Source organism: Manis pentadactyla, chromosome 2 (genome assembly GCF_030020395.1).
Source record: "Manis pentadactyla isolate mManPen7 chromosome 2, mManPen7.hap1, whole genome shotgun sequence".
Lineage (NCBI taxonomy): Eukaryota > Metazoa > Chordata > Mammalia > Pholidota > Manidae > Manis > Manis pentadactyla.
The window spans coordinates 197,805,920-197,909,380 of NC_080020.1; the positions used below are offsets into that span (position 1 = coordinate 197,805,920).

Consider the following 103,461-nt stretch of genomic DNA (forward strand, 5'->3'; position numbering starts at 1 on the left):
CTTAGTCAGCATTTACTGAAGCTCTTTTGAAACTCTGTCCCAGTTTATGCTCACAACGCTCTGGAAAAGTAGGTGGTGACCCACTGTACAGGTAGGAAAATGGATAAAGGTTATACGACTTAACTCTAGCCTGGCAGTTGGTGAGGGCACAACTCCTAGGTTGGAACACAGTCCTAATGTCTACACGCCTAGTCCGGAACTCTTTGCCGGCCTCACAGAATTCAAAGCCTGGAGCCAGAGAAACTCCAAATGCCTAGGTAACAAACACTAAGGCATAAATTGAGTGTACGTACCCATTATGGCACAAACTTTAAAAAAATGCACATTAAGACTGAGGTAATACAGCCTTTCAGTCATTTATGCAAGAAGCATTTATTGAGCACCTATTGTATACTGAGCTCTGTACTCTGGGAGAAACCAAGAAATTGCAAGTCTCTTCTTTGTAGCAGTCACAAGTATTCTGGGGAAAGGGGCACAGGAACACAACACATGGAGAATGAGAGTCAGTATAAGGCAATGCACAGGCAGGTAGGTGCAGAGGCTCTGGATGGCCCAGTTATCTCAGAAGGCTCTTGAGGAAGGCTCCAGGGAGCTATGGGGAAGAGGACTGACAGCAGAGAAGAAGAGTGGGAATAAGGAGCAGGGATGGGAAGGCACAGTGGAAATGGAGGGGCCCAGGGGCTGGCTGAGGTGAAGAGCGTCACAGTGGCACCTGTGCACGTGTTGCCTCTGGCGACCAGAAGAGAACCTTGAGGTGGTCTTCCTGGGTATCAGCTCAGCTCAGCTCGGCTCAATGTGGCTCTGCTCAGTTTAACCTCTTTTTTCCTATTACCTGCCAGTCATAGGTCAGCATTCCCTCTCCTCAACTGCCACAGAGAAACCTAGTGACGTATGATCTCTCTCTTCTATCTAATTCCCCTTTGCCTCCACTTACCCCCATCACGGGCTCTCCTAATGAGGACCAAGGGCCCAGCTCCTTTAGCAAATGTAGAACCTCAGGGATGGTTGGAAGTCTCCAGCAGTGATGGGAAAGCATCTGGGGGACACTCAGCTTAGCTGAGAGTGTGAGTCCTCCTCTCCCCTTGCAAACCAAGCCCAGGGTGGAATGGGCAGGAGAGAAGCGGTTGCTGTAGGCCCAGAGCCCCATCTGATCTGGCCATTGAGGTGGTGCTGGAACCCCAGTGAGGCTCTAAATTTGGATTTAAAGGTTGTAAGAAGGACCCAGCATGTGAATCTCATGGAAGCAGGTTTAGTGGGGCTCTTTTGCATTCCATCCTTCAAGAACCAGGCATCAGGGCTGGCTAGGCGCCAGCTGGGCTTAACTTATTTTCATTCTGTTCTCAGGCAGCACTAATACTGTCCAGCAGCTCTTTAACCTCAAAGACCTGTAGGTCACTGTGGAGCAGATCACATGCACCTCTGGCTGATGCACCCATTGACCTTCTCACATTGTCCTTGAGTGGCTCACGGCCTGTAGAGGCCATCAGGTGAAAGGTCATATGGTCCCACATCACTCCTCAGGGGTCAACCCAGGAGCCAGTCACTGATGAAAACATCTATTGTATTCCAACAGACAGATTTCCTGGAAAAAGGTTACCATCTTTTTATAACTTCTCTCAATGTTTGATACTTTTTGTTCAGCTCTAACCTGGATCAAATCTACTACAACACAAGCAAGTTCTTTTGGTTTGATCCTCAGAGACAGCCCATTGAATGTGAAACTCCAGGCCCCACACCATTATCCTGGTGGTGGCTTGGTGGGAAAAAAAGATGAAAGAAGAGGGGACATTTTCCACAGCCATTTCAAAACCAGCAGGCAGAACTGTGGTCAGTGCAGCACTACGGGTGACAGCTGCCGGTCAGGGAGCACCCGCTTGGCCCCAGGCACTTCACAAACGGTGCATCTTCTCCTCCCATGCAGGCTTCATTATCTGTTCTATGAAGGAGGAAACAGGAGCTCAGAGATGAAGCCAGTTGCCTGACGTCATAGTAGTCAAGGGCAAAACTCATATCTAAGCAGAGGTTTATGATTTCAACGTTATAATATTCATCTTGTTCAAAAAGCATTCATGGAGTATCTACTACATACCAGGCACTATTCTAGGCATTGAGAACATGGACGCACTTAAACACATAGGCAAATATCTCTGCCTCACCCATTTCAGAGACATCCACAGAATCACAGCTGCAATGGAAAAATAAGCAATTATTCACAGATAACTGCGAAAGAACCAAAGACACCGAGTGGCATGCTGTCGGTCACTTAGTGTATCTAAGGCATCAGGTGTCCTGATGCTTGCCTTCTCCCTGCTACTCTTCCCATTTTTGAAAGGGAACCCAGGCAGTCAAAAGGACCTTTTATTTTCTGGACTCCCTGTTTGGGAAGTCCTCCTCACTGCTTTGGAGGGTTTTCCTTGCCCAGAACGACTAAATTCAAGTCCTGGGGACCCTGGCATGTCAGCCCCTGGTGTGCAGAGCTGCCTGGGTGCCTGCCACTTGCAGAGGGTGATGTTCCTTGTCCCAGACTTTCATAATTTGGAAGTATGTAAATGCACGGCATTAATTTTTTAATGCATGGTATTTATGAGCCTTTTACCCTTGGGGCTGTACCATGTTCTGAAATGTGAACATGGCAAGTAGGATGGATACATTTTTAGATCAGTAAGTACAACCAGATGTGTGGATGGGACTGAAGAAACACAGCAAGCTTTTGTGAGAGATGCAGAGCTGTTCAACATAGCCTGTTTCTCTACTCTCTGGGGAAATTTCATGACAGGCAAAAAATCCAGAGGTCCAGGTGGTCTCTGAGTAAGAGTACAGCTCCATGTATTCCCTCCCAGGCTGGGGGCCTGGCCCTGCATCCATTCACCCAGCCCTCAATGACAGTAGGTCATATAGCCAGGTGTTTGACACACTTCTCTCTTAAGTTCACCTCAACAATCAAGCCCATGAAACTGATGAGGAAACCAAGGCCCAGCTTGGCTCAGAACTTGGCCAGAGTCACACAGATGGGCAGCAGGCAGGGGTGGGATTCAGCCCAGGATAACTGGGCCCATTTTCTGTCAGACCGCCGCGTCATCCCTCTAGACCAGTCTCCTTCCCTCGGGGGGCTCGCTGGCCAGGGCAGGAGACCTGCAGGGCTCTGGCACACCTGGAAGCTCCAACTCCAGTAACAGACAGCGAGAACCACCTGCTGTCAGGGCTGGAGCAGGTAGTGATGAGGTTGCGGGGTAGGGGGGGAATACGGCACTCAGCCTTGAGGAATTCAAAGCCAGTGATGAGGCAAGACACAGATCACCACTGGCAAGACACAGATCACTGGTAAGTTGTGAAGGACACGTCAACATACAGCCAGGCTTACTTCAGGGGAAGCAGGTGGAAAGTGCTTTAGGAGTTCTGAACTGTGACCTGGAGTAACCGGGAAAACATTAGGAGTGGAGGGATTTAAGCTGCAGCTTGAAGGATGGGTGGAATTTGGAGAGACAGGTGTGAGAAGTGTAAGAGGCTGAGAGTGTGTAAAAAGAGTAGGGGCACAGAGGGAAATTAAGATGTGAGGTTGGGGAGATGAGAAATAACACTTATTAAGCACTGATTGACATGAATGGTGCTTGGGGGGCTTGTATACGTTATTTAAATCACCTATATTTAGTTTTAATTTACATATAAGAAAATGCACACATTCAAGTGTACAGAATAGTGTTTAGTGACCTGTGTGATAATATCAAGTAGTCTAGTGTCCATGAAATTGGAGTGCCAGAGAAATAGAAGAGAGGAAACAGAAAAAAATCTTTGAAGAAATTATAACCTTTTCCCCTAAATTTGATGAGAACTAGAAATCTACAGAACCAAATATCTTACACCATGACACAATATGATCAAGTTTCTGAAAAACAGTGACAAAGGGAACATCTTTAAAGCAGCCAGGGAGAAAGTACACATTTTATACAAAGGAACTTATCACTGACGTATTACTAGAAAAAAAATGCAATCCAGAAGACAGTGGAATGCATCTTAAAGTGTTGAAAAAAAATGTCAACCCAGAATTTTAAATCTGGCACAAATATAATTCAAAAATGAAAGGTAATACCACTTCAGCATTTTATTAAAAATAATGATAAAGGGAGAAATGTGGGATTCACATTATAAATCAAGTATAAAAATCAAACGAATATTCATATTTGACCTGATTGCTTATAGTTCATAATGCGTGATCAAAATGCCCTTGTACTGTTCACCATGTAAGAACTTGTTTGTCATGCTTCAGAAGATTGGAGACTGACGAGAATTAGGCTTGGGGTGGATTAATGATTGTGAATTGAGCATTGACTCCCCTATACAGAATTTTATTGTTGTTAACAACCATTTGATCAATAAATATGAGAGATGCCCTCTCAAAAAAAAAAAAAGAAAGAAAGGTAAAATGATGACTTTTTCAGAGAGACAAAAGATGAGAGCATTTGTTGCCAGTAAGCCTGAACTTAAAAAATATTAAAGTTTTTCAGGCAGTAGGAAAATGATGCCAGATGGAAACTTGGATCAACACAAAGGACTGGAGAGATCAGGAAATGGTAAATATGTGGGTAAAAATAAAAGACCCTTTTTTCCCCTCATTTAAAATAAAAAAAATAATGATTTAAAGCAAAATAATGTATTGTGGTATTAATAACACAGGCAGCAGTGAAACGTCTGACAGCAGCAAAAAGTACAGGAGGGGAAAATGGAAGCATACTGTCGGGAGGCTTTTATACTATATGTGATGTAGCATCATATTATTTGAAGGTAGATTGTGATAAATTAATTACCACACATGTTTAAGACCCTTCAACTTCTCAAAAAATAAAACAAGGTGATATGGCTAGAAAGTCAACAAATGGAGATAACATGGAATATTAAAAATGCACAATTAATGGTAAAGAAGACAAAAGGAATGAAAAGGGAACAAAGAACAGATGGGACAAATAGAAAATAAATAGCAGGACAGTAGATGTAAACCAGACTCTTAATAATTACATTAAATTTAAATGATCCAAAAATCTTCCCTGAGCATTTGGGTTTCAGAAGCAGAGACACCCCACCACCACCACCCTTTGAGGTGGCTCGTGGAAGAGGGTTTAATGCAAGGATCTCTCTGGAAGGGATGGTGACTCCTGGAACAAGAGCCTTGCCTTAGCGGGCTGTCATGGGAGCTGGGACTGAGATGGGAAGGCCATGCCCAGCTAAAGCCATGCTCCCCACCCTTCCAGGGACCCGGAGCCTCTAGTTACTGCTGCTGTTGGAGGGTCTGCTCCGTTCTCACGTCTCTGCCCCTGGCTCCTTCATGCCCTCGGCCTGCACGTGACCAGGATGGCGATCACCTGCTTCTCTCCCCTTTCTGCCCCACAATCTCCTGCTTTGGCTCCCATTCCAAATGCCAATAGCCCCTCATTTTCCTGTACTTACTTCCTGAAGGAGGAATCTTAGTGGCCGGATCATCTTTTTCACCAGGCCACAGCTCAGTGGCTTTGGGGAGGTAACCTCAGGTCAGAGGTCCACCCTGGTCCAGGTAGTTGCACCTGAGAGGGGAGGAGGAGTGGATTTTCTGGGAGCGGGGTATGGGAAGGTGAAATACGGTTGGCTTTCTCTGACACCCTTCTCCTTAGTAGGAACAGGAGACAAAAACTATTCCTTTGAGGAGTCAGAGAGAGCCTTCTCACAATACTCTCCAGAGAGCAATGTCACCTATAAACCCAGGTTCATTGCATGACAACTGAAATGTCAGAGAATTCAGAGAAAAGCTTTCCCTGTGGCAACACTGAAGGTTTGAAGAGGATGTAAGAGAAGGTAAGTTCTTACTATCATCTTTGCTCTGTAGAGAACTAGGCATAACAGCACAACATTCATAATAAACTCTCTTATTAAAGATCCTCCTTTATGTCTGATTCCAGCACATCAGTTTCATAATTGGCTTTGTTAAATCTTCACTCTCCTGGAAGGAAACTGAGAAAGTTAAGAGTGAAATGCTGGTCAAGATAGGCTGTAATTCCCTGAAGGTGGTGGACAGGACAAGCAGGCAGGTATGCAGATAGAAAAGGCATTGGTCAACCCCCGCCCACCAGGCAGGCACCCTCAGGGATCTGGGATCCTGATTCTCCCACTCATGAGGGAGGCCATGCTCCACATGGGGCCGAGCCCCAGGGCCAGGCCCTGAAGGATCTGGAGTCAGTGGGATGGGGCAGGGCTGCTTTCGGCCCCACAGCAACCCAAGGAATAACAGGGATTTTCAACCCTCGAAATCACCTGTTCGGAAGCTGCAGCAGGCTATAAAAATACAAAACCTACAAAGAGTTGGCCACTTGTCTGGGATTTAAGAGGTTCAAATGGACTTGAGACCTGTCCCACTTGATCCTGTCCCACTTGGCCCCATATATCACCAGGTTGCTCTGTCCCAGCAAAGCCCAAAAAGACTGTGGTCATCATTGTTAAGACACCAGCCAAGTTCCAATGTTCTGTCTAAACACTTTCACCTCTAGAACCACCAAGAACCAGGACTTGGAAACGGGCCTGGTAAAGAATGCATTCTGGTAGAGGTCCAGCCAGCTGCTGTGGGGGCCTGGGTAGACAGGTGCCCTGGAAGCAGAGTGAACAGGACTGGCCTGGGCCTCAGGTGTTTGCACTCAGGCACTGGTTTTCTCTCCCAGGAGGCCAGCCCGGCCCACTGGTAATAGAGCTGACTGGCCCCAGCCAAGTGGCCGCACCTGTGGGCTCCTGCTGAAGCCGCCTACTCTGGCATGCCGCAGGAGTGAAGCCACACAGCAGGCTCTGGGAGCTCCACCCATTCTTGCAGGGTGCTGCCACTTACAGATGGCTCACCTTGGGCACATTAGCCAGCACCCCAGAAAGGGGAATACTACTCTTTGCTTGCTTACTGTACAGGGCTACTTGATCCAAATGAAAGAGCTATGTAAGTAGCCAGGCATGGAAAAATGTAATGATGGCACCTGTTGAAGTGACATTTAACCTGGAGTCTTTATTATTACCCACAAAAGTCTAGTTTCCCCAGGGAGTAAGGACAATGGAAACTCCAGGGGGAAAATGTAAAGCAAGAGATACTGGGTCAACACAAGCAAATCAATGGCATGTCTAATTCCATCCCTTAAAAGCCTTGACTGAGTGGACAGGGTGAATGTGGCACCCCTGGCATCTTCTCTGGGGCTTGTTGGTGCAGTTCCTGTGGCTGGCACAGGCAGGTTACCATCCCCAACTCCTCCCCACCATCCCACAGGTTCCCACTGCCCCCCACCCCCAGCTTCCTTATCCGCACTTTCCAGACTAGGCTCATGCCATCCCCCTGCCTCCGCTGCCCTCAGCACCTGCTGACCTCAAAGCCCACCTCATCCCTGCTTGAGCCACTACCCCTGAGGGTCTCCCAACTCCCATGGGCAGAGGGCTCACTGGATCAGACACCTGGCACCTTTGGACAGGATCACTGTCCGTTCCACTGTGAATGCCCCCAAAAGCATATTCTGAGATACGATTCAGGTGCAAGGCATTTATTTGGGAGATGATTCCTGGAAGCATGGAAAGGGAATGAGGAAGAATGACAGGCAAGGGAGGAGAGTCACTAAGGGATACGTGTCACTGAGCTCTGGGCAGCTGAGAAGCAATCCTGCAGAGGACCCACGGAGGTCCATGTAGAAAGCATCTCGGGGTCACCCCACTGTGGGCGAGGAAGCTGGAGAAGGAAGCTGGGTTGTGTACAGTTATTTCCACTCTGGTCTCTCTTGTGGCTTTAGGGGTGCCCCTGAAAGGTATTAACTCCCACAAACTTAAAGTTGGCCCTGCCCATGGACAGAGCATGCTCCTGGGACCCGAGAAAGCACTCAGGTGAAGTCTCGGGAGCTTGGGGGCAGGAAGTTATCTGTACATACAGGAACTGTCCCTGCGCCTGCCGCTGGCCTCTGGTGGGCCGAGGGAATGTGCGTGGGACACAGACAATGCCACACTGCCCTGGGACCCCAGGCTGGCTCTCACTGCAGGCACTGACATCACTGCTGGTCGCTCAGACATCTGGCTCTGCCCCCAGAGCCATCCCTGAGCAGCTCTCTTTACCCCTAAGCCTCATCCTCCTCTTCAATGGAAATGGGGTACTCATACGTCCCCCACAGGACCATCATGAACCCTGAAGGAGGACAGGATGCGAATACTGGAGAGGGCTGCAGAAATGTAAACGATGATGGAAAATGAGCAAGTTCTTGTCACGGAACTAAACAGCAGGGTGTCTGCCACCCCTCCACACCATACCCCACCCCCAGCTCTGAACTTTGCTGCCCAAACCAGAAGAAGATTCTGAAATGGCATTACTGCGTGGTTTTCCAGATAAAAGACACCACCAACATTTATATTGTTGGATTCAATGGCCCGCATGCTGCAGTGACTAGTGTGCTCCTGACCATCATGGCAGTTTCAGTATTAGTGAGAACTCAGGTGGCTACACCTGCGCATTCCTGCTGACTACAAACCCCCCCGCCCCCCCGGGCCTACATCTCACCTGCCTGATTCCAAACGTCTTCCAGGCCTCCAGAACCTTCTGTTTCGTCTCTTTTGCCGGTTTCCTACCAGCGCCTCCTGCACTTTCCCAACCCACGGCGGTTTCCCCCAGCATTTGCCTGCTGAGCAGCCAAGAGGGATCTCTTCTCTGACTGGACTAGCCACCGAAGGAGTTGCCTTTCCCCTGAAGTGCCTCCTACAACTCATTTGGTAAAAGCAATTGGTCCTGGTAGCTGTTTTGTGCAATAATGCCTGATTATAGTAATGGTTATAGTTAACTGTTTTCAGGGTGGGCTGACCGGCTGGAACTTAGAATATGGACTTAGCCAAAGAGAAGTTAGACTGTTTGTAGGTGGCTGGATGTGTAACAAAAACTCGAGAGCTGGAGAGCAGCCAGTGAGGCCAACATTTTCTACCCCACTGCTCCCTGTTCTAAACTGGGGGATCTGCCACCAATGTGGCACTTGCAGCGGGCGTGGACCACACATGCTTCACCAGCAGTCTGCTCTTCTTTTGTTTGCCTGAGCAATGTTAGTTTTCAGTTTTCCTTGAACATTTTGTTAGGTTTTTTCCTAAGTACTCAATGTTTTTTATCCTACTATAAGTGGTATTTAGTTTTACAGATAGACATCGATTGGTTGATTGTTTGGAAACCTGGCAATCTCTCCCTCTGACTTTGGGGCTGCCGGAGGGGTTGTGCCAACAGAGAGGACAGGTTCTAAGGCTGCCTGGTCACTCTTTTCGCTTCATTCCTTTCTGATTCTGAGTTTCATTCTGGTATCATTTCTCTCTGTCTGAAATAAACTGCCTTTAGCATTTCTTTGTGCATGTCTGCTGGTGTCAGATTTTCTTAGTTTTCTTTTATCTGAACATATCCTTATTTTGCCTTCATTCTCGAAGGATATTTTTGTCAGATAATATAATTTGGGGACAATAGATTTTCTTGTAGCACACTCTATAAATACTGTTCTACTCTCTTCTGGCCTTCAGAGTTTCTGACGAAGGCAGTTATTTACTGAATTGTTGTTCCCTGTATGTAATATGTTGTTCTTGCTACCTCTGCAAGATTTGTCCTTTTTAGTTGACTTCCAGTAGTTTGGCTATAATGTGTTCTAGCACAGCCTACTTGGTGTTCTTTGAATATTTTGAATCTATAGATAGATGTTTTCACCAAATTTGGAAATTTCCAGTCATTTCTTCAAGTATTTTTTTCTGCTCCATTCGCTCTCTCTTCTCTTTTTGGGATTTCAATTACACATAACTTAGACTGATATATCTACAAGATCTCTCAGGTTCTGTTTACTTTTTTCAATCTTAAGAAACAAAAACTCTATATTGGATAATTTCTACTGTACTATCTTCAAGTTCACTTACTTACTTTTTCCTCTGTTGTCTCTATTTTGCTGTTAAATCTATCCAGTAGATTTTCTAAAAAATTTTCTCTCTCTCTATCTATATATGTGTACACACGAATATGAGTGTCTGTTTTTGTTTTTCTTCATCTCCTGAAATGTTGTATCTTTGTGAGGACATTTTCTTTTACTTCATTGAGGATAGGTATAATAACTGCTTTAAAGTTCTTGGTGCTAATTTCACATCCAGTTCATCTCAAGTGTTTTCTCTGTTGATATTCCTGTCTCTTGAGAACATGTTCCAAATTCTTGGTTCTTTGCATGTTGGGTACTAATGGATTGTATCCTGGATATTATAGATGCTAAATTATGGAGACTCTGGATTATGGATTCTGTTATTTTACCCCAATGACTATTGTTTCTATTATTTTTCTTGCTTTAAAAAAATCTTTCTTTCTTTTCTTTTTCTTTTTCTTTTTTAAAGCAGGCAATTGTCTTTGCTGGACTCAAACTGCAATAAACTTTTTCTTGGCCAGCACCTCCAGTTCAGATTTTCATCCTCAGCAGAGCTGCTTTGAGTTTGCGCCGCACAGTGACTCAGGGGTCAAGGGACATGTGGGTGTGTAGATTTGGGGATGCTGCTCTCTTCAGTTCTTTCTCTTCTGTGAGTCCCCCTACAGAAGCTGTGTTACTCTTGTACTGAGTCTTCTGGTTCCCTAGAAAGCCCACAGTTGTCCTGCCAGCACTCCCGGTGCTCCATGTGCCATACCAACTGTGCCTGGTCCTGGTCTAAATGCTGTGGAAATGGAAACTCCTTCCATAGAACTCTTCTCCTCCAAGCATGGACTCTGCATCAGAATCTGACTTCTTCACTCTCAGTGCCTTTAGATAGCTGTGTTTGACTTAATTTAATTATCATTTATATTCTGCTCAGAATTTATGGCTATTATCTGCAGCAGGATTGGTCTGGTAGGGTCTTTCTCAGGCAATACCAGAAGTCTAAACTCTTTGGTTTAAAATTTAGTCTCACCAATTTCTAGATTTGTGACCTCAGGCTAGCTGATTAACTTCTCCAAGCCTCACTACACATCTGTAAACTGGGATAATAAAAGCCCTTACATTGTTATGAGGATTAAAAGGAAAACATGTATATCTGTTGCAGAGAAATAAAAGGGCAGCTATTCTTGGACTCTCCATTCTGCCAATGGTGGCAATTCAGCTTTAGCAAAGTTAATATCTTCCAATCTAATTACATGCTCACTTATTGAGCAGCTACTGTGTGCCCAGAGTGAGAGATAAAGACGATAGGAAGGCCCTGCTCTCAAGTTGCTCACATCCTAGCAGGAACCCATGGGGCAGAGAGCAGCCCAAGCCATAGGAAACACAGATACTAAGCACTGCAGAGGGGAGGAGGCAAGATCTCACAGCTGAACACATACCGTCCTTCAAGAGCTGCACAAAGCTCCTTTTTCTGCTTCAACAGGCAATTTTACCACGATGTTTTCAATAGTAGCTTGTGTAGTATGAATTTAACAATTTTGTAGTCTGGCAGAAAATATGTTTGTGCTGGATGAGCTTCTCAGACACATTTTCCCACACCTCTCCTGTGCCCTTGTCCTGGTGGAAGGCCTCGGCTTGGTCCCTTCCTGCAACACCCTTGACAATAAACATCAATCAGACCTGTGAAACCTGTAAATGAGGGAAACTCTACTACAGCTTCACACCAGTTTCCCAGGGCTTACTAATACCCATTACTTTAGTTTACTACACTAATACTCTCAGAACCCAGAACCACTTTGTGATGGAAAAGAGCTGTGGTAATCTCTTCTCTACCCTCTGGGAGTCATAGCTAACCAGCTGTATGAGCAGGTGGCACCCTGTCTTAGTAAGTTCAGGCTGCTATCACCAGAGATTGGGTAGCTTATATCAGCAGAAAGATATCACTTACCATTCTGGGGGCTGGAAGTCCTAGATCAGGTATCAACATGGTTGGGTAAGAGCCCTTATCCAGGGCGCAGACTGCTTGTGTCCCCAGATGGTGGAAGGTGCAAGGGATCTCTCTGGAGCTGCATTGCTTATAAGGCACGAGTTGCATTCATGAGGATTCCACTGTCATGACTTAAACATCTCCAAAGGCCCCACCTCCCAAGCTCATTACCTTTTCAGGACAGATGATTTAGACTGCAGCACCCCACCACCTCTTGCCATGAATTGAGGGCATTGAGAGCCCTCCTTCTCTGCCCCATACCTCTTCCAGCTAGCTTGAGACCGAGTTACAAATGGGTCAGAAAAGAAAGGCATAGCTGCCTATTCATTAACTCAGTGAGATTTTACTACTTGCTTATTAGATGCTGGCACTGTGATAGGCATATGATTTGCCTGGAAATCACTCTCTAGACTTCTCCCATTTCCTGGAGATGCTTTGGCCAGAAGGAAAAACATTGAAATAAACACACAAAACAAGACAAAAACTTCTTTAGCAGGGTCAGGAGGCAGTGGGGAAGCCATCCATTCAACTTTCTATGTGTGACACTTATGGAGAGGCCGACTGCATGTCTGGCTCTGTGACAGGGCTGGTGAAGCACAGGGGAGCAAACCATGTTCTTGCCCTTTGGGCGGTCACACCAACTGAGGTGTCTGGCATGAAAAATAATGGCTCTATGGCTCAAGCCCCAGTTATGATGGAGGTTCAAAAGGAAGGGAGTACAGAGCTGGTGGGAGGGGCCAGGGAAACAACAGAGTAGGTAACAGGGACTGGGCCTTGGGCAGTGTTTTGCCAGGCAGGTGGGGTGGGTGGACATTGGGAAGGAAAGTGTAAGACACAGAACGGTGGGCACAAAGGCAGGGTGGAGAGGGAACGTGGTGTTCAGGGCCTGTGAGTATTCCCAAGCGTCTGGGGCACAGAGCATGTGGGCAGGACAGTGCTTGGAGGGACCAGAAAGGTGGTCAGTGGTCAGACCACAGGTCCCGTGTGTCAGTCTAAGGGATCCACATGCATCTTGTGGCTCAGGCGAGTCAGCGGAGCAGCGACCTGTGGAAGTGATGCACGGGAGCTGTGGTGAGAGGGGCAGGCTGAGTGAAGGGCCGGCCTGAGTGGCCAGGGCAGGGCAAAGAAGGGAGAGGTGGGAGCAGGGAAAGTGGCCTTAGCTTGCCTTACGTCAAGCTCAGGGCTGTCCGCCAGAGTGGGTTTCATGAAAGAAATGCTTGTTTCTCATGATGAATTTTAGGAGTATCACATTTGCTTTTTGTTGTTTTACATAAAAAGCTTGGGCTAAAATAAAATTTAGAAATCACCATTTGATCTCCTTCTCAGGACCTCAGTGATCCTGTTGTCCTTACTGATGGAAAGTCTTCCAGAAAAGGCTGGCCCCTGCTTGAGTTTCTGCAGATGGTCCCAGGGCCATGCAGCCGCGGCTTGGGCACTGCCCACGGGCTGGCAGACCAAGTGCGCTGCCACACAGAGGGCATCAAAGCTATACCCCAGGTACTGTTAAGAAAGTGGTTTCCCACCTTCCAGACACCATATTTTTTGAAGTTACAAATAGAATCTTTCCCATTGTTCCCCAGAATTACTCCCATTTATGATTAACATTACTGAGGCCAAAACAATGATGTGGGCTCCAGGGATCTGATGTTGAGTGTCGATCCTGGAGGTCCTGCTATAAATAAGCATTCTCCCACCTCCGCTCAGGTTTGGAGAGCCTGGTACCAATGTTCACAGTTGTGTCATGGGCAAGTTGCAGCTAATGTCCACAATTATCAGTGATTAGTTGATTGTATCTGTCTCTTGCCCTCCTGTTTGGAAAAAACGATTCTTTAGGATCTTAGTATCTAAAAAATGGGCAAAAATTACATTGCGATTAATGTTAAAATAAATAATTTTGCCATTATAAAATTTTTCTGGCAACTAGAGGAAAGTAATAGTTATATTTAGAATAAATAATCCAGCAGGGTGAAAACATACTTTGCTGGTCATTGGGAGGCAGTGTACTACTGAATGGAGGAAAGTAGTAACTACTCTATGTATACATAAGCATGTATGCATATACATAAGCATATACACATGTACACACACACACACACACACACATTCAGCTCTGGATGAGAGGATGCCATATGTTAGATTCTCCAAGATCAAATACTGAGGCATAATTCAGGGTGTAAGATATTTTTAGGAATCCACACCTGTGAAGGGAAAAGGGCGAATGTAGGATGGTTCAAAGGGAAAAGCTGAATTGCAATGAGGCCTCAGCCAGCCCAGCAAGGAACTATGGAGCTAATATGGCCCCGCGCAGTTCACTGAAATGGCTGTGCCTTTACATCCCTGCCCCTCTGCTGCTGGTTGCAAACTGCGCTGAGAAGGGCACGACCTTTAGCCTTTTGGCAGCAACATGGCTCTTTGCAGCTGAGGCCAACTCTTAAGGAGCTGCCAGTTGGAGGTGACTTCTGCTCTCATTTCCTATATATATAGGTGGCAGGTCCTTTCTGGGATGGGGATCTAGGCGGTGCATCTCGTCTGCCACAGACAGAGGTGTCCTGATACTCCAGGTCATTTTATTCTGACAACCTCTTCTGGCTAAGACTCACTCCCGAGTTTCCCTCCCACCTCCGTCTGCTGCCTCCCCTATTTCTCTTGGTTCACTTTCTATCCTCTAAAGGCAATTTGAGGGTAGGAGGGTGAAAAAGAAAAGAACTATTGCAGAGCCCTTTCCCGTTACCTCTCCAGCTTCCGGATGTGGCTGTGTACACATATATACAGTCCCAGTGAGCTTCAGTCCCTCAGGCTTGGCTCCAGCTTCCACGGTCAGTGCCTCTCTCCAAACATTAATCCCCTGGAAACGGCCCTCCACCCTGCCTCTATCTATAACTGCTTCTGTGACACCCCAAATCTCTTTTCTTGAGGCAATATTTAACTATACATTTTCTCAAATCCTTTATTTCATGCAGTGAGTCTTGACAAAAATTAGTAACTGAGGAGTAGGGATATGCACTTTTTTATTCCCTGAAGTACCTGGAGTGAACTGGGTGTTTGGTATGTATGCAATAATTGCACTGAATCAAAGGAAATTTCTTTTAGAAGGAATGTTCAAAATGTCAAGTGATTAAATTCCAGCCATATTCAAAAACTTCTGCTGCAGTTTCCTATTTGAAGGAAAATCAGTGATTATAAAGGAATCTGGAGCAGCAACGTGGGAATTTAAATTCATTTGTTGAACAGCAGAACAGCCATTTCTCCCTTCTTATCCAGGACTGAATGGGCTTCCTGAGTCACACTGCAAAGGTGGAAGGAGTTACTGGATCCCAGTTTTAGCCCATGGCTCCTCAACTGTTCATTTCTGGAGTCACCAGTTATTTCATTCAAAACGTCAGCAACTCCTGAAATCTAATTTTAGGCTCTATAATAAGGTGCATCAAAAAAGAAAAAGCGTACTTCCCCTTGGCATATTTAAGATTAAATTCATTCAAAACAAATGGCTTCCTAGAGTGTGGAGGCTCTAGGGGCACTGATATCTTTTCAGGAGGTCTGAGAGGTCAAAACAATTTTATAACAGTACTAAGACATTATTTGATTTTTTTCACTTTCATTTTCTCTCCAGTGTACAGTGGAGTTTTCCGGAGGACATGTGGTATATGATGCATCATTGCTCTTGCAATAATGGAATGCATGCTTTGTGTATTCCTGTGCTTTCTAGAATTTTCTAAGGTGGTAAGTTTAGGGTATAAATATGTGCATTCTCAGAAATTAACTCTGTTTGTTCATAATACTTTCTTTGCTCTATCTTTATACTTGCTATAATTTCTTAACCTCATTATATTGTCTAGTGTATTGTTTTGAAATCCCAAAGTTTTCCTTGCAACCATTTGGAAACTCAACAAGAAATAAGTATACTCCATTGTTGTTTTGCAATAATATTTTAAATTGTTTTCATATCTTTTCAAATTAAAAATTTAAATCTAGAATGGTTTCTTTAGAATTCATTATTTTATTCTAAAATAAAATTAATATATTTCAAAGGGTATTTTTATTTTCTTTAAGGATGGATCATTGGCTTGAAAATAAGAGATAAGAGGACTCACTTTCTCAGTCCACACCTGTAGCATCTGAAGATGCTGAAGAAAATGAAACTGAAATATCAGAGTTCCTTGACTCACGGAAGACAGAACCAACTTCAAATAAACTGGATGAACTGTTAATAAGAAATGAAAATACAATGAAAGTCATCTTCCCCTAGCCTTTATGGATGCTAATAATTCACCCTATATCTTATGCAACAAAGCAATTGAAAATTGTCATTAGAACTGGTCAGAATTTAAAGATAAAGGCATAGTTTAAAAGTAGACATGATGCGCTCTTTAAAAGTTAGAAATTATTTGTTTCAGGCTTTCAAATTAGAAATGGAAAAGATACCAAACCATCTTATCAGTGAGTTATTATATTGCCCTGTCTGGGGAAATGCACCCAACAGCTGAAAGAGTAATAAAGCCCGGTGTAGTGGACACTGCTGAATGCTTGTGGGATGAAAAGCCAGTAAAAGAGACCAGTGCTACTTCCCAAACACACAACAATTTGTCAAATTACAGAGTTCATTGCAAACATGAAGCTAAGTTAATATTTCACCTACATAATTGTGCTTATGCCTTAAAAATGGATCTACAGGTGTGGCTGTATTTGCTGTTTTGCCTGTATCTGACCATATCAGCTCCAATTAATGCCTGAAGGCCTTTCATTATATGAATGCATGGCAATGAACACATTGCTGAAATGGTCAAAGTGCTGAATAACTTTTTCAAATATCCTGGTTTACTCTATACAACTAGAAGAAATTTACATTGAGAGTGCAGAAGCAATGGTGAGCAAAAATGGTGACTTCACATCAGTCAAGGCAGCGGTACCAACCGGTACTAGGAATTACTGTATTCTTTACCATCACACACAAGAAAAACCAAAAAAGCCAGCTTCACCTAAGAATGTTTATGATGAAGCAATAAAAATGATTAGTTTTATGAAATTTCAACTCTTGTGTACACATCTTTTTAGTAATCTCTGGGACAAGTGTTTGGGGGTCATCAATAATTTTATAGAGTGTAATGGAGTCCTGAGGCCACAGAATTTTAGAACTGCTGTCCTAAACTGATGGGAACCTACAATTTTTAGGGAAATGGATGCAAGTGACCTGAGGTGTACTTCAGTTAGAGGACAGAAGTGGTTCTTACTAGTTCCAGAGACAAGAGAACATAGACACAGGTGAAAGGCCACACAATTGCCATGCTTGAACATCTGGTGGGGACTAGAGCAGAGCTTTTGGAAGGGCTGGGCCATGGCTTTTCTTTAAGGAGTAATTGACTGGACACAGAGATTTCCTGGCAAGTATGTAGATACTCTTTTTCCAAGATGTGGGGTTGAGAGATCTCAGACAGTTATTATTATTTTTAACCACTTATTACATTTAACCAAAAAGCTCAAATTAAGTATACTTTGGGGCATTCAATAGCATAATAAAATAATCCTAATATCAAACACTATGAAGTTTTTAAAGCTCAAAGAACTAGAATCTCCCAAGAAGATGGTGACTATTCTTGCCTGAAAATTTTGCTGGTTTGATTATGTAAAAAAACACAGCATTAGCTTTCTTGAACTCAAAGAAAAATCAGATGATTTAAGGCAGAACTGAACTTCACCTCTAAGGGTATGGCTAAAGTAGTTTGTTTTGAAATACCTGGCATTCACCTTGACCTTCCTCCCCACACTGACAGACCTGGGAGAAATACATGCCTCTGCTCTGAAGAGCACATGTGCTGTCACACAGGCCAGGACCTAAGGAAAAGACATGCACTGGAAGTCACAAACCATTAAAATCAAAATACCACTATCTTTGGCTTGATCTGTGTTACAGTGTTCAGAAAAAAATCCTCAAAAATGTAATACAGTTTTCAGACCACTCTGTTAGATACTGCTCCAGTGTAGGTCCCAAGGACAAGACTAAACATTTCTGCCTTAGAGAATGAAAGCACCACTCTGATATCCATGGACATGCAGGAGTGACAGCTATGAGGTCTTTCCCTATGTTCCACTGCCTCTTATCTCTTTTTTAGAGAAAACTTAGGTAGAAGCACTTTCCTCCTCTGAGCCCCACTTCTTAGCAATGGTAGGCACTTCAACATCAAAGTAAAACTGGAATCTTTTAAACCTGGAGCAGTTGCAGAATCGGAAGATATGAATGCAGTTTCTCTATGGTTTAAAGGGGGAATATATTCAGCAGAATGATGCACTAAATTTTAAAAATGTTGCATCTCAATTTCAAAATGAATGAAGTTAGAGACTTTTCACTATAGGGCAGTCATAAGGTTAGAACAAAGCACAATGACTTTCTATTAAAGCTCTGGACATAGGAAAGGTAAAAATAGCAGTCACACAATACTATCTTCTTCTTTCTTTCAAATTGAAGAGGTTCAAGTTTTAGGGCAAAAGATCATGTTTTATGCTTTTTAACTATATGCACAACAGATACTTAAATTACTTTATTTTGAAAATTCTTCCTGTCAACAAATATTTACTGAATGCCTGCAATGAGCCCAGAGGTGGGCTGGCACTAAGGATACAGCTGGGAACATGAAATCTGGGTCTCTGCCCTCAGGAAGCTGGCAGGGACATACCAGAAATGATTCTGGGTGTAAAGCGGGCAGGTGGCAAACACTAGAGATATTGTTGATCATGTTGTCTATTTCCCACAGGATGATGGGTCATGATAATTTGCATTGGCACTACAAGATGGCTACAGCAGGTCTTATGGCAGACTGTAGCCATGTCCTGTGCTGTGTGTCCCAGTCCTACAGTCATTGCCACAGTTCTAAAACAGATTGGCACTGGCACAAGAACAGACCCATAGATCAATGGAACAGAATTGAGAGCCCAGATATAAACCCAAGCATAGATGATCAATTAATATATGATAAAGGAGCCATGGATATAAATGGGGAAATGACAGCCTCTTCAACAACTGGTGTTGGCAAAACTGGACAGCTACATGTAAGAGAATGAAGCTGGATTAGTGTCTACTCCATACACAAAAGTAAACTCATAATGGATCAAAGACCTGTATATAAGTCATGAAACCATAAAACTCATAGAAGAAAACATAGGCAAAACTCTCTTGAATATAAACATGAGCAACTTTTTCATGAACACATCTCCTCGGGCAAGGGAAACAAAAGCAAAAATAAGCAAGTGGGACTATATCAAACTAAAAAGCTTCTGTACAGCAAGGGACACCATTAGTAGAACAAAAAGGCATCATGCAGTATGGGAGAATATATTCATAAATGACATATCCAATAAGGGGTTGACATCCAAAATATATAAAGAGCTCACACACCTCAACACCCAAAAAGCAAATAATCCAATTAAAAAATGGGCAGAAGATCTGAACAGACACTTATCCAAAGAAGAAATTCAGATGGCCAATAGGCACATGAAAAGATACTCCACATTGCTAATCATCAGAGAAATGCAAATTAAAACCACAATGAAATATTACCTCAGACCAGTTAGGATGGCCAACATCCAAAAGATAAGCAACAACATATGCTGACGAGGATGCCGAGAAAGGGTAACCCTCCTACACTGCTGGTGGGAATGTAACTTAGTTCAACCATTGTGGAAAGGAATATGGAGGTTCCTCAAAAATCTAAAAATAGAAATACCAATTGACCCAGGAATTCCACTCCTACGAATTTACCCAAACAAGATCCAGATTCAAAAAGATATATGCACCCCTATGTTTATCACAGCATTATTTACAATAGCCAAGATACGGAAGCAACCTAAGCGTCCATAAATAGATGAATAGATAAAGAAGATGTGGTACATATACACAATGGAATAGCATTCAGTCATAAGAAGAAAACAAATCCTACCATTTGCAACAATATGGATGGACCTGGAGGCTATCATGCTCAGTGAAATAAGCCAGGCAGAAAAAGACAAGTACCAAATGATTTCCCTCATCTGTGGAGTATAACAACGAAGAAAAACTGAAGGAACAAAATAGCAGCAGACTCAGACTCCAAGAAGAGACTAGCAGTTACCAAAGGGGAGGGGCAGGGGAGGGTGGGTGGGGAGGGAGGGAGAAGGGGATTGAGGAGTATTATGATTAGTACACATGATGTGCATTGGGGGTCAAGGAGAAGACAGTGTAGCACAGAGAAGACAAGTAGTGACTCTGTGGCATCTTACTACACTGATGGGCAGTGACTTCAATGGCGTATGGGTGGGGACTTGATAATATGGGTGAATGTAGTAACCACAATGTTTTTTATGTGAAACCTTCATAAGAGTGTACATAAATGATACCTAATAAAAAAACAAGATTGGTGCATTTGGAGAAAAAAATGACACCTTTCTAGGTGTAATGCCACATTTCTACCAGGTTTTAAAAACATGAACTAAACTTATAATAACTATACTTTCATCAATTCCAATGATAAATTATTTTGCTTTATGGAAAACTATCAATCTTACGAGCATTGAAACAAATTTGAATAGAATTACAGTTGGCTTTATCCTATCTGCTCCTCAGTTATTTTTCTGAGCAAGAAGTTTTCTAGATTTTTTTCACCATGAAAATTTAGAGTTAATGTTTCTTTCAACATTTTGACTATGTCCTTCAATAAAACTCCACATTAAACCAAGCGTATATAAAAGAACTACTGGCTGAGTTTACATTTAAGGAGACTTCATCAGAAAAAAAGAAGGACCAGTTTTGATCAGGAGCTCCAGGTCCAGTTCTACATTCCTATTAATGAACTAATAATGATGGATATAACAATAAAGAAAACAATACCAACATTTATTGAGCATGTACTATGTGACAGACACTGGGCTATGTGCTTCTCAATTACAGTCAATGTAACCGTTCCACAATAAGGCAGGTAGATGAGGAAGATGAAGGAACTGGGCCTGACAGGAGTTAAGTGAGTTACCGGTTAGTAGGCAGCTGAGATGACGCACACCCTGGGTAGTCTGACAATAGCTGCACAACTATGAAGAAAAATGTTATGTAAAGGACTTCTTTGTTACCTTAAAGGTTATTTTGGGTAAATTTTCTGTTGTATATTAATTCATGTATATGTTACAAAGTGTCCGTTTTTCCAGATGCCAGAGTTCTGAAAATGAATAATTGGTGCTTTATCTGCCATTTCTTATCTGAGATGATTTCCAAAATATGATTCTGTGAAATAGGTATTTTCATCATGACAAGAAACAAAGACCAAGAAAGACTGTGATCTGACCAAGATGACATGAATAGCAGCTCCCAAGACTTGTAACTCCATCACATCCCAACTCCCTAAAAATCTCACAAAATCTCAATGTTTCTTCAACAGCATTATTTTCCATTAAAAAGAAATGGAAATGCATTTGAATCATCTATAACAAGGGTCTGTAGTTTCACAGGTAGAGCTCCCTCCAACGACATGAGACTATTACTTTGGTGTTCCCAGCCTGCATCTGTCCTGCGCATATTCACGGGTTTCCTCATTTGACACAGGTCTCTGTATTAATTACCTCCTTGCCTCTTTTAAAGCTATCTGGCTTTGTGTCCATACCACAAGAGAACCCAGTCTCCATTCCTACACTTCATCCATTCAAACATGATCTTATAAGCCCCCCAGAGTCTTTTCACCAATCAGTAAGGATTAAGGAAATAGCAGTCCTACACTTGTCCACAAGAGGTTCAGTTTACTGAACTGAGACTATAATCACAATCCATTTGAAAACATACCATACTTTCGGTATTTCTCCATTTCTAAAGCATCTTTCTTTAGTGGCTTTACTGGAGTTCTAAATAGCTTTAAGGTGTTAGTGTAGAGTAATTATGTTTATCTTTTGTACTTCCATGCATATATGCTTTCTTTGTATTGAAACTCTTTAGAAGCTACACAAAGAACTTTGAAAAAAACATGCATGCTTAAAAAACCTAATATATAAAGGAAGAATATGATTTGGACACTAAGTATGAAAACAAAATTGGTTAAACAGATGAAGGGAGAAAAATGTAGAAATGTATCCATTTGATTTTATCACTCACAGGGCCCTGCATTCTGAACATTCAGGCATCAAACACAATCTGTATTTTTGTATGAAATCTACTCTCAAACATTTTAAAGTTCTAGATATGGCATATTTCCAATTTTTTCCTTTAAATGAAAGATCTTATTCTGCATTCTTTTAAATACCTACTTATACACTTAGCAGCTATGACAGTGTATTTCATCTTAAAAGTGCACGCTTTCCAAGAGAAATTGTTCGAGTCACTTGTTTTTGCTACACAGCTGTGGCTTGTTTAAAGATGATCCAAATGCATTGAAAAAGATAGCCAATCTTACTATTAGTAAGGTATTTCAATTTAAACACACACACATACACACGTTTTTGTTACATATAAGTAAATAATGGATAAAGAAGTTGTCAATGATAATGTTAATGTATGATGGGAAAGCTGTATTCAATTCCTATTACATATCTACCTTTCTGGAAAAGGCAGAACATATGTGGCAATAAGAATTGATGGTCCAAATGGGTGAGAAGATCCTAGAGAAAACATAACTGCTATAAATAAATTCAAATACTCTGGCCTAGATTAATTTTTTCCAGAGAACTGAGAGTCTACAAATTAGGTCTCTGAAGGCTATCACAGGTGGTGAGGAAATGGAAGGGATGATGGGAGACCAGAGAGGCGATTCCTATCGTTAAAAAAGATGAGGCAGGTGGTTCCACAAAATGCAGACCAATGCACTTGACAAATCCTGGGCAACATTCTGGGAAGGGTTACTAAAGGTACGGCCTGTGAGAATTTAGAAAAGGAAGTGCTAATCTCCAGGAACCAACATGTGCTCACCAAGAACAGCTCATGTCAGGGAAGCGTTATGTTTTTTTTTCATAGGACAAAATAATTACTGAAAGTTTTTAGTCTAGATTTTACAACATGCAATAAGGTTTTCATGATACTTTGTTAGTGGAGAAATAAACAGAAGTGGATTATTAATTCATTCACTCATTTAAGAAGTATTAAGTATCTATTCTGTGTTAAACACTCTGCTAAACTTTGAGTATAAAATAGCAAACAAAACAGACATGGTCTCTCATCTCAGAGTTTCTCAAGAGGGAGAGTCAAAACCCAAAAACCCAAATAAAATATCTGCAAGTTTTTGTAATAAAGTCTATGAAGAAAATGAAGGCAGGGCAGAGACAGAGAATAATTTGGGAGAAACCTCCTGTAAATGGCATGATCAGGTCTCTCAGAGATAACACTTACGTTAGATACAAAGAATGCAAAGAATCTGCTGCGCTATGTGGATCAGTGGAAGATGGCCATTTCAGGAGAGGGCAACATGTGCAAAGGCCCTGAGATGGGAGATGTTAGAGTGCTGGAGCCATTGATGGCAGGACAGTGAGACAGGAGGGCAGTGAGCAAGGGGGAGAGTAGTGTTGGATAAGGGTGGAGAGACGGGCAGGGGGACCCTGCAGACAGTGAACTGAGAATATGAATTAAGGAGAGACTAATGACCTATTCCCTCAACACTTATCAGTGGTTGAGAATCTATATTTATCAGTTGCTGAAAACCCATTGTCTTCTTGAGATGACAAGGATACAAAATGTTAAAAGAAATAATTTGTCTGGTAAAATTTGGCTCCAAAAAGCCAAGTACAGTGGATAAAAGCTCAGATTCTGGCTTCAGACCCATGTTTAAAAATCCAGCCCTGACATTCACTCTTTCTATGACCTTAGACAAGTTACTGAAGTTACCGCTAAGTTAGGTATCAAAGACAGGTAGAGGATTAGGCACAGGCAGCTCAGGGGAATCTTATGTATTACATAATAATCTGCTGCATCAAGTTAAATATGGTTTGTTTGCTGGACGAGGAGGCTTTTGGCAGCTTTCCCTCTGGGATTAGTTTAGGTACATCACCCAACCTCTGACAGTATTGTTTATAGATCAAATGCAAGCTCTTACATTTACTTCTCTTACGTCATCAGTAAACCACACTGCTTCTCAGATTATGTTTGAAGGATGATAAATTTAGGATAGCCAGATTTTAGAAATTAATTTTGGCCTTCTAATCCTATTTTCGTCATTTGGAAAGAAATTGCTCTGAGACAATATTTTAAAGATACAAATTCATATCATTCAGTGTTGGAACTACTATAACAAAATATTTCTCTATTCCTGTAATGTCAATTAAAATTCAATACTGTCTCAATTACACCCAAGGGCACCTAAAAAGTATTTGTAAAATTGGGTGACAAAGCTTTAAACTATTCCAGTTCAATTTTTAAAATAGTATCTTAAAGGGTTTAAGGAAAGCACTATAAATTTAAAATGACTCATCCTAAAAATAGAAGCAAATAAAAAGTAGGATTAAATGTGTAATTTCATGTATTTTAAGACAGATGAGAAAAGATTAAACCATTCAGTGCAATGACAGGTCATTAAGAAAACCCTTAAATCTTGGGCTTCTAGTTGAAAAGGGAGATTCAGTGAACACCGAGAGAAAGGAGTATCAGGCAGCAATGCTGTATACATTTCCAAACTAATACTGCCTACATAAAACGTCAATGTAGTTTTCACTTAACTAAACTTAAGAAATGAGAAAAACTACATTAATCACAATAGCATTTTGGGGATTAAACAATTCCCTCTTTAATCTTATTGGCCACCTTTTCCCAGTGTTTTTGTTTGTGAGGTCAAAAAATTTTGGTAGGTGGAGATTTTACCTAGATTTCCTATTTTTTTCTATGTACATATTTAGCTAGGAGTGATGAATTTTTCCTTATATGATCAAGTATTTATAGTTATTTTTGCATTAAAAACATGCCTTTACAAAAATACTATCTATATTTAGCTTTATTTCAAAACAGGACAGTTATATTAAATGGGAGATGCTAGCTTGGCTTTATGAGTGGTTGAATTTGGAGAAACTGACATATTTAACTACAAAGGCAAATTGCTTGATTTTCTGTACCCCAAATTGGCTTTTTTCTTAAGCAACTTCTTTCTGATGTATTCAGTTTAATTCCAATGCTATCAATCTGATCTAGGGAAATTTCACAAGGCTTCCTGCCTCCACTCTCCTGATTATGATCCATTTACAGCTGCTGGCATAGTTTCTAATTCTATCTTGCTAAAGAACCTATCTAAATACACTCTTCAGCCTAGCATATTCAATAGCTACAATCATCAAATTCTTCTACCTCAATTCTGCCCCTCACCAGTTGCTACCTACCACTACCCTTTCACACCTGGCTTCTCCATCTTCTCTAAATCAAAATCTTAAGATATTCCTGTGATGAACATCTTACTATGCTGATGGACAGTGACTGAAATGGGGTTTGTGGGGAGGACTCGGGGTAGGGGAAAGCCTAGTAAACATAATGTTCTTCATGTAATTGTAGATTAATGATAACAAAATAATAAATAAATAAAACACACACACACACAGATATTCCTGTGATGAAACAAATCCAAGACACCAAATTCCACTGCCTCCACTTGGGTCCCTTTCCTGTTTTTCTTTATTATGCATGCAACCAGTTTTTGCTTCATTACTTTTTGCCTGGTCTCTTTCCCTATGTTCTCACCATTATACATTTATGTATTTGCCTGTCCCCACTAGTTTCTAAGTTCCTTGAGGTGAGGGTTCTCATCTTCTATGGAGGTTTTATTCCAAAAACCCCTCAGTGACTGGGCCTTTGCAGTGTCACTTACTCTTTCATTGAATGACCTGCTCAAGAGTCTGAAGTGACCTAAGAAACCTAGGTCCACACTGAGTCAGGGGAAGAGCATGACTTGGAGCATGTCCTAGGACACACTCTGGATGTAATTCAAGGTTTACAATTCTCTTCCTCTCTAAATGCTATCGTCTATCTACTTATATCTATATTTCATAAACTCTCATCTTTTGCCTGTTAAAAATGCTTGAAAAAAATAATGGAAAGGAATATGATGAATGTTAATAGCAGTTACCTCTCTACAGTTACAAAATGGGAGTTGTGGGGGGCAAGGCTGGTACAGAAAATGAAAATGTGGGGTTTTTTTCTTTGGTACTGATTCTTTATAATCTTCAGTACTTTCTAAATATTCCATAATGAACACGAACGTGCATTTCTCATGTAAAATTTGTACTGAAAAAGATACACCAGTAAACCTGACATGGAAGGCATGATAACCAAATTTGACATGGGTAAAATTTTAAAGTTGAGTGCAAGGTTTATGATTCCAGTATTTAAAAACTTTTTGAAAGGTAGTCCTCTATTGCAAGTATATTAAAAAAAAGTCTGATACAGTATCTAGAATTGACAAACCAAGGTAAATGTTACCATATTACTTCCCCCAAATACTTAAATGTCACACAAAATCCATTGTCATCCTAATGGTTTTAAATACTATCCATATAGTGACTCCAGTATTTTATCCTCACCTTTTCCTCTACATTCATACATCCAGCTGCCTACTGTCTCCTTTGGGCTAATTAATAGGAATCTCAAAACTCAGCATATCCAAGGCAGGATTTGATTTACACCCAATTTCTCCTCCACTGGTTTCCTGAAATTTCAGCTAATGGCATTATCAATCTTTGCTCAAAACTGGGGAGTCATCTTTGATTTCTTCGTTCTTCTTCACATCTAATCCATCAAGAAATCCTATCAGCTTTAAGGAGACATCCTGAATCCTCTCCCTACAACTACTACCCCAATCAAGGCTTTTACCACCTACATGACAGCAAAGGTCTCCCTTATTCACCCCACTGTAGCCTATTCTCTATCTGCCAGATAAATATAAAGCAGACCATGTCATTCCTTTACTTAAAACCATCCAATGACTTATCATTCTACTTGGGATAAAATCTAAATTCCTTAATATGACCTCACACCCTAAGTGGCAGGCCCTTGGCCAGTCTCTACAACCTTATCACCTACCATTCTCCACCACTCACTGGACTCTAGTTCCTACTGCCTTTCTTACTCAACGCAGAAGCTCATTCCTGCTTCGAGACTTTTAGTTTATTGTTCATTTAATCAAAATGCTCTTTTCTTTGATCTTGGTGAATTTATTCTCATCATTCAAGGTCACTACTGCCTGATGATCCCACAACTTTGTTTTGTACCCCAATGTGTATCTATAGCCTAAAATAGTGACTGGCACAGGGATCTTGAATGGTTGAAAACAATCTAAATATTCAATTAAACTTCCTGGTCATGAAAACATCTGTTCCAACGGATCCATTCTTTGCAATGGCAACCCCTCTATCCACCCCCGCAAAAAAACCCCACCAACAATCTCCCACAGAATTTCCACCCCAAACCTCCTTAGAACATACATTTTAGGAGTTCATGTTCTGTATCAGCTATGTTCTGTATAAGTTGCAAAAATATGAAACAAAACCCAAGCCTCAGAGACATGTAGTTTTTATGCACACACACCAAGCAGTATCATTCCTTTGAAGATTTTCTCTCAAGTCAGCCCTTTGTATGCATTTTTATCTAATTGCAACTAGATAAAGCTGCATGTTTTGGGTATAGAATAAGGGAAGGAACCAGTGTTATTTGTGCTGCATTAACAGATGCTGAGAGATGGACCTGGGCTCTGCATTTTTCCTAGAAGAGTTCTGACCATTTATGGCCTCTTTGCCTCTACCAAAAAACAACTCTTCAGCTTTCTTTGCTACTAAATAAGGGATCTAACACCAATCTGAATAAAACTTACCAAACTAATGTTTAGAGCCAGGGAGCAAAGGAAGTTTGGGATGAAAATGAATAGCAAACAGATCAAAATGTCACACACACACACACACAAAAGTTCATAAAGTTTGAATTTTGTCAAAATGAAATGTAGAATTCAAGTATCAATTTTTGTGGTTCAAACTATTATAAATCTCACATAAACTCATATAGACCATAAGAACACAGAGCAGTTTGCACACTTGGGTTCAATTTTTGTCTAAGAAATACAAATTTAACTATGACTCTTAGTAACTGTATTTAAACCAAGCTGTTGCTTCCTGAAAAAAATTTTTTTACTGTGTTTAGCCAGAAAAGAAAATACTGACGAATGCTCTCTTTGTGGGGTGATTGTATTACAAACAAGAGTATAGTAACAAGACTAAACTTTAGGTGCAGATAATCAAATTTGAAAGGTACTAGTATATTTAAGGCCTCTAAATTACTTTAAATCAGATGGCAATATTATTCTCTAAAGTAATATTAACATCGTAAATGTATAGATTTGTATGTGTGTGTATATATATGAATATGTATGTGTATATATATGTGTATACACACACAAATACACACACACACAGAACGAATGAATGAATGTGAAAATAGATATGAATCAGAGCCTCTCCTTGGATTAATTACTTCACTCTGAAGTGTGTTCAAACTTCTAACGAATTTCCTGGTTTGTATCAAGATTAACTTCAAAAAGACCATAAAAACAAAAATTTCTTGACAGGCTACAATGGGTTTCAGAAAAAGACACAGTGACTATAGACTTAGATGCAATTTCATGCTGGTGATTTTCTTTTTTAAAATGTAAGCCACTAATATTTTAAGAAAAAATTTAAACTAAAAGTTGATATTAATATTACACACAAACTGAAACATAAGTGACTTTTAGCAGTGTATACATGCTTACATAAAACTCAAATATTTACACATTTAAAACAATTTCCATTTAACATATGAAAGTTCTGAAATACATAAAAGCATTAATACTTTCTATAAAACTACAATTAGTACATCAATTTGCTACAAGCATATAAAAAACATCAAGTGCTTTCTTGGAGTTTCAAGTTACTTCGTTAAAACAAGATCTTGTTTGCATATATAATCTTTATCCAGTAATCAATATGGACTATTTTATTTTCCAGGTACATTATAAGCTCAAGAAAACAGACCCAACAACTATGCAATATAATTATGTCATAACAACTTAATTGCACATAATGCTTTAAAGTAGGTTTGGATCAAGTTCTCAAATACTTTGGTATGTTCTTCAGGGACTTCTATTAGAAATAACAAGATTATAAGTCCCTTCAGTCCCCATTTTGCTTCAAAATGGACAAGTCTTTGGTTGAAGTTCTACATTTTGGGCATTTATTATTAATTAAAATGGTCCCCAAACCAATAAATGATGCTGATGTATCAACAGTTCACAAGACTTCATTTAACTTGTTTCTGATGTAATGGGAGGCTATAGGTATTCATTTATTATAACATGTCATTGATAGTTTCAATCTTTTACTTATAAGCAGAGAAATCAATAAGTTTAGTCAATATTTCTCTGTTCATTTTCTGTATAATCTAAACTGTACAGTAATTTGCAGTAACTATAGATACTCTTCCACAGTATATGTGATTATAATTGGAAAGATGTATGCGATTAAATTTAAAGTTAGCTTACTTGAAATAAGTCAATATTAGGTTGTACAGTAATTCTGCATTAACTATAGTAGGTTGTCAGGTAATGCTTATTTAAAAACCCCAAAACATTCCATTTACAAGAGAAATTGTTGCAAATGTATAAAACAGCAGATATACAAGGAGAACACCAAACATACTTTATTAGCACAAAAAAGCAGCCATAACAGGTACAGCAAGCAGAAACATACATCAGCAGTCAAAGGTTAGTGTTGCATACAAATATAGCTTTTCTTTTTTGTAACCTTGGCAAATAGCCACCAGGATGTAAAATAACGATCTGTAGCAGCAGGTAAGGGAACTAAGGAGCACTCACCAGTGGTACAGAGCACACTAACAAAAAGACACAAGAAGAGATTCAACTACATTAGTGCAAAATGTCTAGGACAGAACTGTAAATTCAGTTCAATACTAAGAAGCAAACACTAGAACTTGGTATTACTTCCAAAATAGCTCACTCAAGTAGTATTGCATACTATTATTCTAAGTGACAAAAAGGTGCTAAGTAAAGTTATTTACAGATATAATGGTTGTACAGTACCTTTTAAATCTGCAATTTAGGTTTCAGATGTTCCATTAAAAAATAACTGCACTGAACTTCTACAAATTGTACTCAAGCAATCCCGCTATGAGAGCTTACAACAAAGAGTTAACTACTGCCATCCAAATTGTTAATGACAGGTCTAACAATAATCTCAACATCAGCAGCCACTGCCGTTTTTATTATCTGACTTGTTGGGTAATCTTCTAGTCTCATTTTCTTCATGTTTCACAAACTCATCATGGGCATAGGAAAGATCCAATTTTAATGAATCAACGATCAGACTACACACATTAATTTAAAAAACCACACACAGGACTACATTGCAGCAGCTATTTCCAATGTGTTTTAAGTTAAAGCACTCATTAAAAAATTAATGCCTAAGGCCTTTAAATAAAATTCTACTACCAACTTTACAATTGTAAATTTTAAGAACTACTATTTAGAAAACCTGGTTTACTTAACAGTACCTTTTGCAGAAGAGAAAAGGAGACTGACTATAAACTATATCAACACGTAAGTGACTGCACTATGCCCTTGTGGCCAGAAGATTGCATTTTTTTTCTAAAAGGTAGGCAGTCTTTATTTTTTGGACTTCCAGAGCTTGATTTATAATAACTACAAACACCACTACTTTTGGAAGGTTATAGAAAAATCTTAGGAAAAAAATAATTTCAAACATTAGTCACACTGTTGAAATACTCATCCAGTATTAATAATTTGTTCTTCAGTAAGAAATAGAATTCTTCATAGCAAATGCCCCAGAGTTTGCTCACTCAATTACTACGGCCATTAAAAGCCAAACTGCTAAACTGGCAAAATGTTTTTGTAGTCTTACTAAACACCTGTAGCTCTATCCTCTGTTGTCTCAATAGGCACCATGATTGACTGAGTAACAGCAGATCGCACCTGACAGATACGGACACTAGGCTTACCTACAGTGCTGAAGAACTCAAACACTCACATGTGTGCTTGCTACAGGTACACTGTCTGATGCATGGAAAAGCAGACCTAGTTAATGCCCTTTGGGGATAGGACTTACTTTGCCTTGACTGGTTCTCTTTCTAACCAGCGAACTCTAACTTTCTGTTTATAATGATACTCTTTTAAAAAATCCTGTAACACTGATGGTAATGGGAGCCCGTCAATTCCATCATATGTGGTGCACCTGCAGATTACTGCACGACAGATGTACTGCAGACTGAAAGGGAAAGTCCTATTTAGTGATATAGTAAGCAACGGTTCAAAAAACATGCAAGAACTGGGATCTTTATAGTGTTCCAAAAGTCCTGTTACAGTGGAGGAGTGAAACACACATGGGTCATGAGCATCAAAACTAAAGTTGTGATTCCACTGTTCAATTCGGGCATGCAGGGATCTGTTGTAGCGCCGGAAGCTCACAGAGAAGAGGTAGTCCTCTTGTGCAGAGTCCCTGAGCAAAAATGTGCCTTCAGGTTTCCCATCAAGAAGGGCTTCTGCTTCATAGCGGTCCATCACTCCCCAGTAACAGGGGTTACCGGTAATCTGAAGCAAGTCGGGCACAAGGCAGTGTATGTAATCAATCTGCGTGTGGACTTTCCAGGCTCCCTGCCTGCTAACATGGGCATGGCTGTCTCCAGACACCTGACGTTGCTTCTGCCTCCGTGACTGCAAACACAGGGTGGTTGTGTCCTCTTCTGAGTCACAATTAGCCTGTGGAATTACAGAACTGTCCCCATTTATTTCAGTCATTCCAGGAGCTAGCTTTGGTCCCAGTTTATATAACGGATTAACCTGTGCAGTGGCTTCAAATGTATGTATTTGTGCATTGGGAGGAGGGTCAACCCCTTCTTCAATACTAAGCCGCCTTCTCTCTCTAAGCCTATCTTCTTCATCTTCTGTGGAAACCAAGGATGGATCAAATGTATCAAAAAATGTTGAATGTGGGCTCACAGGGGCTGTATGCTGTTTAATTAAATGCCATTTTTGGGCTAAATCTGAACCAGCAGGAAAAGGGCATTTCTCAAGCATTAATTCTGAAAGGTGTATTTTTCTTTTATTAGAAAAGAGGGGTTTTGACTGCTTGTTGTAAGTTCTCATGGGAAAACAGAAGCCCACAGTATCCTGCAACCTTTGTCTCAGAGAGCGACTTCCTACAGTTCTGCTGGAAACACTGTCCATATCATGTACAGAGCTAACGCCATATCGCCTCTCTCGCCTTTGAAGTCCACATCGCGTTCTCCCAAACTTTTTCTCACTATCCAATGAACTCTGGGTCTTTGTGGAACAGGAATGTTTTTTCTTCCCACCCCATGGAGCATGTCGAGAATAGGAATCTCTTCTCACAACTCTTGTTCCTGGGATGACACATGAATCATTATCCTTTTCTATGCTTATTTCAACAATCTGAGGAATTTCAGTGGCACAGTTTTGGTTTCTCCTTGAAGAATTCTTTGAGGGGCTAAATCCCAGTTGTAAGGCAACACTGTCTCTTAAGGGACTGCTTTGTTGCTGAGGAGCTGAGTCTCCTATACCAATGTTTTTCTCTTTGCCAGACAAACATCTGTTGGAGTTCATGTCCACATTTTCACTATGGCTTCCTCCCTCATGACTGAAGAGATTCTGACACCTGTACTTGAAGTTATTCCACATTTTTCCCACTTTATCCATTGATTATAAGATCTAAAGACAAAATAGGAAAAGGAGAAAAATAAGTCAATCAAAGTGGTGTGTGAAAATAGAATACTACCCACCCACCTTCTCCTTGGAGGTTTCAGTGATAAGGGCCAAGAGTTCTCCTGACAGTACCCTGCTGAAGTGTGGAGGCAAACCCTACCGCAGCCCGGAACGTCACCAGGCCCTCTGCGGCACTGGGCCATGATTCAAGCCAGTCTTCACCTCCCACTTCCTTTCATGTGAAAGGAAACAAACACTCTCAATTAAACTGGTTTCCTTTTTCCAAGCATCAACCTAATTTCATTATGACATTGATTTCTTTGTCACCTTACTTTGAATTACTTAGGTACTGTCTCAAGTATTACAAAGGGAAAATATGTATTGTATTGTTGAAACACTCCAACTTCTCAAAAGTTATGATCTGGACCACATTTGTGTAACACATTAAAATTATTTTAAAAACTTCTAGGTAGTAATCTTCCCAATCTCACTTACCAACTGCAGTTCAACACATGCAGCCATCTAAAGCTTACGGTCACTCATTCGTAAAAATTCAGTATCTTTCCTTCCCCGCACACAATGCATCAAATTTTATTCAAGGCTTTGAAAAGGCAGTTTGCGTAGAAAGAAAAATATGAGAAAAGAAAGAGAATATAATATTTAGGTATTATATATTTAGGTAATATATATTTGGAATGTAATATTAAATAGAAGGTGTCTTAAACTTTCAAATTCTTAGTCCTGGAAGGGCTTGGAAATAAAAGAGTAATGGGAAAAAGCTGTGATACTGCAGTTTAGCAAAAAAATATGCAATTTGTCCTCTTTATTCTTACTCCTTAAAAGTAAATCTAAAGCAGTTTATGGCACTTCACAAATTATTTTAGACCACAATAATGACAGGTGGTCTCACTCAATAACCCAAAAGTCAACAATTAGAAGGTACAGAAAAACCTGAACTTAAATTCAACTGGTTTTGTACCAATGTGACAGCAGAAACATTTTTTTAAAAGGTCTGTTTTTCTATTTTTGCCATTTCATATGTATGGCACTTTTTCTCCCAGAACTTTTTGTTCATGTTTATTATCTCATTACATACTATTCTTCACAGTATTGGAAAACTTATTTTTTTTTACAGTGGGGAGAGTCATTAGAGCTGATCCTTCCATAACTTTGACTAATCCTCTTCATCATAAATACTTGGATTTTCAAGAACTTGACTATGGTAAGACACCAATAAGGATTAAATCTTGAATATTTTTCTTAAAATGCATTATGTATCTTCCCTTAGTTTTTTACAGAAAGGGTTCTTGGACTAACAAAACTCTTGGACTAATGATAATGCCAACATAGAGAATTTATGTCAATGAAATCACAAAACGTACCTTCAGATTCTTTTTTTTTATTAAGATACCATTGATATACACTCTTACAAAGGTTTCACACGAAAAACATTGTGGTTACTACATTCACCCATATTATCAAGTCCCCACCATACCTCATTGAAGTCACTGTCCATCAGTGTAGTAAGATGCCAGAGTCACTACTTGTCTTCTCTGTGCTACACTGTCTTCCCTGTGACCCTACACACACATCATGTGTGCCAATCATAATAAATACCCTTCAATCCCCTTCTCCCTCCTTCCCCACCTGCCCTTCCCCACCCCTCCCCTTTGGTAACTGCTAGTCCCTTCTTGGAGTCTGTGAGTCTGCTGCTGTTTTGTTCCTTCAGTTTTTCTTCGTTGTTATACTCCACAGATGAGTGATCATTTGGTACTTGTCTTTCTCTGCCTGGCTTATTTCACTGAGCATAATAGCCTCTAGCTCCATCCATGTTGTTGCAAATGGTAGGATTTGTTTTCTTCTTATGGCTGAATACTATTCCATTGTACAGATTATTCTTTATTAAAAGCATACTGTTAGGTACACACTTTGCATCTAATAAAATCTATAGATGGAACCACTAAGTATTATTATTAAACTCGACCAGAACATTTTGCCTCCCCCCCTTGCAAAAATCTTTTTTCTAAGCCCTTTTTGAAGCTTACGCTATTTGTACTTAATATGCCTTGTAACTTAATCTTTTTTCATATTAAGATTTCTGTTATTTGCTCATAGTCCTATTACATGGAAGACTAATTCCTGCCGCATTCTTGGTGTGTACCTTTGTAGATGTACCTTCCAATGTGCTAGCCCCTTCTAGTCTAGTTACCTTCTAATTACTCTGTTTTTAAGTTGCTTTTTATTTTTACCTAATCTATACATTTATAGTTTCAAAGGTCAAATACTAGTACAAGGCTTATAACAAAAAAGTAGCACTGCCTGCTACACCCTTTCCATCCTTGATTCCCACTCCCAGGGAATCAAGGAAAATTACTTTAAATTCTTTAGCTATTTCAGATAGTATTTTCCTCATCATTTGTAGATAACATGTTCATATTGCTATTGGTTGATAAGAGTCTAGATTGGAAATAATTTACCCTCAATTTTGAAGGCACTACTCCACTGTTCTAGTGGCTTCTAATGTGGCTGTTTTATCCACCAATTCCCAGTCTTCTGTTATGTGACCTGTTTTTATTTCATGAAAGTTGTAGCTGCTTCTCTTTACTCTTAGTGCAGGCTGTTTTTTACATTCATTGTACTGGGCCCTTTCAAAGTCCTTTCCATTGCTGCCCTCCACACCCCAAAGTCCTTTCATTAGACATTAGACCTCTTAGATTCATCTTTCGATTACCATGTATTTTCTTTTCAATATTGCATTTCCTTCCATTTTCTACTATCTGGTATCTTTCTTTGGCATCACTTTCCAAACAAGTATTGCAGTTACAATTTTTCCTACCACATTCTTAATTCCCAAGACTGTTTTCCTGTTCTCTTAATGTTCTTTTTAATAGCATCCTCTTCTAGCTTCTAGCATATAATATCTAACTTCTCTGAGGATACAACTTTTTAAAATGATTTCTTCCTTTTTTCTCTTTTAACATTTTAAATATTTTTATCTGTTTCTTTATTCTCCTTAAATCCGTAGGTCTCTGGTTTTTATATCAGAGGCTTTCCAGTTCAGTTGTCTGACGAGCTCTGGTTGTCTATCAGTATTAACATGCTGATCAGAAGTTCTGTCTGCATGGGGGTACTTGTCAACTGTTTGGCTTTATGACAAGGTGATGGATGAGGCAATGAACTGGTTTTTCAATAGCAATCTCCAGAAGTCAGTATCTATAAGCTCTACCTCCTGGTTGCTTATCCCAGATTGAAGTGCTCCAATCTCCTGTCTGAGGCATATACACTTGATTGCCATGTTCTGAGAACAGGGCAAGGGGAATGGTGAGGTTTTAACCTCAATATTCAGATTTTTATTTAGTCCCTATTTTTCAAAAGATGTCCTTATTTTCAAAAGATATCCCAACTTCAGCTATGACTGAACCTCTCAGATTAAATTTCTGCAAATACTAACCTCTAGTTTCATCCAGGGTAAAGGAACAACAACAGTCTCCTGGCTGTTCAGGGGGAAGGAGGACACACATGGGAGTCAGGCACATACAGACTGTCAACCATTCCTATTTTTAGCTCCATACTTCACTCTTATCTTCTGAGGCTAATTGGTTGCTCTCATTTCTGAGCCAGCAGTATAAACTGGTTTGTTTCTTTTTTACATCTTTTTTGCAGGCACTTAGATCAGCCTTCTCAGTTCTGTTAATTTCTAGCTGCCTGTTTCTACCAAAAACTTGTGGACCAATCAGGCTCACTTCTGTCTTCTCTCATTTGCTTTCTACTTGTGGGTTTATGCCTTCTACCTTTCATTTCTTTAATTTTAGTGGGGTCCCATGAGGGAGTAAAGATAAATGCCAATGTGCATTCTGACATATTTAACTAGGAAGTCTTCTTTTCACTGTTAAAGTGAGTGAATGGTGCTACACAGAACGTCCCCCACCCAGATTAGTTATTTTTTCCAGATAAAGAAAGAGCAAATTTGCCTGGATCTGGAATCCAACAATAACACTGGCTGTATAATATAATTACCTGGAGTGCTTTTTAAACTTCATGATGCATAGGTCCGCTCCCAAGAGATTTAAATTTAATTGGTCCGGAGTTGAACCTGGACACTACTATTTTTTATAAGCTTTCTAGGTGATTCTAGAGTAGAATAAGAAAACCATTTGCCTATGGTACCTTAATCATGGGCTTCTATGGTAGCTCTGAAAGAGACAAATAAAAGGACACTGATCCACAGTGGTTGGGGGATTCAATAGTGTTAAATAAACTACTACTGCAGTCTCATCACCATTCCTCTTCCTTTTACTTCTGCGCATGTATATAAGAGGCCTACTGAATCTTTGGTCTCTCTCCTATCTGTAATAAAGAGACAATTTATTTTTAACTTCACAGACTAATTCTTTTGTGAGATATAAAAAAAGTAAATTACTGGAAAAATGGAAGGTAAAAAAAAAAGACATGAAATATAAGTGCCAATTTTATTATTATATTGAACAGACATAAAATAACCGTCAAGTTACTATAAAATATCTTAAATGCTTACTTTTAATTCCTATAGCTAACTTGTCACAGACTGGTAAAAAGACTATAGAATGGCACCAGTTCATGGCCCATTCTTTGAGTAGTTCTGGTCTAGAGCTGTGCTGTTCAGTACAGGTGGTAACTGAGCCCCTGAAATGCAGCTAGAGCCACATATTGGAATGATAATTGTTTGGATAAAATTGGTTAAATATATTATGAAAATTAATTTCTTCTGCTTTTTACTTTTTAAATGTGGCTACTAAAAAATTTACAATTACATATATGGTTCAGATTATGCTTCTAGTAGATAGTAGGGGTTAGCAAATTATAGCCCACAGACAAAAACTGGCCTGTGGCCTGATGCTTATGGACCCTAGCTAAGAATCGTTTTTAAAGGGATAAAAAACAAAAACAAAAACCCCACAACCAACTTCTGACATGTAGCCTGCAAAACCTAAAATATTTTTTCTGGCCCCTTACTGAAAAAGTTTACTGACCCTGCTAAAGAGTATGTAAGGTTATAAACCATTCCACTGTAGACACTAGAAGAGCAAATTCAAGAAGTCCAGAAGTCTCTCTTTTTCATGTTTATAAGTTTTGTACTATCTAAAGATATTTCTTTGACAAGCAAATTATACCTGAAAATGTCCGTTTTAGAAAGCAACCACACTTAAAACCACTTATCTCCTTATACAGTTCTTTTTTAAGTTGTATATACAATTGGGACATGCAGAAAACATGTACTTGCCAGGTCACAGAACACAGTTCCAACACTGATCCTTTGGTTCCTTTTCACAGATAGAGCATGAAATTTAGTAATTTCTCTATTCCTAATCTGCAGACTGTTACTAGATTGCATTGTAACAAAATACTCTAGTTCAAAGAAAAACTAAAATGCTTCCACACCCCTTGGGGATAGAAGTGGATTTCTTGACGTGGAGAAGGCTATGTGGGTGGCTGTAATACTGGAAAGAAAAAAAATACTGATAGGATTCACAGAAGAGTCCATGTAAAAATTAGGAAGGCATTTCAACTATTTTAATATTTACAATGTCAGTTTTGAGGTTCTTTTATTGGCTTTGTTGTTAAAAAACAATGAAAATGTATTTAGCTGAAACCTTTAACATCTAAATTACAACTCTATTACTTTGTGCTTTTTATAAAGTCATATAGGGCTAAAAAAGTATTAAATTTCAAATGTATAGATTCTAGAATGAAAGGTCATCAACCACTAAAATCTTTCACATTTCTACATCTACATCCTTAAAACCATCTGAAACAAATTTCTAAAAAGTCTTTCCTTCCCCCAAGGACGGTCATAATTTAAAGCTGGTTTTATAATGCTGTTGTACATTAAGTAGCTTTTGTTGAAAAATGGTATTTAACATGATAAGTTATAAATCATAATTATGGAAAATTAGAGGTCAAATTCTATTACTACAAAAATGTACATATATAAAAAAAGTAAAGACTATAGTCAATGGCCCTCTTCATGCCAAGTAGTATCTATTACAAAACTTCCACAAAACAAAATAACTGAAATAGTTCCCAGGAGTTCATTTCAATGGGACTTAATCCACACTTCATTAGAAATAAATTCAACAAGTTTTAAAAGTACATGACATGCTATTGTGGGTAAAGAGGAAGATTTGGCCCTGCTCAAATTCCTACTCTATTGTTTAGTCTATCTAGACTATTTACTCATGATAATACCTTTCCAGTAAGTTCTTCAGTAACAGTAACAAAAATTGGGACACATGGACATGTCATGGGACACATGACTAAAATATGTCTGCGCCAAATTCAGGTACAAGAAGCAGTTTAGGAGATTCAAGTTTTGATTGATACTTTGGTGGTATTACAGTAACTTTTAGAAAAAGATGATACAATTTTTAATATTAAGACTGACTGAGAAATCCAGGGATGCATGACTGTTATGACATCCCTTAAAGTATCTGAGAAACACTTAGGTCTTTTTAAAAAATTATTTATTTAAAAATTGTTACCTATATATGCTTTGGTTATGTAACTATACTCCTATTATGTTAATGTGTGTGCGCAATTTAATTAGTTTAAAACCTATACATGCTGAAGTTACTCTACAAGAAGATATGTCAAAGAAATAATCAATCTTCCCATGTTTTCTTCCGCCTGCTACTTCTATAGCTTTTTTTTTCCTTCCTAATTACAACCCTTAAATAGAATTCGTGCCTCATATCAAATTTACCGAGTATCATAATTCTTCCAAGTGGTAAAGATACCTCAAGACAAATGCTGGGCATAGAAGCCACAGGGCATAAATATGCAAAGAAGTAAAAAGCTAACCTTTTCAAACAGTAAGGCTTCTCTCTCACTTACCAACTTTACATTTCCCTGTATGGCTCCAGAAGATGACTGGTTAGCCAGAGACGGGTAAGATTCCTCAAGGGAGGAACAACCTAAGACAGGCACAGTCGCAGGGGGGCCATCAGGTGAGAAGTTGGGGATCAACAGAGGTGAGGCTTAGAACCTCACCCCCCCTGTTCTGAGAGAAATCTTCTGCATACGTGGATGTTTTATTGCCCTGGTCTAGCTTGGATTAACACATAGTCTACAGGCACACACCTGATCATCTACATTTGCTCTCTTACAACACTAAACTATGTTTTCTACCTTTATCTTGTATCTACCTACCACTTCAGCATTTTATTAAAAATAATAATAATAAAGAGAGAAATGTGGTATCCACATATAAATCAAGTATAAAAATCAAATGAGTATTCATATTTGAACTGTTTATAGTTCATAATACATGAGCAAAACCGAAAGTTTCTGTGATGACTGCCCTTGTACTGTTCACCATGTAACTTATTCACTATGTAAGAATTTGTTCTCCATGTAAGAACTTGTTTGTTATGCCTCAGAAGATTGGAGACTGACGAAAATTAGGCTTGGGGTGGATTAATGATTGTGCATTGAGCATTGACTCCCCTATACAGAATTTTATTGTTGTTAACAACCATTTGATCAATAAATATGAGAGATGCCCTCACACACACACACAAAAAAAGTACACACTTCCAATTGTAAAATAAATAAGTAACCGGGATGTAATGTATAGCAAAAGGAATATAAAAAAAATATTGTAACAACTTGGTATGGTGATAGCTGGTACCTAGAATTATCATGTATATAAATGTTGAATCACTGTGTTGTACACCTGAAACTAATGTAATACTGTGTGTCAACTACCCTTCAATAAAAAATAATTATCTACAAAAAAAAAAAATTGTTACCTATATACTTTATTGTGACATGGCTTATTAAATTGGATGCCTTCTATCTTTAATACTGCTATTTAATAATTATGTTCAACCATATAAAATTATTGTTTTATGGGTGAGAAATAGGCATTTAATTCAAACTCAGAGTTACACTATTATAATATACATAATCTATTAACACAGTAGATTGTGCATATGTGCACTCAAAAAATATGGACCGCAATGATCTAGTACACCCAGATACTTCTGCTCTAACCACCAACTGAGTTTTACTTTTACTGAAATAGTTAGGTTAACTTCTAAATCTGTTTACGCTTTTTATACTTATTATTGTAGTCATGTGATTTAATTAAATGTTAAGTAGCCTAATGAAATGTTGGGAAGTAGGGAAAACTGAGTTGAATGACTTTGAAATACTCAATAAAAAGTGAGATACACTACTACATGAAGTATAGGCCAGAAATAGTAAAAAAATAATAAGAAGAAGAAAAAATATTGTAAAGATCTACAAGGATTCTAAACTCAGAATACAACAAAAGGGTCTAAATTCTTGTTCTACTTAAAAAACACAAACTGAAAATCTTAGATGATACATTATATCTGATACAAACAATATGGAACTGCAACGAGTGGGCCTGCTGTCAAAGAAAAGGCACCGGTCCCTTGATCAACACTGAAAAATGAACACAAGTCTTATTTGCAGAGTAAACTATTTAAGTTATGTGTCCCTTTTTATGATTTCTTGCTTTCTCAGACTTTGTAGACTACTAATCCTGATTCAATCAGATAAGAGGTCTTCCTCAATAATCATTTAAAAAATGTATTATTGATATACAATCTTATGAAGGTTTCACATGAACAATATAGTGGTTTCAACATTCACCCATCACATCAAGTCCCCACCCCTGCATTGCGGTCACTGTCTATCAGCATAATAAGATGCTTTAGAATCAGCACGTTTCTTCTCTGTGTTGTACTGCTTTCCCTGTGATCTACCTATATTGTGGTTGTGAATTATAGTGCCCCTTAATCCCCTTCTCCCTCCCCACCAACAACCCACCCTTCCCAACCCAACCTGTTTGGTTACCACTAGTCCCTTCTTGGAGTCTGTGGGTCTGCTATTCTGTTCCTTCAGGTTTTTTTTTGTTTTTATATTCCACAAAGGAGTGAAGTCATTTGCTACTTGTCTTTCTCTGCCTAGCTTATTTCACTGAGCATAATACCCTCAGCTCCATCCATGTTGTTGCAAATGATAAGATTTGTTTTCTTCTATGGCTGAATAATATTCCATTGTGTATATGTACCACATCTCCTTTTCCATTCATCTATTGGTGGACACTTAGATTGCTTCCATATCTTGGCTATTGTAAATAGTGCAGCAATAAATATAGGGGTGCATATGTCTTTTTGAATCAGGGATCTTGTTTTCTTTGGGTAAATTTCTAGGAGTGGAATTCCTGGGTCAAATGGTATTTGTATTTTTAGCTTTCTGAGGAACTTCCACATTGCTTTCCACAATGGCTGAACTAACTTACATTCCTGCCAACAGTGTAGAAGGGTTCCACTTTCTCGGCATCCTTGCCATCATTTGTTGTTTCTTGTCTTTTGGATGCTGGCCATCCTAACTGGTGTGAGGTGATAACTCATTGTAGTTTTAATTTGCATTTCCCTGATGATCAGTGATGTGGAGCATCTCTTCATGTGCCTGTTGGCATTGAATATCTTCTTTGTTCAGACAATCCACACATTTTTTATCGGGCTATTTGTTTTTCGGGTGTTTAGGTATGTGAGTTCTTTATATATTTGGATGTTAACCCTTTTTAATAAGTCATTTACAAATATATTCTCCCATATTGTAGGATGCCTTTTGTTCTACTGATGGTGTCCTTTGCTGTACAAAAACTTTTTAGTTTGATGTAGCCCTGTTTGTTCATTTTTGCTTTTGTTTCCCTTGCCCGAGATGTGTTCATGAAAAAGTTGCTCATGTTTGAATTTAAGAGACTTTTGCCTATGTTTTCTTCCAAGAGTTTCATGACTTACATTTAGGTCTTTGATCCATTTAGAGTTTACTTTTACATATGGTGTTAGACAATAACCCAGTTTCATTCTCTTACATGTAGCTCTCCAGTTTTGCCAACACGAATTGTTGAAGAGGCTGTTGTTTCCCCACTGTATATTTATGTTGCCTTTATTGTATATTAATTGGTCATATATGTGTGGGCTTACATCTGGGCTCTCTAATCTGTTCCATTGATCTATAGGTCGGTTTTTGTGCCAGTACCAAATTGTTTTGATTACTGTGGCTTTGCAGTAGAGCTTGAAATAAGGGAATGTTATCTCCACAGCTTTGTTCTTCCTTCTCAGGATTGTTTTGGCTATTTGGGGCCTTTTGTGGTTCCACATGAATTTTAGAACCATTTGTACTAGTTTGTTGAAGAATGCTGTTGGTATTTTGATAGGGATTGCACTGAATTTGTAGATTGCTTTAGGCAGGATGGCCATTTTGATAACATTAATTCTTCCTATCCATGACCATGCCATTTATTTCCATTTATTGGTGTCTTCTTTAATTTCTCTCATGAATGTCTTGTAGTTTTCAGAGTAAAGGTCTTTCACCTTCTTGGTTAGGTTTATTCCTAGGTATTTTATTCTTTTTGATGCAATTATAAATGGAGTTGTTGTCCTGATTTCTCTTTCTGCTAGTTAATTTTTAGTATATAAGAATGCAACAGATTTCTGTGTATTAATTTTGTATCCTGCAACTTTGCTGAATTCAATTGTTAGTTCTAATAGCTTTTTGGTGGAGTCTTTAGGGTTTTCTATGTATAATATCATGTCATCTGCAAAGAATGACAGTTTGACTTCTTCCTTACCAATGTGGATGCCTTTTATTTCTTTGTGTTGTCTGATTGCCATGGTTAGGACCTCCAGGACTATGGTAGAATAAGAGTGGTGAGAGTGGGCATCCTTGTCTTGTTCCTGATCTTAGAGGAAAAGCTTTGTTTTTGAGGTTGGCTGTGTGTTTGTCATATATGGCCTTTATTATGTTGTGGTACTTGCCCTCTATACCCATTTTGTTGAGAGTTTTTATCATGAACGGATGTTGAAGTTTGTCAAATGCTTTTTCAGCATCTATGGAGATGATTATGTGATTTTGTCTTTTTTGTTGATGTGGTGTATGTTGATTGATTTTTTGATATTGTACCATCCTCACATCCCTGGAATAAATCCTATTTGATCATGATGGATGATCTTTTTGATGTATTTTTGAGTTTGGTTTTTATAATATTTTGTTAAAGATTTTTGAATCTATGTTCATCAGTGATTTTGGTCTGTAATTTCCTTTTTTGTGGTGTCTTTGTCTGGTTTTGGTATTAAGAGCGATGCTGGCCTCACAGACTTTCTGGAAAATTTTAAGGAGGATGGGTATTAGCTCTTCTCTAAATGTTTGATAAAATTTAGCTGTGAAGCCATCTGGGACAGGCATTTTGTTCTCAGGTAGTTTTTTGATTATGAATTCGATTTCATTACTGGTAATTGGTCTGTTCAGATTATTTGTTTCTTCCTGGGTCTTGCAAGGTTGTATTTTTCTAGAAAGTTGTCCATTTCTTCTAGGTTATCCAATTTGTTGGCATGTAATTTTTCATAGTATTCTCTAATAATTCTTTGTATTTCTGTGGTATCCATAGTGATTTTTCCTTTTTCATTTCTGATTCTGTTTGTGTGTACACTGTCTTTCTTTCTTGATAAGTCTGGATAGGGGTTTATCTATTGTTTACTGTCTCAAAGAACCAGCTCCTGGTTTAATTGTTTCTATTGTTTTATTCTTCTCAATTTTATTTATTTCTCCTTTGATCTTTATTATGTCCCTCCTTCTACTGACTTTGGCCTCTTCTCTTCTTCTTTTTCTAGTTTCATTAACTGTGAGTTTAGACTGTTCATTTGGGTTTGTTCTTCTTTCTTGAGGTAATCCAGTATTGCTATATACTTTCCTCTTAGAACTGTCTTCACTGTATTCCACAGGTTTTGGACTGTTGAGTTGCTGTCTTCATTTGTCTCCACATGTTGCTTATCTCTATTTTAATTTGGTCAGCGATCCACTGATTATTTAGGAGCATGTTACTAAGTTTCCATGTGTTTGTGGGGTTTTGTTTTCTTTGCCTAATTTATTTCTAGTTTCATACCTTTGTGATCTGAGAAGTTGGTTGGCACAATTTCAATCTTTCTGAATTTGCTGAGGTTCTTTTTATGGCCTAGTATGGTATCTAGTCTGGGAAACATTCCATGTACATTTGAGAAGAATGTGTCCTTCTGCTTTGGGTGGAGTGTTCTGTAGATGTCTGTTAGGTCCATCTGTCCTAAGACATTGTTCAGTGCCTCTGTCTCTGTATTTTCTGCCTGGTTGATCTGTCCCTTGGAGTGAGTAGGGTGTTGAAGTCTCCTAAAATGAATGAACTGCATTCATTTCCCCCTTTAATTCTGTTAGTATTTGTTTCACATATTTAGATGCTCCTATGTTGGGTGCATAGATATTTATATTGGTTGTATCCTCTTGTTGGACTGACCCCTTTATCATTATGTAATGTCCTTCTTTGTCTCCTGTTACTTTCTTCGTTTTAAAATCAGTTTTGTTTGATACAAGTACTTCTACTCCTGCTTTTTTCTCCCTATAATTTCATGAAATATCTTTTTCCATCCTTTCACTTTTAGTCTGCATATGTCTTTCGGTTTGAAGTATCTTGTAGGCAGCATACAGATGAGTTTTTAAAAAAAAATCTATTTTGTAACTCTATGTATTTTGATTGGTGCATTCAGTCCATTTACATTGAGGGTGATTATTGATAGATTTATACTTATTGCCATTGTATGCTTTAAATCTGTGGTTACCAACGTTTCAAGGGCACTTTCTTTACTATCTAACAGTCTGTCTTAACTCGCTTATTATGCTATTACAAACACAATCTAAAGGTTCTTTTTTTTCCCCCTTCTTCCTCCTCCACTCTTTATATATTAGGTGTCATATTCTGTACTCTTTGTGTGTCCTTTGTGTATCTTTGTGTATCTCTTGACTAAGTTTATTTAATTTTGTATTTGCTTAGTAATTAATTGGTCTATTTCCTTTACTGTGTATTTATTTTCTCTGGTGACAGCTATTTAGCCTTAGGAGCACTTCTATCTAGGAAGTCCCTTTAGTATACACTGTAGAGATGGTTTGTTGGTGATGAATTTCCTCAACTTTTGCTTATCTGGAAACTGTTTAATCCCTGCTTAGAATTTAAATAATCTTGGTGGATAGAGTATTCTCGGTTGGAAACCCTTCTGTTTCACTGCATTAAGTCTGTCATGCCACTCTCTTCTGACCTGTAAGGTTTCTGCTGAGAAGTCTGCTGATGGCCTGATGGGGTTTCCTTTATAAGTGATCTTTTTTTTTTCTCTCTGGCTGCTTTCAATACTCTCTTCTTGTCCTTTGTCTTTGCCATTTTAATTATTAGGTCTTGGTATTGTCTTCCTAGGGTTCCGTGTGTTGGGAGACCTCTGCACTTCCATGACCTGAGAGACTTTTTCCTTCCCCAGGTTGGGGAAGTTTTCAGCAATTATTTCCTCAGAGATTTTCTATACCTCTTTCTTCTTCTTCTGGTATCCCTGTAATCAAATATTGTTCCATTTGGACTGGTTGCACAGTTTTCTTATTATTCTTTCATTCCTAGAGATCCTTTTATCAGTGTCTCAGCTTCTTTGTTTTCCTGTTCTCTAATTTATATTTCATTTACCATCTCCTTTACCTCATCTAATCTACTTATAAATCCATCCATTGTATGTCTCATTTCAAATACTGTATTTTTCAAATTTTCTCTTTGTTGAAGTCCTCCCTGGGTACTTAAATATTTTTCTGTAGCTCCATGAGCATGTTTATGACTTTTATTTTGAAATCTTTATCAAGAAGATCGGTGATTTCAGTTTCTCTAAGACCTCTTTCTGGTGTTTCTTCTTGTAATTTTGTTAGGACCAAATTCCTTTGCTGCTTCATTTTTTAGTGTTTCCTATGGAATAATAACTTTGTGTAGGTGGTACTCTCTACTGCCCAACAGCTCAATTCCCTGTGCAGGAGCCCCAGCTGCTGGCAAGCAATGGGTGTGGTACCTGTTTCATTTGTAAAGTGAGCTGTGTGGGCCATCAGCTGATTGTGTGAGCAGGGAAAATACTCTCTGGAGCTGCCATGCATCTGCAACAATGGTGGAGGTCGGAAGTGAGTGGAACTGGTGCCTGCTGGGAGGAAAGAGCTTGCGTAGGAGGGTATCCTGCCTTCCCATCTGTAATGCTTGCCTCCACTGTCAGGTCAAGTGGGCCATGTGTGCATGGGGGAGCCTCTGTGCTATGCCACTGTAGCTGCTATGGGCAGGGCCACCCGCTGGCTGGCCTGGTGCAATGGCAGGGCAGCAGGTGAGAGGTACTGGCACCTGCCGGGAGGAAGGAATGGCAGGCTGCATATTGCAGTGGGGAGCTTCGGGGCTGTGTTGCCAGCTGGAGGCATGAAGTGTTGAAGCTCTTGAGAGTTTCTAATCTGCTGGGCTGAGCATGCTGGGAAGGTTTTGTCCATCTGCTCTTTCTCCTGAGCAGAGAGCTCTGTGTTATCTTTGCCCCTTTAGTGCCCCTCTAGCTGCTGGGAAGTCCTTCAAACTGCCTGTCTTTCTTTTGTCCCAGGGGAGCTGCTTGTGTGTACCTGTTTTTCACAAGTAGCTGGAATCTCAGTCTCTCTTGAGTATTTGGCCCATCTTTGCTTTCCAACCCCACTAATCTCCAGAGCACCATGTAATGTGAGTTCGTGTTCCCAGAGTAGGGCTGGGTGTTCAGCGGTCTTGGGCTTCTACTCCCTCCCTGCTCCATTCCTCTTCCTCCGACCTGTGGGCTGGGGTTGGGGGAGGGCTTGAGTCCTGCTGGATCATGGCTTTGCCACTTAACCCTTTTCTGTGAAGTCTTCTCTTCTTCCCCAGATGTAGGGAGTCTGTTCTGCAGTCTTCAGGTCACTTTTTCAGGATTAGTTGTATTTGCTGTATTTTCATGTTTTACATGATTTTGGGAGGAGGTTTCTGCCTCACTTCTCACACTGCCATCTTTTTTTCCAGTACCCTCTGAATAATCATTTAGTTATGATTTATAGTACTGCTGGGAGGGAACAGCATAAAGCCCTAATGATACAGGGAGACATGACCTAGTTTAAGGAATGGTGAACATGGAAGACTACTCTCTGAAGAGGTGGTATTTCAAAATTGTGTCCTGAAGGATAAGTAAGAATGAATCAGGACACTGTTCTATAGGCAGAGGAAACAGCATTTTCCAAGATCCTGAAGCAGGAATGAGCATGGCATGAATAATGGCTTAAGTTAACTGACAAGCCAGTGAGGGGAAGAGTGCCAAGATTAAGTTGAAGATGTAAATCTTTTAATCCATAAGCAAAAAAGAAAGGATGTTGATACTGAACTGAAGACTACTACAGGGATCTAAGTAAGTGCTTGACTAGGGCAGTGATAGTAGAGATGGATCTGATATGTTTTGAAGTCAAACCTCCAGAATTAGTGACTGGAAATGGAAAACGAGGGAGAGATGTGAACTACTGTCAAGTTTCTGGCTTGGGGAAATGGGTGGACAGATGCCATTTCAGACATAGGAAACACAATAGATAGAGCAGTTTTGGCAAGTGAGGGTTTGGAAAGAGCTAATAAATTCAAGTTAGAAAACACTGACATTGAGACTGTCATTGTGACATCCAAGGGAAGACTTATCAGTTCAGTAATCATATAATGGATTGTTATGCAGCTGGGAAGATAAACTACAGGTACTTACATTATATACATATGAATCTCAAAAACATAATGCTTAGAGACAGCAATGATACAGATGATACATACATTAGGAATCAATTTACCTTTTAAACCCCAGAATATATTGTTTAGGTATACATATATATAATAAAAATATAAAAAGCAAGGAAATGGTTACGTACTGCAAGGAAGGATAGAGAATTAGGGAGAGGAACTCAGGAGGCTTCTAAAACGATGGTAATATTCTATACCTTCATTTGGGTAATGGTTACACAGTTTTTACTTATTAATCAGTCTTAAGACTACACTTACATTTTATACTACACTCTTTCCTGTAGATGATACATTCCATAATAAAAATTTTTTAATTATACAGTTCACATTTGACCATAATGGGAATTTATTAATCAAATATTAAACAACAAAAAACCATTATGAAAATAAAAAGCTCTCATAACTCTTAGGTAAAAGAGGAGTCTGAAACTTACAGACTATTGAGAAAGCATATTGGAATTTGGGGGATTTATTTTCTGGATGGCAATTTGGCAATATTTATCAAAATGCTCTTACTCTTTAACTTAGCAATTACATATTCTAGCGAGATGGTTAACCTAAACTAGGCAAAGTTAAAGAACAACAACAAAACCCAAAAACCAGAATAAACACTAAACTGGCTTCTCTAATGTAGTTCAGGGTCAGCAAACTTTTTCTGAAAAGGGCCATTATCATAAGCAAATATTTTAGGATTTGCAGACCACACATTCTCCGTGGTAACTACTGAACTTGGCCATGAGAGAATGACCACAGCCACAGATAGTATGTAAGTGAATAAACATGACTGTATATCAATAAAACTATTTATGGTCAGTGAAATTCAAATTTCATATTTCCACTTGTCACAAAACATTTTCTTCTCATTAAAAAAAAAACAAAACATTAAAAAATGTAAAATCCATCCTCCACTCATGGGCTGTCCAAAAACAAGTGGCAGTCCAGATTTGGCCAGATTTCCCAACCTCTGATACAGTACACTGTAAGACCTTTGATATTATATTTACTAGAACTAATGTTCATCCTATGTAACAAGTAGGGGAAACAATACCCTAAGAGATAATCTTAAGTGTGCGATGATAAAGACACACGGATGGTGCCTAGAACACAAAAATGAAAAAATTAGACACTATTTCTTGTAAAAATGAAGCACATAGATATAGAAAATTAAAGCACTACATAAACATACCAAAAAAAAAAAAATCCAACCCTTATCTCTCACCACCCAAAGATAACCACTGTCACTATTTTGGAGAACATCTCCATATGTTCTCTTTTATGCAAAAAGCTATACATAATCTTTTGTAATTAAAAAAACCCCTTCATGTCTGTGGCTATACCCCTTTCTCATTTCTTGAAAAGTATATTTTTCTTACATTTTTAGTTAGCCATGTCAGAGATGGGATCAGACTGGTAAAAAGAGACAAACCTCTGGCAGCTGTATTTTTTTAATCGACAAATCCAAGAGTCTCTGGAGTAAGCAATAAAACAGACAAACCTCTGGAAAGCTGAAAGAAAATAGTGATGAGGATGGCTGTGAAGATGTTTTACATTGCTGAGAGCTAATACATGCCAGGCACTGATATAAGTATTTTACTTCTCTCGGCAACCCCATGAGTAAATTATCTCAATTTATAGATGTAGAAACTGATACAACTGAGGGATTAACCTGGACTTCACTTTCTTCCATTATTATTAATCTATTCAGGTTTTCCACCTCTTTTTGGAAGAGGTTTGGAACTGCATATTAACAACTCTTAAGTCCAAGTAGTGTCATTAACTAGTTCTTAAAAACTTCAAGGAATACCCCATTTTAATTTTCTTCTCAACTATTATAGAGCAAAAAAGAGGAATGGAATTAGCTAGCACATACACACCCAAAAGACAATTACTGGCTTGTTTCCTTTAAACTAGTGTGTGAAAGAACATTCTGACCAGAAGAATACAGAGTGAAAGGTATATTCACAGGTCTACTATGAATGTTTTGTTGTCTGTATCCTATGCCAAGCTACTAAGAATGTCATAATCCTTTATGCAGGTTTGTATACCACTCAGGAATGCTCTGATATTATTATAACCAATCTATATAACTAAGTTGTACTTCTTTTCTAGACACTACTTCTAACCATATGGTCTGTTAAGAATGTGTTTGGAATCACATGCCTAATTTCAAGGGATGAAGCTTAAGAAGTTCTTGTATTTCTTTCTGAATATTAAGGAAAATACATTCATCCATTTAAAAAAGAAAAAGAAAAAAGAGGACATAAAATCAACAGTCACAGTGTTATACTGACTCTGCATTAATACTCTCCCCAAAAAGACAACTTAAGGTTTCTTTCTTTTTCTAATAAAAAACAAGTATCTAAAATTTGCATCTCAGTTTCTTAAATTTTACTCAAGTAATTCTAACTTCCAGGGCCATGTTAGAGGATGCTCCCAGCAGTCAAAATCCATTCTTAATTCCAAATCACTTGTGGAGACATTGCCTGCACTTTGCTTAAAGCAGCAAAACAAAAAGGGCATAGGTATGAGATAGGCCCGTTGGTCAGGGCTGGGGGTGGAGGTGGGGGCTGAATTCCAGCTTTACCACTTAAGAATGTTGTGAACGTGAATGTATTCCTTCACATTTCTGAATCTAAATTTCCCTCTTGGTAAAATGAGAATAATAATACATACCTCATTTGGTTGGATATGAGGATTAGAAACCAGACTATAAAGTTTTTGGCTCATAGGAGATATCAAAAGATAGTGGCTTTAAACGTGTTACCAGCACTATCTAGCATGAAGCTTTGGCTTTTCTTTCTTTCAAAAAATATTTCTGCCATTCAATTCTGGTTCATGCCACAAATTTCAGTATCTTCCTATGCACAATGTCTGCCAGACTGCAAGTTATATTTATCATTTAAGCTTCTATATTATTTCCTAGGGAACACTATGGGGATTTCAATGTTCCTTAGCAGTTGAGGCTATAGCTCATCTATAATCTAAACTAAGCATAGCTAATCTGTACAGTACTGGGCAAGTTCCAGGAACATAGTTCTCATTCATTATTTTTCCCTTCAAAACTCCTTTTAGTCTAACACTGCCACAATTTAAATTTTACCATATAGATGCTGCACACCAGACAAGCATAAAATCCTAATAAGTTATGCTTCAATTTCTATGGAGAAAGTATCTTATGTAATATGCTAACAAGCATACCATTCACTGAATTGCTTATCGGCCAACATTACTGGTGCACTGTAGTCGAACACCAGAAATACATGTGCCAGCTTCAGAGAGCCCTAAAATCAAATTCAAGCACTCACTAGCTGTGGGCAATCTAAGTCTCAGCCTTTCCATCTAAAAATAGGAACAATTATCCCTCTTTTACAAGGGTTTTAAGAGGACAACATGACATAAGTACAGCTGAGGATACAAGAGGGACTGAAAAATGGTAGCTTTGGTTGTACAACCAATCCAAGGCAGGAGGAGGTACATGTATGTTATCGTAACAAAAAGTAAAACTGTTTTATGTCTGGAGAGAGAATTATTGGTGAGTTAGTATTGCCTTTATCTCCCACCTCAAGGGAGGCAACTTTAAGTTGGAAAATCAAGCCATTTTACTAAACACAGGCAACCCTGTGATAGTACTGTTGGTACTGCTTCTCTAGGCCACGTCTCTCAGCACAGGGCCTCAAAACCTCCCACAATCTCCCTTAACACCAGAAGGCAGCTACAAACAAACACACACAACCTAATAAGGCGAAACAAGTCTTCAGTTGAGGAATTTCGTGGATCTAGCTACTACACTGGTCAGCCTTAATCCAGAAAAGAATCTGCTTTGGGGAACGCTTAACAATGAGCTCACTGTGATCCTGTTAATAATTTACAAAGAATATTTAGTTACCAAATGGTAAGTGAGCAATTGTAATCTGGATCATTTCCTTTTCTAAGAAGGGTAACCATTTTATAACTCCGGTAGTTTAGTATCACAAGACATAAAAAGACTCTAAAGATTCCAAGAAAGGGACTTAGTTATAAAATTTTCCTTTTACTTTTTATCTAAAACTACCTAGATAAATCATCCTTTTATAAACTAAAGGATACCACTCTCTTCTATGTCAAATTTTAGGCCTGAAGAAAACTATGGGTCTTCAAATAATCTGACAGCTCATAATGAATCCAAGAAACAAACAAAGAAAGGGAGAAAAACATAATTAGGACAATGTCCCTTCTTTTGGTCAAGATTCTCCACCAGTAGAAAAAATTTAAAGATCTCAAAATTAGTCTATTCTTAAGAAAGATATTTGGTAGTGAGTACTGATAGAAGTAAAGGTAATAATCATACCTTTGAACCATTTAAGAAAACTAATGTTAAAGAGAAGCACTTTGACCAAAATTAGAGACTAGGAACTCTAAGTAATATCCTGCAGTTTTGTGTTCTGTATTTCCATGTGACATCCAGTTTTATTTTTTTTTTAATAGGACAATCAAAAAACTTTTAACTTTACCAGAACTGAAATAAAACTTCACCTATCAAAAGCTGAGAAACAAGTAAACTGAAAAGATGATAAAAAATATACTCATTTTAACATTCATTGATACTACATGTGGAAGACATTATAAAGTTCAAGTTCTCAAACGAGAATAATTAAAGCCCTGCTCTACACATATTTATTCTAAACTGACCCACAGTTTAAGCAAACTTTACTCTCTGGTTGCCAGGTGCATAGCAGCTTAGAAACTATAGATGAGAAAAGGGGGGTGGGGGGCAGGGAGCAGTTAGAACTACGATGTGTCAGTGCACTGCCCAGGGCAAGAGAAGACCGAAAACCCTGGAAAGTGTAATAGCCTGGGGTATGAACTACATGGATACACACTGTAAGACTAAAAAAGGATCAGACTATAAAACAAAGATTCAAAAAGTGAAAAGACCATTAGGAACAACCTTAAGCCAATAAATTTAAAAGTTTAGAAATGGCTACATTTCTAGAAAAATACAAATTTCTAAAACTGACCCAAGAAGAAATAAAAAATCAATAGTCCAGACTAGGAACAACAAATGCTGGCAAGGATGTGGAGAAAGGGGAACCCTCCTACACTGCTGGTGGGAATGTAAATTAGTTCAACCATTGTGGAAAGCAACAGGGAGGTTCCTCAAAAATCTAAAACTAGAAATACCATTTGACCCGGGAATTCCACTCCTAGGAATTCACCCAAAGAAAACTTCTCAGATTCAAAAATACATATGCACCCCTATGTTTATCGCTGCGCTATTTACAATAGCCAAGATATGGAAGCAACCTGAGTGTTCATCAGTAGATGAATGGATAAAGAAGATGTGGTACATATACACAATGGAATACTATTCAGCCATAAGAAAGAAACAAATCCTACCATTTGCAACAACATGGATGGAGCTAGAGGCTTTTATGCTCAGTGAAATAAGTCAGGCAGAGAAAGACAAATACCAAATGATTTCCCTCATTTGTAGAGTATAACAACGAAGTAAAACTGAAGGAACAAAATAGCAGCAGACTCACAGACTCTGAGAAGGGACTAGCAGTTACCAAAGGGGAGGGGTGGGGAAAGAGGGAGAAGGGGTTTGTGGGGTATCATGATTGGTACACATGGTGTATGTGGGGTCACAGGGAAGACAGTGTAGCTCAGAGAAGACAAATAGGGACTCTGTGGCATCTTACTACGCTGATGGACAGTGACTGCAATGGGGTATGGGGGGGGGGCTCGATAATAAGGGTGAATGCAATAACTACATTGTTTTTCTTGTGAAACCTTCATAAGAGTGTATATCAATGATATCTTAATAAAAAAAGATACTTAGAAAGACCACACATACAAATGCACACATACACACACAAAAAGTTAATAGCCCATAACTCTTAAAGATTTTTAATTACTGTTTAAAAACCTTTATATAAGCTAAGCACCAACCTAGGCAAGTATTCTAGGCAGAAGTCAATCTAACAATTATTTCTAATTACTGACAGCCAGAGCAAGAGGTTAGTGTCAAAAGAAAAGTGACACCTTAGGCAAGAATAATAAATAAATAAATGCATACTAATTGGAAAGGAAGAAATAAAACTGTCCATTTTCAGATGACATAATTGTCCACATAGAAAACCCTAAGGAATCTTCAAAAAAAAGAAAACCTTAGAACTATTAAGTTCCGCAGGATCAAAGGATACAAGATCAACACAAATACCAAATCACATGTCTGTATACTAACAACAAACATAAGGAAACTGAAATTAAAGAGATGCAACAAGGAGTATAACCTTAAAGGGTAAGGAAACAGACTGATAGGATATTTCTTTAAAATAATTTCTTTAGCAAAAGTCCTAACTTCTATATGATCCAGAAGGATGAGATTCAAATGGCAGGGTAAATAATATGCTAGATATCATAGAGTTACCACTGCCTTTATACTTCCCCTACAGAGTGCTGACGTGTAAGAATGTGGTCTACAGTCCAAACCATGGTTCTGCCAGATCCACTCTTTCTCGCTATCTCCACTGCCCCTTTCCCAGGTTCAGTCATCAGCATTATTCACATCTATCGGTTTTAACAGCTACCTGAATAGTCTACCTTTCTCCACTCATTCCCCTCTGAACATCTTCCATAATATTGATCCCAGGATTTCAAGCTCCTAAGAAAAAGTCAGGAGAGTCTATGTCTGGATACTTCCTTCACACTTTAAGAACCTGCACAAAAGAAGCAACAAAATGATAGTTTTCAGTATTGTAATTTAGGAATATAAGGGTAACATGGCTGAAATTATACCACATGGAGAATGAAAGTGACCAAATGGTTGTTTTTATGCATATAAAAAGGAGAACGCTAAAAAGGGAGATTTTTCTATATTTATTTCTAAAAGAAGTTGGTTTAGAACAGAGAATTCTGACTGGTCAATCTTTCTGAAAGATTTCTGACAAAAACAAAGAAGCTCTTAGAAGAAAATTAATATTTCAAATAGTTAAAAGTGTAAATAAACAACCAAGAGAGATTTGTGAGGAGTCTTTCATGGGAGATGTTAAAGAGGATAAGCAACCTCTGTCTCTAGCCAGCCCACGAAGTCCTTCCACTACAAGCAACTGAATTAACTAACCTCAAAGATCTGTGATTTTTTTTTTAAGTTAGAATTTAAAAAATAAGCATAGCATTCCAGAAATAGACTCAAGTTCTTTAACGTCTAGCATAGCACAGCAATTACAACCCTGATTCCTAATCATACTATTTTCCAATTAAACTAAAGTATAATCCTAATGTCCAATGTACTGAGATATCTAAACAGTCTCATACTCTGTATCTAGCCATGTTTTAGTTAGGTGCTAATTTCATGTTCAACTGAAGCCCTATACGTTTAATGCCAGTTGCAAAAATACCTTAAAAAAGCAATACTGTTCTGTTAACACAAACTTTCTCCTTCCTGTCTCCCCCTAAAAAAAAAACCTTCCTATGTAGTTTAAGGTATGGTAACTTCCCATAAACACAGCTTTAAAATGAAGATTTTTTTTTCTGCAGATAGAGCAAAGTTTAAAAAGTTTCAAAAATGAACTGAGTAAAGCAAATTTTCACTATTCTTTGATAATGAAGGAAGCACTTGCTTCATGAAGACTCAAAAAATTTTTAGACATTTAGTCAGATCTGAAATGAAATAATATTTACTATTTACTTAAACAGTTCACATTATAGTTGTTTGAAGTATAGCAGGCAAATAGTCTGTTATTGCTATCAGGTAATCCTGTAAACAAACCCACTTACATGAGGTATTTTTCCACTTTGTCAAATAACACTAGATTCCAATTTTCACAATAAAATATTAAACTTTCCAGTTAAGCACTTGGATATAATCACTCTGCAATTGCTATTTCTAACTGGAAATCATAAATATACAGCAATCAAATCTGATTTAAAACAAATGTCAATTATTATATTGAAAGAACTAGTTTAAGGAATATCTAACCATCCAAAGATTTTCTATGATCTATCCCTTATCAAATTACTTCAAATATGTGGTTTGTATTATTTTGACTTCCTACAGATATACTTTACCAGAACTACAAGTTCATATATACCCTCAACTTTTATTAAGGATTTATAAAATAAATGGTCTTGTATTATTCCATGTTCTATAAAAATGGTATCAAAGGCATCACCTCTCATATAAAGAACAAAAAAAAAATTCCTCAACTTTACTGCCAAGACTTCCCTCTTAAAAAACTGGTATGTGTCCTTTAAGCAGACAATGAGAAACATATAACTCATTGTGTTTCTCCTTTTTTCTATTACCTGAAAAGAAACCGAAATGGAGGGTCTTAGTTTATAAATTTCTGATACTTAGCAATCCCTCTTCAATTCCCCTGTATACATTTAGATCAATTATCATTATACTAAATGTCTAAGTGTAGGTTTATTGCTAACCATCTTCTTTCCCTTCTTTTTGGAAGTAGACTAAAAATGAAGGGTACAGAAATAAAGTTAACAGTTGAATTTTCTGAAACTTGAAACCTCCATACTTCTGGGTCTAAAATTTAGTAATCTCAAATGTTCCTGTAAGAGGAATGGGTGAAAATTTCAATGAATTGTAAAAACATATAAATACACCATTAAAAAAGTAGTAAATATAAGAAACCATATGACCCCTCACAGAAGAGATGGGAAACACTAAGTAAAATGTTGGAGAAATCAAAAGGAAATCAAAATACTTAATGACATAAAATTTCAAACTTTCCCATGTCAAAAAAAATGCCATAAACAAAATTAAAGGGCAAATGATAAGCTGGGAAAAACATTTTTAACATATGACAAAATATTAATATATTTATAGGAAAAAGATATAACACTCAATAAAAAAAGCAAAAGACATGTACAGAAAAATCACAAAATTAGATACACACTTGGTTAATAAAGAAATGAAAAGATCATTCTTGGAATTTATCAAAGACATCCAAATTAAAATGTGATAAAAGGTTTTTCACCTATCAACTTGGCGAAGATTTTTTTTTCTTTAACCATTAGATATTACCATTATCACAGTATTGGGAAACTAGCATTTTCACATATTAATGTCAGAACATAAATCCACATGGCAATTCAAGTAGGAAATTTTATATTACATGTTAAAGCTTTAAAAAGGTGTGTACCTTTTAAAAGAGGCACAAAATTTCAATTATAATACAAATTAGTCACAGGGATGAAAGTACAGCATAGAGACTAATAGTTAACAATACTGTAATAACCTTATTATGTTGAAGATACACTTACTGGGGTGAGCATTTAATAATGTAGCTAACTGTTGATTCACTATGTTCTATACTTGAAACCAATATAACATTGTATACCAACTATACTTCAGTAAAAAAAGATGAATAAGGTCTAAAGATCTAATGTAAAATATGGTGACTATAGTTGATTAACACTGTATTGTGTAATAGGAATTTGCTGAGAGTAGAATTTAAATGTTCTCACCAAAAAAAAAAATGTCAGGTGATGGATGTGTTAATTAAATGGGGAGTATCCTTTCATAATGTAAATGTGCATCAAATCACCATGATTTCTACTTTAAATACCTTACAGTTTTGTATGTCAATTATACCTCAATAAAGCTGAAACATTTTTAAATTAAAAAAAATAAATAAAATAAAAAGGTGTGCATTTTGGCTCAAGATTTCATAATTAGAAATTTATCCCAAGAAAATAGAAAGGGACACAAAAATTTACATATAAGAGAAATTCCTTACAGCATTAGTTTCATTAGCAAAAAACTATATTGTTCAGTTAATAGAGGACTGGTTGAATAAATTGTGGTATTTTCAGATACTAGAATAATGCAAAAGACCTTAAAAATCATGTTTTTAGAATATTTAATAATCCGGAAATATTCAAGATATTAAATGAATATGGTTATAGAACAGCATTATAAACTGACCTCAACACATACAAATACATAGATTTTTAATAAAGATTATTAATAGGAATTACCACTGTGGTTATCTTGGGTGGTTTTCAATTATTGTAATTTCATTTTTTCTTTTTATTCCAAAATTAATTACATTAATTTTGCATTCAAATGTATTCATTTCATACTTGGAAAAAAATGCTACTTAAAAGGAAGTAGGTCTTGAAAAAAACCAATCTAATTTCATAATATAAACTCAAAACTCTGTATAACATGCAGAAGAGATAAATGATGAGGTATTTTTAAGACTTTTAAAGGAAAGGTGGGGGAACAATGAGGAAGGAAAAAGACACAAAGAAATGGGGGTTAGAGGGATAGATGAACACATTCAATGGAAAAAGTAATAACAAGTACTGAGATCCTCACTAAAGCCAGCCTGATTTTTCTCAAACACTAGTAGTAATATTAGACTGGGAAGTAGGAAATATCCTTTCCAAAAGATTACCAGTAATAAGCAATATGCATTCTTTTGTATATGGAGATACTATTTATAGGATAACCAACAGAAATATAACATTGACACTTCTAGTACAGTTAAACTTAGAAGATGAGCTTCCGAAATGTAATAAAAAGAAGGGAAGAAACAGTAGTAGGAATGGTGGGTATTCCATTGTTACAAAAATGTCTGGTATCAGATAATCAAAAAAGTAGTAGTGTGCTATGAATTCACTTCTTATGTATCAGTCTCTTCTATTTGCAGTGCAAACATAAATATATGCGGTGGGGGAGAAGTACTGGTTTTAAGTAATTTCAATGAGAATTCTCACAGAAATCCAAGAACAAAATCAGTAACACAGGTGGGTGTAGACTTCAGGGATACTGGAACTGAGAGCCTGGGCCAAGGCTGCCCTAGAAGACTGGGCAGCAGGAATTGGTGGATCCTAATTCTAGTGCTCTGGCCATCATTGCAACTCAGCAACTCCCTGGTACCAGCTTTTGGTATCTGATTTGCCTCCAGCCACCAGCTGGTCTCTCTGCTTCTATATTCTTTTTTTACCTCATCGCTGCCACTCTGATATACCTTTGGCTAATTCTTGGCCCATGACAGGTCCCTCCTATCTCTTTCTCCTGACTTCAAATTCTGCTTCCTTCCACTGTTTAACTGCCAAACCTCTTTCTTTTGGTGAGTTTTGCAAGCCCCAACGTCATGTATATACTTACAGTGACCACCGTGCCCCCCTTACTTATCTATCTTTTGTACACCCAGAAAAAAAAATAAAAGCCAGAGTTATATGTGTTTAACATGCCAATGAGCTCTGTGAGAGCCTGCATGGCTCAGCCAATCCTCATCTGGACAAAACTTCCTGTGCTAGTGCACTTCAGTGGCCAGTGGCTGGTCTGTGTGACCCGTTGTTTTGATTTGAGTGCCCATGCTGGTCCGACCACCCATGGCCAAGGGGAGGTCATTTATGCCATAGAGAACAGCCGCTCTGGTTTACTCCCTCAATAACTGTTCCCCTCAGACATGACTGCAGGAATAGCAGGAGCTGAAATGACCCTTTGACAACATGTAGTAATGCAGAGATGTTTAATACTTTAATCCTACTCCAGCATTTCATAAATCATGTTCTCCAAAATTCTAGTATGCTATTAGATATTAAGAGGTATTCGACAAATACAGTTTTCAGTTCAAGTAAGTTAATGCCTGAACTTTCTGAGAGACAATATCCTCCTGGGCTTTATTTCCCAAACTTACTTGACAATGGCAACTATATTAAGATTTCATAGGACACTAATGTGCTATGGTAAGTTTGGAAAATGCTGTCCTGTAGTGTGCTGCAACATTCCCCAAAACCCAGAATCCACTACAATGTTAGTTTCAAGAAAGCAGGCACTTTGTTTTGTGCCATGCTTGGTACATATTAGATGCTCAATATATGAATGTTTGTGAAACTGAGTCATTAACATGAGACTGAAGGGAAAATTGGGAACTAGAAGACTAAGTAGGAAAAAAAATCAAGAGGACACTACCTTTCGTGGTAATGACAGACTAGGATTTTTCAGACCAAACTTCTTGCTGAAAACAATTAAAAATCCTTAGATTTAAAAAAAAACCCAAAAACTTTGGGATAAAAAAGCTGACAAGATGATAGGAAACTGCCAAACCAAATTTAGGGGCAACTGGGGAACCCAGAGAGGTAACAGAAGTTCTGTGAAGACACTGGCCCTGAGGGCACTTGCAAATAGAGCTCAGCCAATTAGGTCTTTGATTTCAGTGGCCTCACAGGATGAGGGGAACACATGTCAATGCCCAGAGTCCTCAAAAAGTGGAGAATCCAAGGGAACTCTTCCCCAAATCAAACTGGGATCCCAAAGAGCAATAACCTTAGGTAAAGGTAAAATAAGACAAATCCTAAACTGTAATCCCACCCCAGGCGACTGAAGGGAAGGTTGTTTTTGCCTGGAGAAAACTGAGAGAAAAAAAGAATGGTTAGGACATCGAGGACATAGGCCCCTAAGAAGTGTGGCCAGCCTGGGCAGGAGTGTGCAGTATGGGTTTGAGTGGTATCCTAGTACAGGGAACTTCAAACTGTGAAATTCTTTTAAAATATTCTTGGGTGAGTGATACCTTCATACATCTTAGTGGAAGGAAACAAACCCTCTCTGAAGGAAGATGCTTTCATTCTAGGCCTCTAAGAATACCCACAAGTAATGTTAAGGACAATAAGCAGTAGACACAAATATAAGCACATAGAAGACATCATGAATAAAAACAAGAGTCCACAGAAAATAAAAGTAACAGGAGTCAAATTCTTTCCAGATAGAGAATCCTAGGTCTAGATGGCTTCATTAGTGAATTCTATCATTATTTAAGAAAAAAAAAACAATTCCTATCTCACATAAGCTCCTTTAGAGATCAGAGAAATATTCCCCACCTTATTTTATTAAGCTAATATAATCTGATATCAAAGCCTAACACGGACATCGAGAAGAACGAATATAGGCCTAACTCAGTAATGAAGATACATACAAGTTTTTAAACCAAACTACTATAAGCTGAATCCAACAATATATAAAAATGATTAAGTTATATAGTGTAGGAATGCAAGGCCAGATTAACATTAGAGTATCAATTAATATAACATCACACTGATAGTTACAGAACAAAAAATACATGATAATCTCATTAGATGTAGAAAAAGCATTGCACAAAATTCAGTATCAATTTGTGGTGAAAATTTTTGGCAAAGACTGAAAAATAAACTTTACCTAATATCAAAAGAGCATTTTCAAAAAATGACAGCTAACCTTGTACTTGGAACATGAGATTAGAGTAAGGGAAGAATGCCTATTATGATCCTTCTATTCCATATTGTGATAGAGGTCCTAGTCAGCAGAATAAGGCAAGTTAAGAAATAAAAGACATTGATTAACTTTATAGATTTGGAAGGAACAAGCAGTTATCATTAGTCCCAGATGAAATAACTGTATTTTATTACATATTATTCAAAAATCTAAAATGAGCTATAAAAAATGATTAGAATTAGTAAGAAATTGGAAAGGCTGGTAGATATAAATCAGTATATAAAATATCTACTGTGGCCCTATATACAGCAACAAACAGAAAATGCAATGTAAAAAATGTATGCAACTTGCAAAAACATCAATGATCTTCAAGTTCCTAGGACAAATCTAAGAAAAGATCTGCAAATTTCTAGAGAGAAAAAAAGGATGTACTGTAAGGGAAAAGAATGGAAAATTATATTACATTAAGAACTTCTCCACACATCAAAAACACAAAGCAGGAGACAAAATTCTCAACATGAAATTGATCAGAGACTAAAAGACTCTGGAAAATATAAGAACTCCTAAAAATCAGTAAGAAAATACAGAGAACCAAATGGAAAAATGGGAGAATAGGCACTTCACAAGAAGAAATCCAAATATGAAAGGGGGCTCATCACCCTTAATAAAACCCTAAGAGACACCTTTCACCTGTCCAAAATATTTGATAATACCAAGTGATGGTGAGAATGTAGAACAGGAATACTAGTATGCTGTTGGGGTGTGTATAAACTGGTATAACCACTTTAGAAAACAGTTTGGTTTTATCCAGTCAACTGGAAGATAGGAATTTTCTACGATCCAGCTTTCTACTCCTAAGATACTGGTGCCCATGTGCCCAAGAAAAATATAAAAGAATGATCATATATAAAAGAATATAAAAGAATCTTTAGTGAAACCGAAATAACAGTCCATCTCCATACTAAAGTACATTATATTTATCATCACTGTAACATACTTTAAGACAATTTCTAATCTAATTATAAGAGAAATATGCCTTCGCCAAGTTTTTTTCTATATGACTCCATATGGTTATATGTTTTGCTATATATACAAAGAGCCATTCTGAAAGAGAAAGCCATAAACATTCAGTACAGCAAATCCAACTAAATGTTCCACTAAAGAAAAACATGAAACGATCTATTACGTACTAGTAGATTACGTTGAATGCTGTGAAATCAAACCACACACTGAATAGTTAATTCAATAACTTAAGCTATAACATTTAAAAACATAATTTTCCTTAGTATGACATTATTTTGCCATAATATCTATTTATTCTGAGAAGTTGTTCCTTATGAAAGAATCTTAAGTTCTTACCCCTGTTCTGCATTTTACTAGCTATGTAGGACAAACTGGATCCTGCTTTCTTACTTAAAGATATGGGAGAAGAACTGTTTCCTGGATGTAATTTATGAATTTCATCTATTTAACTCCCTTCAGTTGAAATGAAGCTAATGGGAAAAAATTATTTGATTTTAAGACTTTTTACATATATATAAAGCTATAAGAACATATGTTCTTGCCTTCACAGTTATAATCAGGTATTTTCTAGGACCACATCTTTCCTCTTCAAGTACAGCTATACACATATGGGAAGCACACATTCCACCAACTTTTCAGTCCACTAACAACCTAAAAGTCTGCCTCAATTTGGTTATTTCCCACTGCACTCAAATTCACTGTCTCTAAAATTAACTTAAGATTTCTTCCTAAATTGGGATATCAGTACAATTTCTACAAAATTTCTTAGAAAAATTTTACTCTTATTCCATTTAACACCATTATATTAAATATTACAACAGTTTCTCTTTCCAGAATGGCTCTCAAATTTACTTTCCTGCACTTTCACTGCCAATAAACTAGTCCAGATTTCTACTGCCACATTCCTAGACTTCTATAACACCTCAGTCTCTCCTCTCTTCCTAGACTCAGAATGAGACTCATTTCCTTTCAGGAACATTCAAGAGTCACACATAGCATCTTGTGCCTGACTTTCACTCACTGCCAGCTACAATTAGGCTCCAATTTATCCTTAAATCTCCTTCCTCTCAAACACCTCCACTACTTTGTCCTTTGCCATTCAATTCTATTTTTAATGTCTACATCAAGTTCTAATTTCTCTAGGAGAGTTTACTGCTAACACCACAATTTGTTCTTTTCTTTTCAGATTGTTTCAGGCATGTCAACTTTATCTCTATGACTCTAAGATTCAAAAGACAAGGAAGTCACACTACTACTTGTAACTCAAAACACTTAGGGGATGGATGTAAATTTACATCCAGACATTTTAGGAAAAGACCAAAAGGTATCAGAACCAAGGTGCTCTATTCTATTCTGGTGTTTTGGTCTTGGCTTAAATGAATAAATCAATAGCTGGTCTGTGAGTTGGCTAGTAAAGTATGATTGTTTTGCCAAACTGACACTGCAATGGGAATGTGTCTATGCAATTTTATTTAAACCACTGGACATGTATTCTATTAACATAATTATTTGAAAGCTTGATCAGAGAATTTTAGTAAAAGAATATGATTGCTTATGTGAACTATATACCCAGTGGGATAGAGGCCCCAAAGTAGAATTTTCTAAGCATCAGACATAACTGGCAGTCAAACATCCAGTAATAATTACTGTTACTAAACTAACTTACACCTAATAACAAAGGAGGTCAAGTGATAGGAATGGAAATATCCTTACTCCACCCATCATAACTCTGTTCCCTTCAACCTTAGAGAAATTTCATAAAAGCGAAACTACCAAGCTATATCTTGTAAGAGTTTCTTTGTTGTCCACTCATGGTAAAATCTCTGTTTTTCAAAAGGATAGGATTCACAGGTTGTAAATTCCTCTGTCATTACATTTAATCAAGAGATTCTTAATTAAAACAAAATCTAAACTTTTCTTGTGAAAAGGCCACTATATTTCCTTCTGATCCCACTCTTGTATTATTTTCCAGATTTGACAGCAGGGTAATGTTTTCCATACATTAATTTTCTTAGTTTATACTTTAGAAACTATAATTGGGAGAAGGGGTGGAATACTTCCTATAAAAATAAGTTCCTAATATAGGTGATTGTTTTTATCTTCTTAAATTTCCTCTTAAAAAGATATGTAATTATGTGGTTTGTGTTTGGGGGTAGTGGTGGTGAAATTAAAATAGGGTAAGATACTATTTGTGTTGATAATACTAGTTGAAAATGAAAATCTTGCAAAAACCAGTATAACAGCAACCCAAGCACCTGCTGATAGATGACAGGATAATACAATGTGATGCACATATCCAATAGAACACATTCGGCCTTAAGAAGGGAAATTCTGGCACATGCTACAACAAGGATGAACTCTGAAGACATGCTAAGTGAAATAAGCCATACACAAAAGCATGAATATTGCCTGATTCCTTTTATAAGAGGTTCCTAGAGCAGTCAAATGCACAGGGACAGAAAGTAGAATGGTGGTTGTCAGGGTGGTTGTCAGGAGGAGGGAGATGGAGAGTTAGTGTTTAATGAGTACAGAGTTTCACTGGGTAAGAAAAATCTTCTGATGATAGATGGTGGTGATGGTTGCACAACAATGTAAATGTACTTAATGCCACAGAACTGCACATCAAAAAATGGTTAAAATAGTAACTTTTATGAATATTTTAGTACAAAAAACCAGTATAACAGAGAAAAATAAACACCTTCATGTTCTATCTGTATGGTCAATTTTGAGGCAAAATGAAAAGCAGAAGCCATGTGCTCCATTACTAGTAGTGTTCACTTTTCTCCATGTAATGGAGAATACAGGAAGAAAAACTTAAGTCTAAGAAATGAATGTCTACATAAGCAATTACCCTTGTTCACATGGGTATTTAAGTATCATCGACTGCTTAAGTTTCTGATAATTTTGTTGCAATCTTCCCCAATGTCTTGAAGTATTCATTCAACACCTTATGAATATGGACTATGTGCTAAACTTTATTAAGGTGCTGGGATTAAAAAAAAGAAAAACATACTCAATGTCTGAGAAGTCCGTAATCCAGTGGAGAAGGTAAACAAATTACAATACAACCTAAATGCTGATTAATTAGAGTACTTTCAGAAACACAAAGCACAAGGCAACTATCTCAAGCTGGGAAAGGGTGGCACACTGCTAGGCATACCCCATACCTGTTCTCCCTTTCTTCATAATAATTAGCTGGTCCAGAGCCACCAAGAATAGAGACTGTACTGCTCAGCCTTCCTTTGGGCCAATGGGACACAGGCAGATAGGTAGTGTGAGAGCTTGAGGGAACTTTTAAGCAATAGCTTGCATATGCCCTTAGTCGCTTTTTTGTTCCTTCCTACATCATGCTGCTTAAAACAAAGATACCTCAATTTTGTACCATAGGGACAAGGGTCAAATCAGAGGTTCTGAAGTCATGAGCTAGAAACTACTTCCCTAATGGCTTCAGAAAGAGCTGTCATTTCAGCCCACACTGCAAATTCTGAACTTTTATTGGAGAGAGAGAAATCCTCTCTTGTTTTTAGGCCATTGTTATTTTGGAAGTTCTGCTACTTGCCACTGTATCTAATACTAACTAATGTAGGGTCGGGGAAGGCTTCACAGAAAAGGTGACTTGGAGCTATGTTTTGAAGAATGCGAAGTGGAGAAAGGTGCAGGCAGAGATAATGCAAACGCACAGGCTCCAGAAAGGGTCTCTTCAAAAGATGAGGAGTGATTCAGATGGTTGAAGTATGGGGCAGGTGGAATGAATTAAAGAAAAAGCAATCTAAAAGCTGGGGAAAATAGACCTAAAAAGTTTTACATGCCATGCTAAAAAAGGTGCTTTATTTCTTTACTTGGTCATATTAAATGACTATGACTTCATGGAGGATTCTCTTTATATTCTAGAAGAGCCAAATGGTCAGTCATAAAACAATCAAAGCAGTATGAATAAAGGTATGGGGAGGACAGGGGTTAGGGAGAAAAGCAAATCTGATTTCTATAACAGAAAGGCACACTAGTATTTCTGCAAATGCTGTGGACTAGATGAACTACCTCATACAAATATTAAGGGTCCTGAAAGAGTTAAGGGAGAGGAATACAGACATTAGAGAAAAGGAGCACACACATAATTTGGCAACATCTGGACAAGGTCATGATTAGAGTACCTGCCTTTTTAAATGAACTGAGGCCAATGAATTATACTATAATTATGACCATATGATTATAATACATTTTATTTTTATTACATGCCTATAGCCGTGGTTTCCTTTCACAAGTGGCTGTCATAGATTACTTAGTAGTAGCTGAACAGCACCTAGTGTCTACAGTAGGAGCTTGGTATTTGATGATCAAATACATTTCCCTATCAAAAAAGTTAAAAATATGACAGAGAAAAAAAGTTAATGCTCTTTAAGGTTATTAAGAGTTTTAATTTTTATTCAAGAAAGTAGTAATTTTTATTTTTCTGCAACCATCATGTATTATTTTTGTAAATTTTTGGTATAATTTAAAATACAACCACCAATGCCCCATCAAAAAAAAAAAACAGCAACTGAAGTTTCAGAGACAAATTATTGAGAGGATATATGGCCTCTGTGAATCCATAGTCTACTGATTATATTCTAAGGTTTTAAAGAGCAGAACATTCTAAAAGTTTCACAGTGTTTCCATTATTTTTGTGTCCCAGCTCTCCATAAACTTAAGTACATTTTAGCCTTTTAACAAACATTACATACTGATCATACCCTAAAAAATACTGTGATGGATACTGAAGTTTATTAGCTAGAAAACTGTAGGAAATGGTTTTTTATGTACTATACTGATATTCCTGTTATCAATTAGTTTTAGAGAGCATCTTTGGTATCTTGAACCAGATTATGAGTTTTTTCAGTATCCTACAGTGGTAACATATCCTACACTGGTAACAGACATCAAAACACTTGCTAAGGAGCACTGATAAAAAAGATTTAAATTTTTAAAGGGTGGCATAAACATCTTTCTTACTTTAGACCTTGTTATTTAAATCATTTTTATATCTAACTTTTGCTTGAAAGAATGTAGCTATATTATTTTGTTAATCCTTCAATTTCATCTATTTATTCATCCCTTACAATGGTTATTCTGTATTATAAAATGGGGAAAAAATAGGAATCCAGTGGGCAAGAGAACTTTAACCCATGTAATTATTTTTCAATGGATACATATTATGATAATAAAACTTCTCCAGTGATGATTCATCACACCATTTTCAAACACTATATAAGTAAAGCTAACAGTAAAACTAGCTATTGTGAAAGCTGGTTATAAATTTATTTGACTCATCACCATAGAAGACTAACTCTCATGGTCTTAGCCTTTTAAATCAAGATACAGGATTATAATAATAGTGACTTCTAGGACTGCAGAAAGGACATGGTTGCTAGTTAGCATCTACAGCTTTTAAAATATTCTTAAAGGGGTCAAGCCAATGAAAGATCCATACTATTCCTCCTTACCTCATTAGATTCCCAGACTGCAGCTGAGTCCTCTATAAATCAGTTAGAAAATGTAACTGTTCAAAAATTTTCAGTGTTCTCTATATCCTGAGGGATAAAATTTAAATTCTTTCAAGTGGCATATAGGGCCGCTGAGAATCTACTTGCTTAACTACTAAGTTTTAATAACTGTTCCTTTTCCTTCCTTCCTTCTAAGTTCTAAACTTGTTTCTTTTTTTTTTTTCACAAGCAAAGGGTAGTTTAATAAAGCAAAGTTACACCCTCAAGGAGGGAGTGCAGGCATGCTCCAGAGGTGAGCAGCACCTCTAACCTTGTTTTAACACTGAACTGTAGATAAAGTTTCCTGAACACACCAGCCTTATGTCTGCATGGTTTTTCAGAGGCTGCTGTTCCCCTTGTCTGGAAGGCAATCCCACTATTTATACAATATCTGGCAAAACACTACACCCATTCGTTAAGTCTCAGTTGTACTGGCATCTTCTCTTGTCAAGTCCTCCAAGACTCCTCCAGGGCAACTGAAGAGCTCCTTCTCCAGTGGTGTGTTGACAAGCTAGATCTCAGAAGAGGAAAAAGCCCTGATACAGTCAGTTCTGCTTTAACATTTGTTTTGAAAACATGAATTTGTTTCAATGTGCTTGTTACATTAGGGAACAACATGAGCACATGAATCCCACTTGCCTGTGTGCTAGATGAATGTGGAAAGCTGTACCCAGCCGCACAGAGCCCTGCTCCTAGAGTACACACCTGTACTTCAGACCCCTCCCAGCTACCTCAGTTCATCGCCTGTGTCAGGGGCCACACCCATCCACATCTGGTGTTAACATTCCCTCAGATTTCAGATACCTACCTGCCAACATTTCAAATTACAAGAGGCAACTTTCCCATGCCCACTTCCACAAACAAGCTTCAGGTCTTTTTCAAGGTAAAGCACACTATTTACTATAATATTTATGTTTTTCTCACCCCTTTTAACATGTAGAACTGTGCTACCATTTTTTAAAGTTTCCTGTTTTTTTTTTAATGTGTTACTGAGAACAGTGCTATGCCCCAATCCCATTTTTCCCTAGGCTTGGTCATTTTGGGACTGTAAATGTCCCATTATAGTAGAACTGACTGTATGTACGTAGCATTTACCAATTTCTGTGTTGTACATACCACCGCAGATGACTTCAAATGCTAACGCTTGGGTTCTCCAGTCCAGCCTGGCTCCAACACACCAGACCTGCCGTACTCTGTGATATCTTTATCAAAGCAATCATTTTTTTTTGCATAACAACTATTTTTATGTTTATTTCAATAGGCAAACTCCTTGAAGGCAGAGCCCTTTTCACCTTCATACTGATAGTTAGTTAATACTCAGCAGTTAGTGTGTATCCTGCTATTTATTGCAGGCACCAGAGAGTAAAAGAATTAAAATATAATATAAGCAATGATAATTATAACTTTATTTCTAAAATGGAGAATTAATATCTGCTCTGCCCCAATCTCCAGCCACCCTTATCAGTAAGAGGAAAGATGGAATTTGAACAGTGTTTCTCTATAACAAGAGACATTGTTCCATAACTAACCTACATAAATCTACCAATCACATGGACTAAAAAACAGATTCTGGAGATGTGGTCTAACAGATTTTTTTTTTTCCTGACTGGTAAATACACATAAAATCTCTTGTAAGGGTATGCAGATAAAATTTAGTTATACATTTAATCTTTTGTGAAAAAAAGTAAAATTACACAAAATGGAGCTATCCTCCAAATATGGGCCATTTCTAATTCAAACAATCTAAACCAGTATTAAAAGTTATCCTGAAATCTAATGTAAACAGCACTAATATTGTGAAATTTAAAATACAGAACATTATATAACATAGTATTTGCCAGAGACTTAAGTGACTTATTAGCTAAAAACCACATCTAAGTTGATTTCTTTACACACACACAAACACACATATACACAAACACTTAAAATTTTTTAATTCATAGTACTTATATTTAACTACTGTTATCTTAAGTAATATAGGAAAGTATGATTTTAAATCTATTAGTGATCAGTTAAAAAAATATATTAGTTCTTACTCAGCATACTATTGTATATTTCAAAAGATGGTGAAAAGTTACTTCAGCTTCCTATGTTACAGTTTTGCTGAGAAACCAAAACATATCAAGTGCTTGCAAAGTCCTGCCACAGAGGGAAGTGGTACTCAAATTTAGCCTGCATCAGGGTAACAGAGGCTTATCAGAAGAAATTACTGGGCCCCACTCCCAGAATTCTGAAGGCAGGTCTGAGATGGGGCTAGAGATTTTGCATTTCTAACAGTTCTCAAGTGATTCTGATGACGCAAGTCCTGGGACACCACGTTAGGGTCAGAAATACCCGTGTTCAAATCCCAGCTGGTTACTTAATATCTATGTTCTCTGAACAAAAGTTTTAACAGTTTTACCCTTCAATTTCCTCATGTCTAAAAGGGAGACAGCTGTCAGAGAATTAAGCAAATAATAAATTTAAAGGGTCCAGCACATGATGCGGGCTCAAATGATAAATACATATGTTGGTTTACTAAATGAATGCCATACTTAAAAGTATACATGACAGGGTTTCAGTGCTGGCAAACATGGAGTGAGAACACTCCACCCTGTCTCTCCTACTGAACACAGCTATAAAATCTAAACAAAATGTATGGAGCAGTTATTTGAAGACTCTTAACAAGTAAATGGTAGCAGGTAGATTGGGGAAGAAGACCAGAATTCAAAGTACCATGGAACCAAGTGTGGGTGGGTTTACCTTTTACCCACTTCTGTTTTGCTGCCTAGACTGGGCAAAACCTGCAAGTGGGCATCAATGTAGACAGTGTTCCAGGAGAAGCCCTCTAATTCTGGCTTGAGCAGGAAAAGGAATCTCCTGGCAGTACAGCTGGGGGCAGTGTAAGTAAGGGTAGTAAGGGTCTGAGGGAGGGAGAGCTTTCTCTCCAGTTCCAGTAGGAGTGGTTTCAAGTGGGTGAGGCAAGTCACATCACCAACTTTTTTTTTCCTCTCTGTGTTCCTATCACTTGTCCCTGGAGGTGGGTGCAATCACAGGAAGTGAGCAGAGTAAACAAAGCTTTCTGGAGGAACTGAAAAGGGGAGCCCCCCAGGGAAGCAGAAAGTATAGGGGAAATTGTAGAGTGAGAGAAAATCAAAGAAGTGATTCCATAAAGTTGATTATGAATTCCTGGGCTCAGTCTAGAGCTGAACACAACATGAGTCTCATACTAAAAATCAAACCAAAAACTAAAATAGCCAAACAATTTTGAAGAAGAATAAAACCGAAAGAATAATACTGATTTTAAAACTTACTCTAAAGCTACAGTAATTAAGACAGTATGGTATTGTGGAAGAAGCCAGTCTTAAAAGGGAACTTACATTCTTTTATAAAAAAGAATCACATATATTACATGATCCTACTTATATGTTATCAGTGATCATTGAGGTTAAGACAGAATTATGGGTGTGATAAAAGGAATAGCATGAGTTTTTGGACTGACGGGACTGTTTTGTATCCTGGTTGTGGTATGGTTACATGGATCTATATGCAAGGTAAAATTTACTTAACTCCCTTCAAAATGTCAATTTTACTGTATGTTAATAAAGTTTTTAAGCTTTTAAAAATACATAATATATGTTACCTTAGAACTTTCTAATTCTTTACAAATTAAAGCTCAAAAGTAAATGTTTTGAGTATGCATGCATCAGTGAAATGGGAGCATAAAGAGACAGCTGTCAAGAGACTTAACTTTTAAAATTATCTACAAAGATATTGTATAGGTAAAAATTTTAGATTCAGAAACAGCTATGTTCTTCACTTAAACACAGAGGCTATTAATACCTAATAGTAACTAAACATAAATATTTAATATTGCCATGTAAAAAAGGTAATTTGAGACAAAATAAATATAGCATACGTCAAATACAATACATGTCATATATAAATCAAAAGAAGTCTAAATGATGATTCCACATTCATACTAGATAGTCATTTGGTCCTTGGAATAGAAATATTGTCCATTATCAGTATGTTACGTGCCTTATTTTTTCTAATAGCAGTTACAGATTTACAGTTTATCCATTTACGGTTTTTTCTAATAGCAGTTACAGATTTTCTGTGACTCCGCTTGACACAGAAAACAAGTACTTTTAAGAATGCTGACTAGATGAACAAAGAAAATGAGACTATATATGTATATTTATATATACAAATATATACATGTGTAAGTATATATACATATATATAATAATAAGTGTACGTGTGTGTGTGTACACACACATGTATATGTAGTGGGATATTACTCAGCAACAAATAGGACATCATGCCACAACATGGATGAACTTGGAGAACATTATGCTAAGTGAAATAAGCCAGACACAAAAAGACAAGTACTAATGATCTCCCTTACATATGGAATCTACTCAGCGAAGCAGAGAGTAAAATGGTGGTTGCTGGGGGCCGGTGGGTGGGGGAAATGGGAAAATATTGGACAAAGAGCACAAACTTTCAGTTACATAATGAATAATTTCTGGGAATATAATGTATGTCATGGTGACTACAGTTAATATTATTGTAATGTATACTTAAGATTTACTAAAACAGTAGATCTTGAATGTTCTCACCAAAAACGGGGGGTGGTGTAACTATGTGTGGTGATGGATATGTAACTTAACTTGATTGTAGTAATCATTTCACAATGTATAGGTATATCAAGTCCTCACGCTGTACACCTTAAATATATGCAATTTTTATTTGTCAATTATACCTTAATAAAGCTTGGGGTTGGGGGAAGAATGCCCCTTGGATCAAGTACTAAGACTGACCATAATTCCATCACTCTATAAACCATCCTAAGAAGCCACAAAATATTTTTATTCTCCAAAGAAATATATCCATAGCAAATCAGTCCAACAAAACAAACAGATGGTTATAATTTTAAAAAGCTACTCTCCATAACTATCTGTATTTTTGGATGACTGCCATAAAAGTTAGTAGGTCTTAGATTCTGACCTTAAAAAACAGAAATGCAACTAGATGACAAAAGTCAGTCATTTATTTAAATAAGCGACCAACCTCACCATATCTAACTTTCCCTAGTTCTTAAAGCATTAAATGTAAGTTATCTGTGGGAGCACTTGATTCCTTTCACATGACAATAGCACTTTTATAACTCTTTTCAATCTTAAATCTTCTGAGGATATGAACTTTAAGTAGCAAATCGGCTCTTTCTAAAGCTGAGTATATTAAAGTATAAAGTGTGGTACAATTAAACAATTGACAACAAATACATTTTAACTATTGTTCAAGTTAATTACTGAATGCCTGAAATATTCCAAGCCCTAAGGGTAATACAAAAGAGATCATATAGGTCCTCAAGGACTTACCTGAGACAATAAAGACACTGAGAAAATCAGACACCATAAGTATAAATAAGCAAGTCCTACTGTAGAACAATTAGAGAACGACACCTAAATAGATGTCACAACATTCTTTAACACAAGTCTCCATATAAGTCAACTTCTCAGAAGAGCAAACAAATTCATCTCATGTAGGAAGGCACTGGGATACAGTGAAAGGAAGAATATGCTGGAGTCTAGAAACCCACTCAGTTCTGCCATTAAAAATACTCTCTGGTAAGTCTGTTCCACTGTGCCTAGTTAGCAGACATGGTATCTGATACAAAAAGGATTATTTGTTCATTCACCTCTGATTTGGATTTAGTTAAGCAAGAAAGAAGGGGCAGGCAGGGGCTCCTTCTAGACAATTTAGGACTAAGGCAAGCCCACTGGTTGAATTCAATACTGTCCTCTCACAACTATTTGAAAAAAGGATGTGACCCCCACCCCCTCCAGAGAAGGAACTGGCTGCTCTCCTTGCTTCCTCCAGAGCACAGGCTCTCATATCAAGGGCCTCACTGTCCTGGGCCCAGCTGCATTGGCACCTCACAGTCCCAGGGACCCCCTATGATGCATCAGCTGTCTGGCTTGGTTTCAGTCTGATTCTCTGGGTCTCAGTAAGTTCATCTGAAAGAAAGGGAATTGGACCAGGTCCTTCACAACATCTTAATCTACAAATATATTAGAAATATTAACCATAGAAAACAAAGCTTACTAAGCTATCAGCTAAGAGTAAAAACAGCTTATTAAGTCTGTCATATAGACTTTGTTTTACAAGAACTATCAAACGGTTTTAGAAATGCCAAATTGGAAAAGCAAACACTATTGGATTGCTTAAAATAACAATTCTTACCTTAGTCTAAAAAAATTAGACTAGATCTCACAGTAAAAACATAACCTATTCAAAGACTCGTAACAGCTCTGCACTAGATTGAGTTAAATTTTATGACTCAGAACAATAATATTCTTGTAAATCAAGTAATGTTAGTACCTCTACAACAAGTGCAGCTGTGTTCCCAGGAATGTATGCAGGGAGCAGGAAAGGATCTAGAGTGCTGTTCTTAACTTCCACACCTCAAGTGCACAAGTAGAAGAAAACAAATCACCTTAATAGTTAAGAAATTACTGAATGGCAACTACGTGCTAGGTGTTTTGTTAGTCACTTTACATGGATTACCTTATGTAGTTTTTGCAACAATACTCCAAAGTAGCTAATTATTACAATTTTATTGATGAGAAAACTGAGGCTCAGGAGGTTAAGAAATTTTGCCCACAGTTACACAGCCCTTCCCAAAACCTAAAAATAAGGCAATCGAAGAAGATGTACCACTATTTTGCACCTTCAGGAAAACATACTCTGAAAAGCAGACCCAAATTGTTTACATCCATTTGGTAGATGAAGCCCCACAATAAAGATGTGGGCCATCAAACTATCATGGCTTAATATTATATCTTAATGTAAATTAATAAATTAACTTTGTTTTCCATGCGAGTCTTCAGTAAATCTGCTTAGCATGAAAACAGTTCCCTGACCAAGGTGACTTTCTGGATCTACAATTACTGAGGAAGAGACATCAGGCTATTCAAGTTAAGGTCACTCTCTAATGTCTGGTATGAATGGCACCTCCCTGGAGGATGTGTCTATTTCTTTGTTCATTAACCACAACATTCCTTTGTCTCCTCTTTTGAATATTAACTTGCTCTTCTGGATTTCTAACATATTCTATATATAGCATAAAATGTGAAGCTGAGTCACTAGAGTGAGTTCCTGAAGAGCACCAAATCCGTATGCCTAAGATGCCGGGAACAGCAAATAAATTATTTTATTGAGAAAACTAGACTATGGCTTCCATTCTTTAACATAAGGAAATCCACATCTGCAAGGAGGTGGGCAGTAAGTGTCCAAGTAAGGAAGACAAAAACTTCTTTAAAAAACAGCTCTGGGGGAAAAAAAGGAAAAAAAGCAATGTTCAATCTCTTCAAGTGTACAAAGAAGTGCTTGATAGAAACCCACAATTGTAAACTATGAAACATGGAGATTTCCTTAGTCTGGAAAATTTTAGGATATATATTACACATACTGTGTAAAAATAAATGTCTCGTTCACTAAATTTATACTGGTAAAGCTCAAGCTAAAGAATCTGCAAAAATGGAAAAGAGGCATGCTCAAGATGAGAAAAACTAAATATCATTTGAATCAATCTTCCTTCATCCTCCCAATCATTAATTTTATCAGAATTTAAAAAATTAAAGTAAACTGTTTTGTGGACGATTAAGAACATGCTTACTGTAGAAAATATGAAAAATAATAAATAGTATATGAAATGACTGAAAAATAACCCATAATCTAACTACTCAGTTAGCTTATTTTATTTTATATTCTATCCTTTTAATAAATATTTCCTTTATAAGACACTCAAAAGTATCTTACTTTTTTCATTTGCTATATTACAAACATTTTCTGTACCTTATATCCTTAAATATCCTAAAGTTCATGATTTTTATCACCTGCTAATTATTTTTACTACAATCAGTATACTAATAAAAAATTTGAAGAACACGATTTATAATCATTTTGTAGTATTTGGTTATTTGGCTATAGAATAATTTAGTCATTTAAGATTCTAATTTTTTAGCATTATAAATAGCATTGTAATAACTAAGTAACATATACATTTGTACACATCTCTTATTTCCTTGTAATAAACTTCTCAGTATGGAATTGTAGGGCAAAGGGAATGAACATTTTTAAGGATTCTGAATATTGCCAAATTGCCACTGTAATGGACTGAATGTTTATGTCCCCCAAAATTCATATGTTGAAATCTAATCCCCAAAGAGATGGTGTTTGGAAGTGGGGTCTTTGGGAGGTAATTATATTATGAGGTGGAGCCTTCATGAATAGGATTAGTGCCCTTATAAGAGACCAGAGTGCTACCTAGCTCTTTTTCTGTCATGTGAGGACACAAGAGGTCTACAGTCTGCAACCCTGAAGAGGGCCCTCACCAGAATCCAGCCATGCTGGCATCCTGATTTTGTACTTCCAGCCTCCAGAACTGTAAGAAGTAAATTTTGTTGTTTCTTTGCAACCTGTTGTTTATAATACCACAAATTTATGGTACTTTATTACAGAGTCTGAGCTGACAAAGATGAATACTTACACAGTTGCGTACTTTATGCTCCTACCAACAGCAGGTATTTCCAACACTTGATTGTTTTTTATATGAGACCTCCTGAAGCACAATGATTCTAACCACTTTTTCCATAACCTTATTTCCTAAGCTTAGAGGAAAACCTTTTAGCAAATAATATCTTGTAGTAAATAAATACCGGTGGCTAAACAATTTTTCCAGTGTTAATATTATTTAACACATTTATCTTTTAATTAAAGCACTTCTAATTAAAATAGTATAAAGTGCATAAATTCATTTAAAAAATAGAATTATTCTTCTATGTGTACATTTGCAATAAATGATGTCTGAAATAATGAAGATAATTAAGGCAAACTTTGGATATGGGGATAGTGAGTTATTTCATTCCTTTTAAAAAAACTTTCTTCTTTATATTTTTTTTGGATGGCTTTAAAACTACAAGGTGAACTAGTACTTTTTTTAATGAACCCAATAAATGATAAATCAAAAATTATAAAGGGTGTTTTTCAAGGAAAACTAAAATTCTACAAACTTTCATTTCCAGATGTGATAGAGTAAGTGACACTAGACTAGACTTCCTGCTATAAATGACCATAAAACTGGGCAATGTATATGAAATATTGTTTTCAAATGTTGGACAACAGAAAGTGCAGGGGTGTGATTCCTAAGAGAAGGGAAACAGACTCATGAATGCCTTGCTTTCTGCTTGTGCCACAAGGGAAACCCAAAAAGAGCATAGACATCTCATTGACATAGGAAACAAGAGCTCTAAGCTCGAAACCACTGAAGTCACTGTAATTTAAGGGGAATAGTGCAAAAAAGAAGTGTAGAGAGAAAAAGTTTCAGAAATCTATAAAGAGATCTCCTAATTCTTTGGCTGGAGACTAAACTGCATATGCACAGGGCAAGACTCCATAAAGCCAGTGAAAGGATAAAAGCTAGAAAGAACAAATATAGAGTGTGAACTGAACAACTACCTGAGCTTGCAAAAGTCTAGGAGATGTTCAAGTTCCCATCAGCTAGAATGGAGAGACCTCAATGAACATCACATGCATTTAACAGAGATCCCAGAAAGGCCATGCCTCTGTATTAGGGCTAGTCCTAGAATGAACAAAATTGCTGAAAACCAAAGATAAAGAGAAAATCTTTCAAGCAGCCAGAGGGAAACAAGGTCAATTACATCAAGTGAACAATAATAGGAATGACCACTACTCATTAGAAACAATTTAAGTTAGAAGATACTGAAATGACTCCATAGTACTACAATTGAAAAAAAAAAAAGCTGTCAACTTAAAATTTTATAACCAGCATAAATATCCTCCAAAAAACAAAGACAACATGAGTAACAAAGTCCTGAATTTTCCTCATGGCATAAACAAGTAGAAAATTAGACAAAATATGAAACAATTGTTTTCAAACATTAGATAGCAGACAGCATGGAAACATGATTCCTGAAAGAAGGGGGAAAAATGAGGTGAGCCCAAAGCTTTCTGTCTGGAACTACAATATAAGGAAGGGGAACCCAAACAGAGCCAATAGTCTCATGGAGTTGATGTGTCAGAGTTTAGAATTTGTGGAGACTAAGACAGCTAGAATTTGCAACAAAGAAGAAAACTGAACAGAAATGTTCCAAAAATCTGCAAAAGAAGACTCCTTCAGTTTCTGGCTAAATACCAATCTACATATATGTGGTATGTAAATCTATGAGGCCAGACAGAGAAAGTAACAAATACTGGGGAGCTCTACACCAAACAATTCCCAGAGTTCGCAGAGAGTCAGGCTCATTTAAATTCCACTCAGCTAGGGTGAATAAACCTTAATGAATATATGGTGCAATCAAGGGAAACAGCAGAAGGAGCATGCCTCAGTAGCCCAAACTAGCCCTAAATGGGAAGCTATTCTAGAATTGTCTCCAAACCAAAAGACCGTGAAAACAAAACTCGAAAGATTAAGCTGATCCACAAATAAACTAACTGCCTGCCAGAACAAAACTTACTCAAGAAAGAAGAAAAAAATTAAGACACTCGACATCCTAACTCCATAATAACATTACCAAACCTAAGAAAAAAAAAACAAAGAAATGGTAACCTATAATCAGGATCCAGAAATGGCAGAGATGAGAGAATTTTAACAGACTTTAAAACAGCTATTAGAAAAGAGTTCAAAGGCTTAAAGAAAAATATGAACATAATAAAGAAAAAAAATCCCAATAGAGAAGTGAAAATTTAAAATAAACAAAAACACCAATGGTAAGTCTAGAACTGAAAGAAAGAATATCTGACAAAAAATTAACTGGATGGGAATAACAGCATATTAGCTAAAGGAGACTTTTAAAAAGTCAGTGTACTTGAAGACAGGGTAACGGGAACTTTTCAAACTGAAGAAAAAGAAAAAGAGATTGAAAGAAAAATGGACAAAGCTTTGGTGGCTTGTGAGTTAATATTAAGTGGTCAAAGAAACATATGTAGAATTGGAGTCGGAGGAGAAAAGAAATACTAGACAATTTAAAAGTGTGAAGATAGCTAGCTAAAAATTGTACCAATATGATGAAAATAATACACCCCAGATCTAAGAAGTTCAAAAAACCCCAAAGATAAATACAAACAAAACCACACTAAGAGGTTTAATAATAAAGTTGCTGAAAACTTGTAATAGAAAACCTTAAAAGCAGCCAAAGGGAGAAAGCATATTAGATAAATGGAAACAAACACAAGAATCACCATAGAGTTCTTGTCAGAAGCTATGCAAATAAGAAGATAGTAGATAACATCTTTAATACACTGAAAGAGGGGAAAACCCTGTAAACCTAGAATTCTATATCCACTAATAATAACTTTTAAAAATAAAGGCAGAGAGAGAGAATGTTACTCTGTAAGAACTGTAAAAGGAAGTTTTTCAAGCAAAAGTAATTATGATGCCAGTCATAAATTTGGATCTACACAAAGAAATGAAATCTAAAGAAATGGTGAAAGTGCTCTCTTACAACACTAAACTATGTTTTCTACCTTTATCTTGTATCTACCTACCACTTCAGCATTTTATTAAAAATAATAATAATAAAGAGAGAAATGTGGTATCCACATATAAATCAAGTATAAAAACCAAATGAGTATTCATATTTGAACTGACTGTTTAGAGTTCATAATGCATGAGCAAAACCGAAAGTTTCTGTGATGACTGCCCTTGTACTGTTCACTATGTAACTTATTCATTATGTAAGAATTTGTTCTACATGTAAAAACTTGTTTGTTATGCCTCAGAAGATTGGAGACTGACAAAAATTAGGCTTGGGGTGGAATAATGATTGTGCATTGAGCATTTACTCCCCTATACAGAATTTTATTGTCGTTAACAACCATTTGATCAATAAATATGAGAGATGCTCTCACAAAAAAAAAAAAAAAAAAGGACAGACTTCCAATGGTAAAATAAATTAGTAACCGGGATGTAATGTATAGCATAAGGAATATAGTCAAGATATTGTAACAGCCTGGTAGGGTGATAGCTGGAACCTAGAATTATGTATATAAATGTTCTACCACTGTGTTGTACACTTGAAACTCATGTAATGTAATACTGTGTGTCAACTACCCTTCAATAAAAAATAATTATTAAAAAAAAAAAAAAATGGTGAAAGTGAATATTAAAGATGTCTTTCTCATTTTTATTTACTTTCAGAGGTAGTGCCTAACAAAAGCAAAAAGAATAGCAATGGGGTTACAGCATGCAGAAGATCAAAATGAATGACATAAAAAGTACAAAAGATGGGAGGGAGGAGTTGGGACTATGCTGTTATGTAAGATTCTTGCAGTACACATGAAGTACTATAATATTATTTGAGGGCAGGCTGTTAATTAAATTGTAAGGGCCACCAGTGAAAAAAATTTTTTCAGAGAAATACGTTATAAACCATGTAAGAAATAAAATGGAATAATAAAAAATAACCCACCAAAACCAAGATAACAGAAATGCAGATAGAAAAACCAAGGAAAAAAGAACAAATAATAAACAAAAGTAAGATGGTATATTTTAATCCAACCATATCAATAACTATATTAATTGTTAATGGTCTAAACCAGAGGTTGTCATATTTTTTATAAAGAGCCAAAAAATAATTTAGGTTTTGAGGACCATATGATTTCTGTCTCCATTACCTAACCTTGTCACCATGGCACAAAAGCAACCATAAACAATATGTAAATGAATGGACATGATTGTGCCCCAATAAAACTTTATTTACATAAGTAGGCGGCAGGTCGAGTTTGGTCTGCCAACCATAGTTTGCCAACTCATAATCTAAACCCACCAAATTAAAAGATATATTGTCAGATTGGATAAAAGCAAGACCTAACTACATGCTGTCTACAAGAAACTCACTTTAAATGTAATGATAGATTAAAAACAAAAGAATAGAAAAAGATATACCATGCAAATATTAATCAAAAGTCATTGTAGTATCAGACATAAAGACTTCCAAACAAGGAAAATCACCAGTGTTAAAAAGGGACATTTTATGATGATAGAGGACCTCAATTCACCAACAAGATTTAACAATCCTAAATGTGCATGCACCTAAAAGTGCTGTCACAGTGCTTGAAACATGAAACAAAATTTGACAGAACTGAAAGGAGAAACAGACAAATCCAAAATTGTGGTGAAAATTTCAACTCTCCTCTCTTAGTAACTGATAAAACAAGTAGACAGAAAATTAGTAAAAATAGAAGAAGATATACAAAGATCAACCAAACTTAACTGACATTTACAGAATACTTCACCTAGCAACAGGATAATCACATTCTTCTCAAATACACATTGAACATTCACCAAGATACACCGTATGTTAGGCCATAAAACAATCAAAAAGCTTGAATGAATTGAAATTAAGAGTATGTTCTCTGACCACAATGGCATTAAATATGTTCTCTAACAACAAAAAAAATTTAGAAAATATTTTGCATGGAATGATAATGACAATGGCTTTTAATGTTGATAATTTTTTTATTAAGGTCTCATTGATATACACTCCTTATGAAGGTTTCACAAGAAAAACAATGTGGTTATTACATTCACCCTTATTATTGAGTCCCCCCCATACCCCATTGCAGTCACTGTCTATCAGTGTAGTAAGATGCCACAGAGTCCCCTATTTGCCTTCTCTGAGCTACACTGTCTTCCCGGTGACCCCACACACACCATGTGCACCAATCATTATACCCTTCAATTCCCTTCTCCCTCCCTCTGCTCCCCTCCCCTTTGGTAACTGCTAGTCCCTTCTTGGAGTCTGAGTCTGCTGGTATTTTGTTCCTTCAGTTTTGCTTCATTGTTATACTCCACAAATGAGGGAAATCATTTGGTATTTGTCTTTCTCTGCCTGACTTATTTCACTGAGAATAATACCCTCTAGCTGCATCCTGATAATATTTTTAAAGTAAAATTTTAAATCAACGGTCTAAGCTTTCATCTTAAAAGCCAGAGAAGGTAGAGCAAATTAAACTCAAAGTAAGGAGGAAGGAGGAATTAATGAGAGATAGCTCATATCAGGAAATGGAAAGCAGATAAACCAGAGAAAATCAACAAACCCAAAAGTTGATTATTTAAAAGGATTGATAAAATTGATAGCTGCTAACTAAACTAATCAAGGGGGAAAGGAGAAAATGTACTTAAAATCAGGAATGAAAGGGAACATCAGTACTAATCCTACCCACATTAAAAGTAAATACTGTTTCATAAGTATATAATTTATTTCAAGCTAATAAATTCAATAGGTTAGATGAAATGGACAAATTCCTCAAGTGACACAAATTACCAAAACTGGCATAAAAAGAAACAGAAAATCTGAACAGTCTTATACCCATTCTTTTGAATCCGTAATTAAGAATGTTTCCACACAGAAACCTCTAGAGTCAGATGGCTTCTTTGGTGAACTCTATCAAACATGCGAGGAAGAACATCAATTTTGTACCTTAAGGAAGAGGGAATACTGCTGGTAGGAGTGTACAATGGTAAACCCAGGTTGGAAATTTTTCTGTCAGTTTCTCATTATGTTAAACGTATATCTATCCTATAACCCAGCAGTTCCACTTCTAGGTATTTACCCACGAGTTAAGAATACATGTACAAGAATGTTCATAGTAGCTTTAGTCATAACAGTTGAAAACTGGAAACAACCCAACCCTTTCCACAGTAACAGATGAATAACATTCAGGATATCCGTACAATGGACTACTAGACAGCAAATAAAAGTAATTAACTACTGTTACATGTAACATAGATGAATCTATATTTTAAACAAGAGCTTTCTATAATTTTTAGGCCCAGGAAAGTTTGAGAACCATGATTATAGAAGCACATATATAATAATAAAATAAAAAGAGGAAATGTAAGGAATTTAGGTAGTTTATAAATTAGTGCCATAAACATTATAAACTATAGAAGAGCTGTCATCTTCCATAAGTGCTTGTTCAAATAATGTTACACTACTTTTCTGTTCATGTTCAATATTCTACTAAATTGTTTCAAGGAGTTCCAATTCCAAATTTTAGTCTTCAATCATCTAAGCTTCCTAATTTCTCATTAATCCCAACTCAAATTGTACCTTTTAAATAAGGAATCCTGTTCACCAGTTCCTTTGCTTTTTCTTCCTTGGTCTATTTCCTTGGTGCTGTTTTCCCCACTGCTGAATAGTGCTATTTTTCCTCTCACTGCATAGCCTTGCCTTTCTACCTCCTTTAAAACTGAACCCCAAACTCATCCTTTCCACTAAGTGCTAAACCACCTCAGATTCTTTCCAAATTCCCTCAGCACTTGAAGATCTTGCTCCTAATAGATGTATTTATTTTACTGAATTTGGACATCTCATCTTAATGACTCACCAACTCCATCCTCTGGCTTAGAGAGCAGACCCTTTGGAAGAGAACTGAAAAGATTACAGTCCTCTTCAAGGTTCTTTCTTTTGTGCCATTTTTACTTTTCCCTCTTGGAATGCTTTCTGTTTGCCAGAGCCCTAAGCCCTATAGGGCTGGAGGGTAAGAGAAAAAGAAAGGCAAATAGATTGTTGATTAGGGCTGCTCTGGAACAGACTTTAAAGGTGAAAAAAAACTTCAGGCTTCAGTATCAGTTCAGACTATCTTACAAGCCCAAAGAAGCAAACAAGATTCCAAAAATAAGTCTTTAGGTGAGGAATACCGAAGTGCATTTGCCAACAAATTCCCTGTGTTGTACTGGATACACTGTTTAAAGATACTAAAGTATTTCTGGCTTTCTGGTAGCAAATATTTCTATATATATTTTCTGCAAGGCTAGGTGGTGGGGATTTGACTACAGGAGGGTAAAGGGTAAATATTTAAAAATGTCTACATTCTTGTTGAACCAAGTGCCAGTATTGGCAGTTACTTTTTGTTCTACATAATTATTTAGAAGGTATGGTCATTATTTGCTTTATAAACTTCTTGCCTTCCAAATAATATCTATAAACCTGATCATACTCCTGAGCTAGATCTACATTTCCAACTAATATCATGGTCATGTTATTACTTACCTAAAAAAGTTACACTTATCTAAAAACTCTTTACCTGAAACAAATACAGTACTTACCCTCTCTTAAACATGCACATAGTGTCCTACTGCCAAGTCAGGGACCTTAGATTCATTCTCACTTCTATCACCTCTAAACACTAACCAACTCTGGAGGACTTAAAGTCCTAAATATCTCTGAAAGTAGTGCTCTTATTTCTATCCCCACTACAAATTTCTTAATTCAGACCATCATCATCTCCTTCCTAAACTAGGGCAGGTCCTTAAGTGGCATCCTTGACAGGATCTACCTACTGCTGGCCAGAGAGAATGCCTCATTCACTTACCTTGCTATGTGTATTACTTGGTGAATTAATGTCTCCAATCTCTGTTCCTCTAGACCATTCTCTTTATTACGGCTATAATCAGTTTTCTAAAACACCAAATTATTTGTGTCACTTCCCCACCTATGAAACAAAATAAAAATCCATACTCCTAGTATGCATATGAGATTATCACAATTTGTTCCCATTCTACCTTGGTTCTAGTCTGATGTCCTATTTTTCTTTTGCATTCATTTTGACAGATCAAACTATACCCTTCTCCTTAAACACACTATGGCCTTTCATTGTTAATAATCTAAAAAAACAGTAACTCATCCAGCTTATTTTATTTTTATGACCACCCTTATACTATTTAAAGGCATTAGCTAAATCTGTACAAAAGTAATGGGTGAAGAAACAATCAGACAATACAACCAACTCTCATTAGGTTATTTTCATAACCTTATTAACACGATCAGTGTAGACTAAATGGAAAAGTGAAAAAAATGTCTTATCTACCTGCTGAGCTTTTTCCTTACAGTAAATTTAATGTTAAAAGTCTTCAGTTCTAGACTTATTACCCTCTTTTTGACTGACAGGCACAAAGAGATCTATAATTTAGTTTCTTGACATCGATCTTTTTCCCTTTTTTCATCAGTAAACTTCCTTTCCCCACTTCTGCTGTTTTTCCTCCTGTACTTTTCTCCTTCTGCTGTTTTCACAGCATCCTCTTCGTCCACCCTCACAAGAACATCAGTTCTCTATCACCCTCTTTAGTAGAGCACTTAGAAACTTATAAAGCATTTTCACATATACCTACTCACTTAGTTCTCCCAAACACGTTTTTTGGGGACTCCGAAATCAACAAATGTAAATAAAGTGAGTGTGTGTGTGTGTGTGTGTGTAAAACGGTTTATAAACAGCAGATGCTGTCCTTACAAATAAAGTAAGAAACTTTCTTCTATTTTAACTTAAATTCTAGGAAACTGCAGTTCAAAACCATTCACTTACTAATCTAACATACTGCTATTCCCTCTGCCAAAGATTTCACAATCTCTCTTCACCTGTTCGTCTCTCAAGACATAGCTCAAGCCTTCCTCTACTCCCAGAGCAAGAATGTTATGCCTGTATCAATACTATCTTAGGTTTTTCATAACCACTAGAAGAATCCTGGTCTCTGGACTCCTACTCTGGTGTCACTTCTATCCAGTAATATTTTTCTTATTAACTAAAGTTATGTTTCTTAATGCCCATTAATGATCCAGCATTTTATAAAGTCAACAGGAGAAACATCTTATGGGTGGCCAGCACTGATTTAACAATCTTGAGGGTAAAACTGTACACCAAAACATTCCCTGGAGCTTTCTTTAAAAATTAGGAATTTAAGGAATGTCTCCAAATCCTCTCAAAATATCTAGATAAAATCTCATGTGGTAATGACATCCAAAGCTGTCACAGTGTAACAATAAAAGAGCGTTTCATAAAGTCCAAATTAAACTACTATTAGTTTTAAGAGATACCTTCTAGTGTACTGAGCAATATTTAGGACTAACAGAACACCAGGGCCTTAGTCCCAACTCCCAAATGGCTAACCTGGAAGTCACTTAACCTCCTGAGTAAAATTTCCTCTTTGATAAACTGGATAATGTCACCTACCTTTCTGAATCACTTCGCCTGGAACATAACAAAGAGTTAAGAAACGGTAACCCCTTTTATAATTACTTTTATGTACATCATTTGTTTTCAGACCCACACCCAAGAACCTGCAGCATGTTCTTGGATTTTGTGGGCCAGTAGCAACTACAGTAAATGCCTTCAAGGAAGTTATCTCCATGACTTCTGGATCCCCTTCCTGGGTTACAACTCAGGTCCTATAAATATAATTTGGAATATCTCTTCCTAAATGCATTATCTTTTTCTCTGCCATACAAAAACTCATCAAAGGGTGTTCCTGTAGCTTCTCCCTTGTTGGCTTGACTTTTAACTATCTGGAACAGCGCACAGAGTCAGCTGCAAATCTGGCAACTTTCACTGCCAGTCTGTCTTTTAAATCACTTATAAAAATGTTAAATAAAACTGGTCCCAGCACTGATCACCTGAAGGGTAATTAATGCAGCTGGACTGTTGTCTCACGTTAATAACTGAAGTCAAACACTAAATAAATAATTAGATATATCACCTCCCCTTTGGCTACATGCATATTTTAACCCTTAACAGAGTACTTACTTGGACTTCTCCCAGAAGATTATATTTAATGTTTAGTAAATTTAACCTTTAATTATAGAATATACTTCAGCAATTTTCCTGACACAAAGACATGATAATCTGTAGAACCTAGCTTCGAGGCTAGGGCTAAAGTACAAAATCCTGGTTTTCCTCAACATTTTTCTCTTTCCAACTTCCAATTCTTATCTTAATTTTCCTTCCTCTGACTATCCACCATTTACACAGTCTTGAAGTTCAGTTCCCTAATCATTCCCATTCCATCACTCTTTCATATCCTCTTTGAAGTATATATGTTATTTAAATAAGCAACTATCATTTTCAGTTGCTTGAAATACAGCATATCAATACTTGATCACTACCTCTAACTGAAAAACCTTGGTCAGAATAGAAAGACTGGATATTATTCCTATTATAGTGGTTTCAAATAAAATAAGAAAGTCTGAAGACAATCCCAGAGCAGATAAGCCCATTTCCAAAATAATTTTTTCAAAATTATTTTCTTCACTGTTTCCTCTTATTAGCTTTGATAAAAGATTACTGTATGACATCTCATCAAAGTAAAAAAAAAGTTTTTAATTTAATTTTGGTGTCAAAACATCATCTGAGTAAAATGCTCATGGACCATTACAGAACCTAGGGAACTTCATTCTCACTATACTGTATTCGGTAATAATGTAATTCCTTACAACTTGTCACCCACATACAGAGTAAGGCAAGTAACTAATTCTCAGTTAAAGTACTCAAATGTAAATTTACCCAACAGTAAGATGAATCAACAGGCCAGCCAGTTACCCTTCAAGATTACTTCTGCTCTAACCAGACTCAAAAGCCCTTTTTCCCTTTAAAAAGTAGTATAGTTGGCTAACCCAGATGAAGAATTTATTAAGTTGGACAAAGCAAATGACTCATACTTTCCCTGTCATTCTCAAACATCTACACTAGAGCTAAGAAAACAGTCCGCATGGTCCATATCTGTTCAGTTCATGTATCCATGAATTTTAAATATGACTAACAGGCAATTCACAATGCCATCATTGTTTTTAAGTATATAAAGAAAACTCCAACTTAATGAAAAATTGAGTAATGTTTGGTTATATTTTATTATAGTTATTTTTGATGTCTTTGGAAACCATCCTTAACTATTTTATTCACATAATTAGATTATGTAATAGACCTGAAGATAGGTTCTGCATGTCTGAGTTCTACAAAATTCCTAACAGCACAAGTACAAAATGTCACAAGTACAAAAATGTCCAATAAGTTGTAACCATCTCATAATCTTTATTATAGTAGTTCATCAAAAGATGATTAGGAGTTGGTCACTCTCAAACATTAAAACTCTGTATCAATGAAAGAAAAATATGACCCTGGAAACTTCTGATGGTTCCATGTAACTCCCTTAGACCTCCCTGCTAGCATTACTTCAGACTAAACAGAATGCCTGCCTGAGATCTAAAAATAATAAGAATCTATTACTGGCATAATAAAAATGCTTTTGAGCTATAACTTGTTCCCCATTTTAATCTCTAACCTGTCAAACGGACTCAATTCAGTAAAACTCTAAAAATAAGGGCAATTTAAAAATATTGTGTGACATATACTTAAAAATAATTGAAATTAATGTTTTAAAGGAGGCATAAAAAAGCTAAGCATGATCATGTATTGCCGATAGTAAGAAGTTACATGTGTGGCAAGAGGTAAACATATGAGAAGGAAAGACCACAAAGATGCATGAGAATCACAGTAAACAGGACTGCAAACGAAGACAAGCTGTTATAAAAGCAATAGAAGAACCTGATAAGGCGCAACCAAAGAATACCCAGAAGAAGTCCACCATCACCAACATTTGCTAAAACACATACTCCTGACACTAATTAGACCTAGGTTTCAGCAAATTAAAAAGAACAAAATGTTACAAAATTGGAGTTACACAAATTGTATCACTAAAACCTAAGAGTTTAATGAATGAAGTTATCAAAACATTGATTTTCTCATAGCTCCAATGGCAGAAAGGGGTTGCAATTAATAACAGACCCTGCTTTCCTCACCTAAGTTTACCCAAAAGGCACCTAGAACTCCCTGTATTTTTCACTAGAATACCTGCAAATCAATCATTAATATTTTGGTTCTAGAATAATGAAATTGCAACAAGGGTCATTTAGGAAATGACCCTGCAACATTTAGGAAAAAACAAACAAACCACATTCACTCTAATTTGATATGCATACCTAATTAAAGTTCCAAGGTGAGCCAGAAAGGAGAAAAAAACAAACTTACATGAGGGCATCATTTGCACTAAGTGCCCCTTAAGACAGATGACTTTTTGATCATGTATTATCTAGAAATTTTTTGTAACCTCAAAGTGACTCCCTTAACAGCAAAGAAACAAATGGGCATACAAGTGCCTAATGAACCATAAAGACTAATGTCTAGTATTTGTTGCATGTTTACTTTGTGCTAAGGAAGCACTTTTAATGCTCACCACTACCCTATGAGGTAGGTACTTACATTACCTTCACTTCACCAATGAGGAAACCTAGGTACAAAGTGGTTAAATCACTTGCTGGGGATCATAATATTATTAAGTGGTGAGATACAAATCAAGTCCTTCTCTATTACAACTATGATAGAAATTTGTTTCCATAATTATGTAATTCTACTGCCGCTCTATTTAAAGGTACTAAAATCCATTTTAACATAACCCCCCCTACTTACTGAAAATAAGAATTTTCATGTAATTTACTTTGAAAATATAAGAGCTTTTAGATTTCTAAGAATCTTTGAAGCAATTAATTTTTAGCATAAAAATGCTAGAACACTAGCCTACTCTAAGAATTCATCTAATATTTTAATCTAAATGACAGTCTGTCTTTTTGCAATGAAGGAAATATCAGTACTTCCAGTTACAATGCAGCACATTGTTTTAAACTTTTCAATAAAAGCTCATTCAATTTATATCATTTCATGTATAAAAGTAGTCAACTCAAGCTTCCCCCATCCTTAGAAGCAATTTATTTATTATTACAAATAATCCAAAAATCACTTATAGTTGGCACTAGAATGCTTCAGGAATCAACAATGTGAAGGTGATAAAGTAGAAAAACCCTGCACTAGAGTCCAGAGACCTGCCCGCCAATCCTGGCTCTGTCACTAACTAGCAATTTAGTCTCTTCCACTGCTCTGGGCCTTGTTTTCCTGATTTGCAAAATAAGCACCTCCATGGTCTACTCTTCCAGCTCTAAAAGAAATGTGACTCATACACATACATCTTTTCTCCAAGCTCCCCATTTTCATTCTGTTTAGTTATTACCATTTGCAGGCATTAAACATGATTTTTTCCTTAGTTCAACAAAAGGAAAGAACAGCCCATTCTAAACAAAGATGATAGGGGGAAAGCTTTCCCAACCACTGGTTTGCCATAGAAGAGTCTCAAGGTGGAAGCTATTATATGTTAAAAGGTGTTAGGTTTCAATATTTTAGGCTACTGTTTTGTGTGCCAGTACATTCTCCCTAAGGACGAATAGTAAAATTCAAGGACAATAGGGAGAAAAAAATGTAATTATCCATTAGTTATTCAAGAACCACAAAGGCGCCAACTGAAAATATTAACACCTTTTTGCAGAAAATTTTTCCCTGACTGATGAATTACATTAAAAGGCAAGCTAGAAGCTACAAAATTTTCTCATACATTCAACTACTCCATTAAAAAAAAAAAACCTTCCGTTTTGTAAACTGTGAGAAATGGTAAAATAACACACATATGATTAGGCAGATTATTAAAAAAGACGAAAGATCTAGCTGTGCAATTCACAGCTTCCTCTTCTCAGTGACATGAAGAACCTCCATGGGGTGCCAGAGTTGGCTTCTGTGGACTGCCACTGCATAACCCAGGTATGCATCTTCTGTGTTCCTAACCTATTCTCAAGAGTGTTATGCAAATACAAGATTATTAAAATTAAGCTATGCATCTGACAGTAAGACTCCCAACTGTTATAAAACTCAACCTGATTTTAGCATTACTTTCTAGAGCTACTAGCTTACCAACATTTTCCCAGTTCAACACTTAAAATTTAAAGTATCTTAAAACTGCTCCAGAATGTGTAGTTCAATTTTGCATGACCTTGTAATGAAACAATTTAAAGAAAGGGAAAGAAAGCATGCGAATTACTTATGAATCCTGTAGAATAAAAGCCAGGATCGAACCTTAATAGTACAGTCCGCTCTAAATGTTAAACTGGGAAGAAGTAAGCCACTTCCATAGGTGGAGAGACCTGAAGAAAGGATTTTCAGTAACTGGAGAGACTGCTGCAAGAGTTTCAAGGTGCAGTTATGAGAACTTCTAGCAAAACTAGCAACTGGTACAATACCATCAAACATACATACATTTTAAAATAAAAGATAACTGACAAGGTCCAGCAGCAAGCCACTTTTTGTTGGAATGCCAAAATGCCAGTAGAAAAATGCCAAAATTCACCTTTTGACTCCAATTCCCCAGCCTTTCAAAGTTCAGAACCTACTTAAACTGTTTATCAGAGTCCTTTTTAAAATGCAACTCCCTCTCCATAAAGTCACTTCGTTTCAGCTACTTGAATGCCCAAATCCCGCACCAGAGAATCTCAGCAGCCCAAGTTGTCGCAAAAGGGTCTTCCCCGCCTGCGCATCCCTTTCCACTTCGGGTTAAACCCTCGGAGGTGCTCCAGTCACTTCCCCCATCCAAGCTGTCCAGTTCCCTCTCCATCTCCCAGTGGACCTCTTCTCTTCGACCTTGAGGACCCCCAGACCGGAGCCGAGGAGCCCCAACTGACCTGGCCGGTGTCCCCTTACCTAGAGCGCTCGCAACTGCCCCTAGTCTCCGCGGCCACCTCCCGACTCTGATCACGAGCGCCCTCCTACTGGACCGGACGACCCCCTTCCCCTCAGATGCCCGCGTTCCTCCAACCGTAGAAACAATCCTACAGAAATGCCTCGAGAGCCTACTAAGCGCAAGGTCCCACTACGCGCGGCGCGGTCTGCACCCGGCTTGAGGCCCGGACTCGCCTTCCCCCGCCCGACGTCCTCTTCCCGGCCAGAGGGCCGGCGCTGCCTCCGCCCGGGGTGTGGAGGCGCCGGCCGGAGGCAGACTGCGCCAGGCACGGGTACCGGGGAAAGGAGAGTCGGCCGCTAACTGCGGCGCAGGGACTGGGGAGCGGGCGCCGGCCGGGCAGGGCGCGGGCCGCAGGGACACTCACCGGTCGGGGCGCTCGGGGCGGCCTCATCCAGGGGCACCTGCAGCCAGGCAGGACGGGCCCGGACAGCGCAGTCACCGAGAGGGCAAGTCCACCGCCCGCCGGTCCCGTCCCGTCCCCTCCGACTACCCTAGCAAGCGCAGTCTCGCTTCCTCTGTGCGGAGCCTGAGGACCCCAGCTCCGCCGGATGCCCCGGTCAGGCCCCCACCCCCTTTCCCGGCCGCCTCCCCACTTCACCCTTTCCCCTCCCCCTCCCCCAACCCCCACCGGAATGGAAAATACCTCCCGGGGCGGGGGGCGGCGGGGGCACGCCTCTCTGAAGGGCAGCCTACCGTGACCAATAGCAGGCGAGGCTCTGGAGGGGCGGGATTCCTGGTGGCCAATCCGGAGGCGTGTGAGTGAAGGCCGAAGGAAGAAGGCAGGGAGCGAGAAATGGGTGGCCCAGGAGTCAGGGAGGTCCGGTAGCTCGGATGCGCGCTAAGCGCGGCTGCCATTTTGGAGTCGGGCAGCTGCGACGGCGGCCGTGTCTGGACCGGGGGGAAAGGAGGAGCCAGTCAGGTGGGAGAGAGGAGGTCACGTGGGCATAAGGGGCGGGGTAAAGCGGGCGGCCCGAGAGGAGGGGTCTGCGGATGCGAGTCACGGAGGCTGAGGAGGATCACGTGGCTGAGAAGAGCCTTTGGTGGGCTTCGGAGTGGAAGGTCTATTTGAGGTGGGAGAAGGGAGGAAGTTTTGTACCTGGCTTCAACTCTGTTAGGGAAAAGGAAAAATGATGAATGGAGGGCGTGAGTGCCGTGTTGGAAAATGTGAATGAGTCTTCCAAGCACCCTCCAATATGGAGCCGCCCAGTTAGTAAATTCCAACATCCACGGGAAACTGGCACTTCATTTAATTCAAGTATTTCCATCCCACTCCCAGCTGTCACAAACATGACTCACAGATCGGATTGAGGGGTGTTTGTTTCCCACTTTTTGCCTGCACTTTATGTGGAAGGGCCCTCGCCCTAGAAATGGCTGAAGGGTAGAAGCTTAGTTGAGACACTGTGACACTGGCAGAACTCTTTCTATCTGGCCTTTAGAAACCTTGTCATTCACAAACTTAACTACTTCCGTGTTTGACATACCCGTGATCAGGTTACAAGGCCTTCAAAGTTTAAGAAAACGAAAACGACAAAACATAAAACTTGCCTCTCTAGCTCTCATCCTTTTCAATTCACAGGTTAAATTATACTCCTAGTCCACTGAAAGTACGCTTGAGGCTACCAGTGTCATCCATATAACCAAGTTCAAGGGTCACTTTTTAGTTCTTATTTGACCTCTATTGTAGTAGGTTCTATGGACCACACCCTTCTTGAAGTTTTTTCTCCCCAGTGCACCCTTCACCTCAGTTTCCTTGAGGCTATAAACCTTCAGATTGTCTTTCTCTTCAGTTAATCTTCCTAAATCTGTTCTCTCTTGGCATTTAGAGTCCCAGGATCTGATGCTCAGTCCTTTCCTCAGTAGGTAGATAGTCATCCTACTGCACACTCAGTGATCTAACCATTTGGATGCTTGAGTGTACATTTAATAAGGTCCAGATGTGCATTTGCAAGTGTTTTCAAACATCTTCACTTGAACCTCACTGTGACATGTCCAGATGAGAACTCAAATACCCTCGGAAGTCCACAAAACCTTCTCCTTCCCCTCTGTTCCTTATCTTCTTTGATAACATTACCATCTACTCACCCACCCAAATCAGAAATCTGTGAGAAGTCCTCCATGCTACTACCTCACTGCTGTAACACTTCCCTACTTTTTCTAACCTTGTCGTGTTGACTGCATTTCTAAATGCCCTTTCCTCTCCGTTTCAACATCTGGGTCATTTATTCATTAGGCCAGTATTTACTGAGTACTTTACCTTGTGGCAGGCATTGTTTGAGATGGTCAGGATATAGTGGTAAACAAAAATGACAGGGTTCCTGAATAGGGTGAGACAAACAGTGTATGAGTAAATTAGTAAATAAACAAGATAATTTAGGGGGTACGTGCTAGATGACAAAAACAAACAGGGAAACCTGTAAGAACCTCCCAAGTTGTTGCCCAACTCCTCACCTTAGTCCCTCCCACCCCTACCCCCTACTCCTTCTCATCTTTTCTTCTTGTACTCAGAGAGAAGATAGCCCTGATCCTTTCACTTAGAGTCCTAATTTCATTTCGTTTAATCTGCGAGGGCTTCCCTCTATATTATGGTTGTCTGAATACAAATCCCCCAACTGGAAGACAAGCTACTTTGAGGGCAGGGATCATACCTTATACATCTTTGTGTCTCCACAGTGCCTTGGCTCAGAACAGGTGCTCACAAATGAGTGGTAAATGAATTGGTGAATCCCTTAATACCTGAATCAGACCACCACAAAAGCATCTCCAGCCGAAATCTTGATGGAAAAGTCAGTGAACTCACTACTAGAGTGTAGTGGCAGTAGTGCTTTATGTCAGGGGCAGGGTTATGAAAGAGACAACCTGTTTTGGTCCCTTCCAGGCCTTGTATTCCATGATGCTGTGTGCCATATGCGGCAGTAGTTGCTTCATAAACACCACTGACAGTGTCAAGTTCACATGGGCAGCTTAAAATTACTCTTGGTTTCTGATGACAAGCTCCACACCCAGAGCATTCTGGGTGAATTGCCAGGAGAGGCCTTGCAGGAGAAGGCTGCAGTTGCCACTTTACTTTGTATTTCCAGACCCTTGGGTATTGCACCCCAACAGGGAGCGAGATGTTGCCAGTTCCATCACAGTCACTGTAATTAAATCCAAGTTCTGGCAAAAGGCAGTGCATAATTATGAAGTATTATTATGGTTTTTATCATTATTAGGCACCCAGCTGCCCAGCCCAGGAAACCACAGTAGTAAAACACTGAGAAGCCAAGCTCCTCTCCCAGCTGACATGAATTAATACCAGGTGTATTGGCACACAGTCTTGGAGCTCCACTCATCAAGATGAGACCTTCTGTCCCTTCTTTTTGGCAAGTTAAAATTTTAAATGAATGGAAAGAGGAAATGTAAAGGAAGACCTTTGCCACCGCTTCTGAATGAAGTTCTTTTATTTCCATCTCTCTAAAATGATCTCTCCTTGTCTATGATTTATTGTGTAAATCTTTTTCAGCTCTATCCTTGATCTGCCGGTTCTTGATCAATGTCTGTTGAGGATATATTAGCATGGGAGTACCAAGCTCCAGGAAGACTGTATCTACTTTCAAGAAATTTATGATAATTCAAAAAGTATAGTCAGGCTTGACAAGATGTCTTCCTATTATTGAGTACCTACTCAATACCATGCTCAGCATTTTCATATATGCTGTCTGACTTAGTCCACACCACCCTGCAAGATAGGTTTTTTATTACCTTCCTTTTCTTCAAGATCTCAAAGACAGTAAATGACAGAATTGAGATTCTATATGCAAAACACAGATTTGGTGATTGTATACTCATGGTGAATGTGTCCACATTGGCAGATGAATATAGGTATCAGATTTTACCCCTTTCTATCAAATTTTAAAAGTTTTTTTAGTACAAAGCAGATTTTAAACTGAAAGGACAATTCAGAAGTATTGCTGAGGGAATGATGCCAAATGAGGAAGCCAAATTGGCTAGAAGCCTAAAATCAATCAATAAGGAGCAATTTCTTGTTCAGCTATGAGTCATATTATATTCTTCAAGTACCTTTATTGTCTCAGTGACACCAAATGCAGAAACCAACCCAGGTGGTATAAGGGTGAACTGAGAATGGAGAGGAATGGTTTGGGGAGGGAATAAGTTTTTGAATGGAGAACACCCAAATGGCTCATAAACTGGCACATCTAGCACTGGCTTTTTGGAACAATTGAAACCATAGCAGTTTCCCTTGCTGCCTGCCAATCACTTGTTTTTAAATGATGTGTGTAGAACAATTTCCTATTCTTTTTCCCAAAATACTTGATTACAATTTTTGAAGACTAGCACATACTATGTTGTATAAGGCAGTTCATTTCTACTATTTTTAGTGGGTTTTTAAGGGATGTAAGATTCAATAAAATGCACACATTTGAATTGTATAGTTTGATCTGTTTTGAGACATGTATATCCTTGTAACCACTGTCATAATCATGAAATAGAACATTTTCATCACTTCAAAAAAGGTCCCATGTGTCCTTTTTGCTGTAGGAATTTTAATATGACTTGTTAACTTGATGACTGCAAAGATCTAGATCTCCAGCTTTAACCTTGCTTTCAAAGTCCAGGCCCATATTTTTAGCTACTTACTTGACATACCTACCTGATGTTACAGACAGGTACTTCAAACCAAACACGACTAAAAGATTAAGAAATACTTTATCTTAGATACAAAAAAGCCCCCATCTCCCACCTGCAGGTCCCATCTCAAGCCATTTTTCTGTTTCTTCAGTTTGGTTGAGGTAATTGTCATCTACCAGGTCACATTAACTAGAAATTTTTAAAAATAATCTTTACTCCTCTCGCAAAAAGTGATTCTAATGTACTTGAACATTCTTTAATCAGTCTTTTCCACTTCCACTATCCTCAATCAGACACTTATCTTGCCTGCACGATTACAAAAACTCCCAACTTGTTTCTCTGTGCTCCAATTCATCCACCTATCTGCCACTTTAATTCTCTTTTTGAAAACCCAGATCCACCTGTTTGCATTCTCTGCTTTCAGGGACCCAACTACATACAAAATGGTACTAAAAATCTTCCACAGTATGGCCCAAACCTCGCCTTCTGGATTCCTTCCCTGAAACTTTCCCAGAGAGCATGCTATACATTTTCATCTTCTGTGCTTTTCATCAGATCTTGGTCTCAAATGTGCTGCCTCCACCTGAACACTGTTCAGCCCAGTTTTCCTCAGTGAAGTCTTTCCAGACCTCTCCCAGTCAGTGTTCTCTCTGTTACACTTGATCTCCCATAGCATGTTGCACATGTTTACCACATTGAATAGATATAGTGGTGAACTAGAACAGAAGAGCTGAGTCAGAAGATCTGGGTCTAACTTAAAAATCTCATTCCTTACTTGCTGTGCCATCCAAGACAAATCATATAACATCTCTGAGCCTCAGTTATTTAATCTCTAACATTGCAATAATAACTATAATACCCTACTTCACAGGACTCTTGTGGTGATCAAATGAAGTAATTATAAATGTGAATGTGGTGTGCACTATACAGCTATTGGATATTTTAATTACAAGCTGTATCTTCTGAAAGGTTTTGAACTCTTTTGAGTACAAAACTAGAATCTGGTCCTCTTAATATCCCTTCTACCTAACACAGTGCCTGGGCCTGCTTATTGTTGCCTAGATTAGTTTGAGACATAAATTACCATTTTTTTAATAGAATAATGTTCTCTCATTTAACTCTGCCCACTTTCTACAACATTTCTTCAAAAGCCAATCATAACATTTTTATTTCTTTTTATAATTGTTTATTGCCATCATAATTAAATAGTTACATTAAAAGTCTCTGAGGAAATGAAATAAATATTCTATCCATGATTAATTTTTAACACTTTCATTTATTCAACAAAACCTTTTTAGAGCCATTATGTGCCCAGCCCTGTTCTAGGTACTGGTTGAACAGAGGCAAACAAGAGACTTGGTAGAACTTACATTATAAGGAACAGTAAGCACAAGCTAACAAATAAAGATGTTAATCTATACAGTTAAAGGTACTATAAATAGAACAATGTTGAGTTCAGGGCTATTGTAACTAGAGTGGTCAGAGAAAGCCTCTCTGAGGAAGCGGTGTTTGAGCATCCAAGATGAGAAGGAGGTAATCATATAAAGAGAAGGGAGAACAGCCTTCCAGGTGAAAGGAAGAGCACAGACAGAAGCCCTGAGACAAGAGCAGGCAAAGCAGATGTGAGGAACTGGAAGAAGGCCTGTGTGGAAAGGAGGGGCAGTGGTCTGAGGTGAAGTCAAAGAAGCAGACAGGAAGCAGACCATGTAGGGCTTGGAAGGTTGGGGTAAAAAGTTATTTTATTCTAATTGTAGGAAACCACTGAAGGGGTTTAAGCCTGAGTGTGATATGATTTGTTTTTAAAAAGACTGCCTTACTTGAATGTGGAGAATATATTCTGGAGGCAGTGGGAGAAGGAATCAGAAGGTAGGCTGGTTGTTTTGGTCCAGACCAGAGGTGTTGGTGGCCTGGATTAGGGTGTTAGTGCTGAAGATGGGGAAGAGTAGTAGGTTCTGGGGTATGTTTGGCAGGTAGAATTTACTGATAGATTTAATGACAATGAGTGAGGGAAAGATGTTAAAGATGACTATTATGATCTAAGTGGTAGGTAAAGCTTTAGTTTACTGAGTTTACACAGTACCTATAGGAGCACTGTGCTAGGTTCTGAGAATACAAAGCTCAATGAGTAAGACTGTTCTTGCCCTCAAAAAACTTCCAGTCTAGTGGGCAGTACCTCCTACCCTGGTGATTTCTGTGGGATGTTTCCCACAGAGCTATGCACAGGTTATGATGACAGCATCAAGAAGGATCCCCTAGCCCAGTCCAGCTAAGTGAACCAGGAGTTCTGCCCTCTTGGGAGAATAACTAGGGAACTTTCTCAGGATTTGTGAATATATGCAGCAATTCACATTGCTAGTAAAGCTTTAATTTAGCTTACTCCTTATGAATACAGTATAATAGTTGTCAATAGCATCTTCAGGATCTCTGATTTGTTATTTCTTCTTGAGAGAAGAGAAAAGAAGGATATAGAAAAAAAGTCAGGAGGCTAAAGATATTGAACAGAGGCAAGGTGCTCGGTTAATAAGAATGGGAGTCAGTGTGGTTTGGGCTTCTGCTGCAGCCCCTCCTCAAACCCTCTCAACCGCATGCCTGTGGTTGAGGGCAGATCGAGTTTTGTTTTGTTTTCATTTTAATTGCAATTATAACTTTTATGAAATTACCATATGACTCCTGAATGACTTCTCAAGCTTTTTCTTTGTGGTATTTATTTAATTACTTACATTTAACTAGCTGATACATTCATATGTTTCAAAAATCAAGACAAAAGGAACAGGTATATGGTGAAATGTTTCTCTCCCACCCTGCTCCTTCCACCCAGTTCTCACCCAAACCCCCTCATAGGTACAGATAACTTTATATTGATTTTTCTATGTATCTTTCTAGTGTTTCTTCAAGCAAATATAAGCAATTCTTATATTTCTTCTCTTCCCTCCTTGTACACAAGAAGTGGCATATTTTATTCTCTGATCTGTATCTTGCTTTTCCCTCTAACAATGTGTCTTGGAGATCTGTCCTATCAGTACCAAGAGAGCTTCCTCATGCTTTCAAACAGCAGCATAGCATTACATTGCAGGATATGCCATGGTTTGTTTGACTACTCCCCTGCTGATGAACCCTTAGGCTGCTTCTAATCTTTGCTATTTATTCCATACAATGCTGTAATGAATAACCGGGAACATATGTCTGCAGGTCTAGCTTTAGAATAAATCCCCAGAAGTCTCCCAAATGCTTAAATAAAATCTTCAAGATGGTGTGACTGGTTGTCCAAATTAGAACCTCAGCTTTCCAAGGATTAATTCTCACATTTCATTAAGAGTAGTTCCTCATTCTTTAGCATTTAAGTTGTATTTTTTCCAATAAGGAAAAGTATTTAAATATTTAATTTTCCTTTCCTGCAACCAACAATATATTTGGCATGATGTTTCTAAAAAGAAAAATAAAACAGTGAAATTCAGTTATAGTATGCTCCAGCTAATAATTGCAAGCTCTAGAAAATACTCAAGTTATCTTACTTCAATATATAGAAGCCTCTCTGTAATGAAGTCTCAGATGGGAATGCTGGTTTTGGAGTTGAGGACTTGTAGGGTGCATATTGGCCCCAAAAGCTCTATTGCTGCCTCTCCCCAGGATCAAACACCCCTTGGCCACTTTTTATTGGGGTCCCTTTTCATTTCCCTTAGTAATTCTTCATTTTCCCATAACTGCTTTTGGAAAATAGGTTTATAAGCTTGGTGAAATGAGTAGACTTTGGTAAATGTGCTTTATAACTACGCCATGTAAAGGAAGTACTCCATCCTTACACTAGCCCCCACCCCCAACCCAAATACATTTTCTTATTTATTAGATTCCAGATACAGGAGACCAGGATGGAAGAATCCTAGGGCACTTAACTTACATAGATCTTTGGGAGAACATAAACAGATGCAGAAAGTGATGTGGCAGTGAGAGCTGCCATTTAGGAAAACATATATCTTAAGAAGCAAGCCCAGCCATACTACTGTCATTATTAGAAAAGGAAATGATCTTTCCACATAGTACTTCTCTTTCATTGGGCTTCATGTGTGTGGAGGTGTTTTTTTTTTTAATGTATATAATTATAGCACAAGAAAAAATGTTTAAAAATAAACTGTGAGGTTGATAAGGTGCAGCAAATAGCCACCCAGAAAGCTTTTCTTAGCTCTAAAGCTCTCTTCCTCAGGAATCACAAAACCTACAAACTGTAGAACTGCCCAATATTTCTGAAGAGTATCTAGTCCCAGCTCTGGTTGAAACTATCTTCCATTTTTACATTTGTCTCACATAAAGATTCTATAGTCTTCCTTTTGGCTTTACCTTTTTTATTTTCTTTCATTTCTTTAGCTAGTAAGGCTTGGACTGCATTCTTAGACACAGGTAAAATTCCTTCTTAAGTGAAAAATAATACTTGAAATTATTTGTGCATCTGATCACTGAGTATCTGTAGAGAACATCAGTTCTAGTGACCACACTTTCATCTTGTTCTGGGGACTATGGTCCTCCCTTACTCCAGTCCCTGGCCTTGGGAAGAAGAAGATGTCTCTACCTGCACTGCAACCCCTGCCTCAAGGGTGGAACATGTGTCCTTAGTTTAGGTCATCTAATATATCCTATTCCCCTGGCCACAGTAATCCATTCTAGACCTACTAGAAAGTTGGCTCTGGATTTGAACCTAAAGGCAAGTAGTTCCTGGACCCGCTTACCTTCATATTGGGTACATGAAGAGAGAGCTTGCCCAAGAGTGGGGCCGATATTGGACATGCTGAATTGAGAAATGAAGAGAGAGAAACCAGGGCATTGGTCACACTGTTTGAGCCCTGGATCAAACCTCACCTGAATCAAATACTCTAAATTCACATGAGCCAATAAATTCACATTTTTGATGAAGCTAGTTTGCATTATGTTTTTCATTTCTGGCAAACAAAAGATTTTTAGTTTATGCAGTATCTCCAAACAAAATTAGATTAAATTCATGCTGTTGCATGGTCTGATGAATTACATGATTTCTGTCACTAATTCCCAGACTCCTCTCTTTTTCACTTTGGGTGACACTACCATTGCACCAAAGCTGCCTACACACCAGCCAGAGTTCTCCTCTCCTTCTGCCAAGGACTCCTCCAGTTCTGTGCTCAAATCTAGCCCACTGGAGAAGTTAAAGAAGGAACGGAACAGATGGCAACCTGATTCATATTCCTCTGACAGGGAATTAAGCCAATTTATTTTGGTGGTCAGTTCTAGTTCAGTTTCAGCAGTGAATGGAACTTGTTTGAACCCATTTCGGGTTCAGGCCTTAAATCTTCTGCACTAATACAAAGTTCTTCACATGGTAAAGGTATTTTTGGGGGAGTTACAGTTTTGTTCTAGTTTGAGAGAACTGGAACATGGAATCAAGTCACACCGGTCTTATTAGGCCTTCTGGGCTAAAAGAGGTAGCATATGGGCAGGATAGGGAGGTGATTAATAGTATACTTAATACTAAAATAATCTGCCTAGACAGCATCCATAATAAGCAGTGTCATAAAATCTACTCTTTGGATTTGCTTTTAATATTTCTAATCCACATGAAAGCACAATTTGAAATACCATATCACATAGTATCCACCAAAGCAATAAAATAGAGGTTGAAACATTTTTTGAAATGTTTACTCCTTTTAGAGGAGCATTTCATTGGTATACTATTTATGCCTCTGCTTGAAAAGTATTTGTAATTACAATGATATTGTGTCAGTATCTTAAAGTGCTAAAACATAGTGAGCAGTTTGAGTATGGAATTATTCTATGGAAATGTTATTAAAAATCTAGGCTCAGAATATTCACTGAACCATTTTCAAATTGCTTCAGGTAATCTAATGGATATGTTCTGGTATTAAGTATTCTTTGTTTCCATAATAAATAAATATATATATATATTTCTATATAATGATAACTGTATAAATAAATGATATATAAATCACATATATATATTCAAGACACTTAAAAATGCTCAGCTTGTTCTAGGATATTTTTTGTTAGTGGTATGCAAACAAAAGATAGAATGACAGATGCCATCTATGCATTTTACAAAAACATCTCTTGCTTATGAATGTGTTTGCAGGAAGCTGGATTTGACAAGATGCAAAGAGATGTCTTACAGATGGCACTCGTGAGCAGGATGGGTCTTCCCAAAGTGACAGAGCTGTAAACGTGGTTGTCATGTCACACCTGTTCTGCAAATAAATTGCCACTAGGAAACATGGATCTTCAGGATCAGAGCCCAAGGCTAACTGAGCTTAGTTCAGTTTTCTATTAGTTCAAGAGAGACAATGACCACCAAAATGTATTGTGTATCCTTTTCTGACCCCTCTGAGACTTTTACATTTTCTCTGGTGTTGTGTTATTTAAAGATTAAAACACTTTTACTTGGTCCTTGAAGAAATAAGCATAATTAATCTTATAGCATTAAATTCATTGGCATTGTCTTTGGAGGGAACAAACTCGTATTCTGCAAAAGGGCTTGGATGTACAGAATTTCAATGCTCCAAATGATGTAATTTTCTATAATACTTAGCCTGCCATTTTTAGTTTGGTATTTGTATAATAGGAGATTTCGAAGAAAAAGCTAAAGGGAGGCTAATTTGTTTGGTAGTGTTTCTGTTCTTTTGTTCTTTTCGAATCTAAAATTAACCAACATCTGCAGTGTCAATAAGGACTCCATATGGCATTCAAGTTTGTACTTTTCCTAAATAATGCAATGTAATCTGAGAGGAATTTTGAGGTGATAATGAGTAGAATGCCTTATATTGTATGACACTTAAGAGTTTCAAACAACTTGGACTTCAGATGATCCTTGCAACAATGTTAAGAGACAAGGAGATCAGGTATTTCTTACTCCTGTTTAACAGAAGAGAAGATGGAGGTGCAAAGTGTTGAAGAGACATAACCACAGACACAAGTCTGGGGAACAGCAGAATAAGAATGAAACCCAGGCCATATGGCTCCTAATCCACGCCTTTTCTATCATATTACTATGATGAAGTTATTGACAACCCATATTAAACTAGCATGTTTTCAAAATAATAGATCCCACAACAACTGTGTAGGAAAATAAAAAGAACTCAATTCCAGAAACTAAATAATAAACATGCATGTGTGGTTTTCCAGAGTTTAAAGGATTTCATTTGCTCAATAAAGTCAGCAGATGATTTCCACAGAAATTTATCTAATTACTCTTGTGATTTTCTATTTTACCTAAAAAAAAAAAAAAGACTTCACTGAAATATTGTTTTCTCTCTGTGAAAGCATACTTCATAAATCTTGATCATATCTAAAAAATTCAAACACTTTCCTGTAAGAGATGTTGCAACTAAGAGTGTTTTCCTCCCAGTAATAAATTATAATTTATGTCTACCTGAGTTTTGAAACATTTCATTTCAACTCAA

At 37.8% G+C, this 103,461-nt stretch overlaps 1 protein-coding gene and 1 long non-coding RNA gene across 4 annotated transcripts; one reads left to right on the forward strand and one right to left on the reverse strand.

Moving 5' to 3' along the window:
• Positions 1-28,423: 28,423 nt before the first annotated feature.
• On the reverse strand, positions 28,424-92,262 carry SOCS5 (suppressor of cytokine signaling 5). Of its 3 annotated transcripts, none has more exons than XM_036925859.2 (2): positions 92,096-92,262; positions 28,424-32,558 (listed from the first exon to the last, which is right to left on the reverse strand). In XM_036925859.2, exon 2 carries the CDS (start codon positions 32,544-32,546, stop codon positions 30,936-30,938), a length of 1,611 nt encoding a protein of 536 aa, XP_036781754.2. In that variant the 5' UTR covers positions 32,547-32,558; positions 92,096-92,262; the 3' UTR covers positions 28,424-30,935. The 3 variants fall into 3 exon arrangements, with proteins under 3 accessions (XP_036781754.2, XP_036781753.2, XP_036781755.2); XM_036925858.2 differs by lacking the exon at positions 92,096-92,262 and adding an exon at positions 91,767-91,991; XM_036925860.2 differs by lacking the exon at positions 92,096-92,262 and adding an exon at positions 91,554-91,575.
• On the forward strand, positions 92,203-96,081 carry LOC118932429 (uncharacterized). Its single transcript, XR_005032776.2, has 3 exons — positions 92,203-92,321; positions 94,073-94,185; positions 94,612-96,081. It is a non-coding gene; the product is annotated as an uncharacterized LOC118932429 (long non-coding RNA).
• The last annotated feature ends 7,380 nt before the right edge of the window (positions 96,082-103,461 follow it).

Excerpts from the sequence above, each read along its gene's own strand:
- SOCS5 (XM_036925859.2), bottom strand. The coding sequence starts at position 32,546 with ATGGATAAAGTGGGAAAAATGTGGAATAACTTCAAGTACAGGTGTCAG.